The 137815-nt window shown below is 49.8% G+C and overlaps 9 protein-coding genes across 15 annotated transcripts; 4 read left to right on the top strand and 5 right to left on the bottom strand.

Annotated features, from left to right (window-relative positions):
* The first annotated feature begins 21972 nt into the window (after positions 1-21972).
* On the top strand, positions 21973-49441 carry TSC22D2 (TSC22 domain family member 2). 2 transcript variants are annotated; one of them, XM_086618171.1, is made up of 4 exons: positions 21973-24003; positions 39420-39491; positions 48485-48536; positions 49030-49441. In XM_086618171.1, the coding sequence occupies exons 1-4, from the start codon at positions 22025-22027 to the stop codon at positions 49288-49290; spliced, it is 2364 nt and encodes a 787-aa protein (XP_086474297.1). In that variant the 5' UTR covers positions 21973-22024; the 3' UTR covers positions 49291-49441. The 2 variants fall into 2 exon arrangements, with proteins under 2 accessions (XP_086474297.1, XP_086474298.1); XM_086618172.1 differs by lacking the exon at positions 39420-39491.
* Positions 49442-58625: 9184 nt separating this feature from the next.
* SERP1 (stress associated endoplasmic reticulum protein 1) lies at positions 58626-59083 on the bottom strand. The gene is made up of 3 exons (XM_086618538.1): positions 58984-59083; positions 58819-58894; positions 58626-58695 (listed from the first exon to the last, which is right to left on the bottom strand). The coding sequence occupies exons 1-3, from the start codon at positions 59065-59067 to the stop codon at positions 58655-58657; spliced, it is 201 nt and encodes a 66-aa protein (XP_086474664.1). The 5' UTR covers positions 59068-59083; the 3' UTR covers positions 58626-58654.
* Positions 59084-59373: 290 nt separating this feature from the next.
* EIF2A (eukaryotic translation initiation factor 2A) lies at positions 59374-72580 on the top strand. 4 transcript variants are annotated; one of them, XM_086618376.1, is made up of 14 exons: positions 59374-59414; positions 60272-60341; positions 60636-60710; positions 61105-61223; positions 62307-62406; positions 62796-62878; positions 64351-64424; positions 64566-64710; positions 65610-65726; positions 68038-68609; positions 69923-70039; positions 70895-71020; positions 71980-72045; positions 72130-72580. In XM_086618376.1, the coding sequence occupies exons 1-14, from the start codon at positions 59387-59389 to the stop codon at positions 72193-72195; spliced, it is 1758 nt and encodes a 585-aa protein (XP_086474502.1). In that variant the 5' UTR covers positions 59374-59386; the 3' UTR covers positions 72196-72580. The 4 variants fall into 4 exon arrangements, with proteins under 4 accessions (XP_086474502.1, XP_086474503.1, XP_086474504.1 ...); XM_086618377.1 differs by having other exon boundaries at positions 59374-59432; XM_086618378.1 differs by lacking the exon at positions 60636-60710.
* Positions 72581-73230: 650 nt separating this feature from the next.
* On the top strand, positions 73231-100676 carry SELENOT (selenoprotein T). Of its 3 annotated transcripts, none has more exons than XM_086618374.1 (6): positions 73231-73376; positions 74743-74853; positions 75966-76092; positions 77539-77626; positions 79061-79212; positions 100647-100676. In XM_086618374.1, the coding sequence occupies exons 1-5, from the start codon at positions 73231-73233 to the stop codon at positions 79183-79185; spliced, it is 597 nt and encodes a 198-aa protein (XP_086474500.1). In that variant the 3' UTR covers positions 79186-79212; positions 100647-100676. The 3 variants fall into 3 exon arrangements, with proteins under 3 accessions (XP_086474500.1, XP_086474498.1, XP_086474499.1); XM_086618372.1 differs by lacking the exon at positions 100647-100676 and adding an exon at positions 81110-81841; XM_086618373.1 differs by lacking the exon at positions 100647-100676 and adding an exon at positions 79355-79965.
* On the top strand, positions 86078-87073 carry LOC104382288 (glucose-dependent insulinotropic receptor-like). Its single transcript, XM_086618738.1, has one exon. It carries the CDS (start codon positions 86114-86116, stop codon positions 87071-87073), a length of 960 nt encoding a protein of 319 aa, XP_086474864.1. The 5' UTR covers positions 86078-86113.
* Positions 87892-96880, bottom strand: ERICH6 (glutamate rich 6). The gene is made up of 11 exons (XM_086618646.1): positions 96787-96880; positions 94536-94582; positions 94318-94434; positions 92992-93093; positions 92758-92915; positions 91711-91778; positions 90695-90852; positions 90465-90550; positions 89055-89207; positions 88572-88797; positions 87892-88161 (listed from the first exon to the last, which is right to left on the bottom strand). Exons 1-11 carry the CDS (start codon positions 96878-96880, stop codon positions 87892-87894), a joined length of 1479 nt encoding a protein of 492 aa, XP_086474772.1.
* On the bottom strand, positions 99619-107356 carry SIAH2 (siah E3 ubiquitin protein ligase 2). Its single transcript, XM_086618371.1, has 2 exons — positions 106970-107356; positions 99619-100925 (listed from the first exon to the last, which is right to left on the bottom strand). The coding sequence occupies exons 1-2, from the start codon at positions 107354-107356 to the stop codon at positions 100368-100370; spliced, it is 945 nt and encodes a 314-aa protein (XP_086474497.1). The 3' UTR covers positions 99619-100367.
* Positions 107357-113138: 5782 nt separating this feature from the next.
* Positions 113139-122171, bottom strand: MINDY4B (MINDY family member 4B). Its single transcript, XM_086618645.1, has 11 exons — positions 122065-122171; positions 121794-121821; positions 121004-121156; positions 119309-119428; positions 118312-118403; positions 117436-117601; positions 116961-117026; positions 116351-116421; positions 115754-115826; positions 114956-115370; positions 113139-113281 (listed from the first exon to the last, which is right to left on the bottom strand). The coding sequence occupies exons 1-11, from the start codon at positions 122169-122171 to the stop codon at positions 113139-113141; spliced, it is 1434 nt and encodes a 477-aa protein (XP_086474771.1).
* A 5071-nt stretch (positions 122172-127242) lies between these two features.
* CLRN1 (clarin 1) lies at positions 127243-133594 on the bottom strand. The gene is made up of 3 exons (XM_009980780.2): positions 133342-133594; positions 128576-128755; positions 127243-127508 (listed from the first exon to the last, which is right to left on the bottom strand). Exons 1-3 carry the CDS (start codon positions 133592-133594, stop codon positions 127243-127245), a joined length of 699 nt encoding a protein of 232 aa, XP_009979082.2.
* Positions 133595-137815: the final 4221 nt, after the last annotated feature.

Here is a 137815-nt window from a genome sequence, read left to right as displayed (position 1 = left end):
TCCTACGGAAACCTCTGTCACTGCAGAACACAATAGCAGCACCCAAACCCATGTCAGGGAGTCATTTCAGCAACTCCGAAATCTATTATTCATCCAGCTAATTAAAAAACCCTCCTCCCTTCTTTTGATGCACAAATGGTCACAATGATACCTTTTTGTTCAATAATTAATCATTTTTGTGTCAGGTTTGACTTGTTTTAGGGAGTTAAACCGAGTGTCTCGTTCAAGGAAATCGGTAACTGAGATACAAATCTCTGTGCATCTGGGCATCTGTGAAAGACTGCGAGATTTGTGCAGATGAATAAGTATATGTTTTTAAACATATATTTTACTACCTTAAAGGCATCTACACAGGACAGTAGCAGAGGCTGATCTGTCATCTCCCTGTCTTGCCAGGTCAGTAGACCCACTGGGCTCTGACCGTTGAACAGAGGATATTAATTACAACCGCCAGATTTTGTCAGTTTTATCTGCTCCCTAGATAATTCAGTCTTATGCGTTTCGAGCAGCTTCAATGCGAACACGACCAAATCTTTTCATTTCCCCCCCCTAAATTCTATGCCTCTCTTTCTAAGAAAGTGGATTTATTCCTGCAGTAATAACCCTTTGTGTTTTGGGGGGGGTTAGCACAACAGTGCTGCGTTACGGAGTGCCCGGCTTGGCGCTGACTCCTGGGCTGGGAGCAGCTGCGCAAAGGTTCTGGTATTAACTCCCCACCCTCATGAAGGTTACGGAGGATAATGCCACAAGTTCTGCATGAATAAAGAGCCTTGTTCTTGCTTTTCTAAGGAGGGTCTATGCTGGAATAAGCAAATAAAAATTGGACCTGATTTCACATCCCTCTGTTCCCACAGCTATCCTCACTGGAGTCGGTAACTCTGCTCGTGTGGACGTACAACTTGGTACAACGACTCTTAGCTATTCATTCTTAAAGGAGAACTGTTATTTTTGCATGTAACCATGACCTATTTTTTAATTTTGCTATATATACAAATTTACTCTTTGTAGCACATCTGTAAATCCTTTGAAATGCATGTGCTGCAGGACAAATGGTCGTACCTTAGAGGCATATTTAGAAAATGCCAGTTTTTTTTATTTTACGTGTTTATAATCGTCTCTGGCCATATTATCATTGATGATTTTCCACAGTAGCTTTCAAAGGAATGTTGGTTTGTCTGGATATTCAACATTGCTAAAAAGCACTTAAAATGTCAAATGCAAGGAAAGTTGTTTGTTTTTTCTTGCTACTACAGCCTAATATGTGTTTGAACCATGAGCCATCTCATTACAGCTTCTGAAATGGAAGTGAAGCTAGATGATCTATAGCATAGCACAGACATATCCTTTCAAGATACAGAAGTATCTTTCATGAATCCACAGCATGCAAATGGACGGACCTTATAATATTTTCTCATTGTATTTTCAATACATGCTGCCTTTTGTTTCAAAAGCATTTGAAAATAAAATTCTTTAGGTTGAGAGATTGGCTTGGGATGAGATAATAACCTGCAGTTGTAATGGACAGGGCTTTTATTATGCTGCTTACTTTCCAAATTATCCTCATCAGAGCTTTTCCTCAAACATTTAATTATCTCTGCTCCTCTCCACTCTCCAGACTTCTCTAGTCAGTGGGGACTGAACTGCATTAGTAAGTGCATTCTTATAGAAATATGAAAACTGTGCTGTGTTGCTCACCAGCCTGGGCTGCGGCACCAAGGACGCTGTTGCATCTTCCGCAGCCAGGAGGAAATGGCCTGCCTCTTGTAGGCAGGGTCTGTACCTTGAGTTAGTTCATTAGTTCATTATCTTCAACTCAGTCCAGCTGGCTAATAATGATTGGATGCCATAGTGTTGCTAGAGCAGAAAACACTTTTCCTTCCCTGTAGCTATACCATTGCAATTTTGTAAGTTTTATTTTTCTGCAAGAGATTATTTAGTTCTTGTAGCTGAAGTAATACTAATAAATAATTTATATTTAAGCACAATGTGTATATGTTATAATTCTGTTTGTTTATTTGCTTGTAGAACTTTTTACCCAACCTCACTGGAGGAACAAACGGATTTATAGAAAATCCAGAATAAGATATTGTTTCAACTGGAAAAAAAATATTTGGGGGACACATCATCATCAAGCAATGAGACTGATCCACCCAAGCTCAGCCCCAGCTGGAGCGGGACGGCAGGTCCCTGCCCCACTGCCTGGGGGCACGCAGCCCTTCTGCAGGGTGGGCTCCGAGGAGTGGTGTCTCCCCGCTGTTCCCGCATGCAGAAGGTGGTGCGACAAAGCTGACCCTCCCTTGTGCCTCCCCTGCTTTATCCTGTCCTCTGGATGGGAACTGCCTCTGTGCAGGGAACTCTCTCTGGCACATTTTTGGTGGAAGCTCTCTGTACACGTTAGAATTAATATAATGAATTCTTTTAATTAATAGGATTACACAGGGATTGTAATCTTATACAGTATAGGCAATTGCCACCAAGGAGTCTACACCTAAACGCCTCTACTCTCAATGCCACTTGAAGGTACCCTTTGAGCACAGCAGGAACCTCAGCACCCTGCTCCCAGCTAGCGGTGCTGTAGACAGCTAGAGCTAGGCAAGCTAAAGGCATCCAGCTTATGCTGCCTGAGCACCCAATTTTACATGAGAAAACGAGGATATATGATTAGAGGTTAATAGCAACTCCTCACTGTTCTAGACCACAACAGTAATTATTTTACATGGGCAGCGTTCTCCTTCCATGTGTTGCTCAGAGATGGATCCTCTTCAGAAACAAATTCCCTGCCCAAACCGAACACAGGACTATGTCATCTTCTTCAGGAGTAACCCCTGTTCAACTGGGATGCCACAGATTTGCCTCTGAGGCCAACCTGAGCTGCGATAGAGTGTGTGTGAGGTAAGACAGCGCATGCAGCTTGCACGCTTGCGAGGCTGTTGACTGCCAGACTTCCATGCGGAAGTCACAGCAGGAATGAATGTGTTCCAAAGGGAATTCATACAGTACCTTCCACAGGGGCTCCCATGGCTGCCCCAAGGCAGCTATGAAGGCAGGTAACTGGCCTCTTGGACATTCAAGAGGATTTTCCCACAGTTCACCTGGACTCAGGTGGTAGTCTCTAGAGACTGTTGCCCATCACACTTTTTCCTCTGAAGTGTCCTCTGCAGTAACTACTGTGGTAGCCAAGTTTTCTGTTCTTGGTCTCTTCTCATGGGCCTGCCCAGGGAATGAGGGACTCTGGTCCACCCTTGGGACACCTCTCATGTCCGGTTCAGCTTTTATTTTTGATGCAACGGTGACATCTCATAAGCCCACTTGCTGTTAATTTCTGCACTGCACGATGCAGCGCAGGGGTAAGTGCGATGTTCAGTTACAAAGCGGCATGAATAAGAGCATCTACCAGGTGCACGTATATGAGGCCAGTGGGGCTACATTCCTTCAGGTTGGAAAACAGAACAAGCGTGATCTCATCCTCGTGCCAGTTTCTCCACATTACAAAGTCACCACAAGACATGACGACACATTGTTCCTGCTCTGGGAGGATGGGACTAAGGGCTTGTCTGCACTGCTTGGAAGAACAAACTGGAAGGAACAAACACGCGCCAGCAATCTCGAGGTGAGAATGCAGCAGAGAACAAGCACACTGGTTTTCCCACAACATGAAACAGCAGAGCTCACAGTATATATCTCCAAAAAAACTCAAACGCCTGGTCTTTACCATATTTTTACCACAGTCATTCACGCTCCTTAGTAAAACCATATCGTGTTTATGAGGGACTGAAACATTTTAGTGACCACATTTGCTCATTGTTTGTCCACCTGGTAGGCAAAAGAGGTCTACCACTTTAAAGTGATGTATGCAACCTAGTGCCCAGTCCCGATGATCAGCAAGGAAGAGAAGGAGTAGCTATGTAAAACCTCCACAGAGGAATCATATTTTCCCACTCCTCATTCATTACTCTGTGTGGTAATGTATTAATTCCTTAACTAAAATATTTTGATTATTTTTATAACTCTTACTGATGTCACTCTGAATATTACTGTCATCCTTATAAATACACAATTCTCTTTCTGAAGAGATTTTAGCCATCCAGCTAACATGCACTATGACTTTGAAATCAGTACAGTAAATTCATCAATGGAATTGAAAATAAAATTAAGCTTTGGATGAAAGCTACACTGCACACTCCTAAGGTTTATAAATTCGGTCTGGTCCGAGGTGTAAGTACATGTCCCTAAAATGAATATCATTCCGATGGATTTTATATATTTCTTAGACAGGACTAGACAACTTTAGAGACATATATGTGTGCAAAACAAAGTTATGGCTATAAAGGCATGTCCTGGGTTAGGAAACAAATGTTATATCATACAGAGGTTTACATTAAGAATGGCAATTGCTCAAAATTTGTATGGGTAAAGCATACCTGTAAATTTACTCACTTTGGCAACAGCCAAAGGATCAGACTCCATCTTGCACCTCTTTTCCTCTCTGTAAGCAAGCTTGCTGCAACACAGTCTGTCTAGAGTGCAAATACACCTGCGCCTAGCTCTGCATCTGGCCAGGGTGTATCCAGCTCTGATGGGCAGCAAACTGGCAAGCTGATGTTGGCACAGAGCTCGTCCCCAGCAGCGGGCTCTGCTGTCTGTTCCCGTGTGGACAGCCACCCTGCAATACACAACGGAGAAATTTTTCTGCTGCAAGCATGCTGTAAGGCCACCCCATGCACAGGTCTGTCGGAGGCAGCAGTAGGCAAGAGACAAGAGGGCTGTAACCCTGGCACGGTCAGGACTGAGTAGTGGCATTTACTGAAATGCAAAGCCACTTCAAGACAATGTCTTAAAGGCCTGGATGGTCTTGATTCTAGAAACAAGAATGCATCCATTCACCTCCAATTTAAGACAAAAGCACTGGGCTCTCCTTAAGCACGTCACGAGTGAGAGTTAAAGTTATGCTGGCGAACGGCGAACATGCCTCTGACACCCAGTTGGATCATGTTCCATTGCAAAAGGATTGTCTGCACAGAGACTGCCACTGATTATACCTTCAGGACCCATTTCCCATGCTCAGAGATAAAGCTTCCTACTTCTTTTTTTCAAAAGCTATAGAACATCAATATACGGGCTACATTTGGGCCCAGCCCTGCAAATCTTGCTCCCAGGAATAAGCCTTATTCATGAACATTCTCATGTCATGGGAAAAAGTTTTTATAGAATCATGTTTTGTAAGTACTAGTGAAAAGCTAAGCCAGATAGTACCCAGATAAGACAGTGACGAATATATGATAATCATGTTTTTTGTATTTATTGCCAGACCCTAACACCCACAAAATGACCATACATATTGAGTAACAAACCAATGAAGAAGTCAATTTCTGAAGACCTACTTAGATAACGCAGTTATTGTTTTCAATGCATAAAACTCGAATAGGGCTCTGAGAATTAGCAAGACAAAAATAATGATGATAGTGATGAATTTAAAATGCTCTCCAAACAAGAAGTTGAGGAAGTCTTTAGAGAGGTCTTGTGGTGAACTTGATAAATCTTTCCACAGGTTTTAATTCTGAGTATTTGTTATTTCACAATCTACAGTGCTTACTTAGCAACTGCTACAGGCTATTGAATACACTATCGTGGCAACATCCAGCTTCTGCCATAGGCCAGGATCCCGAAACTACGTGTGGATCATTTGTCATCCTGAATCTGCCTATGCCGTTGTTATTTTATAACTGCAGATCTCAAGATGATTAACAACGCTGGATATTCATCAACCTTATGTCGAAAACGGAGTAACTGTGATGTAATGAGATGAAGAAATTTGCTTGATATCATTGAATGAATTACTGTCCATACAAGGATTAGAACACATTTCCTTATTCCTGGTGCCATTTGTAACTCACCACACAAGAACGTGAAAACCACTTCTTATTACCATTCATCATGTTTCAACAGACTAGGGCATCGAAGGACTAGGCATTAAATCTTCTTCACTTTGCTCTTTCACCATATTGTTCCTCTCACAGGTCCACCTCTCCATTCCCTCACTCTATCCCGCTGAAGAACCGTGTGTCCAGCCAGGCATTAAGGCCAGCAGTGACATTGCTATGACACATTTTTGCTGTCATAAAGCTTTTTCTTTCACAGCTGAGTAGGCGAGTGTCAGTAACCACTGCAGAGAGGAATTAGTCCAGGCTGGAATGAGGGTCAGCAGGGACTGTGAGGGTCTGTTTTTTCATTTTAGTATTTCAGCAAGATGAGGCTGCAAGGTATCAAGTCTAATGATTTACAAAGCAAAAACGGGGTTACAAGGTTCCTATCTACGTGCAAAACGTATATGAGTCATGAAAGGACGTAATGCACGTTACACATTCTACAGAGTAAAGTCATACGACGTTGTCACTTGGGGTTTCTTGGTACGTAACATAAGTCTCTGTCAGGTTCTTGTTACTGACTTTATTTCACGTTCCACAGCTTGTGGATGTGAATACTGGCCAAAGGAAAACCCCGGATCTAACCACTGTTTTCAGTTACGCTGGTGTGACCTAAATGCACATTGTTATGTAAAATCTCCAGCAATCTGCTAGGACAAAATCTCTAGGATCTGCTAGGATGACAGAAGACTTTGGCTTGCAGTCCTCAAAGTGCTGTGCTTGAGAACTTTGTTGACTAAGCATGAGACCACCAGCTCTGAGAAGCCACCGCAGCTCCACGGAAGTCAGCAGCACTGACTGCCAGTGGAGAATCTTACACTGGGCACCTAGCAGATGTCCTCCTGCTGCCATACATGCAGAGGTGGAAGCAGGAATGAGAAAGTAAATGTGATAGGGAAAGAAATAAACAGAAAACGTAGAAGGGAACTGAAAGCATCTCCCTCCTCCTTGCACAACTTTATCTGCAGCTTTCCAAGGTTCTGCTCTGCATCACCTCTGTTACAAGCAGAACCCTGTTTGCCTTCTTGTCTGAGGACACACAAAGAAGTATAGGCTCAACAATCCTTCAGTAATTTAACACTCAAAATCACTTTTCCCCCCACATCCTATGTGGTGTCAATGCACCTGTGAAAATACAGATGCAGAAACAACTGCCTAGTGCAACGTGTATTATACAATGCACATATATGCTCAAGGTAGTTTACACTGCTTAGTGTTCACAGTAGTAGGCAGGAGATGAAGAAATCCTAGATTTTAATTTTACTTTGGGCACTGACTTGGTCAGCAGCTTTGAGTGAATCACTTGCAATTTAGGTTTCAGTTTTATTACCTGAAAAAAATGGGAGACATTTTTTATAAGCCTTGTAGAACTTCCAGGAAATTCCCCTGAAATGCAGCTGTTAATTACATTCCAACAGAAGCTGAAATGTCTCTGCGTACCGTTCGCAGAAGCAGCACTACAGAAACAGACAGCACCCAACACAGAAGACAGGGCATATTTCTTAAACAACTGGGTGTATGACGGTGTCGAAGGCCTGGTTCTGCAGAGTACACTGGAAGAAAACTGGGTGTTTTCTTAGGCATCGAGCTATAGATTGAGAAATTTGAACGTCAGCATTCTTGAAAAGAGTACTTTCAAATAAATTATTACGTGTACACTGTCATGCTGATTTGAAGAGCATGCCTGCATGCACATTTTAACTTTAGAAAAACCTGAACCCCCTTTTGCTACTTGCATGTACACTGACATCGCTTAACCTTCGTATTCTTACAGAGCTCACCATGAACTTTCCCACATGCTAAATCTATCATACCATATATTTACTTACCATTATAAAAGTCTTTTACAACATGAGTAAATACTGAAATATTTACACAGGTTAACCATGATATTGGCCTACACAGAATAAAATACAGTTCCACTGCACTGTTGTTCTGTATTTCAGCATCATAATTCCACCATCATCTGTGTCTCCTCCAGTTTGTTCTGACCTATATGTACCCATAAAGAACTTGATGATAATCTTCCAACCGGAGCAGACTACGACTGGACAGTCACCCCTAGTATCACCCTGGCAAGCAACTCTGATTCACTGAAGCACAGTACAGCCATCAGATGAAGAATTACTCCCCGTGTGTCTTTCACTGCAGGGCACTGCTTGCCATAGTCTCCCTCAGTCAGGGTAGAAGCCAGCAGGAGCATGCCCACCATCTCCCTGTCATTGCTGGCGAAGCGAGCCCCTAAACGGAAAGAGCACAAGGGCCACCCACACTCTGACAGTAACATTTTCTCATGGCCTGCACCTTTCCTTCAGAAAATTTCCATTTATAGTTGACATCTCGTGCTCAGCTTGTTTTGCATCGGTTTACACACACCAGCATTCAGTTCGCACCTCTGAGCAGTACGGACTAGCGGGTAAGGGCCATGCGACCTGCACGCAAACTTTCCCATCAAGGTGTCTGGGATCCGGAGGACCACTGCAGATCTTCCTTCAGAACTGTGTTTGATCCACTGTGTAGCACTGTGCAACCTGCAATTCTGCAACATTAGTGACTTACTGTCTCTGCCCTTTGCTATTGGCACCAGATGAGAAAAAAAAAAAAAAATCAGCTCTGAGAGAATTAGATGGAGAACTATCCTAAAACTTAAAAAAAAAAAAGGGAATCTTTGATCTAGACAGTGCCCGATTCACAGTAAGATCTGGAATCTTCCAAGCGCCTCACGGAGGGGAAAAACTGAGAAACTGAACGGCTTTTGTACTGTCATCATAATGCAAACTGAAGGTGCTAATGCTGAAAGACTAGGAAATTCAGAAAAAAACCTTCTTTTTCCTTCAACTGATCTTCTCTTTGTATGACTGTATCATCTAAAAACTGTGTATGACTTCATGCTGAAAAAAAAGCCAAAACCCCCTATACTGGAGAGAGGACAATAAAACTGCTTACAAGCTGAATTAGTCACAACGTTCATGACCGTGTGCTGCCGAAGTGAGTTACCCCTAACAGTGTAAGCACCAGTCAGGTCAAACAAATACTATTGTCCAAGGAGGGCAACCTGCATCACTCATGGTATTCAATAATTCAGCACTACTTAAGTAGAGCAGATGATTTTTTTTCCCATTTTCAAACATTATATAAAAACTGAAAAAGAAAATAAATGCAAAACACAGGCCAAATTTGTGCTGAGCTAGAATAGGGTTATTCAAATGGCAGAATAACTCCAAAAGCATTTCAGAACCATTCTGAAGGGAACAACACTTATTTATGTAAGTCAAAATTGTTATTGTGTCTAAGGAGGAGGGGAGGAAAGGTGAAAAAAAAAGAGGTGAATAGACAAGTGTAAGATTTACTAATTCAAAGAGAAATAGTCCATATATTTTCACAGAGCAAATCTCCTTGGAGACATTGGATAATATGTCGTAGAAATTTGCCAAATATCTCATTTTATTAGAGTTGCCCATTCCCAAACGAATGGATATTATCTTTACAGCTTTGTGAACACAACACTGAAGTAAAAGGAAATCTTGCCGTTCACTTCGCTTAGAGAGGGATCCACCTCTCTATTTTCTACCATTTTTCCAAGCCGTGTGTGGCTGTAACACAAATGCACCCGGCACTTCTGCTAGTGTTTGGACGAGTATCAAAAGGACCGGCCGTAACAACGCGATGCCGGCAATTGCAGGCAGCCTTCGCAGCGATGTTTGATCTCCGCGTCGTTTCCTGCCACGGCCCAGCCGCCGCACGATGCCGTAGCACGGCAAAGGCAGTGAGAACCCACCATCCTCGCTGCAGCCCCAGCAGCTGTCATTACAGGTGCTGTATGAACGCTCTGGTTGTGGACTCATCTCCATTTCAGATCCAATTAAAAACTTCTTGAGAATTCCACAGGCTTTGGCCCCAATTCTGGTTGAAGTCAAATCATCAGCAGTGCCTGCACCTGACCAGCATTTTAATGAAAGAAAAACCATTAATCTGTGCATCACAGAGTGCAAAGCGTTTAGAAACAGCTTCTTCATGATAGCAGGCATCACTGAAGCTTGCTAAGTGCTTGCTGACACCTATTTCCAGACTGGATTTTGATGGGACTTCTGCTTCAGCAAGGACTTCAAGCTTGATTCCTGCATTTCATCTATGCTTGCTAGTACTAATTCCAGTTACCCAACTCTGTACATTTTTATGGAAAGCAATACCAATTCCAGATTTAATTCCGCATTATATTTGCACTGTTCAGTAAATCAATCCGCAAATAAGAAAGTCATAGTATTGCTTCTAATTCTACCACTAACCAACCAAACATATAAGAACTGCACTTTTTGATGCCACAGAACTACTTTTGTTTGTAGTATCCATAAGAGTATTTGTTTTTCCTAACCAAAATTTGATAGGTGGTTTTTTTATGGCTTTGTACGTCATGCTGCAGCGAAACAGCAACTTCCTCTTTTGAAAAGGAAGGACAGCAATTAATTTTCTTATGCATCAATACAGAATTGTTACTAATATAAAATGGCCTAGCCCTTAACTTTGTTTACTACAGCAAGGCAATCACTAAGGAAAAATATGCTCAGTGACAAAGACTTGGCAAGCCAGAAACCTTATTTTGTTTTCCATGTTCTCAGCACATTACTATTTACTTTTTGCAAACATTTGACAACGCTGTACCAGACAGTGCTATTCTGCCCACCCTTTGATTTGGTTCCTGATAAAAGCCTGTTACAAGCTCTCTCTGTGACCTTCCAACGGAGCTTCTGAGTTCTGAGATCCACAACTACTATTTTGGGAATGGCAGTAGCTAACACAAATAGGTTTTTTCCTGCATTACACTCAAACGGCAGAGCGTTAGGAACAACAGCAGTGGCAGTAACAGCAGGGCAGGTGTGTCAAGAAGGGGAACACTCCCTGCAGTCTCCAAGTGCAACTTACCTGGACCTGCATGTTCAAAAAGCCTTGAACACGCAGTGCTGGACCCATCCCAGTTACTCCAACCTCATCTTTCTGATACCGCTGCTGTTCTTTACTTTCTGGCCTCTGCACTGATGTTCCAAGGACATTTGGTCAGCTGCAGCACTGGGAGACAGGACACAGGTCTCTGGGTGACCGAGTGTGCATTGCACAGGTCAGCACCACTAACGGTAACGCTGCCATAAGATTTCCCTTGGGATAAAGCCAGAGACCCAACTCTGCTGTTTCGGTATCTGTTTTGTATCTAATGTCCCTCCACACTTAAACGTGGCTGCTGCGACACGACGTTTGCTGCAGAGCAATGCTAACATTGTGCAGTCCATCTACTAGTTTGCTTCAGATGCTGCTAAATTCATTCAAACATCAGTGAGAGTGTGACTGTGGCTGGAAAAAACCCAATCATCACCTCTCTTTCTGTGAAAGGGAGTCACTAAGTCCTGACTGCTGCCCACAGAGACCACTGCCCCTCTTCTTGGAGACCACTCCACATTGATAGCCTTCAACGACTTTCAGATGCCATAACAGAAGCCCCTGAAGAAAAATATCCTGAGGTCTTAACTTGCAAAATTTACAAGCTAATTTTTATCCATATGGAATGACTTATTTACGGTGCAACTGAGAAAAAAAAGTCCTCCTCCAAATGAAAATGCTTAGTGTATCACTGCTTTTGCAATGTATTACTAGTGAGTTTCCACACTATTGAACACCTTCAGGACAATTCCACTGACCAAACTCCTAATGAAGAATCTGTTAGGGCAACAAAAGGCCCGAGGGTCAAGATAAGATCAGGGAGGGATCACCCACTAACCACAACCCCGGGGGAAACCACTCAGTTTGGGGACAAAACAAGTTAACTCCTTAACATCTCATTCAGAGAGGATAACAAGAAAGGAAGCCAGATCTCAAAAAACACCTTTCCCCCACCCCTCCCTTCTTCCCGGCTCTACCCTTCCCCAGCGGCGCAGGGGGACGGGGAGTGGTGGGGTGGTTGCAGGTCAGTTCATCACTTGTTTCTGCCGCTCCCTGCTCAAAGGAGGAGGACTCCTCACACTCTTTTCCCTGCTCCAGTGGATCCCTCCTCACGGAACAGTCCACAGACTTCTCCAACATGCATCCTTCCCGCAGGATGCAATCCTGACCCATCAGACTGCTCCAGCACGGGGTTCTTCCCACAGAATCATGGCTTCTTCGGGAGCTGCCACCTGCTCTGGCATGGGGTTCTCCACGGGCTTCAGATGCCTCTCCACCTCATCGCCAGCCTCCAGCAGCTCACAGAGACCATTCTCTGTGACTCCCCTCAGGCACAGGCGTCTCTGCTCCAGCGTGGGGCTCTCCAGGAGCTGCGGTGGGTCTCTGCTCCACTGTCAGTCTCCACGGGCAGCAGGGGGGCCGCTGCCATCTCTCCACGGGCTGCAGGGGAATCTCAGCCCTGGCACCTCCTCCCGTTCCATCTGCACTGCCCTGGGTGTCTGCCTGGCCGTTTCTCTCAGGTCTCAGTCCTCTCTGCTGCAGCCGCCCACCCAGGAGGCCGGGGGCAGCCCCCCACCTTCCTGCGCCACTCACTGTAGGTCCAGCATCCCTTCAGGCTCCTTTTTCCCGACTCAAATCGGGCATTCGCAGAGGCCTGATGGCTCAGCCCTGGCCTGGCGGGATGGGGAGGGTCTGACCTGGCCAGAGGTCGTCCGACCGATTTTGGAGCTGGGGAAGCTTTCATAGCTTTCATAGCTACTTACAGGGGCCATTTCCACACCCCTCCTGTGCTACCAAATGCATCCCATAAAGTCAGCACATGAGGCTTTTCCACAGCTACTTACAGAGGCCGTTTCTGCAGTCCCTCCCATAAACCCAGCACATACGGAAATCCTAGTAGTGATTTTTTTTTGAAGTATTGTGATATTTTTCATCCAACCCAGAAGTAAGTTTGTACCCTCTCCATCAGTTTACTCCAACAAATTTTGGAATATTCACTTCCCCAAAAGTTCTGTTTTCTCATTTTCCCCAAGGTCCCAAGACAGAACTCTGGAAGTGCTTTGAATTTGCACACCTTGATTATACTGAGATCTCTTCTTCAGCATTAACGATGAAGGACAACAAATTATGCCTGTTCTTTGAATCAAGTTTACAATAGAAGTGTTCCATTATAAAATAATAATAATTATGATGCAAAATACAGATCATCATGAACAACTACTGCTTGTCTACTTCTAACACTTTTAATTTTGCTGAGTAATCTCTCCATTTTACTGACAAGTCTATTTCTGTTGATTTCAGCGGAACTACCTACATAAATTTTAAAACAAAATTAACAGCAGAAAAACTGAGACGTACGTGAACAGAATTTAGGTTTATATTCACCACATCATTTTAGTGTCTAACAGCATGGGTGTTTCAGAAGCTGCAAAGTCACAGGCTTTTATAGTACCTGTACAGTCTGATGAGAAAAGCAGGAATTAGACGCAGAAGTACTACTTTTTTGTATATATTTTATATACAGCTTCCATTTGGAGCCAGAGAATCCATCAACCCACTATTCACTACAAAACTGATATTCGTGCTTTTGTAGAAAAGTCACAGTAAGTAAGTGGAACGTAAGTTTTACAGAGCTTCTTTATGCAAAAAAGGCCAGGGAACTAGTTTTCAGCTAATTAGCATCCCACGTGACACGGTACCAACAGATCTGTCAAAAATTACTCAAACCCTAAATATGCAGAAGTTCCCCCACACCTTTATTTATCTAGCTCTGATCTTTGCTCTGAGTGCAGGCTTAACCAGCAGAAAGGGGAAGAAAAGGCATTGAGCTTGTTGAAGTGAAACGTGAGGGGCATAGATACAGGTTCACCTTCGAACCTGAGTATCTCACGTACTTCTGCCCAATGAACGTTATCTCAGCTACTTAGAGAGCACAGACATCACCATTCCAACAATCAGGACTCCCTGGAAAGCCTCTTTAAACAGGCCATCTAAATATTATTATTATAGAGTTGCAATTGCTTAAATGTCTACTGCTCTCTCATCTTAAAAATGGATAATCTTTCTACTCCATGCTTCCTCTTGCGCTACAAATATTGCATAAGGACCTACAAGTCCGGGACTCAGTACTGCAAACTGATCTATAACTACAGGTCACGCCGTGCCACAGGTTAGTTGTAGCTCCTGACCAGCTATCGGAAACTCGTGTACGTGCCCTTTCTGCTTAGACAACATCCAACGTTAATTAGAAGAATAAATGCCCGGACATTATTCATGCTTTTAACACTGAGAGATTATTGATGTAGCTGGTAAAAAAACTAAACAATTGTTTATACACAAAATAAAGTGATTACTTATTGTTCAAAGAAGAATTATTCAAGAAAACACACAACTTAAGATTTCAGGAAATCCAGTAATGAATTATTGAAATGACCCATTAAAATACACTCATGCCAAACAGAAAGATTTAAGACATACAAAGTCTATTGAAAAGATGTGGATTTTCTCCACTATCGATATTAGTTTTTACTCAATATGAGTTTTAAATATATGAGAGAATATGCTGCTGAACTCCACGTCTGATCTCTGAAACCATCCACATTGCTCTTTTAACTAGGTTAAATGAAACCTGATCTGGATTCCGCTTGATCATGAGACTGGAATGCTGAAAATGCCGTAATCTATTTATACACCAAATTGAAGAAATTTTGTGTGTCCTTAAATTTCATTGCACTCCAGTGTATTAACTAAACATCGACAGTTTACAAACTGTTTCATGTTCAAACTGAGAAAGAAAAGACAGACCAACCTGACTTACATATCCTAAAGCCAGGATGGAGATATACACGATGGATCAAACCCAGGTCTGCTCTCTGCCTTCCCTGAAAGTGTTGTTCCTGCAGCAGTAATTAACTGTTAGTGCCAACACATACTACTTGCTTTACAATGACTTCAAAATACATACTTATTTTCAGCATGAAGAACGTTCTACAATCCCAAACCGCATTTGCAGCTCAGATTTGACTTATGCTTCTCTCCTTTCTGCCTCTAAACCACAAACGATTCAAAGCATGGCGGAGAGCAGGGCTGGGAACATCGATGTAACCGAGAACGGCCAAATCAAGCGGACGAAACCACGGAGGGGCTTCCACAGCCCAGAAGTAATTGACAATAACCAGTCACTTAACAGACCACCTCAGACTCCCCTGGTGAAAAAGCACTCTGGGCGACTGGTCCATATAATGCTGTAATTGCCCCGAATTATTCACACCACTCCTCAGGCGTGCGCAGTGGCTGACGAGAGGAAAAGTCCTGCCCCGGGACAGCCCCATCAGGCACAGCACATGGCAGCACGGAAAAAGTAAAGGCACTTGGCACAGAGAAGGGCACGTCGTGCTCACGGCCCGTCCGTTGGTCTGTGCAAATGTTCATCTTCGGTTTTAACGTCCCCCAGTGAAGTCAAACACAGCTCCCACTGACATTTAGTGGGCTTTGCCATTGACTTGGAAGGGGTCAGGATCACACTAACAACAACGGATGAGGTTTCATAACAGTTATTGATTTATATTTGTACTTTAAATGTGTTTCCCTGTGTGTTAACAGTTTCCGTTTGTTCTCAGTTGTTGCTCATATTAATTTTTTTTTCATCACTTGTTAGTGCCTATTATTTTCCGCATAGAACACAATGAACACTGCAGAGACAAAGAAGAGCAATTTTGTTAGGGTCAGGAAAGAGGAAATTTCCATGGCTTTTGTCACATGAGACTTTAAAAAGAGCCTAAAGCTAAATACTGCAACTACTGTTCCCTGGTTCTCTTGATAGTTAGTGGCCTTTATAAATGCAAAAATCCTACTTAGACATTCAAGTAACTCACTTGCCCTTTCCTACGTCCTTCTTCCCTCCAGCAGTCTGTAACCTGGAATCTGTCTTCCAGGTCTTGCAGTCCATGTCTTGCAGCCTGAAATGTAAAAGTACTTGAAATTCAAATTACCATGGCATCTCAGTCCACTTTGAGATCATTCGTGGTAATTTAGATGAGTTTTAAAAAGAAGAATTTGGACAAATGTCTTACTGTCTAGCACCACTGGTTTAACAAATTGTAAAATGCGCAGTTCACGGTGAAGGAAAGGAACTTCTGATATTACTGTTTATTTTAAAATCTACGATGCTAACGCAGGATCTTGATACAAGAGTCATCTGAAAGAGTGTGCACTCTTCAAATACTAAACCGGCAAACCTCAATTCACATAGTGAAAGTTTAATTTTTAGTAACTCCTAAATTTCTGTCCAAATTTGAAAAGAACCTAACGATACATGAATTGCTTATCAGTTGTCCGTTATTGCTCCAGTGTGTTACTATTTCTAAGACAGTATCACATAGGCTGACCAAAATTCAGGTCTCAGTACGCAACACACAAAACCAGGCTGCAAGAGCCCTGAAGACTTCTCTGTATCTGCAGACAAGGCGGGCTGATGGATGGGAGAGAAAGAAGAAAGAGGCACAAAGAAGGAAAAACAACTTGCTCGTGCCACACTGCAGATAAATACCAACTCAGGTGTAAGACTGAAGTTACACCACTAACCCCCTGAACTTCTCCTACTGACTTCCACACACACGATTTCCACCCGGACTCCCGGTACTAGGGTCAATGCCCTATCTGTGAGATCAGACTGCTTCCCCGGGCTAGTTTTTAATCTTCAACAATAATCACCTAACGTTAATAAAGGCTAAGAAATTTGAACCCATGAACCCTAGGTACCAATAAACAGTCCAACTCCCTTTGATAATTCCTACAGCTTTCTTTTAAAAAACACTGTATTTTTAATGTTATCACCAGGGATTTTCAAAATTTTAAATTTACTTACATACCTATTAATATACACCTTTATACACACATGCACACATCTCCAGATGTGAGCATGTGTATGCCTGTGCAAACTCTGTAAGTGTTTGGGGTTTTTAATGCACAGCTTTTATCCCTGTCCGAATGATACACAGCTTTAAGCTATGATCAGTGGGAAGGGCCACCTTCTGCCCATTTAAACACATATAAACAAACGAACAGAACATTTTAGTACCATTTTCACTGGATACATGCCTGTGGTCAGTGTTTGAGTCTTTATAGCTTACACTCTAGAAGAGCTTCTTTTTTGGTCTTCTGTCATCTGTGATGACATTTCTGCTCTCTCAGTCTCCAAGGTCGAGAGATTTTGCGAAAGATACATGTCTTCTGAATGACTGGTGCATGATCACTGAACGCCAAAACGTGCAAATCCATCTGCAGCCCCTGAACAGCAGGCCCACACGTGGGGAGAGCCGCTAACGGCTCTCACTGCTACTGAACCTCTGTCGGGGGATCCTCCCAGTGACACATGCAACGGCAGAAGGCGATGGAGAGAGCGTGGAAGAGCTACACAAAACCCTCTGTCACACGACACAGGAGCACTGAGAAGGAGCCGCTGCCCTCACCGCTGCCTGCTGAATCTGTCCTTGCCCGATCTCGAAAAACCAGGAGCACGCGCACATACGCACACAAACCACGGGAGCCCGCAGAGCTGACACTCACAGAAACTCAAACAGGAGTCACGTGGGAATTTCTTTTAACTAACCGTGGCAGATGTTTTTCTTGAAGGCAAAAAAGGAATATGTACATGCTTGACACTTAATAAAAATATCAGTGTGTTTGTGCCCAGCACACTAGAATATTGTTCAGCACCAATTCAACCTTGCGAAAATATTATCGGTGTAACGCTGCCAAGGCCATTATGGGGATTATTTGTGTGTATCTTGGCTAACCTGGCCATGGGCTATGGCGATTTTTATACTTGACTTTTCAGAACCTTTCTGGTTTGTCAGTGAATCAGTTTACCTTGCTCACTCTTGTACCTCATCCTTTCCCTATTTTACCTTTCATTAATTTCCATTTCTCCTTTGCTAGACTACACTAAATGTCAGACAAACAGCACGTTCCTCATCACCTTTTAGGTTACATTAAAATATTCATCTCTACACAGTTCACGAATAGAGGGTTTAGCAAATGACTGCTTCAATCTGGGATTTAGAATTTTAAAATTTCAAATGTTAATTTATTCTGAACAGTGACAAATTAATGGATTCCAAAATAGCATCTTTGCTATTTTAAATTTCAGCCGTATGTAAGTTAGAAGACGACTCTACTCTACCGAGGCATATTTTCATACACTACAGTAATTAGTAGTTGCGTAACAATGAAAAGAAAATAACTTTTCATTTTGGTTTACTGCACTGTCTGGAAAAACATCTGTTCTTACAGCTTAGCAGTGCACTGTTCAACAGCCTACTGGTAGTTGTTCAATGTTGAAAAAAGTGTTACCCTGTCTCTTACAGGTCTGCGTACCTGTATGGTGGGAAAGAACTTCATCCCACTAATTACGTATCAGTCTCCTTCCTATAACAATTTTGAAAGATCACTTACTGGGGTAGGTTTAGTCGAATAACTTCTGCCTCTGTTTTTAAGGCTCCCTTGCACGTTTTTAAGATGTCACTTTATGAGGGAGACTTTTTGATTTCACGTTTTACTGAGACGAAATACCACACACAAAGCCAACAGTCGATCAATAAGAATCTTCACAACTACCTTATATCATTGTATGTTTTTAAGTAGTTTAATGTACTACTTAAAGCGAAGAAAATATTGCACACTACAGTTTGGGGGAGATTGTGCCACCCTCGCTCATCGTAAACATCCCTCCCCACAATGTCTTATTGACTGAAAAGTATTTGTTGGATTGACTCATTTTTATGTTCTGGCATCCTGCATCTTCCCACCGATATGCCTATTATTTACCTGTGTGAGGACAGTGCTTTTAAAATGTATTCCTACCCGGAACGGTTGTCTTGAATGTATTGGAAATGCCTTCCATTTGAAAATTAAGAAATTTTAAAAATCCACATACGAAAGTTACCTCAAGTCTTTACTATTTCCTGTAGCTGTTCTTTGCCCTTGCGAAATTTTCACCAAAGATATCATCATCATTTATAGATCTACGCCATACACAACCCCAGCTGCTTCACCTCCCTACAGCTTTCACACTAACCTGAAAGAAAACACCAGAACTCCTGCCGACCTCATTTTTATCTGTGCTATAGACAGCAGTGCTGTGTAACACATTGCATTATTGTACATCTTCAGCCACACAACCTTCCCTCGCCTGTTTAATCCACCGTTGTTGTGACTAATTTAAAAACTCCCAGACACATCCCCATGCTGCCTGTTCAAATGAAACTTAACTTGCCAAAACATTAAGATTTTGTATAAGATTATATTAGTCATTTTTAGAGACCTTGTACTGTGTACGTTACATTTCCTCTCTAACATTTGTGCATTTGAAACCATGCAGTGAAGAAGGCACAGGAAACAAAGGATTGCATATTGGAGGGAATTTGCTTGGGAGGAACTTTGAGGATTGTTTTTATTCCCTCTTCAAAGTCAGGGTTGGATGGAAAAGATGAATTCTAAGAATGCAGATTCGATCAGAGGGCTAAAAGATGGCAGTAAACAGGAGATAAAGAATATGCTTTATCCTCCAGTGGGCACCCGGTAGAAGTTGCTCGAGAAAGTGCTGCCTGACAGAACTCATGTCGTATCAGGAGTGAAAACTCCTGTATACCAGGAGGAAATCCAAGAATTACAAATGGAGTTCAGATGGGAATTCAAAATCATTAAGGAGGAAAAAGGATGCTGCACAGACAGTTCATCATCTCCTAACGTGAAGGAACGAATGAAGAAACTCCAGAAGGCAGACTTGGAAGAATATGAGGACAGGAAATAATAAGGGATGAGCTAGTACAAAGGGAAACAGAATCACAAGTAATGTTCACACCAGCGTAAAAAGAAGTAGTCAGAAGACAAAGTGTCAAGGAAGAAGAAGAGCAAGTCTTGGCACGCTGTATGCACACAGACGCGGGCACCAGGGATGTTACACGCACAGGAGAGTTCACAAGGCACCACAGAATGGAATGCCTTACTGAAAGCAGAACGGATGAGGCATAACCTGAGACTCAGGGCTTGGAAGAGACTACCACCCACCGTGCACGGCGACAGACGAAGGGACAGTCCCCTACTCAGAGCACACCCAGAAAAGCTGGAGAGACATTTGCCAAAGACACGTGTAATCAGCACGGCTGATTTTAATGGACAAATTTTCCAAGATGGCTTGTGCCAGATTAACTCAAAACTGTTTTCTAACGTAAATGAGTTCTTACATTGTTAATGCAGTAGGTTTAATCTCTGTTGAAGCTGCACAGGTATTTGGTGTGATACCATATTGGAAAACATTACTGAAAACAGGTACAGAAGAGGCGGATTAGCACGCAAAATTGCAAAATAAATCAGAACTTGGCTGAACTGTTGCTTTTACAGGGAACAGCCGGACTGAAGGGAAGCTAGCAGCGGGGATCTTCCCTGTTGTAAAACTGGTCTGTGAAGCACGTTGTGCCCTTATACAAAAAGCCAGGACGGGTTCACGGCACAGTTGCCAGGCGTGACTCTTCACACCGGGGCCAGATTTTCATACAGGAAAACGCTAATGACATTGGTGGCTGGAATAACAGAAGCGAGACACGACAGAAAGTTGACTTACGTGTCGTATCAGGGCTACACGAGAGGTGAGCACCTGCACCAGCACGGGTGGGCTCCTCGGGGTCGGGATACGAACCACCAGCGCGATGCAGCTGCGGTACGAAAACAACAGAAGAGGATCTGGCAGGGAACACCGTGGAAATGGACACGGTGACAGTCCCGAGCTGCGGTGTGACACTGACACGCCCGCGTGCGGCTCTGCGCGCTCGTCTGCCAGAGGGATCCATTCCAACGGCGTTGGCGTGGAGCAGCGCGGCGGGAACGGCCACGGGAGACACCTCTGCATTGGGACAACTAACCGGGAACCCGTCACCTTCGTGAATCTACAACCACGACTAGAAACCGGCTGTAGGCAAACGCCGGCTGGGAAACAGGATTATTTTAATAATTGGCGAGTTTCTGAAATAACTTCCTGCGCTGTCGGGGCAACCGGCGCCCAACGGGCGGGACCCACAGCACCAACGCGTCACCTGCCGCTGGGCAGACCGGCGGACCGCGGGCTGGCCGCGCTGCTCCAGCGGCTCTCCCGCGGCCACGGTGCGGCACACGGGGCGTACCGGCGCACGCGGGACCCTCCGCCGGGGGGCCCCACGGGCGGCTCCAGCCCCGCAGCGGCGCGGGAACGCGCGCGCTCCCGACGGGACACGCGCTCCCGAGGAACCGCGCGCTCCCCCGAGGGACCGTGGCTCCGCGCGCGGCCGGGCGCGCCCAACCCGGTGCTGGGGGGGGGGAGGTGGGTCGCGGGCGGCGGCACATTCCGAACCGCCACCGCACGCGCCGCTCAGCGCCCCGCCCCCGCGCCGCGGCCCCGCCCGTCTGGGCGTGACGTCATCGCGCCGTGGCGTCGGGGGGCGTGGCGGGCGCCCTTCCCAGGGTGCAGCGCAGAAGTTGAGCCCCATCTTGGGCGAGGGGAGCCGCGCTTGCAGCCCGCGCTCCCGGGGCCGGCGCCGCGCAGTGCAGCGGGGCCGCCCGCGCCCGCCCGCGGAAGGGCCGCCTCTCCTCCTCCTCTGCCGCCGCTGCCGCCTCGCCGCCGCCGCGCCGGCCCTCCGCCCCGGGGGGGCTGCCCGCGGGGCTCGCCCCGGGCCGGTTCCGAGCAGGATGCGCCTGGCGCTGGTCTCCAGGTAGAGCGCGGAGACAGGGCGCGGGGGGGGACGGGGCCGCCTGGGCCTCGCCCGGCCGCCGCGGGGCCCCTCGCGCGGGGCGGGCCGCGGGCCCACTTCTGCGGCCGCCGCGCCCGCCCGGGGCCCGCGTCGCACCGAGGCCGGCAGGAAGGCGCGGGGCGCTCGGCCGGCCCCGCCGCGCCCGGAGCGGGGGCCGCGGGGGGGAAGAGGAGGCCCGCGGCCCGGTCGCGGGAGGAGGGCTGCGGACGGGGAGGAAGAGGAGGAGCCCCGCCGCCCCCCGCGCGGCCCGCCAGCGGGAGCGCCGCCGCAGGAAGCAGCCGGAGGATGTGCGGTAGCGCCGGGGGCCCGGCCGGCACGCCGTGACAGCCCCCCCCGCGGCACCGCGCTCGCCTCGCCCCGGCTGGCCGAGCCCCTCCCCGCGGAGGAAACATGTCCAAGATGCCGGCCAAGAAGAAGAGCTGCTTCCAGATCACCAGCGTGACCACGGCGCAGGTGGCCAGCAGCATCACCGAGGACACCGAGAGCCTGGACGACCCGGATGAGTCCCGCACTGAGGATGTGTCTTCTGAAATCTTCGATGTTTCCCGAGCAACCGATTACGGCCCCGAGGATGTCTGTGAGCGGAGCTCCTCTGAAGAGACTCTCAACAACGTGGGCGAGGCCGAAACTCCTGGCAGCGTCTCTCCCAACCTCCTTTTGGACGGGCAGCTGGCTGTGGCTGCTGGTGGAGCGACTGCAGCTCCTCCAGCCGTGGCCCCCAACGGGGGGGCCGTCCCCAAGAGCTCTGCTGTGCCCCTGTCAGCTGCTGCCCCTGGCGCTGCCGTGGCAGGAGGTGGCAGTGCTCAGACCACCTTGCCCTCCACAGGGCCTTCTGCATCTGCTGCTCCTGGGACGATGTCTCAGACAGTGGCTGCTGCGTGCAGCTCGCGCTTCAGGGTGATCAAGCTGGACCATGGTACAGGGGAACCCTACAGGCGAGGACGATGGACGTGTATGGAGTACTATGACCGGGACTCGGATAGTGGCAATGTCCTGGGCAGGACTGGAGATTGCATTCGGCACAGCAGCACCTTCGACCAAGCTGCTCAAGAGAGAGACAGTGGCCTCGGTGCCACAGGAGGTTCCGTTGTGGTCTCAGCTATACCAGCATCGGCCCATGGCCCCGATTCCATAGCTGACAGTTCCCTGACTGCTATGTCACAGCAGCTTCAGGCAGAGAAAATGAACCAGTCTTCTCTACAGCAACCTAGTTTTGTCATTGGGCAACAACAGCAGCTGCAACAGCCCATAGCTGGGGCCGTGCCTCAAAGTACTGCTCAGCCTATGTTTTCTGGGGCTTCAGTAGCAAATCAGCAAATGATGGTGCCACAGGTGAATACGCAGGGTGTTGCACAGGCTGGACCCAATGGGAAAGGCATGGCACCTCCAAATGTTACGATAGGGCAGCCAAGCATTCCTGTGGCACAGCAGCAGGTGCAGCAGGCAAACATACCAGTGACTCAGCCTCAACAATTTGCCTATTCTCAGTCCCAGATTCCACCAGTGCATCTACTGCCGACGCAACCTTCTGGTCAGACCGAATACATGCAGCACATGACAATTATGCAGTCTCAAGGAGCTATTCAGCAGGCTACTACGGGCTCCGTTCCAAGTACTGTGGCTTCCAGCCTTCCTGTGGGACAGGTGACCGGCCAAAATCCCTCACCTGTGGGAGCGCCAGTGATGGGGGTGTCAGCACAGCCTGGCGAAGCAGTTGGACAGGGATCGGGATTAATGCAGGGTGGCCAGACGCAAGCTAGTCAGACTGCTGTTCCACAACCAGGAGGTGTGGTGCAGCAAGGCATTGGACACACAGGGGTTGTGCAACAGAAATCTGTGACTCAGCATCAAATGGGTGGAAGCAGTCAAGTGTCCGGAATGCCTGGTGCTCCCCATGCTGTGGTCTCTGGAGTTCAGAATGTGCCTGCGGTTGTGCCCGGTACAAGTGTGCCTAGTGTGTCTACCACCACTTCTGTTACTATGCCAAATGTCCCTGTTACGCTGGCCCAGTCCCAGCTGACTAGCCACACCTCTGTCAGCAGAAGCACCGGCGTTGTCCAGCCACCGCACGTCGGACACTCGTTAATGCAAGGTGTGTCTAATGTACCTGCGAATCTGCCACAGTCAAACCTCGGACAGTTTCAGACTCAAGCTCAATCCTTAGTAGGCCAGATTGATGATACTAGAAGAAAATCGGAACCCCTACCTCAGCCACCACTTTCTCTTATAGCTGAAAATAAACCTCTTGTGAAGCCTCCCATTCCAGACACTCTAGCAAATCCTCTTCAGTTACCTGCAAGTACTCCTATGAACAGTCTTGCCAGCTCTGTGTTTGGCATATCTATTCCTGTTGATGGTGATGAAGACAGGTATGAATTATTTTATAACACCATAAAAACAGCTTTTCTTTAAGGGGGGGGGAAACCAACACCAACTTTCAGGCTATTGTCAAGTGGTTTTTGTAAGTTTGTATTTTCAGGAAGTCGTACTGAAATTTACCTGGGGTACTACTTTTTTTTTTTTTTGGAAAAGTACAAAACATAATGAAGTGTTTAGGGAAGTAGTGAACTGTACTCATTCTTCCCGGGCTGTGAGTGTGATTACTTTTCTCTCAAAACAGGGCAGAAAGTAGCCTGAAGGCTGCTTAATGCACAAATAGTGTGACCTCTTCCACATCAAAGACTGAAAACTGTCCTTCTGCATTTAACTGCTCAGTATGTGAGGAAGTCTCTTCTGTCCTCTCCCCTGAACACATCATAAAACACTGGAATGACAGCCAGGTTAAAATGGGTTTATCAACACCACTGTATTGCAGTATTGTTAAAAATAGGAGTGTGGTGCTATCTTAGGGCCATCAGGTGAGATATCTGGGAAAACTTAAAGGCTTATAACACAGAATCTTGATTTTTATCCTGCTGTTGAATTTGCACTTGAATGTGTCAGTTAGTAAGGAGAGTACTTACGTCTGGATATGAGTTTGTATGCCCTCATGTAGTGAAAGCTCTACAGGTAACTGTCTTTGGCATTGAATGAAAATGATGCCATTTACTGGCGCAAAGATGTAGACATAGTGGAAAGTACAAGCTTACAATGCGTTTTCTTCCTAGGAAAGTAATTTTGAACTGCTGATTGTAACAAAGGTGTGTAGTATGAGCAGGCTCATCCAAGGACCTGAGAGAGGAAGCGTGTATGTGAGTTTTATTCCCATAGACTTGCAGACTACTCTGAGGGATAGAGTGATGGCTGAAACTGTTCTTAATTGACTTCTTTGAGAGAAGACTTTCAGGGGAAGCAGTGTTCGAGCACTAAATGTCACTAACATTTGCTATTGGGATTACTGCAATTTAGAAGAATAAAGTACATGTGGATTATATGTATTTGTATTTTTAAAAATAGGAGTAACACCCTTACTAGAAGGTCTGATGTGCTGAATTATCCTGTAAGCCTTCCCTCACCTTGGGACGGTATCAGGTGTTAAGATAACAGTCAGTGTTGCTTGGAGTGCCTTGTAGTAAAGCTGCTGTATACGTGGGGTTAGGGTGTGTAGTGGATGGAGAAGGTATCTCAAAGACAAATTAGTGTTTGGAGAGTTAAATCTGCAGTAACGCAGGCCTTGGTGCTCGCTGGAGCTTTGGCTAATGCTGTGTTTGAGATAGTGGCTCTACTAATGCCTTTGTGCAAGCAAAAGCTGTGCTGTAGAGTTGTGCTAGTTCTGATTAAAGCAGTAAAGGACTTAAAAGCACAAGTTAAACGGTTAACATTTTCTAGCCGTTGTGCCTACCTTAAGAGGATTGCTGACCCAGCTGACAAACTCCTCTTTGTGCAAATAAGGTTAGATTTCAAGCTGGTAGGTTTTTTTTTTTCATAGCTCAGTACATTATCAGAAGATGATTTGTCTTGTGCTTAATCATTCTGATGATTAAGGAGTCAGAAAGAAAGGAATGCATTTTGCATTCGTTTTGCATAGCTTCTGATACTTAATATTTATATAAATTGTAGTAACAGACGTGGTTATCTGTGACAAGTGAATCACTTTTATATAATGATAAGGAAAAACTTGTCCTGCTTATGCAGACCTGTAGGCTGCTAACTTCGTGTGGCACGCTGGTGAGACAGCTCTTGGTAGTCTTACCTTGAACAGTGATTTTTGAAGTTATTTCTGTACTTTCACCTTTGAAGTTGAGCCACCTTGCAACATTGCTTCATGCATTGTTATTTTCTAAAGAAACTTTTTCAGAAACCTGGCTACGAGAAGTACAAGTAAGAAACAGGCATGGACTCTTAAGTGCAGAGTGCGTTTTTGTGCGCCGCATGATGATGTTCAGTAGAGAAACTGGCTTGTGGTTATCTGAGAAGAAATGTGTACTTCTCAGTTGTCCGCTTCTGCGCTGGGTGATAAAACCTCGTCGCTTGCTGAAGTGATACACTAAACAAGGAACTACACGGTATGTGAGAGTCTCTCCCGGCTTGGAACAGCTTTCTTTGGCAGTGATACTGATAAGCAAGAAAAACTTACTTTAAGCAGGGCTAGACTTCCTACAAAGTAGGAGGAACAGAGCTAGTAGATGTAAGTGTATTCTTTCCTCCCCTCAAACAGTATCCTGACTTCCACTGGCTTCAGGCAGAGAAAGGAGAACACAAAAACCTAGCGGCTTGTTAAGGCTGCTTAACCGCTTTGGCTTTATTTGCTTTACTCGCTGAGAAGGCTTTATTATAAAACTGTCTCTTGCTTGTCTGCTCTGCTCTTCTTGCTGCTCCTTTTTTCCTCTTTCCAGCCATTTAAATTACACCACTACTCCCATGGGCTTATGTCCAGCTGCTTTATCTACTGAAATCAGTGATGAAATAGTTAATGAAGACCTTCAAGTGTCATTAATAGGCTGAGGGTTGACACTAATAGGGTGCAAAGGGAGTTCACACATCATGAGTCACTGTTTCAGGCCTGCAGGTTCAGGAAGTTAACGCTTGGTTTTGTTCAGAGAGTTTACTTTGTGATCATAAGAGCTAGAAATTTCTCTTTTATCTTAATATTAATGTCTAACGTACCTGGGAAGGAGGGGGCAGTCAGTGTGTTGGCAGGTATCTACATTTCTTCTGACACCTTCAATTGTATTTAAATATTTGTACGTACTTGAAACTCATGTAGGTCATTCCTTTATGGTCATCTTCTAAAATAGTGATTCGTCAAGGAATACTGTATAGCTCTAAATATCCTGGATTTACCTCGTACGTCATTCACCATTCTGAATATGGAGAGGAACAGTTTTAAAGGTAAAATAGTTTAGGATAGGAGTTCTTTGAAAACAGAATGTGAGAAATATATTATGTACGAGATAGAGATCTGATGTGAAAAGCTGGTCGGTTCCCATCTTCCTGCAAAAAGTTCTTTGTATTATTTGTCTTGTGGTCTGCTGTTCTAAATGAAACTACATCTAAGATAGTTAGAGGTGGAGGTGTAAGGTTATTTTAGCCCGGTATATAGATAGATAATATAGAACTACATATCTGTAGATGTAGAACTGACGTTTTTGCGAGATACTGCCTGAATGTTCCGATAGTCCAGTACACTTCTACAGTAGTCTAGGCAAAACTGTGGTTTCTCACATTGATCTGATGAATAATGATAAATCAATTAAGAAATCTTACCTTGGGAGGAAGAGAGGGTGGGTAGGTGATCTGTACAAATTAAAAGGGGGAAAAAAAAGCAGCCTTTGGCATGTCACAACCTTCCTTTAAAAAGCAAAGCTATTTTCTTCAGTTGATGTGTCTGAATTGCTATGCTCTTAAAAAGAGAAATATGTTCTGCGGAAGCTAGAAAAGATCTACAGCGTAACGTAGTTTTATTTTCTTTTCCTCTCTAAATGTGCCTACAAGTAGAATAAACTGCAACAGTATTCAAGGGTGGTGTAAATAGTGCTCTTATTGAGGCAGAGGTGAATATTGGAATCCGCTTTGAATTTGGCGTCTGACAAATACTATAAAAACACAAATAGAACTAGATTTCAAAATTGCTCTGACTCTTCTGTTGCTGGACTTCAGCAGCAGTACACATTATTTTGGATGAAGGGCAGTCAGGGCACCTGTGAGGATTTCAGGATCAGCGTATGCCAGTTTCTCTGTTGTGCCCCTGTATACACAAATTTGTAGTTGACAAGCATAATATTCCAGTTGGCTTAATAACTTTATTTTGGCTCTCGAGGGGAAAAGAAATATGTTGCCTCTGTTAAAAGAATGTGACTGAGAAGGCTTGTTCAAACCTCCTACATGTTTGGCAGACTTTTGGGGCAAAATATTACTCGGCATGTTGGAAAAGGAGCAGAGTATAGATCATTTTCCAGAGATAGCTGACCAGCTTGAACTGTGCCGGCTGTATTCCAGGAACGCTGCTGAATGGCTGCGATTGTGAACTGTTAACTACAGCAGCTAAACTGTTGAAAACCTGATTGTGCCGACCTCTTCACAGCATAGATCTCTTCGATCAGCTAAATCACGTATTGGTGCAATGTACGTCCTGTGGATAAAACTGAGCTCTCGAGACCATGTGTGTAATAGAAGGACAAAACTGGTCGTGGGCATTAGTGTAGCTTTGATCAGGGTTTCTTTATAGATTTCCCTGGCTGTGTGTTTTATTGTACTCCTAAAGAAAAACGAAGGTGTTCTGCAAGGAGGCACCAGTGAGCAATACTCGAGTGGCGTTATTATTGAATACTGTCCCCTTATTCACTTTGCTCGTAAACCTGCTAGGGATTTGAGCTCTACTGCAGCTGCAGACCTGAATGTTTTCAGCTCTCCTCCCGAAGGATTGGGTTTAGGAGCTTTTTTAGAAGCAGGTGAGAGCGACATGTGTGCAGACGTGCTCCAGTTGCGCGTGCCTTCAGCTTGATGGCCAGAACTACAGCATTTGGAAACCAGGTGAGATAGGACTTCTGAGATGAACACTACAGTTCATTTGAACTGTTGGTTCATCAAATGATGGTTGATGCAAACCAAGCTCCAGTTAGTTGTGTTGACTTCTTGCTGTACTTTCTGTAACAAAAATGACATGAGGTAACTCCAGCACCACACCAGTTTACAGATTATGGAAACCCTATCCCACTATGCCTTCAGTTTGAGTGTTACAGGATATCGAAACAGAAAAATGTGGTTGCTCGTTTCACAGTGCTGCTTTAAGTATTCAGATGCCTTCATTAAGGAGTCGTCAATACATCCTTAAGATCAATGAGCTATTTCAAATGAAATAGTTATTAAAAGGAGGAAAGGGAGGAAAATACTCAAATTCACAAAGTGAAACAGTTCAATTTGTTTTAAACACTGTAGTGTACCAGCTCTGACACAAGCAGTTCTCTGTACCTCCTAAGTATTCTGGTCAGCTGCTGTGGGTAAATTTTTTTCTGCTCCCCTATAGAAGAGTGCAAGTGTTCCATAGACAGCTTATTTGTGAATGGTGTCTTGTATGGTAGAAATAACAGCATATGTTTCATGGAAGCTTTTTTAAGCTTCCTGTTAAAATCTGAATATTTGAGTATTTAGGTTTTTTGAGCAGACAGGACTACCAAACTGCTGTCAAACAACTGAAGAGCTGGAATTGCTCTCAGGCTGTGCGTTTTTACAGGAGCTGCTGATAATCTTTTATTACTTCAGGTGACACTACTGTAAAAAGAAATCGTTCCTTGTTGCTGTCCTGGGTACAGTATTGAATTGAATATTGGTCTGTTCCGTGTTGAGGCTATATATTAGTTTTTCAGTTTTAAAGCTGGCGATTATCAGCTTCTGTTGCTCGTGGAAAATGCAAACCTTGATTGTGTGTTTTGTGTGTCGGCAAAGATTCCATAAGAAACTTCTGTGAGACAACTTCTGCTAAAGTACAACTGGTTTAGTTCTGGTAGATAAATCTAGATTGTCAGCCACAGGTGTCTGCTTTTATTCCTATATTAGACAAAGCGTAAAGATAGAAGTATTTATAGTAACTGCTAAAGCTACTGTCTTCTGAGAAGGTTCTCCACACATAAAAGGTCATTTGAAGTGCAGAGTAAGGTTGTATCTTCATTCCTCTTGAAAATTCTCTAAACTTCATGCTTTATAGATACAAATGAGTATTGAGTGCTAGCAAATACTTTGCATTGTGGGATAATCTACTTTTACTCGGGCAGGGCAGGTGTTACTCAGCCTTTGAAGGAGAGCTGGGTGCTTGTCTTAATCTTTTTGTCATGCAAAATAAATTTTTTCCAAGAGGTTTTTTGTATGTATCTATTGTCCCTTTGAGGCTAGGAGTAGTGCATTTGTATCATGACAGCTTGCTTGAATGCTTTTAACAGTGCAGAGGGAAGGTAGGAGTATTAATTAGTACTTAATTAGTAATTAGTATTATTAATTAGAGGTGTCAGCTGTTTGTTGCAGTGGCCACTGGCATGTTTGTCTAGTAGTCATTAAAGATTGCCAACAGAAATAGGGATCTGTGTCAATAGCAGAAACCAGTTACAGAATCATGGACTGATTGAGGTTGGGAGGGACCTCTGGAGGCCGTCTGGTCCAACCCCTGCCCAAGCAGGGCCACTCAGAGCTGGTTGCCCAGGACCACGTCCAGAGGGCTCCTGAATAGGATGGCGATCCCACCCCCTCCCTGGGCAACCTGTGCCCGTGCTCAGTCACCCTCACAGTGAAAAAGTGTTTCTGGATGTTCAGAGGGAACCTCCTGTGTGTCAGTGTGTGCCTGTTGCCTCTGGCCCTGTCCCTGGGCACCAGGAAAGAACCCAGCTCCATCTTCTTCGTGCTCTCCCTTCAGGAATTTGTATACACTGATGAGATCCCTCTGAGCCTTCTCTTCGCCGGGCTGAACAGTCCCAGCACTCTCAGCCTTTCCTTACAGCAGTGACGCTTTCTTGTCCCTTCATCGCCCTCGTGGCGCTCTGTTGGACTCTCTCCAGTATGTCCCTGTCTCTCTTGTACTGGGGAGGCCATCACCGGACACAGCCCTCCAGGTGTGGCCTCCCCAGTGCTGCGCAGTGGGGTGGGATCCCTCCCCTACCTGCTGGCCATGCTTTGCCTGGTGCAGCCCAGAGTACTGGTCCCCTTGGTCCCAGTGCAGTCCTGGCCTGGTTATTTCTGGAGGGAATGAGTGTGGTGTGTATGTGAGGGGGCAATGGAGAAGCGTAGAGTGGGTAAGAAATGAGATGCTGGTTTCAGCGAAGTAGCTGAAGATTTTGTATCTGTCTAAAGCAAGTTTAACTTGTCTGGTTTATTAAAGGATGAGGTGATCAAAAACAAGGGTTAAAAACGCCTGCTTGCTTCTCTGTCACGTTATTTCAGATATTTTTATAGGGGTGTAGATGACAACTCCTGGGAATGTCTCCTATGTAAAACACTGTTTGGTGGGTGCAAGGACCATAAATACCTTGACCAACCCTACAGATGCCTTTTTAAAAATACTGTTTCTTTAAGCCAAGCAGTAAGCCCCCGTACTGAGAGTGCTTTAGTTAGAACTTCGGCTGAGTGCAGGCCGACGTGAAACTTGAAGAGTTATAAAGAACTTGTAAATGGTGTGGAAAGGCAGACAAGTGCATTTATATTATACTGTGTAATAAACCATGTGATACATGGTCTAGGTTCTAATATACTTTTCTAAAATCTAAGTATTTACTTTAAAATGTTTGCTAGTAGATGCTTTCTTGACCAATGTCACGTAAGTAAAGACAGGTGGGACTTGTCTGAGTCTGCTTGAATCTGTTTTCTCCACTTGCTTTGTTCTCCAAAGTATTGAAATAATTTGTTGTCAAAAAAACAGGAGCCACTTGTGTTTATAGGTAACTGAAATATCTGGAGCTGCTGTACTGCGACTTAGTGGGAAAAAAAAATCTCATTTTTGTACTGTTTTCTTTGAAGATAAATACTCAAGCCAGCTGTTCCACTATGCAAGACCACTTTCACCAATACTCACAAGCAGTTTTCCCTTTCGTCAATAGGAGGGAGAAATCTCACTTGGTGGGCAGAGCAGGCAGTGGGAGCCTGATCCTCTACAGTACCATGTTCATACATATTAATAAATGCCTTTTTCTTTAGCAGCCAAGTTGTGCAAAAGTCAATATTTTTAAGAGTTTTGACATCTCTTCCAGATTTTTGTATGTATAATGCAATACTAGCAAACGCGGATCTTTTTAATTCAGAAATACGAGATTTATGTTGGTTTTTACTACCTCCTTTCATCCGCATAATAGGGTCTGCTTTTTAAATACCTTTCAAACTTGCTCTCTTGAATGGGATAATTTGTAAAAGAATAACGTGGCACAGTGATGTTAACAGGCAAATTACAAGAGGTGCTGAAGGACTCTGTGCCTTGTGAGGTGAAGTTAAAGATGTTTGTTGAGAGCATGTAAGTTATTTTCAATAGATCTTTTTTATTTTTTTGTCTCAATTCATCCAAACATGGATAATATTGATGGGCCTTTCTGTGACTTTTCTTGAAAGCTTCTTAATAGTGGCAAGAACCCCTGACTGGGTCAAGCAAAGACTTTCTGCATTGCCATTAAATTTATCAGCTTGTAATCCATAGTTGTTTCTCTTTGAAGATGTGATCGGCTGTGTGGGGTTTTTTTTTCTTGAAGCTGCATTATCTTGTATCCTCCCTGCAAGAGCTGAAGGTTAACTTTGCCCAGTGAGGAGACAAGTCATTAGTAGAGAAATCTTGCCCTTGTTATGTGTTTTGATTTGAGAACAGTACCGCTCAGATTAGTCCTTACACAGTCTGTAAGATGATCTGATTAAAACGCAGTCTGACTGACGGCCGTCACAGAATGGCCTTGCTTTGTTAGCACGCGGTGTTTTAATGCATGTCTGCGTGACAGCGGTGTCCGCAGGGAGGAACAGCACGAGAGCACTGGTTACCTGGCTGGAACAGAAGCACTGGTCAGGAGTGACCTAGCAGTGCACCGAGTCTGGCTTTGGAAAGCGGGAAGACAGTCAGTGAGTCCTGAACGACCTTAAAGCTGTTACAATTATGGAATTGTCTACTGTACGGGACTCCTGAGGATTGGGGACCAATTGCTGGGACCTGAGACAGTTAGAATCATAGAATGGTTAGGGAAGGGACCTCAAAGATCATCTAGTTCCAACCCCCCTGCCATGAGGAGTTGAACCCTAGATTTAGGAGTTGCAGCTGTTGAAATCAGAAAGAAGAAAGAAAAGATGTAGAAGACGAGGACTTGCGTTGTTCTTTCCATGAGTGCTATCAAGTAGTTATATCAGAATTTACTGTTTGAACTCTTCAGCAAAGCCCCTTCAGAAATACTGAATGATCATTACCTAACACAGGTAATTTTGTTTTAATTAATTAATAAAATTATTACTGACTGCTGTTATTTAGTTACGTCTTGCCACTGCTTTATTGATCCAAGGCTCTGAATGGGAAACGTGACGTCCTACTGGCCACGCTAATTTTGGCCAGTATACAAAAACTTTAACTCTTTCTCTTTAGAAACATGGACTCATGCTTTCAAAGAATGTGATAAAATCAAGGGAAATGTTATCTCATTTTCCGTGTTCCTATGCTGTACTGATTTAGTGTCTACCAGAGGCTCGGAAGGCAGAAAACAAAGTGATGTTAATCAGAGAAGGCTTTGAATTACTAGTAGCAAAACTCAGTAGACTTAAGTTTTGTGTGTCCTGGTTTGGTGATTTTTAGCACTTAAATTTGTGTATCTCTTGATTTTTCCAGTGGAGGCCAGATCCGTACAGTATACTTTCTCTCCACTGTTAGGATATTTTCACTTGGAAGTAGCCTGTGAGCCCCTTTCAGGTCCATCATGGTGGTTTAGAGCTGCTGTCCCAGAAACTGTCATGCAGACTGCTGATGGAGTCGGCCGTTCCTATCACCTGTAGCTAGAACGCACCTAAACCAGAGCGTAACAGTGTGTAATTCTTGCTGGTTTTTCAGGGTACGTGTTTCAAGTATAATGGCTTTAAGGAATTACTTGAACAGAATATGTAATTAAACACAAAACTTAAGAGCCTTGATCTGAAAAGGTTTTTTTTCCTTAATTTCATATTGACTTCTCCACATTTAGTCTTTGTCAATTCTCTCCTGCAAAGCTTTGTACTCCAGTTAACTCTGTTTTGTAGGTGGACTCTTATGAAATAGAGCTGATTCAGACTTGCAGTTGATTTAAATAGAAGGCAATATAAATAAAAAATGAAATGTCTTTTAAAAGAAGAGGGATGGAGAAGGAATTATGTTACTAGTGTAAACATAATCTCAAAATGCCATAAACTTTCCTGAGAGTTTCTCCATAAGCTGTAATCAAGTGATTGCAAACCCCCTGGTTCAGATCCTGAGTAAACCACCCAAGTGTTTTGATTTGGCAGCTGGCTGTAGTCAGTCTTCATTGAGGGTCGTAGGGAGTAACCCAGTTAAAGGCAGTCTTGTATTGGTGACCAGTAAGACATATAACTAAAGACTAACTTGGGTTTTAAGTGCTTGTGAGTAATAATATATCCAATCTTTTATAAACTTTAGAAACTATGAAGGGATTAACTTGTCCTTTAGTGCAAATCGATTTAGGCAGCTGATGGCTGTACCTTCCTTTTTTTTTTCTGTTTTGGTGCCTTATTGATCACCATAGTAAAAACACATCTGTATATGCTGATAGTTCTCTCCAGGAAGCTCAGGCTGTGTGCTTTACCATCAGCTCTCTTGATTGTTGAACAATAATTCTGATCTGCATAAAGGCTAAGTACTTGTATTTGCTGACTTCATGTTTAGACTGGTTTTGAGTCACTTCTTTCTAAAAGCGTTTAGTTCACTTTTGGCATTGCAGAAGTAACGTAGATGGAAAAAGTAACATACCTTTCCCTCGATAAATGTGGCCGAAGAGCAGAGTTTTACTGACAGGCCTGTGGTCAGGCTCCTGTAGCTTCCTGTGCAAAGGACCAAGCTGGAAGCTTGCTGTAGAGTTCCCAGTCCTATTGATGCATCACTGTGGGATTGATGACCCTACTCTAAGACTAGGAACACGAGAGTAGTGGATGTTTTACTGGTACTTTCGAATATTAAACTTGATGCCTCAGTATGAGCTTTGTCTGCAACTAAGAAGAATTTTATTTTAGACTGGTCATTTCTCACTTTCCACTGAAAAGACAACATGATCTTTACTGTTGAACAGAAAGGCACTTTGATTTCACAGTACAAACTAGCCTCTTTCTTTACTTCTTCCTATTCTATTTCATAGTTAAATTTGGTTCATTAGGAGTTGATCCTATTCAAAGGCAGCACTTCTGCTTTAAAGTTCTTGCTCGCAATGTCCTGAATTCTCAGTGAATTGTGAAAGATGGTCCTGTGGGCTGATCTGGAGACAAGGGCCTGGAATCTTTTGGAGCGGTAACGACTTGATCTCTTCTAGGATGACAAGTATGGGAATCCCACCACTCTGTAAGAAGTCTTTTCTGCTCCTTACTGTTTGTGTGCAAGTCAATTTTGATGTGTGGTTTAAACTTTCTTTGCTGCATTTAAACCCCGTAATGTTTGTGCTGTGCTTAACACTAACAGGTGTGAGAACAAGTTGTCTTCTCCTTTGCAGGTACTTTAAACCCTGTGAACATTGTAACTGTCTCTTTCATCTCTTCTTAATGCTAAGTTGTCCTACTTAATAATTCTGATTATTGGGGAAAAAAAAATTGGAGTATGACATGTCTTCTAGTGGTCTTACCTGGACTTTGGTGGGCTTATATCCTTCTGGAGAGTTGGTATCCAAAACTGGCCATAAAATCTAAGTTCAGACCTCAGAAGGGCCGAAGAAAACAAGATTTCAGTTAGTAGGTGTAAGTTCTGTGTCAGAGGAGTGTTGCAAGTTTGACACCCTTGCAAGATTTTTGTTTCCTACCCTCTCTTTAGATTCTCTTCTGTGGAATTGTAGTCAACTACTCATTCCATGTTTTGTACTTGTGCAGCTGACTCTTGCTACCGGAGCATAATACTTCATGCTTCTCCTTTTTGAATTGCATCCTTTTTATTTCAGACCATTGCTCCAATTGGGCAAGATCTTCCTGAATTCTATTCCTGCTGTCCAGAGTGCTTGCAGATCATCTGCAGGTGTAAAGATAATCTGTACTCCACTATCCAAGTCATGGATTAAAGTATCCTATAACACACTTGGAGGAGACCCCTGGAGAGCTCTGTTTGATGCATCCTTCCACTCTTCCACTGAATTATTGGAGACCCACGTGTACAGAGTAGTTATCAATGGTGGACCCGCTTTGTATAAGCCGTGTTCTTAGAAAAATGTCATGCAAGGTGGCATTAAAAGCTCTACCAGTTTTATAATGTGATCATATCTGCTGTGTTTTTTCTATTAGAGGCCTCTTAACTTTTCTCAGAAGGAATTTTTGTTTGATGTAAGCTTCTGAAAAGGCCATCCATGTTGACTTGCCACTGTCTAGGTAATAATGAATAGGTGCTTCTGCTTCGCTTTGGTTTTCTTCTGAGGTATTGAGCGTGTGTTTTCTGGCTTACTCTTTTCATGTTCTTCAAAGGCAGGTGCTTAGGCCTTTTTTTATCTTCTGGATCATTCCTGTTCCCAAAGTTAATGAAAATAATAGTAATATTAAGAGAGAACTGTCTGAGGTGGTCTAGTGGGAATTTTTTATTTTGCTACCTCGGGTGAGAGGAAAGCATGGTTTTCTTCACGTATTCCTCCTCTTGTTGCCCTTAACTGCTGATGTTGGTCAGTAGTTTGAAGATTGAAACAGCTTCAGTGATGTCATTAGCAACAATATTCCTCCTTCAAAGGTAGTAGCTGGAAAAGAGGCATCTGTTGAGCATCATCTGTATGCCAAGCTGATACCCAGTACTTCCAAAGCCACCATCGTTATTTAAACTAAAAGGCATTTATGTGTATACTGGAAAATGTGCCTACCTCCGTGGGCATGGCTCCTAGCGAAGCAGAGCTCTCTAGAATGAAGCTTGCATTTGGCATATGCTTGTCCTGATCAATGGCAGTGGGAAGATGCTCTTTCGAATATGAGGTGAGGCTTTGAATGGGGTTCAGACTTCCCTTTTGAAGAGACAACTTGAGGTTTTAAGCATTCAGAGAACTGAATAAATTCTCATCTTTAAATTTAGATCAAATTTCTGTTGCATTAAAACCATTGTTAGAAACCATAGCATCAGAGTGTGTTGTGAATATTGATGCCTGTGAGCTTTTAAAGGAAATAAGTATCGTATGTGTTGTAGGACTCCTTTGTAGAGACAGGGAGCCATTTTCTACCAGTGTGGATGTTTAAATGTGCTTAGCTAGTTGGCTGTCATAGTCTCTGGGACTGGAGTCTAGCCTCTATCCTTGGGAATACCTGTTCTTCTCTCTCACCAAGGATGGAAGAGGAGAAGCTCCTGGTGTGCATCCTGTGGAAGAGGAGGTGGGCTCTGGTTCTGTGTCAGGGACACCCCGTTTCTGGCTGGCCTGTGGCTCCATCTTGTCCGTCTGCTGCCAAGTGGGGCTGGGCACTGACCCTGGGGCCTGGCTGTGGTGTGCTGGGGAGGGGACCAGAGGGATCTGCTTTTCTGGGCCAGGCTGTCCCTGTGTTCAGCTGAGGCAGCGTCGGAGGACTTCTGGTGTTTCAGCAGACCTGCACGTTAGGCATCACTCGTGTTGCCTCTGTGGATTTGATTGTCCTGTTTAGGTAGCACTGGCCCCCTCCCCAATTAACATCTGGATAAAATGTGGCTGTGGAGTAGAAAATGTTCTCTTAATTGTCTGAAGTAATGCAAAAGCAATTTCAACAGGGGGTGCAAATGAGAATTTAACAAGGAAAACTTGTTCATACCTTTCCAGATACTTGCTTAAGAATAGCACAAGAATATATAGAATATCAGTGTAAAAATAAACCATATGAAATACATGCCATGTGGTTATAAACAACGACTTTTTATACCTAACAATGGCAACAGGGGTTTATGTGCTGCCAGTCAATTTATCTTGGAAGTTAAATAACTTTCTATTTACAGTCACTTGCAGAGGAAGAGACTTTTTTCCTACGCCTCACAGGCAACCAAATTAGAAAGAAGAGCTTGGGCCTTGTCCTTCCCTTCAGCGAAGGAATGCTCTCTTCGTCTGCAGATGCCAATTGCTTCCATATGTTAAGTCCCTGTGTCACTCAAATGTCCTTTAGCTATTGTGTTGCTCTTCCTATAATTAGTCGTATTTAGTTGTCACTCCACTGTGCAGTTACAGAAACATAAGTTGTAAGTTGTGCCAATATGACAGCATGATATTTATCGGTTTGATCAAGCAACTTCTGTAGCAGGTCTTAAGCTAAATTCCAGACTCACATGGAATTTTTTTTTTTTTAAGATTAGAGTGGTGAAGGTGGAAGAAGGGGTGACAAAACTTCAAACAAGTTATTCCTCATCATTGCTGATGCACAAATATCATTATCCTCATGAGGCTTTTGTATACATCTGCCATGGGAATCAAATTACTTCAGATAGTGTTTTGTCATGGTGCTGCTTCTGTGAGATTTTTTTTCTGTTTTGTTCTGTGATTTCAACCATACAGTAACTGTACTTCAAATGGAAATAATTAAATAACTTCAAGACAGTTGTTTTAACAAGTATTCTTGCCATAAACTTGGAAGAGGGATGGGCACCTGTGCTTCTAACGTTGGTATAAACTTCTAATTTGAAAACTGGCTTTAAAAGGAGTTTGAACTAATACTAGTTTTTCTGAAGATTTTTCATTCATTTTCACTTTGCATTCTCTAGGGCTGGTAGAGCTGTACCAACGTAAGGCTGAACTGGGGTATTGATAAAAGGAGTTTCTAAGCTTAAGGGCAATGCTGTGGTACAGCCGCTAGCTGTAGAGAATTTTGACTTTGTGCTCCATCCAGTGTCTTGTAAACAGTAAGTGCTCAGGTGAGACTTTGGAGAATTAAGATCTTCAAATTACACTCCTGGTATAGTTGCTACCTATGGGCAAATGCGCGATCCAGGAGGGTCAGGCTGTCCCGGGTGTTTGGCACAGGTGCCCGAATTGGTGCCATACTGCCTGATTTCCAGCAAGGTTCCTGGAGCTTGTGCTGAAGGCTGGTGAGACACAGGGTGGTGGCTGGGGCACTCCGGTTTACTGCCTGGCAGCGCACCTCCCAACAGCAGTGCCCTCTTGCACATGAAGAATGGGAAGCATGAGGATGACTGACAACTGCTTGCAAAGTTAGCGGTGGTTTAGGTTGCACTTGGCAGTTTTAACTTGGTCTGGTTTTCAGTTGTAACGTAATCTGTTGTAGCTTGAATGTGACATGTTCAGCTCTGACTCCCGGGTCCCCCTGGAGAGCTTGTGTGCGCTGAATACAAAGTAGGCTGCTAAGTAGAATGGAAATACTGAGTGCTGCTTGCAGAGACGTCTTGTGAAATGTGAAAGGTGTCTTTTGGATTGAGGTATGTGTAGCATCAGAGTGGAGTACAACTTGCCTATACGAGATGGTCAGCATGACGTGAGATGTTTCGTTAATGGCTTCGTAGTCGTCTTTTTACAGCAGCAGCTTGAAATAGCATGAAAATCCATAGGGTGCAAAGATGACTTTTTCTTTTGAATCTGCATGTCCTTAATGGAAACCTATAGACACAGTAAGGCCTTTTAGTCATTCATCTATCCTTTAGGCATTCTGTGAAGTCTGTAAACTTGTGGGCATAAATTTAATTTGTCTGGACAGCTAATGTACTTTGTAATGCAAGTTGATTAAGAGAGTTAGTATTTTTATTACGTACCCATTTTCAATATGTCTGTCTGATTCTTGGATCTCGTAGGAATCCGTCAACTGCATTCTACCAAGCGTTCCATTTCAACAAGTTACGCGAGTCAAAGACCTTCTGGGATAGGTATGGATGCTTAAGTATGGAATGCATACGTGCTGAGGTATGCATGACAGCTTCGCTCTATGCAAGTTTCTCGTCACTTTTGTTTGCGCACAACTGCTGCTTGTGTTTAGAACTTAATATTGGGCTTCTGCAGCCTGAAGGTCTGAAAGCAGTCATGGAAATGAAGTATTTGTACTGAAACTTGAAGCTAAATAAGTCTAAAAATATATGACGTGACATTTTTCTTCCTCCTTCCATTATGCATGTATCATACATAATGTGTAAGCTGAAAGAGTTTAATGCTAGTAACCCACTAGCTGATGGGCACTAAAATATTTACGGTTTCCTTTTCTAAAAAAAGGAAACTTTTTGACATTGTGACTCTTGAGTCCTATATCACAAAACAAGTTGTGAAAACGTTATATTTAAATGCAATTTTGGCAGAGTTAAAATCTTTCAGTCTCAAAAGCAGGAAAGGAAGCTTTCTGGCTTGCTTCCATTCTGCTTAAGCAAAGCTAGATGGGGAACAAATGTGAACGGTGACAAAATGCGAGGACCAACTCAACCTGCTGAGTTAGCATTGAACTCATGGCGAGAAACTGCGATGAAGTGCAACAGTCATATCTGTTACGGATATGACTTGTCAGAGGTGCGTTATTAGTGCATCAGTAGCTGCAGACCGTTTCTTTCCCAGGCTTTAATAATTTTGAAGGTTTTTTTGTGTCAACACTAAGTTGAAGTCCTAGTGATTGTGACTCCATGCCTTGTGATGCTCTGGCTTGTCACAATACTTCTGCTTAGCAAGCTCTGTAGAAGCTTTTGAAGTATTGGTAACTGTTTAATCATTGAACTGGCTGTATTTGACTTGAGAGGCTTTTCAACTTGCAAAGCTTAACTGAATCCTTTAAAGTTTGCTTGGCAGCAGTTTGTATACCGTACACCACTGATGGTTAAAAGTCGTGCTAATGTATCCTGCTCTGTTTTTTGCTGAAGTGCTAGCATTGGGCTAAGTTTCAAAAGCACACCTTCCTTTCCCAGCAGAAACTTGCACAAATTTGCATTTTTGCTTTAAGCTCTGGATGATGCCACTTTCTTGTGTTTATGGGACAGAGTTGGTATTTAGGTTCCAAGGACTTCATTATTTAACTGAAATAAACTTCAGGGCCATGAATACAAATTTAGTAGTGAGACCAAACGCTCACTTTAAGGTCTAACCTTCATCTGTTTCTCTTTTTTTCGTGTTTCTCAACTTGAAATAATGCTTAAGATAAGGAAGCTGATTCAAAAAAACCTAAAATCAAATAATATGCTTAAGATTGAGGCTTCACAAGTCTGAGGTTTATGTACAATATCTGAAGCAAGTACTGGGAGCATGGGGTATAGAAAAGCATTAAATTCTGGTAGAAGAATGTAAATGGCTTCCTTTAAAATTAGTCTTGCGTCTTTGCTGTTGAACACTGTGGTGAAAACATTAAAGCAAATTCATCAGGATCGATGCAAGTAAGTTTTAAACTTCTAATGTGCTCAAATTCCAAAGTCTTTGACAGGGTTTAGCAGGTTCTGCATTTATGACCTAGTTACTACATCTTCGTAAGATCACACTATGTAGTTTTGCTTTACTGGATGATTGAAACTGAAAAGCTTTCAACAATAAACTCCCAATGAAAACCTAATGGAGGGAACTTCAAGGGCATGGGCAGTAAAGCCAATTCTGGGGAGCACTTCACAGGGTGGGGGTATGGTGGAGCTCCGTGGTGCAGCTCTGCCAGTGATGTGTGTCCCGGCAGCAGCGGGATGGGAGACTGCCAGCGCCCCAGTAGCTCTGCTTGGCATGAGCAGGACGGCCTCTGATGCAGGCAGGGATCTCTTGTCAGGTCTGAGTAGTCTGATAACAGGTACAGTGTTTGAGGGCTTTTTTTAAAGTCTAATTTCCTCAGAATCCCTTTGTTTCCTCATCCCAAAACGTAGGGGTTAGTGTGCGCAAAATGTAAGGATCTTACTGGCAGTAGGCTCTTTAATTACTTTTTGCAGCTCCTTCAGAAGTAGTTTGTGAACCTCAGGAGCCTGAGTTAGGAGACTTTACTGTAAACATAATATAAAATCTTCCTGTGTAATTTCAGGGTGTTTTTTTCCTAACAAATGTGGATTATTCTCCTATGAGCAGCCGTCTCTTGGGACCGTTTGAAGTCAGGAAGGCGAACCACATGCTATTGCGATAGACGGTAAAAGATGGCTAAATTCCTCCATGAAAACAGGGACTTGTTTGTTTTTCACCAACGCATCATGGCAGGGAAAAGTGCTGGTAACACTCAAACCATTAAAGATTAGTGAAATACTGGTTGTTACTGACACATTCGGAGGAAGGCAGCAAATGTTTTTATGCAGGGTGTTCACATAGGTTGCTAAGGGCACAAGCCTCGTGGGTCTTTTCAACTGGCATAGTTACCGAGAGGATTAGGAAGGGAATAATGGCTTCTTGGCATATTCCTTTGAGTCTGGGTGACTGCTCTTCCGTGCCTGGATTGTATGGTACTGGTGCCATAGGAGCTTTAGATGGGTTTGCCTTTACTGTTGGTAAACTTGAATTTAAAGCAGTAGGAGTTTTGTTTCCATTGCATTTTTGCATGAAGCATTAAACCTTCACAACATAAATGAACGCATAAAATGTGGATATTCTCCCCACATGAGCACTCAGATAAATGTATTCTAAGTATTGCTGGTAAACATCTATCTTATGTGAATGTGATGAATGAGACAGCTTCTCTTCATGGGATGGATTTTGCCAGACCTGTTTTCCTATTCTGTGCCTTTCTGTTAAATGAGAACACTTCTCTTGGAGACAGGAGAAAGTCAAGAGTTAGACATCTCCCACTTTTTGATTGTAGCCTTATCTGGAGATTTGTTTAGGGCTGAAACTTTTCTGATTTGAAATTCAAAGTCTAAAACTCCATGTGAAGCTTAAAGAGTCTTAGAACGAGGATGATGTTTCATGTAACGCACTGATCCAGTCAGTGCTGTGGTTAACATGTTTCTTCTCAATACTTGCCTCTCGTGGAAGTGGTGTGCAATGTGACTGCCTTCGTGCATGGGGAGGAGTGTTTGGTTCGTTCATGTAAGTCAAAAACTTACCAAAACTGTGAAGGAGCCACGTTTTTCTTTAACATAAAAAAAAAAAAAGCCCCACAACCAACCAACAAATACAAACCAACTCAACTCAAAACATCGTCTTGGTTTTCCCCAGAAGTATTGTGTCTTTTCTAGACACATGCTTTGCTTTCATGCTTTGTTTCTAAGATCAATTAAGATGTTGTGTTGAATAATTGACTTTCTTCAGTTTAATGTAAAATGCAGAGAACTTAACGGTTCTATGGAAGCAAATGCTCCTCTGTTTGACATAGAAGCTGGCTAACGTGGACCTTAAGTGGGCTTGCAGAGAAAGCCAGGCACCTGCTGGTGATCCTGACGCTGCGAATTCACGGCCTCACACTTTCTCATGTTTTCATGTGACTTTGACAAAGAAAAACTATTAAAATCTGAAATACTTGCATAAATACTCTTTCAAGGCTGGATAATTGATCGCAGCAAGAAGCTAAGATTATAAAATCTCATAATTGCATGGAGGCTGATTAAACATGCCTTAACTGTTTTGGGAATAGACAAGGTTTCTCTGGACAGACTAAATAGCTCAACCAGTGGTAAGACATGAAGAGTGGCTGGTTAATTGATTACAGTAGCTCATAAATGAGTTTACCAATGAGGGGAAAGAATAAATTAACACACTGGTTTAGTTTGTAGTTCACTTGCGAGCGAAACAAATGTGAGAATGCTTCAAGGTGCGTTACTGTTCCTTCCCAAAAGGTTGCTTGATAATTTGATTTAAAGCAGTAATGACAGAGCTAGAAGAGCCATGGGGAGATCGCTTGGTTCAGGGAGGTCTGCCTGAGACTGCGGTGTGCAACATCTTTTGCACATTATCCTAAAGCAAAGTAGATGGAGTGCTTTAAAGGAAGAGTTGTCTCGTAGAGGCTGTTGGACAACACTCTTGCCAGCACTCGCGTGCCCTTTTGCAGTCTGTTCTGCAGGCAGTCTTTTCCACTCTTGCAGGGTTAGCAATGTCGAGTGATAGGTTTTATGTATCTAAAAGCACGAGGTGAATAGCACAGTAACTCTCAATGCTAAAATGTAAAAGAAGTATCAAGAGCCAGAAAAAGCAAGAAAACTCATGTGTTCTGGCAGTCTTTTGGGGGGTGACTTGCTGCTCAGAAATTCCTTGGGAGAGTAGTATGCAGATAACCAGTAACACAGCTGAAAACAGAACGTGGTTTTTGTTACTGACTAAAAAACCTAAAGCTTCAAAATTAGTTTACATCATCCAGTCCGTAGGATTTGCAGTCTCGTTTAAGTCCGTGACAGCGCCAACGTAGAGCTCTCTAACTCCTGTTGTAAGGCACCCAACGGTGGCCTAGAATACACACATTACTGAGGACTGCACAACCTCTAAAAATGAGCCACTGCCACCTGTTTTTAAGCATAGAGTGAATTAAGCTGCAAACACGTTTATTTTGAAGTTTGATTCCTGGTCTTTCCACTCAGATTTTGAAGTGAATTTTGAAGTTGAGAGTGTGTCTCTTAGAAGGATGATAGTTACATCTAAAGGTGATAACAGTGACAGCACCAAGCTGAGTACAGTGGCGGTTGTTGAAGTCACCACTGAAATAGATCTTGGTGCCTACAAATGTGAGGTGATGCTGAAGGTTAAATTTTCCTCCAGCCATTAACAAGTTTGTGTTAAGACATTAACCCGTATGGCTGTCTTCTGTTCCACTCATCCTCAGTCTTTCCATTAGTTACTTAGTTTATTTGCTTTCCTGTACTGTGAACAGTAGACTGTTCCAAACCTGGAACACCATAGTAAATAAGCTTTCTTGAACTGCAAAATTATGCTTTACAAAGAACACTCATTTGATCATTATCTAATATCTGTATTTTCAGTGAAGCTGTATAGCGGGACGTGTTGTGCTAACAGGGCTTCCAAACACTTTTTTTAACAATTATAGTTTGTTGATGGTACTGAAACATCTTTCCAATAATATCTTACCATACTTTTGGGATACCATGTTTCCATAGGAAAAGTTTTTGCAGTGATGAAGTCAGAATTATACTGAGGCTTTTAAGAACATGATGCGTTATGGAAGGTGTGATTGCTGTATATTGTGTAACATATTAGAAATCAAACTTCACTTAGGCTTACCAGTTTTCTTCTTGTTTTCTTAATTGGGATGTACGTGATTGTCCAAGACCCTTCTCTCACTTTCTTTGCAAGACACTTAAAGCAAAAAAAGTTACAGTGCTGTTTTTGAGTTGTAGACATACAGGAGAAATACACCTGAAATACAACATAAAGAATTGCGAGGTGCAAGCTGTAAGTATTTGATAAAACACTTTGTTCCAAATGCTGCATACCTGATTGTGAGCTATAGCTAAGCAGTGTAATTAGAGTCAAAATCCATTGTCTCCTTGGTCTTTCAAAGTAAACTGTGAAAAAAAATTACATTTAAGCCACTAGGAATTTTTAAACAACCAAAATGAGGATTTCTCAGGCTAAATAGGGTTTTACCTATCTGATGTGTAAGGTAGAAAAACGTTTGGTTTGCCATCCATCTCTGGAAGTGGCACACTGTACTTGGCAGTCTTTGTCGTTTTTGCTGACTGTAAATCTTGCCTTGTCCTTGGTGATGGTACCTTGGTATATCAATATAAGCTCTTTTTGGTCAGAGCCTTCGTTTACGTAGCCTTAACGTGGAGGTCCAAGTTGGACTGAATTGTGCTCTGAGTACAGTGTGTATGTATGGTAGCTAGGTGGCTGCAGAAGCTCAGTTTGAGGGGAGGGGGAAGTTTGCAGTTACAAAAAAAAATGTTATTTCAACAACAAGGTTATTTTATCAACATTAGTTGATGTGGATTTGCGTGTATGTATTACAGCTTTGACAATAATTGTCAGGCTTCTGTAGTTCCTGGAGCAATCAACTTTGCCTTTATCTAAAAGCACAGCATAGTAAGTGGTCTTTTTTTTTTTAAATAAGAGCTGAAGAGTGTCTTTCTGCTTCGAACTGCAGAATCTGCATTGGATCTACAGTGGGTGGTGCACTCGCAGAATGTATCAAACCTTTTCTGGTCATGACATCCAAAAAGACTTAGATAACAGATTTTATTTTTATAACAGCCTTTTCATAAGGACTGGATTGTATCTATAATTCATTCTGCAGCCATGGGATAAAATATTGTTATGCAGACTGAGATTTGTTGTCAACAGCTCAGGATTTAAGAAAAATACAAACTGTTCAGATTTGGCAGCATGTCCGGACTGTACCGTAAGAAGAGCGGGCACTGGAGTGAGTACTTCTGCTTCCGAGTGTCTCGCAGGAGCTGTTTGTTGGGGAGCACTATGCAGCGAAGAAAGGACAGAATCCCATGGGAATTGTGCTAGCATAAAAATCTAATTCTCCTGTGCTTTTAGAAAGTGACATGAAATACTGTCATGAGGATAAGACCGCGTTGGGCTAACAGAAGGCTGCCCGGTCGGTATGGGCCTTTTCCCGGGGTGGGCGGGCGGTGGGCTGCGTGGTCTGGGACTCTGCCCGCTGGAGACAGGGACAGACACTGGGATTTGTGCAGGGAGCAGGTCTGGAATCCTGACTCGTACTTCCATAATAGAGCAAGCTGCTCTGGGGGTAAGGGCAGCAGGAACTGAAAGGAATAAGAGTAGTGTATAAACTACTTGTGGCTTTCAGCACTGTCTGTTGGCATCACTTTAATCTCCAATACGGGTGGGAGGGCAGTAGTGTCCCTGGCTGTGTTCGGGGAGGGCACAGTTCTTACACCCACTGCACTCATTTAAAAGGCAGATGGGAATTGGGAGCACAAGGTATGCCGTGGGAAAGGTGCTCTGCAGGACGCCAGGCAGGTGCGAGTTTTGGATGTTGAAGGGAGGACTGCCTGTCTTCTGCTGGAGCAGCTTTTTCCTGGAACTGGTCGAATGCCTTGACTTTGAGTGATGTATTGGACTTTATGTCTTTAAACAAGCACACTGCAAAATAGTTGAAACGAGTAGAACAAAGTCCTGATCTCAAATTTAACTAGAAAAGTGTTGATGAAAGGCTTATAATGAGGCTGTGAAGATGCAGAGGCAGATCCCACTGCAAAGTGTGCTGTTTGTTTAGCTTTGCCCCTCTTATGTTTATCTCCTCAGACCTGCCTCACCTGACCGCTAGCATGGTGCTGGTGACAGGCCGTACCAGGGACGCGGAGCAGTCGTGGGGACTCTGGGGACCCCACAACACAGACGTGTCCGACAGTTTTTAGACAGATCTGAAACACGTTAATTCAAGATGGAAAGGAATGCTTAACCTTGTCATGAATTACAAATACTTTTTGTTCTGAGGAGGTTTACCACAAATATGGCTGGAAGAGGTGTAGAAGGCAGTAAGACACTGGAACAGTTTTCTTGTGAAATGAGCGTTTAGCACTTTCGGTTTAAATTGCAAACTTTGCTCAACTCAGAAATCGGCTGTTACTCTCCGTCTGAAAAGCTGCTTCTCTCCACCTGAAACGCTCGGTGCTGGGTGCTGGCAGTTCTCCTGGGACTTGTTGGAACGGTCCCTCTGAGTAGCGTCATATTCTGTCAATAGTTGAGCTTTGTTTCACGCACGTAACTCACTGCTGAGCGTGTTGCCAGTACTCGTTTCTAAAAAGCCTGCAGTAATTTTTCCTTACCACTGGCCTTCACTGAGAGTTAGGTGTTTTCCTAGAGGCGAGTTTCCGAGCACGACTGCCAACGTTGCGTTTTCCCCATGCGTTAACTTCTCAACGTAGCTGCGCGCTGCTGATAGCAGCTTCCCGGGCTGGGGAGCACTATCAGCCGTTGTCACTGACCCAGCTGGTAAATAGCCCAGGAACTGCCGTCGTGTCAGACGGGGAGCTGGGGAGGAAAACCGGACCAGTGAGACCAGTGCGGGCAGGCGGCCGTGGAGCGCGGGGGGGCTGCCGGGGGTGCTCCCCGCTGCAGTTGGCAGTGCGGGGTGCCCCGTCCGAAATCCTCCCTCTCCAGACGGGGAGATCAGGGTCTGCGAGAGAACAGGGACACCCCCAGCCCCCCCCAAATTCCGACTCCAGAGGGTTACGAGTGAGCGACTGGTTTGTGTCCTGTGTTGAGACTTGAAAACAGACCGAAAATACGAAGGCCTGGGTTGTCATAACCCAGGATTTAAAGATTTAAAGATGTAGTTCAACATCTTGTTTCTCATAGTAAATACACGTTCTTATGGCAACGCCTGGTATTTTGTTGGAGCGTTCTGAACCAGTATGTCCTTGGAACAAGACTGGCCCTCGCTGGAACCAGCCAACGGCAGTGCGTTTCGTAAATGTTAAACGTGATCCCGTGAGAATTCACCGCATCCGAGTGCGCACGCTCCCGGAGCTCAGGGCTTCAGTCGTGTCTTCTCTTCCAGCGCGTGCTGCCGCTCGGCTGCGAAGTTGTAAATGCAGTACTGATCCAGGGACTCGTTAGCTGGGAAGTAGTCCTGGAGCAAAGCCAGGGAACAAATACTACAACAGGTTTTTTCTTCAATGCTTTATAAAAGCAATTCAGCAGAAATAAAACTAGAGGTAAGGACCTCATGAATATCCCTGTTTTCCTTAGTGAAGACAGCTGAAAAATGAGGAAAGGAATCAGAGCAGTTAATTTAGTTTATTCTAATCTATTTTTCTGGTTATGGGTGCATAAGCATAGTCTGAGGAATTCAAAACTGAAGGAGCAGTGTCTCTTTAGAGCTCTGACTGCACTGGGTAATACAAGGGGAGGGGGAACCCCCATGATTGTGTCCCAAATTCTCAAATCTGAAGCTTTAGCCTCTCTGCAAAAGCATGTTCCAGGAGTCCTGTGGGTGCCAATGGGTGCACAGTTTTAACTGAATGACACAGTAATGCTCACAAAGTTTTTCTCTTTATATTTACAGCGCATCTGGTGCAAGTGTTGTTGCCATTGACAACAAAATAGAACAGGCAATGGTAAGTAAAAAATAAGTTATTTCTCATAGGATTAGTGATTCATTATTGAGCGTATTTCCAGCTGTATTGTGTTTCTGTGAGTCTGCAACACAGAATCATAGAATGGTTTGGGTTGGAAGGGACCTTAAAGATGCTTGGGATTGTGTAACACGGACCCCTACTTCCAAGACAAAGCTTCAGAGTTGATGCTTTCGTTCTGTGTAGCTGAACTCTGATTCTGGTCCTTGTCTTCAGCATAACCGAGGTGATGAGAACTTAACACCGAATGCTGGAAACAAAGCCTTGGACGTAGGGGCCGTTCCACAGCCAATTGAAGAGCTGGGTTATTTGCTCGTGAAGGCTCGTTTATTCGTATATAGTTTTAGTGACAAGTGCTGTGGCTTTCCAGGCTTAGCGCCTACTTCAGCGAAAGCAGTAGAACAGTGAGTCCTGGGGCTGGAGTGGGGCACGGCTGTTCTTTCCCTGGGTGTAACTGTGACCTTGTTCTTTGCAGGATCTAGTGAAAAGCCATTTGATGTACGCAGTGAGAGAAGAAGTGGAAGTCCTGAAGGAACAAATAAAAGAATTAGTTGAAAGAAACTCTTTACTTGAACGGGAAAACGCACTGTTAAAATCTCTTTCAAACAATGATCAGTTGTCCCAACTCTCAACCCAACAGGCCAATCCCAGTAGCACTTCCCAAGCGCAGCCAGTGCTAGCACAGCCTCCGCAGCCAGCGCAGCCTCCGCAGCAGCCGAATGTCTCCTCAGCGTAACGCTTCCTCGCCCCCTTCGGAGCAACCCACAGTCTGTCCTGTGTGCCACCGGTGTTCTCTGCACGTGATCTGACCGCGGGTCGCCGTGCTTCTCTTGTGTGTTTGGCCTTTTCAGTATTAGACAATCATTCTCAAGAGCTGTCCCTCAGCGGAGCGGAGCGCAGCGGGTGGTGTCCGGACGTCCTCGGTGCACAGGGGCAGTCGGAGGAGGAGTTGTGGCGCAGGGTGCGTTTGCTTGCTGTGCAGGAGTGAGGTCTTTCAGAGCTTTGGTGGCTCCCGAGGTTTCTATTTCCCATGGATTACTTTGAGCCTTGCTATCTGGTAAGAAGTAACAATTCATCTTCAGAGCCACTGTTCTTTCCATATAAGTAACGTTTGCCTACATTAGTTTCATTTATTTGTTTTATTTATTACAGGGCTGCTATTTTCATAATGTACATGAACAATGTCACAGAACTTTTTTAATTTTTTTTTTTAAATAAATGTATGTATCAGTAAAATGATAGATGGGATTGCGTTTGATAGATAAAATGTTTAGGCAATAATTGAACAAAAGAATCCTGGCATATTTCTAACACTAATGGCAATTTACCTTTGGTATTTATTTACGGTAGTAAAGATCCAGCTTGAATGTAAATTTTGTATAGAGTGTAAGTATGAAGACCATAGTGCATCTGTACAGGTAGTCACCAGTTATTGTGATATAATAAATAATTGATGGGCTATTTTGATGAAGAAAACTTTGCTCATTTCTGTTTCTACTTTCTAATAGAGAGAAATTGCCATGATTCCTCTGCTTTTCGACATTTCGTATAATTTTTTTTTTTTTGGGTGGGAATAAAAAGCTGTGAAATTGTTCAACCTACTTTGTAACCAAAGAAGCGAAGCTGTGTAATTGAGGTTTTTTTTTATTTTATAATGCACATTCTTTATGTATTTTTATTTAGTGTTTTCTCATTCACAACTTTCTTTGCTGTCTAGCATGATCTGCATGACCTATAATCTTTGAACCACTTTCGTACCTCATGTTTTTATCCAGCACTCTTATTGTAATATGTAATAGTCTGTGAACAATGTCAAATAAAAAAGAAAGAACAGCTGGTGTTGGTGGAGCTGAGCTAGTGTGCTATGCACTAGTTGTTTAAAAAAACAATAAATGAAGTGAGCCATCTTTTGTTCATTTAAAATGGTGTTTTGAATTTCGTATGCGGAAAACGTTTTGTTACATTGCAGATTTTAATGTATTTAATAAATGCAACATGCAGATTAAGTGCAGTGTATACTGAGTATTTAAATTAAAAATGTACATTTCATAAATACAGTTTCAAGAGAGACCATCATTTGTGTAAACTGACGCAGTGTGTCAAATCGATGTATAAATATATATATTTTAACACATTTTCTGAAATTAAACTGCAGTTTTGAGTTTTTTCGGCTGTAGATGTTACAGTGTAGCTAAATTCAGTAGCATTTTTTTTCTTAACAAAATGGAGAAAGGTAACTTCAGGGAGTCAGTAATAGAATAATGCTGAAATTCTAACTGTTGCTCTTGCAACAGACTCCTTCCTTTTATTCTAGGAAAAGCATAATTCTGATGCTGTCAGTGACCCTACTGGTTTGTTTTTTTCATTGATACAGATAAATTAACATTTGGCTGTGTGCTGGGTGTTGAAACAGTTTGATGTCTTGATGTGTTGAAACCAAGAATTCACTTTTGAGAAACATCTGTGAGAGCACAGGGCACAGTGTGCCTTCCCAGGCTGGGTCGTCATCCCGGCACGCTGCGGTCCAGGTCGCTCCAGCCTGTACCTCTCCTCTCGGGTTGCCCGCAGATGTTTGCTGCTGTATTCCCTTCTGTATGTCTAGCTCTCATCAGGTTTGTGTGTTAGGTGAAGCCAAACAAAAGGAGCAACACTGGAAACTGCAAGTTTTGGTGTCCAGATCCTTGTCTCATGTTCCAGAAACTTAGAGCATCACACCTTCCTGTGTAAGGAAACGTACCATCACACCTGGTAAGCATCAGTTCACAGCACAGTTCAAAAAAGCTCTGTGTGTGTTTGTGTGTGTGTGTGTGTTCATATCTCTGTCACTCACTGAAGGCATTCAGTAAAACCATTTTCATTTTGGTTGTAGATTGGTGCTCTTGGCTGTAAATCTGTAAAAATACTGCTGTAAATCCTTTAGTGAAACAAGAGCTTTGCACTCAAACCCCAAAATATTTCAGTAGCTAAGTGTGTTTTCCCTCCAGTGTGATCAGTAGCTCACGCCAGCTATACAGAAGGATGGAGATGTGTTCAGACCCTGTCTAATTAGATTAGCTGGTAAAGTAAGTAAAAAAGGGACAAATGGGGAAATTTGGAAACTGAAGTCCTTCAGATGAGCAGTTGCTTAAAACTTTTGTGGAGGGGCCACTAATTGTCAATCTGTTCTTAAGGAGTGAAACAAAAAGGAGACATTTGAAACACGACTGAAGTTGTTAATGTCCTGCCGATGGTAGAAGTAGAAAATCAAGCTGCTGAGAAGAGTCCCGAGTGCCTCTGCGTGCCTGTGGAGCTGGTGCCTGTGCATCTCCTCTCCCTGCGGTGTAGTGCCTGTGCCCCCTTTGTGCGAGCTGTGCCGCACGGTGACCGTCGGATCCGCGTAACAGGTGTTCTGCGGAAGGGGCCTTTCTCTGAAAGAAAAAAGCATTTAGTAAATGCTGAAAAGAGAGGATGAAGCAAAGATTCAACTGATCTTCTTAGAAATCCTTTGTTTGCTCCACCCGACTCCTATCAGGTTTGGTTTTGGTTTTTGGTTGTAGTCGTCTCCTAGTGGTAAGCTGTGCGCGGCTCTGCGTGCCGACTCGGCTTGCGGTGCTTGAGCGCTGAAATGGCAGAATTCCCAAGAGGCAGCTGAAGGCTGCTGCCCGGGGAAAGAAAGGGACAGGAGCGTCTCAACGTGAGAAGGTAATCCCGATGTTATTAGATGTTTGGCTTCGGATGGGGAAGAAAGGCTCGTTGACAAACGACCGTGTTACTGTCCGGCTGAGTTGGCTGCTGCGCTGCTTTGTGCACGCCGTGTCCGTCGGCTGCCCGCTGCTGTAAAGCCGTTCTTTGTTGTCCGTAGTGCGACGGCACCGGCGACGTCAATCAGCCGCCTGTCGGTGCGTGCATGTGCCCCTCGCTCGGGGTCTGCCGGGCACTGCGGATGATGGGCGTGGGCAGCCGTGCCCATGCTCCCTGCTCCTCCGTGCCCGCTGACTGCTTCCGGGTGCTGTTTTGGGAAATGACTGTGTTTAGGGAGCTGTGTGAAAGTGGGGTCCCCAGGTGCGATGCCTTGCAGCAGGGTTGACCCTCCGGCTGTGTGCGTGCTTGGCACGGGTGGGAGGGAGACTGCAGTCTGTGCAGCAGAAGGCACACCAGAGCAGAAGGGTCTTGAAGCGATGCTGCTTTGCTTTGCGGTGGCTCTGACTTGACCCCTGCATCTCAAGGGGGACGCATCAGAACACGCAGGGAAAGGCTACAACAATGGAGGATGCGGAGGAAACGCGTAAGGAGGAGATCCTGAAGGGGAATGGGCTGCGGGACGGCCCACACAGGTGGCTCAGAGAGTCTCCAGAGAAGGTGACGGGTGAGGCGAGCACAGAGCTGTTCACCAGATCTCTCCCACAGGGAGCACGTGTTTTTTTCACGTAGCAGAAAGTGAACTTTGGAGCTGACTGCCACGGGATGTGGAGGCAGGTGGGATGTTCTATAAGGAGTCAGGCAAATTCTTGTACAGCAGGTTGATGAAAAGGGATGTACCTTCTTACCAGCCCTACACAACGCTTCTGGCCGCAAGGAGCGGAGCAGGAGGGGAATGAACTGTAAAGGGTGGCTGAACTTGCCTGTCCTCCATGGCATCACCTGCTGCTGCTGCTGGAGACAAAGCACTGGGCCAGTTGCGGCCTGTCTCTTCTGAAGAAGAGCTTTGCACTTCAATAACAAATTCACAATGTTCTGTGGTCTAAGGTAAGATTTCAGTTGAGCAACAGCCTGGCAAATCAGCCCCCTCAAATTTTAGTTTGAGCAAGTTTTGTTGTGTTTCTGTTAACGTGCCCCAGGAGGGCCGGTCACCGGAGTCGCTGAGGGCTGTGGCAATTCTCAGTTCCAGTAGCCAGCACAGCCATCTTTACGTATTATTTTTCCCCCATGAGCACGCAGGGGCATTTATTTCTGCTCACACCATGTCATTAAGAAGTGCTTTTCTCCTTGTGGACAGTCCATTTCGCAGTAAAGAACCACGACTTTTCCCTTTCCTTTCTGAAGAGCGCTGGCGAAGGGACGTCGGCCAAGTCCCAGGCGCTCTGTCTCCGTGGCATCGGGGCTGGCTCTTCCTTCCCCCGGAGCAGCTGTGGGCTCTGCGGCGTGGTGGTTGGGGTGGTCGCGCCATGTCTCCCCTGGTCCATCGCCCGGAGCATTGGGCTGCTGATTTGCAGCCGAGGGCAAGAGTGGGGCCCGGGCCCTCCCGGGATGCGGCTGCCGTGCGCGGGCAGGAGCCCGAGCGTGCTGGGCGCCGGTGCTCCGGGAACCGGTGGGCAGCCCCGAACGGCTGGTGGGTTTTTCCACAGATTCTGCACCAGCGGTGGGAATGGTTCCCCAGCGACTGAGGGCGGTACTGGCCTCTGCTCAGCGGGGGGTTAACCCAGCAACCGGCCCGGTGAAACCGGAGAATTTCACGTTTAACGGTACGTTAACCTGCTGCTTCCGCGGCCCGTGTCTCAGACGGGAGGTTTCTCCCCGGACGGGTCGGGACCTGCGGCTGCTCCGTGCTCCCGAGGCCGGGGCGGAGAGGACGAAATGCCCGGCGCGGGAGGGGAGGGAGGGCGGAGCGGCTGCTGCCCGGGAAGGGACGAGGCTTCCGACCGGGCCGGGCCCCGCTCCCGGCGGACGGCGCCTCCCGGCAGTAGCCCGCGGCCCGGCCGGGGCCGCTGACCCCTCGGCGGCGGCGGGGAGACGGGGCAGGGCCGGGGCTGGTGGCGGTGGCGCTGCGCGGCCGCCAGGCGGCGCTGTGGGCGGAGCCGGTCCCGCCGTAGCGGCCGCCGGGCGCGCGCGCGGGCTCCCGCCGGAGCAGCGCCCGGTGCCCCCGTGCCCCGCGCTGCCCCGCAGCCCCCGGGCCCCGCGGGAGGGCGGGCGGCTTCCCCGGGGGCCGCTCTCCGCATCTCGCGGTCCTGCGGCCTCGCGGTGCCGTCCCCGCGCCCGGCCGCCGGCCCGCCCAGCCTCCCGCCGCCGGCGGTCTGCGGGGTCCCCGCGGCCCCGCGGCTGCCCCGCCCGCCCCGAGCTCCGTTCCCTGTTTCGCAGATCCGCGGACACCTGCCGTGCTCCGCTGTCCTCCTCGTCACTCGTCCTCCTCTGCGCGCGATCGCCATCACGTCCCCCCCATAAATCTGTGCTAACTCGTTATCCCAGACCGCCCAGTAACAGCCTTTAGGCTTCCGAGCAATAATTGCTGCGAAAGGGCGAGTTATTCCCTTTCCGTGAGTTACCCGATTCCCTCACAGCTGTTTGAAGACTGTGATGTCCGACGGTGCCAGGTGAGCTCCGCGTGCCCCGTGTGTTCACAGCCGAGTGGATACCTACGGCCAATGGCAGCTCGCGAGACCAGTTTTACCACTAGATGTTTTTCACATCAGCAATGGGTCGATCACTTTCCAGTTTGTGCCATGCTGAGGTGACGGGAGCTTTATGGGACGTGGTGCTGGGAGGGGGGCAAACCGCCAGAGATGCAGCTGCCGTCGCTGCAGCAGCTGCAGCTCACGTCGAGCAGCAACAGCAACCCAGGAGCGACCGGCAGGCGCGGCGGGAGCGCTCGCCTGGCGGAGCACAACGTACGCCCATCCTGACGCGTGTCGGCGAAGCGCAGTCTCGCAGCCAGCCTTGGGAAGGCTTCACAGAAAAAAAAAAGACAGTGATTTGTGAAAAGAGTGAGTTGCACATGGTTAATAACGTCACCTCGACAGGACAGCGAGTTCAGCTCCGCTGAAGAACCTGACGGTTGCCGTGAACTGTGGTACCGGGTGGCTTTGCCGGACAGGGGACCGCTGCAGGCCGTCGTGGCGAAAAAGATGCTCTGTCAGTTCCTGGAAATGAGAAGTTGCAGCCTCATGAGAGAGGAAATAAACCTGGTTATCTCTCTCCTCAGGTTTTTGAAATTAAACAAGCCCGGTGCTTTGCAGCGTTTGTATTTCGGAGCCGCAGTGGGAGCACCATGGGGCTGGCAGGCGCCTCGGAGATGCCCCGGCACCACGGGCTGCCCAGGGCCCTCTGTCCAGCTGGGTGGTGACTGTCTCCGAGGACAGAGACTCCACCATTTCCCTCGGCAATCCTCTTCCAGGGTCTGATCACCCTCACAGTAAAAGAAGTTTTTTTCCCCGTTCTTAAATGGAATTTCCCGTTTCAGTGAGTGCCCATTGCTGCTTGTCCTGTCGCTCGTCAGAGCCCCCCGAGCCTGCAGTCCCCCAGTTCCTCCTCCTTGCCCTTCGTGCAGACAGATGTGACATTTGCTTTCTCCCAGACCTCAGGACTCTCTCCCACAGGCGCATCCTGGTGGGTCCCATGGTCTGGCACACACCCAGTTTGCTTAAATGTTCTCTAACCTGAGCCTCCTTCACCGGTGGCTCGTCTTTCTTGCGGCACAGCCACCAAAGAGCACCCGCCGCTCCCAGGAGCCTAGAAATGAAGCAGGGGGTTGTTCTCTGCCCTTTTTTGTCTTTTCAAGTCGCACACCGTCACACACACAGTTGGATCTTCCTAAGCACGTAGAGTTTACTCATCAAAGAAAATTTTATAGTGGTTTCATGTGCTCAAATCAAGTTGCTTTTCCAGCGTAAGGCAAAGTTGTTGTAAAATAAAGACCCATTACCTGGAAGAAGCAACCCAGGATATCAACGTTCCCTCAGCTGTCACCTTCGAGCAAACACTGCTCAAGGCCATTTCTGAAGATAAACTGTGCACGCCTCAGATCTCGGCGACCCACCAGCAGGTCGCTGACCACTGCTCTTTCCTCTCCTTGGCCCAGCAAGGGACTAAGCTGCCCCTGACTGCCCCAGCACAGTCCCTTGCCGTGAGGACTCTGGGAACACGCCTGGAAGCAGAGACCCCCCAGGGGCTTCGGCCGCCGGGCACAGACAGAGCAGACGCTCCTCATCGTGCAACTCCTACGGCACTTTGCCACATCCCTCTTCCAACTGCATCTTCCTGACGTTTAGCACCACATCACCTGCATGACAACCTCACCCTTTTGTCGGCTCATCACAAAAGCAGCTGAGAGCCACGGATCCTGCTCATCCCATGTGCAATGGCCTCTTCTTGGCTGTAACTGCTCTTCACCACTTTCCAACACAGAGCACTCCGGGCACACTTGGCTTTCCAAGTAGCACGACGTGCTGAACTGCAGTGCCCTGGCAGAGGTCGTGGCCACCGATCCGTCGGACCGGGCCCGCTGTTCAGGCTGGGACTGCAACAAAAGCAGCCGCTGCACGTCCCGTCACGTACACGTGACTGACGTGCTGCTGCTCCCAGTCCAGAGATGCCAACGGTGGAAAAAGCACCCGGAGCTACTGCACCGGCAAAGCAAAAGTCAACATCTCCTGTAGAAGCAGGAACTGGTCAGACCCCCTCAGGCCCCTGCTGCACCCCCAGGGACTGGAGAGAAGCCGCCCACTGAGCCCCTGCGGGACACAGCCCCGTCCGAGGGGCGGCGGAGCCGCGGCTGGAGCCCCCGCAGCCCATGGCTCAGCGGCACCGCGGCACCACGGCCCCGAGCAGCCGAAGGCGGGGGGTTTCCTGCGGCAAAGGGGCTCCTCTTGGGGTGCGGCCTCGTTTCAACACCCAGTAAAGCACCATTTTGCCAACGTCAAATGAACACAAACGGCGTTTGGAAAGAACTTTATTTAAAACCAGAGATGATACATACTTCCCCCGCCACCACCACTTACAAAACACGAGTGTCCGAGAACAGGGAACGTATGTCACCTCGTATGGCTCGGCTCTGGGGCACGCTCTTGGCCGTGCTGGTTTACACTGCTCCCGACGGCCTCACATGGAAATACGGTCACTCATACAACAGATCTGCTCCTCCGCAGCTAACAGGCATTTAATTAATCTCTACAGAAACTTTCTTGGATCACTTCTAACGTAACCAGGTTTTAAATGTCTTCTGCTAAGAAACCTGAAAGAAATCTCCCTGTAGCAACCGCATATGACGGCAGACCGATTTCAGACTGCCTTTGATTGCCATGACAGACAGCCAGAGGCCAACTCAACAAAATTGGACCAACAGCAGCATTTCCCACTGCGATCTCAAGTTACAGTCCTCTACAGAGCTAAGGAGGGCTTTTTTTTTCTCTTCAGCATCACCAGGAAGGAACTGTGATCATCCACAGGGAAGCGGTTAAGTACGGGATCCATCGTTAGATGAAATCCGAGTTGAAAGCAGGATTTACCTTAAATAGAATTAAATATATATTGCAAGACATGCCACACTCTGCCGATGCTGCACACAAAAGCAGAACCGTGGGCAGGAGGGACAGGGCCCCTGCACCTGCACAAAACATTCCCAGACAACATCGTAAAGGTTAAAACTACCACTTGTTGAAAGTTGTCCCAGAAGTATTTACAGCAGGGTCACGGCCCGCGGCCGGGAGCCCCGGCGAGCCAGCAGCTCCGCCTCAGCGGCGCGTGAAACGTCGGCATCGGGCTGTGTCAGACGCAGCTGCTGCTCGGCCGCGCCGGTGCCTAACGAAGTTGCACCCACTAACTCTACACAAACAAGCATTTCCTACTGACTGGGACGGGAGGCGTAGGGCACAGCTTTCCGCGGCGCTACCGCGCTGCCACATGCTGCAGCGCGGCTGCTCTACGTGCACAGAGGGGACGGCTCGCTGGGGTAAGCTACGGCACGCCGCACGGCCCAGCTGCTTCGCTACCAACATGCTCCAGATTCGCGCTCCGGCGGCCGTAAAAATCCCGGCTCCCGACTTCGAACGGAGCCTTTCCAGCTGTGCAGAGGGCTGACGGGATCTCGAGGCCGGCGTTTGCGGCAGGTCGGTTCCCAAGTATCTACAGCGCGTGCAGCTTCACGTCCCTACGTCGCACACGCCGGTGACTCCGGGGAATAAGCAGGTCCACGACGGTAGATCAACAATAGAACTTTATTGCTTTGTACATGTGGTGCTGCTCAAGGCACTGCGGCACGGGCTAGAAAACTCGGAATGACTCGTGAAGGGACCTGGAATGCGACGCGGCCGGTGCCCGGCACCGCTCCTCGGCGGCAGCTGCTGCGACGAACGGGGCGGCGGGGGGCGGCCATGGCGGCGCGGGGGGCCCCGCCCGGCGACGGGCCCTCCTCACATGCCCATCCGGATGCTCTGGATGATCTGGAAGATGGCTGCAAGAGAGCAGAGCGGAGCGCTCGCCGCGGCGGCCGGCGCCCCTCGGAGCCCGGGGCGGGCCCGAGACGGGCCGCACCGCCGCCACCGGGGCCGGGGCCGCGCCGGGCCTGCCCGCTTACCGGATCCGCAGACCACGAAGATGAACAGCGCCAGCAGCCACGGCCCGACCGACGCCTTCTCCTCCGGCGCCGTCCTCTGCGGGCACAGCAGCGCCGTCAGCAGCAGCGCCACCGCCGCCGCCGCCCCCCGCCCCGCCCCGCCCGCCGCCCCGTCCCCCCGCGCACCGAGGTCTTGGCGACGTTCCCGCGCTGCGTGATGTTCTTGCTGTGCTTCTCGTTGGCCATGCGGATGCGCTGCTTGGCCACCATGGTGCGCCCGCCGGCCGGCCCGGCCCGCTGCCGCCGCCGCCGCCGCTCCGCTCGCTCGGCTCCGCGCGCCGCCCGCTGCCAGCGTCAGCACCGCGCGGCGCCGCCCGCCGGAAACACGCGCCGCCGCGGGCGGGGCCGCCGCCCGCCGCCAACCCGCGCGCCCGCCGGCACCGCTTCCGGGGCAGCGCGCGCCGCCGCGGGCGGAAGCGGCCGCCCCCGCGTCACGCGCCGGCGCCCCCCGCCCCGCGCGACGTGGACGTCTCTGCGGCGGCCGCGCCGCCGCTCACCCGGAAGCGGAAACCGGACCCGCCGCGCTAAGATGGCGCCACCCGCGCCGCTGCTGGCAGGTGCGCCGGGGCCGCGCGGCGGAGGGAGGGCGCGGGGCGGCGGGGGGGAGGGCGCCCGGCCGCGCTGGGGCTGCGGCCCCCCGGTGCCGGGCCCCTCCGCAGGCCGCGCCGCCGGGCCGAGGCGCCCCCGCTGTGCCGCCGGGCCGGGCGTTGCAGTTAAAGAGAGGGAAATCTGTGTTACTGTGGGGCCGAACGTGGGCACAGGCTGCCCCGAGGGGCCGCGGGTCTCCGTCCCAGGAGACGCCTCCTGGCTGGGCACGGCCCCGCAGCCGGTGTCGCTGGCGCTGCTGGAGCAGGGTTGGGGCGGGGGCTCGAGGGGCGCCCTTGCCTCGGTCCCTCCGCCGGACGCCGGGTTTGGCTCCGTCCTGCCCTGCCCCCTTCCCCGTGCTGGGGCCGGCGCTCCCGGGATGAACCGGCTCAGGGACAGACCCCCTGGGAAGCCTGTGCTGGTCGGAGCGGGTCGGGTGGCCGTGGGTGCGGGACCGCTGGGACGGGCAGCGGCTGCCCCAGCTCAGCCCTCGGCTCTGGAGAAGTGCTGTCTGGTCACCCATGGGTCCCGGAGGCGTGTGGCAAGCTGGTGCCTCGGCTGCCTGTGTTGTCGTGTGCCAGGCTCTGGTGCTGGGGCCGGTGGCATGGCACAGCTCTGCCCCGTCGCTGCCTCTCTCCCGAGTTTGTCCTGCCGCTGCCGTGGGCGAAGCCAGGTGCCTTGGCGCGTGGTGCATCCCGGATTTCCGTTACAACGCTCGCTCTCGTTCGAGCAGGGGAAAAGCGTGGGCAGGTGTCACGGGTTAGAAAAGGCTTTGGCTTTGCACGGTTTTCCGGGTTTGGAACGAGCGGGCGTTTGTTTGCTCTTGCAGTGAGAGGATCCGAAGGTCTGTACATGGTGAACGGGCCGCCCAGCTTCACGGAGAGCACAGCGTTTCGAAGGTACCGGTGTCATCACTGGCTCTGAGCTTTCGCACAAAGGAAGCGGTTCTCTGAAAAGCAGACTCTGGAGTTGAAAAGTGCAAACATAAAGGAGTTTGCTCTCGCTGCCCGTGGTTCAGAACGTTGGTGTTTTAGGGCTCGTGCTTGGCTGACCCGCTGCGGGGCGGCGGCACCGTCACAAAGCACCGCTGGGGAGCGCGGCAGCAAAACTGGTCTGGTGCTTTCGTTTTTGTTACAAACACCTTAACTTGTGCAGCGTGTTTGGATGCTGATGGGCGTTTCTTATTTCTTTAGGGACTGTGGAAAAAATTGCAAAGCCGTTGCTTTCAGCAAGGACGGTTCCCTCTTTGCCTGGTGCAATGGGGAAAGGTTGGTACCTTTTTGGATATCAATCGTTCACTTTATACTCAGTAAACTTGAACAATGATGCTGTGAAGTGTGGATGGACTCTCTACGGACAGAGTTCAGAGTTTAAATGTTGCAGATAACAATTTGTTCTATGTTTTGACCAGTGCTTTCACTCAGTTTCTGCTACGCTTGGGCATCTGGCTTTGAAACGTGTCCTTGTAAAAGCAGGAGGGGAAAAAACCTCTTCTAATTTTGTCACATTGGCCAATTCAGTACAGGTTTAGAAGAATTAAATATATGAAAAGCCACCTTGGATGTTAATTAACTGGTTTGGGCCATTAATTAACTAACTATTTTTGGCTGTTAATGAACTATTTTAAGGCTGTTTTATTGAAATAGCATCTTTTGGTTCCAGAGTGAATATTGTTAATGTCAGCAGTGCTGAGTTGCTGCGTTCCTTTGACCTTCCGAAGGCGGTTTGCCTTGAATTCTCGCCGAAGAATAGCATCCTGGCAACCTGGCAGGCTTATACAAGTGAGTGTTTGCCAGCTGTAACCGCGTGTTTTAACTGGGTTTGCAGGAGTTCCGCTGCCTGACTTGTCGTTGCGGCATGTTTAGTGGCTGAATGAGCACAGAGATGATCTGGGTGATGAGGTATGCAGTGGGGGAGGGAGGGACACGTCTTCTGAAAGCATCTGGTGTCGGCCGCTCCTACGAGCGCTGAGTGCCTGTAGTAGCAATTACTCCAGTAAGTGAATGGCATGTTTCTGAAAATTGCTGACTGATCTTGGTGCAGAGAGTGTGTTTGAATAATGTGCTGTTCGAGCAGTTTGTGTATAGCTGAGGAGAGTTGAAAGCTGTCCCAGAGTAGTCATGTTCTCCACTGGGCATAGCTGACGTGGGCGTTCTCCATTGTCCAGAGGGCTCTAGTCTCTCCTCTGCCTCCCCATGGAGTTTGTTCCTGGCTTAGATAGCCTCAGTCTCATCCAGGTTGCGTGTCTGAAGCAGACAGTGTGAGTGCTCCCTTCGCTGGGAAGAGCTGGCCATGAGCTGGGTGTGTGGGAGGTGGTCTGGGACAGGTCGTAGGGTAAGGCAAGGCAGCACAAGTGGTGGAACTGATGCCAGCCGTTAGGAGTCTGCTCTGGACGGTTGGGAGAAATAGGCAGGCGCTAGTATCCAGAGTAAGTGAGGGGATATGGAGAGTTTAAAACCAGTAGAACCGTTTTGTACCGCTTGCAGCTAAAGCTGTGACTGCGGCGTGATGGACAAAATGCATTGCTTTCTCGTGAGAACAAAATGTAGGAATGGAGAGCACACCTTCTTTGTTTGCAAAGAGGACAGCTTTTGATTTTGATTAAAAAACCACACATTAAAAAAGCTGTCTTAGTGTTAGTGGTCCCAGTCTTGTAATGGGAGTAGAAACCCTATGCTTCTAAGTGTTAGTGCTTTCCGTAGACTGGAAGACTGATGTTAATAGGTAAAGCAACTAGCAGTAGGATTTAGTCCCTCGGGGGTGGGATGCTTCCTGTAAGAGGTTTCTGCATGAGAGGGAATGTCATTGTGGTGAACGGATTGAATCCCCAGAGACCACTACTCTAATCCGTGTTTTTGTTGCAGCTGCTAAAGATGGCACAGCAGGGGTGCCCAACCTACAACTTCATGATGTGAAAACTGGGAAATGCTTAAAATCTTTCATACAGAAAAAGATGCAGAACTGGTAAATAACATTTCCAGATGCTAATTGTTTGCAAAGAAATGTGGTTTCCAAAATCTGACCCAGGCAAAGAGAGCTTTCAGTGTAGTGTTGGCTTTCAAAATACTGCCCGCTACGAGCCGAAAGCAAGAATCTGTGCTTGTGAGTATCTTTGTAGGTAGTTACAATTGCTTGTTTCTTAGTGTAAATTCGCTATCAGTCTGCACCACGGAGAAAGCTGGGGAGAAAATGACTGAGTCTAGTTGTGTATTTTTTGCTGTACAAGTGTCACTTGTCCATTTGAAATGTGTATCACGTTCGAACTTGCTTGGCTTTAGAAATGGAGGACAAAAACCTTGGACTGCTCAAGATGAGCACCGTGGAGTGTTGCTGATTTTCTGCTTTGTGTGTAGGTGTCCCTGCTGGGCGGATGATGAAAGCATTTGTGCCAGGAACGTGAACAACGAGGTGCACTTCTTTGAAAACAACAACTTCAGTACGCAAGTATTTCCATACGTTTAATTGCCCTCTATATAGGCATCTTCCTTGGGGTGGGCTTTGCGTTTTCAGTTCTTTCCTCATTTCTTCTTTTGCTTGCTTTTTATGTTAAATATTGTCTACATTATATTTGAATTTGTAATTCAGAAAAATTATGTTTTAATGAAGTGTGTTTTCACTTCCTTGTATTTCTTTTCAGTGACTTACCTGGTAAGAAATGTGTCTGATTTTCAGTTAAAGAGGCCTAATGCTGTATTTTTTCTCATTTAATGAGATTCAGGAAATTGTCAGTGGAGAACATGAGATAGGATTGCGTCTTTGGGTTGCGTGTATTCTGTCAGTAAGCCAGATGTTAAAAAATGTCTCATTAGAAAACTGATATTGATGGCAGAAATGAAGCTGTGAAGCTAGAGCATTTTTTTCAAGGAAACGTACTCCTAGTGGTAGATTATTTGGAGTCAACAGAGGGAAGAAAAAAGCAGGAAGATAAAAATGAATTAGAAGAAAAATTCAGAGGAATAAAAGAAAACTGGAACCATTTACTGGAACGGGTTGCCCAGAGAAGCTGTGGCTGCCCCATCCCTGGCAGTGTTCAAGGCCGGGTTGGATGAGGCTTTGAGCAACCTGGTGCAGTGGAGGGTGTCCCTGCCCATGGCAGGGGGGCTGGAACTGGATGGTCTCAGAGGTCCCTTCCAACCCAAACCATTCTGTGAAACTGCTGGGGGGAGAACAGTGGTGTGTGCTTTCGGTGGGTTTTTTGTTTGGCTTTAAGTATGAAGTTGATACATGAGTTATTCTGAGAGCTAAAACCCAGCCTGTGAGATGCAGTTTCCTGAGAATTCGCCCTGCCGCGTTAAGGGAGCGGTACTCGGGAAGCATGGAACGTCTGTTCCAGCATGAGGTCCGCGGCTCAGCGCAGACTTCCGTGCTGGAATAAGGGGATGGGTTGCTGCTGTTGGCTTTTTAAAGACGTGCTTCCTGTAAGTTGCTTGCGTTATGGGGCACTGTTCCGCACAGAACAGGTCTGTGTGAACGCTTCCTGTCAGGAGGAATCATCCCGTACAGGTGTGAGGGGCCAAGCCCTGGCCCTGTGAGATGGTGCTTGCTTTCTGGACGTGGCTGGTGCCGCATCCTCTGAAGTCGGCGCAGATAAGACGAAGAGCACTGTCGCTTGCTTCACACACCAGCTGTGTTGATGTGGGGTTCAGAAGCTTCCTGCTGTTTGAACTTCCAAATACTAAATGCTGGATTTCAGACCTAGGCTTGGTTCAAGCTGGTTTTGTAGATAAAAACGTGTGATGAAATAGAAAAGCAGTGGTGGTTTGCCTGGTAAAAGAAATCCTTTAGCATTATAGATGCTGTTCTTTGTTATCCATGAGACAGACGCGTAAAAAGGTGTAGTTAAGTACTCCAGGCTGCATGTGATTTGTCATTAACATCATCACATCTATGACCTTTTTTTTTTTCCAGATACTATTGCAAATAAACTGCATTTGCAAAAGGTTAATGATTTTGTGTTATCTCCAGGAGCACCGCCAACCAAGGTATTTCTGCTGTCGTTTCTAATTTTTTTTCTTGGTTTCCTTCAAAAAATTCCCATGATTTTAGTACAGCATCCTAGTCCTGAATAGGCTCTGTGCAGCCGAGGATATCGCCTGCAATAAAATCCCATGGCTTTGTTGCAGGTGGCTGTGTACGTTCCGGGCAGTAAAGGTGCACCATCCTTTGTGAGACTCTATCAGTATCCCAACTTTGGGGGCCCTCAGTCTGCACTCGCCAATAAAAGTTTCTTTAAAGCTGACAAGGTGACGATGCTGTGGAACAAAAAAGGTACAGCAGCTGTATGTTTAAACTTTTGCATTCTCCTCATCTTGGATTTGATTGCTTTGCCCACTGTGTGGGTTTTGCTTTTAATTTGCCTGGGCAGATGGGTGCTGAAGGTAGCCATTAATGCCAGGGCAATGTTAAGGTTGCAATTCTGAATCCCCTGACGTGCTTATAACTTTTCTGTGTGACTTCCACGATTTTGTATATTGTAATTGAGAATATTTTAGCTGTCGGTAAATTTTGCAGTTGAATAGCAAATTCAAATTTAACTTTGCATTCTGTGATGACGATATGTTTGGACTGTAAACATAAGATTACACCATAAACTGTTCTTAATCTGTAAAATTGCGTTTACACAGGTGCATCACGACTGGGATGCCTTGCACAGTCCTCTCTGTGCTTTGCTGTTGGTTAGCACTGAGGTGTTTCAGAATAGTTTTGTAAAAACCCACTTCTACCTCAACCCGCGTTGTGTGGAATACAGGGGAGGTATTACATACCATCTGTGGGCAGAGTTTTGGATAAAATTGATGTACGTACAAAAGCTGGTGATGGAACATTTTATTCAAGGACTGATCAAGACGCTTGGTCTCTCCCTTAGTCAGATGAATATCTCTTTTTTTTTTTAATGGCTGCAAAAGTATGTTTGTTTTCTTGTAATTCAATGGTGAATTAATAGACTTAGCTTACACTTCTCATCTGAGAAAGAAAGGAAGATACTCACTCTGTTTGGGTTAATATTTAGGAAAAACTAAATTCAGAAGAGAATAACAAGGCTGCTGTGCAAGCAACTAACTAGAATTCATAGTCAAGCTAATTTATCTTTGTTCCTGGGAGTTTGTGAAATAGTTTATGCAATTTGCCATGCTTGCATTGGAATAACCGTGTGTCTGTTCTGTTAGCCACTGCTGTGCTGGTAGTAGCTAGTACAGAAGTCGATAAAACGGGTGCTTCCTACTACGGAGAGCAAACGCTGCACTACATCGCAACGAACGGAGAAAGCGCCGTCGTACAGCTGCGTAAGTAGCGCGGGCGTTTGTGCTCCAGCTCTCCTTCGTGGGGGCTGAGCTTTCACTGGCTTTTGTTTTAAGGTACGAGGGATTTTTTGTTAGTGTAGTGAAGTAATCCCGAAAAGCAAAAGTGAAGTACTTTTAGCAAAAAATCCTTCACCAGAGTTTTATTTTTTTAGTCTGGAGTCAGGTGGGTGCTTTTTGGTTGGGTTGGGGTTTTTTGTTGTTTTTTTTGTCTGTGTGGTTTTTTTTGTTCGTTTGTTTTTGTTTGTTTTTTTTTTTTTAACAGCTGGATTATTTTTGGTGTGCTTGTCTTAATGTCCGTGGTGGAGGGCACACGTGTTCAGTTAATGTACACTGGGGGGTGTTCATGTGCACAGGAAGGGAATTGTGCATGTTTGCTAAGGAAACAGCTGGATAGCGGAGCCAGCCTAATGTCTGAGGAACCAAAATGGGTAGGAAAGTACGTTGCCAAACACCATAATGCTACCTGCACTTTCAGACGTGCAGTTGGTACTGTTACTCAAGGAGCCGAGGCAGAGTGAGAGCAGTTTCTTGAAGTATATGGGAAAACAGCAGTCCTTTATTTTGTGTTGTAAAATGGAAAGCGTTCTAAGACACAGAAACGACATGTTGGGGAGAAGCGAGTGGATGCTCTTAATTTCAGTGTCGTGTTTGAACTAGAAGTCCGTTTATTAATTTCCCCATGGTGGTGTTTTTTCATTGTCTGGAGTCGTTGCTGTTTGTTACTCACCCCTCTTGTTTGGCACTACAGAGGCTGGTTTGGTGTGAGTGTCTGGAAACGCCGGGGAGGGGGCACGTAGGTCACCTGTGCTTGAGCAGAGGCGTTGCAAATATCTTCTCTGCAATGCTACTGCTGACTGGGAGAACGTCTCCAGTTTGCCTGCTGCAGCAAAATTTGTGGTGGCAAGTACTGTGCCCCATTTCCCTTTGCTGTGAACTTCACTGGGGAACAACTGTTGGGATGATAACTCAGGATCTAGAATGTCTCTGGGAGCAGTTTCCTGGGTGGAGAACACTAGTTGTTTAGTTACATGCTTATGGAAACCTCCTTTGCTCTTTGAAGTTGTTTATTTTCAATGCATCTTTATTCAACAAGTTCATCATTAATTTTCATTTAATTTAGCTGTTCCTTTTCAAGGAAAAAACGAAATTGATGTCTGTATCGTAAAACTTTTTTCCAACAAAAGCAAATGGTGGGCACTTGGAGTGGTGCCTCATTTCCTCTGGATTTGTATCTGCTGGCTATTTTTGAGGTCCAGTTTTTAAGCCTTTTTCACACTAGCATTTGTCGGGGGTTTTTGGGTTTGACTGATACCCGCTCGTGCTGCAGCCTGTGCCTCAGCCCTGGGAGCCCACACAAAGCTCCCCTCGTCGCTCCAGCTGCCACTGTCACGAGCACGCAGAGACGTGCTTTTCTGTCGGACCCTGTCTCTGCGGTTGTGTTTGGCCAGTGCCACCCGAAGAGCTCTGAAGGGGAACACCCACAGTGGGGTGGCACAGCCTAGCTTCTGAAGGTGAGGGTGTCTGAGAATAGCAGCAGGAATGGACAGTTTAAATCAGTTTGATGTTTTGGGTCAAAATCTGGATTTAAGAATTGCCAGTAGCGCACTTAGCGTTTATCTGAAATACAGGTAAAGACAGTCGCTTTGTGAGAAGCTATAACGACCTTTTTGTGTACCCCTATACATTTCACATGCGTTTCCACCAATGATTCATCCTAATGTTCTAACCCACAGAATAACTTGTAACAATATTGTTTTAATCATTATGTGTAAAACCATTTTTTGTGTGCTCTCTCACTTCAAAATCTGTCTTACGAAATACCAGGTGTGAGCACTGTCCAAAGATAATTTAGATCAATATTTCTTAGCTTCACAAAGCTGAGCTGTGCAATATTTCTTACGTTTTAAAAAGAGGAACTGGTATCCAGCTGGTATAAAGCTCCTGTTTTTGCAGGTTTCCAGTGGGACAGTTTGAGAAGGTCCTGAGAGATCATACTTGAATAACGAGGGGGGGGAAAAGGAATTTTTTTTACATGAGAAAAAATGCTTACTGTTAAAGTGCTGATTCTGACCCTACAGAGGTAATTTGGAACGGCTGCAGTTATTGTTGCAAACTTTAACTAAAACTTGTCGGAAGATAGAATGTTGTTAGCAGAATTCATTTTCACTGTCAATAATTAGATCACAGCATTTTAGCAAAGCAGGAAGTTAAGAATCTCTGTTGATTTTGTTTTTGCTTGCGCTGAAAAAATACAGTCTCCTAACAGCAGCTGCATATTTTCCTTTTCCTTTAGCAAAAAACGGTCCTATTTATGATGTTGTTTGGAGCCCCAATTCTCTTGAGTTTTGTGCAGTGTATGGTTTTATGCCTGCCAAAGCAACAGTTTTTAACCTGAAATGTGACCCTGTGTTTGATTTTGGAACCGGTCCTCGCAATGCTGCCTACTACAGCCCCCATGGACACATCCTGGTGCTAGCAGGGTTTGGAAATCTCAGGGGACAGATGGAAGTGTGGGACGTTAAAAACTACAAACTCATTTCCAAACCAGTAGCCTCGGATTCCACGTACTTTGCTTGGTGTCCTGACGGGGAGCACATCGTAACCGCTACGTGTGCTCCCAGGCTACGAGTTAGTAATGGTTACAAGATATGGCACTACACTGGCTCTCTGTTACACAACTACGAGGTTCCATCCAGTGAAGAAATGTGGCAGGTTTCCTGGCAGCCCTTCATGGATGGAGTGTTCCCAGCGAAAGCCGTGAAATACCAGGCGGTTCCAAGCGAATTGCCCAGTGCCGAGCCGAAGCCTGCTCAAGCGTACAGACCTCCAGCCCTGAGAAACAAACCCGTGACAAGTTCCAAGCTCGTAAGTGGACAGTTTCATACAGGAAATAAATTGTTCTAGTTCATTGCTGTGCCCATCTATATCTAACGAGAGACAATAGAACAGTAATCAGACTGGCAGTAGTGTTGTGGGGTTTTGAGAGGCTTCCTTGAAAATCCTCCTTGACACTTTGCTCACTGTGCAAGAAGGTATGCTAGAAAACTGGAATTTCTGTGGTGCAAGTACTCTACTTCTACAAAGTCATTTGCAAACTTAAAAACCACTCTGCACGACATGCACTGGAATAATAAACTGCAAATTGGATTTACGATGAAATTGGGTAGTTGGGTTAAGGTAGAAGCTTCTGATTCGAGTGACCTGATTGCCAGTCTAAACCCAGCTAGGCAGCTGGTTTTGACTGTCCTCCCAACAGCTTTTTTTTTTTTTTAATAAATTTACTTGCTAGAGAGAGATTTGATTGTTACCAAGCTGGCTGCAGATTAAACAGGTTTCAGTACAGTGACCTGATTAGTTTCTTTTCTGCAAGGTTTCAAAGCAGGCTAAGTAGCAACTGATCACATTTAACAATTGCACCCTTGATGTTTAAGTCTTAGAGAGCTTTGATTTTGAGCCTGGTGCTTTTGAAGGAAGATTGCTCACAAGCTGAGCAGCAATCTATTAATCCTACTAATGTCTGATTGCACAAATGATCAACAAGCAGAGGTAGTAGAGAAAAGATGCGTTAAATTAAATAATATAATTCTGTTTACTTCAATGGCCATGAAATCGTCACATGTGTTAAAACAGTCCAGCTCCTTGATTAAAGTTATCTTAAAAAACCGAAAGACCAAACAATACCCCCTTTTCACCTCCCATCTAACACCCCCCACTACCCCAAAAAAACACACCCCATCTCCCATCCCAGCAACCCATTTTTCCTTTCTTCTCACTAGGAGTTTGAATTTTAAAGTTGCCCACAAAAGCAAAATGCCAAGCCTCGATCGTTTTTTGCTGTTTAATTCCTCTCTGATTTTATTTCCGCCCCCGAGATAGAAAACATAATGATTTTGTTATTTTACCAGAAGTCCATGAAATATTTAGGACATATAGGATAGTGCCATCCAAACTAGAGAATGGATGGGTTTGAAACCCTTTTCACACTGTTGTCTGCTACTCGAAAGAGAAAAGGCACATAGTTGTTTTTTTTCCTTTGTTTGTTTTTCCTTCTTTCCTTACAATTCATCTTTGCATATGGTGTTGAGTAGGTTTGGGGGTTCAGTGCCGGGTTTTTTTACCAACACGCTTGCCAGCATGGAATACAGATTTCGTAACTGTCACCTTTGCGTATCCCGCAGCACGAGGATGAGCCGCCGCAGAATATGAAAGCGCCGTCGGGAAGCAGCGACAAGCCGCTCTCTAAAACCGCTCTCAAAAACCAAAGGAAACACGAAGCGAAAAAGGCTGCTAAGCAGGTACTGCAGAGGTGGTTCTCGAGGGGGACGGTAATTAGCTTTCCCCACCGGCCCCGCCGAGCCCGAGCAGCGGCTGTTGGTTGCTCGGGGAGCCCAAGCGCGTTCGGCCCGTGCGGAGCTGCGGGCAGGGCGGCCGGCGTTTCCGTCCGGCTGAAGCGGGTGCCAAAGGTTGACCTTAAAATCACAGCCTTGCTTAGTTGCTGTGAGCGTGAGCTGAAATCGGTGTCAAGACCACGTAATGCTGCCCGTTCACCTGCAGGCAGTCTGCACAGCTTGTTCCAGTTTGGGTGGGAGCTAAGGGTGGGCTCACTGCTTCATGTGTGCCCTGAGCAGGTCAGGGCTGAGGTCTGCTAGCAGGGCAGACCAAAGACGGTGTGTTCTGGGTCACCTCTTTGCTTGCTAATCTTGGCTAGGTAGAAAAAAATCAGCTTTTGGTGTTAACCTTCCAGCTTCTACTAACTTCTGAAGCAGTAATTTCTTTAAAAATATTTTTTTAATTTCTTACACTGGTTTTGAGTCACGTCTTTTACTTCAGAGACAATGACCCTCCAGTCTGCTTTATAAAATATTTGTGTATGTGTTTATCCTGTCATCCTTACCGATGTTTCCCTATGCTGTGTGTGTTTGATGTCTTGAGGAAGTAGAAATTAAACAAGAAACAGCATGTGAGTTGTTATAGTTAACTCTGTTTTGGAAAACACATCAAAGCAAGTCACGTACAAATTTTGGAGAACACCAGCCAACTAGTGAAAGAAGAAATATTAAATGGATCCTTTGAAATTATTGAAGACATTTGCAGTCCCTTTGTAAAAAAACGTATTTTCCAGATAATATGTTTATTTTGTTTATTTACAGGAGGCCAAAGCTGATGCAAACCAGGAATCCCAGTCCTCAGCATCACAGAATGCACCACGGAGTTCTGTGCCTGCCGTGACATCAGGAGATCCTGAAGTTGACAAGAAGATAAAGAATTTGAAAAAGGTGAGGGCGTTTTTTTCTAACGAACAGCAGATTTCTCCAAGAGATGCTCTGTAAGATCTGGTCTGATGGTGAAGTGACTAGAGCCCAGCAGGGTGGCATCTACATAGATGGTAACTTCCTCAATTTGTAAACCAACTTCCTTCGCTTTTCCATCTTGTAAAACAGTAGTGGCCATCACTTGCCAGGACTCCTGCAGATCTTGTCAGAGCAGCATCTAGATGAGGTAGAAGCCACTGACAGGTGCCTGGAAGAGTATTCCAGTTTCCTATTAGGAATGCTGTTGCACGTGCACCCAGTCCTCACATCTGAGGAGTGGGGGTACAGCTTAGGGGTGTTTGTGCTTCGAAAGCAGCACCGTGGGCTTCGTGTTTATTGGATCGTGGATCTGAGAAGGGAACCATGCCACGTGGTTTCGCTTTCTTCCTTAACTTTGAAATGGTACGAGTGCGAAGTTTACTGCCAGTCTTGGAAATTCTTGAATTAAATAATTTCAGAATGGAAGTTGTTTGCTTCTAGATAGAGAATCCTTCCACTTTCTGTGTAATCCATCAGGGCTTTTTTCTCTTGGCTGCCTCCTGCTTTTCCTGGTCCTCTGTTTAGATTAATATTCCAGGCTTTCGGAGGAGAATGTGTGGTGAAGAGAGGTGGTGATAGCCGAGGAGTGATTTCTGAGTTTGGATCTAGCCCTGCAGTGAGATAATGCATGGTGTTTACGTTTCGGACACTAAGAAGCAGTGCTGTTCTCCAGTTGTTGTTCTTAAAAGAAATGTCTTTTATTGGTGGAGAATTCCGGATTGAGTATCTGGAAATGTCAAATGAAATGTGCCTTCCATATTGAGCCTTCCTGCTGGTAAATTGGGCAATTGCAAGTGCAAGACTGATTTTATTTATTTTTCTATTCTTGGTTCACCAATATTTTTGTCTTAGTGTGGGTTTTTTGTTTTGGTTTGTTTTTACAGAAACTAAAGGCAATTGAGCAGCTGAAAGAACAAGCAGCTGCTGGCAAACAGCTGGAGAAGAATCAGGTACTGTTAAGTTGTATGCAGTTTTATTCAAGTTTCATTTTATAATAAGCTACGTCTGTGACATTTTGTGCTTTTTTGTTCTAGTTGGAGAAGATTCAGAAAGAAACTGCTCTCCTTCAGGAACTGGAAGACCTAGAACTGGGTCTTTAAAACTTCATGAAAGTCCAGCATGGCTTTAACACAAAGCTCATGCAAAACAGGATTTGTATTAACTTGAGCACAGTAAAATGTTTCAGCAAACGGCTGGGGATGCAAAAGTCCAGAGATTTGCTGCACACTTGCCCTTTAGAAAGCTTTCCGAAAGGTTTGTACACGTGTGATACTGTAAACCAGTAACAAACACCACATCAGCCAGTTCTGCTGTGCAAACCAGAGATATCGTGTGTTCCCTGAAGACCAGAAGCACCTGTTGGTTTGTCTTTTCCTCGGTGGGGTGTGAGGAGGGGGGGCGATGAGGTTTACCCACCTGATAGCTTTATTCTATTTAAAAAGATACGTGATCTTTATGCAATAATTGGATGTAGATAAAAAATAAAGAGCATTTAATAAGAAGTACTTCTGTTTCTGTTACAAGGGCGGAGTGGGAAAAGGCTGGGGCCGTGCCACCACCATCCAACATCGCTCCTCGCTAGGGGCAAGCGGAGCTTCGGGCGCCGGAGCCGCGGTGGTGGCCCTGCAGGCTTCTGTACTGGGATTTTTATTGTCCGTCCGTCCTTCCTGCCGGTTTCCGTTCCGCCCTTTCCCGGTCCCGTTATCCGTGACCGTTCAGAACACGGAGCGGCGCAGTGGGGCCGGGCGGTGCCGGCGCTCACGATGAGGAGCCGCTGCCAGGCGGCCGCCGTGCTGGCGCCTCGCTCCGCGGTTTCACGGCCCTGCTCCGGCGCAGTGCGGGGTCGGCCGCCGTCGGTGCCCCGCCCCCCCGCTCCTCAGGCACGGCCGGTGCGGGCTCCGCCGCGGCCTGCTGCCGCTGGGCGCGAGCGGCCGCTCCGCGTCCGTTCCGTCAGAAACGGGGCTCCCGCGCGCGCCACCGCCCGCCCGTTAACGGCCGCTGCCGCCGACGCACCGGCCGGGGGCGGGGCCCGCGCGCGTCACGTGGCCGCCGGCGCCTGCGCGGAGCGGGGCGGCGCGCGCGTGACCTTGCTGCGGCGGCTCGCGCGCTTCCGCGGCGGGGGCGGCCGAGGCGACATGCGGGCGGCGGGGCTGCAGGTGCTGCTGCTGCTGGCGGCGCTGGCGGCGCGGCCGGGCGGCGGCTCGGCGGAGCAGGGCGGCCTGCCGGCCAAGAAGCTGCGCATGGCCTACGCCACCGGGCCGCTGCTCAAGTTCCAGATCTGGTGAGGGCGCCCGGCAAGATGGCGGCGCCGGCCGGGCCCGCGCCTCCCCCCGTGCTCCCTCAGCGCTGTCGCGGCGGGGCCGGGCCCGGCTCGGTTCGGTTCGGCTCCTCTCGCCCGCGGCAGGCGCGCGGGCGTCCGTTCTGCGCGGGGGGCCGCGGAGGAGCGTCGGGGCCAGGCGCCGCGGGCCGCTCAGGGGCGGGGGGCGCCCGGGGCCGGGCCGGGCCGGCGGGAGCACCGTCTCGCGGGGCCCGCCCCGCGCCTCCCGGGGCCACCGCGGGCTCCCCGGCGCGGCGGGGCTGGGCTGGGCGGGCTGTCGGGCGCTGGAGAAAGTAACTGCAGAAATGGCGACTCGCCATAAACCCGCGCCGTTCGGGCCCTTTCAGCAGAAGACGCGGCGTTGTCCTGAGGCAGGGCTGCGCTCGGGAGAACCGAGGCCCCCACAGGCTGTGGCGAGGCGGCTGTGGGTTCTGCGGGCCGTATCGCGAGCAGGCGGGGGGGCCGGTCTCGCCGTTGTGTCGGGAGAACGATGCGGCGGAGCCGCTGCTCGGGCAGAGCCGAGCAGGAGCAGGAGGGGCGCGGCGGCTCCGGCACCTGTAGCTTGGGGGGAGAAGCGGCCGTCGGTGCCTGCGGCGGTTTTGGGGCGCTCCGAGGGCGGGCGGGGGGCGACGGGCGGACCCGGCGCGGCTCCGGGTGCCTCGGCGGGCGGGGAGGGCCGGGAATGTTCGCTGCGGTTCCCGGAGCGGAGGCTGGTCCGGGCTGCATGCCGCGGATCCGTGAGGCACTGCCAAAGGCGTGCTGGGCAGAAAGGACTTGATGCCTTCTGCGGTAAGCTGAGGCCGAATAACTCATTTCATTTACAACAGAGGCAGCTGGTAGAAACGTGAGCCGAAGTAGGGCTCCGTAATATTTAACTCCTCTGCAGTTGATCTGGTCATCCTTACACAGAAATAGCTGGGAGCGGTGTTACGTGTCTGTGGGCAGTCCCACAAAGAGTTAGATTTAACTAGTGAGGAATTATAACCGCATTGTGTGAAACTTTTTTTTTTTTTTGACACAGAGCAAGGCACTACTTGTGCTGACTGTCTAACCTGGCAGCTCGTTTACTGGGGAAACAAGTAATTCCTTGCTCAGTGGGCTTCCCAACACGCTGTGTGTGCTGGTGCCTGAAAGCAAATCTGTATAAACCCGGGTGCCTCGCCAGCTCTTGGTGTGGAGCTCGGCTGCCAGTCAGTCGTCCTCGCTGGCGTGAGAAGTTTTGGTTTTACCTGAATGTATCGCGAACAGCGCAAGTGCTGGTGTTGCCAGATCAGCAGCGACTGTGACATCCAGCACTCCCGTTTCGGTGACGACTCCTGTCTGTGTTTAGTGTCTCCTGAGGCTACAGGCGGGTGTTTGAGGAGTACATGCGGGTTATCAGCCAGCGGTACCCAGACATCCGGATCGAAGGGGAGAACTACCTTCCTCAACCTATATATAGGTGAGCACATGCCTAGCAGCACTAATTGTCTGTTTTGCAGTATGTGGGCTCAGCGTGGTGAGTGGTGAATGTGCATTTACGCTTAAATAATATTGAAAGTGGAAACTTAAGGGTGTTTTTCCACCATGATTACTTACAGGTTTGATTATCTTCTCTCTTCCAGATAGCCATCTCAGTTTTCCATACAAATATTACCATCTGAGTATCTGTTTGATGAGACCTGCCATGTTTCAATCTAAAGTAAATTATATAATTGACTTTTTTTCACAGTGAATTTTTCCAGCTTTCCTTTGTGATGTATCTGGACATAAATTTGCATTTGTTGCTCAGGCTTAGGCACTTAGTGACAAATTCCTGTAATAGGTTAAGGTTGCAGGAGGGAAGGGTTTGGTTTTAACTTCTAAATCAGGGAAGAGAGAACCTCATCAGAGAGACTGCCAGGATGTCATTAACTACAGTTTGGGGGGAGAAGCCCAAAGAAATTTAGAAAAAGATGAAATGGAAATAATGTTATTCCTGTTATTTAAACCACTGCGTACATGCTGGAGAGTGATGCCATGGTTAACGTGGTGGCTTCTGAACCACTTCTCGACCTAATTACTGTAATAATTACAATGCTAAGAGTGCTACAAGATTGAGTACCTCAGTGTTAATTTGCTCTCTGGCTATAGGTTTAATTCTTACAAAAAACTGTAGGGTTTTCTGCATCCACTGGGAGAACGCTTTACGAGGAAGCAGTGCTTGTCAACTAAATGTCTCTGTAATACAGAACAACTTCTTTAAGAAACTGAATGTATTATCCCACTTGGATCTGTGTGAGTTGAAAGTAAATTTCTATTTGAGGTCTGCTTATGGGAAAGAAATACGTCTGTGTGCGTGGTGTACAAGAATGGTGCCCTGAGGATGCGTGGTTTTGTTAGTATGTGTTGCTGGTTTGTGTTTTGTTTTGGGTTTTTACAGTGAGATAAACTTACTTGAAAAGTTTTGTATTCTTCTGCAATGCTCGGTTGTACACTGTCAAAATTCTAATAATTAGGTGAATTACAGCTATGTAGTGGTGACGTAGCGACTGTAAACCTTCTAAGTCACTTTTATGCGTTGTCTTTTGCTAGGCACATAGCATCCTTCCTGTCTGTCTTCAAACTAGTATTAATAGGCTTAATAATCGTTGGCAAGGATCCCTTTGCTTTCTTCGGCATGCAAGCTCCGAGCATCTGGCAGTGGGGCCAAGAAAATAAGGTAAACAGTCTACTTTATTCTTTTACTTGAAAAAGCAGTTTTAGAGTGAGAGTGCTTGGGGAGTACTTCCCAGCTCTTACTGATTTGTTTTTCATACACTGCAGCCTTCACAGAACCTTTACTCTTCTGTAACTTAATACACTTGAGAGTTTTACAGGAGCGTCATTATTTTTAATAGCAGCGAGTTGTGTTTTTGACAGACCCAGATTTGATTCTCAGCATCTCTCTCTCCAAGCTGAGGATGCTGCAGGAGGACAGCCGAGATTAATGATACTGACAAAGATGATAAAAGATTTTTTTTATTTTGTAGGGCTCAAGAATAGAGTTTCATGCTGGTGTCGTTGATGTGAAAATTACAGCTTCCCTTTTCTGTTGTCTCTCAACTAATTTTCAGTTGTTGCTTTCATCACACTTCTAATAGATTAGGCATGCACTTAGATGGTGGTGAGAAAAATCACATTGAAATTTTGTGGATGTTTTCGCAGAACATACTGGGGCATGACACACTATGCCTTGTCAGATGAATAGCCCCGTGAGTCAGTACTGGTGGTGCTAACAGATTAATGTGGTTGTACTCTGATTTATAGCAACCTTATTCCAGTTTTATTCTACTAAGCAAAAGCAATTTATAAGTTTATTAACCTGTATATATTTTACTGGGGCACAGATGCTCCAACCGAGCTACCCAGTGCAGTGGGTCTCTGTCACCAGTCAGTTTGAATGTGCAGAAGCTGTGGTGAGATATCCCGTTTAATTAAATGGGCCAAGTGCACGACAGAGCCGGACGGCTGCAGCGTGTCCGATGTGCAAACAGCTGTCTCTCTCCCGTGCTAAATGCTTTGGTGTTGCAGTAACCCGTGTGAGTGTGCCCTGTGCGAGAGAAGGGGATTAGAAAGGTGCTGGTGGTGTGCTGGAGGGAGATGCTGCGTTGCTGAAGATTGCATCATTTCGTCCCGAGGTGCCAGTGCACACAGAAAATTCCGGATGATGAGCTTGAAGAAGTGCTAGAGGGTTGACAGTTCTCGTGAACAAACGCAGTGTGACTTGCTCTGCTGTGTGTGTCTGGGCCTGTGCCAGGCCGTGTGTAGGAAGAGTTGCGTCCTGCCCTCATCCCGGCAGTGCTGCCGTAGCCGTGTGTGTGCACGCGTGTCTGCAGGCTGCCGTTGCGGTGCGCCTGGGGTTTTGGAGGAAAGGAGCGAGAAGATGTATCTGGGTTTGAATTGGGACTGTGGGTTGGGTGGTTTCAGAACGAGTTTGATGGCCGTCTAGGGCAGGCAGCGTGCGTGGCCTGTTTAGGAGTATGGAAGGAAGATGTCTGTGCAGTTGGGAGGGTACTTGGTCAGGTGCAGAGGGCAATTCAAAGACACCTGTGAACTTCAAGCGTGAATAAAATAAGCTGTGGCTCACATGGCTGAAGCATCTGTGATTCTCTCTGTTCTCTTCCAGGTTTATGCTTGTATGATGGTGTTCTTCCTGAGCAACATGATCGAGAACCAGTGCATGTCAACAGGGGCGTTTGAGATAACGCTGAATGGTGAGCTGAGAACTTGCTCTTTAAGGGAATCACATTGTGTTGCGTGTCTGCACGCGGATTTGTGAGAGCTGTTTGGGGGAGTGAGGGCTAGGGTTATGAAATGCGGTGAGTTTCAGAATGTGATGGCATGGGGTTAATTGCTGTCCCTTTGGAAACTTCAGGTGTTATATATATACACTGTGATTTTCGTCACAGCAAACTGTGAAAGTCACAGAAGTCTCACAAAGCAGTTATACAGATGTCAGTTACGTGTATTTTAAAATAGCTGTGTAACAAATTATTTATTTAGAAGAATGCTTGATCACTTGCAGTGACCGTGTTACATTCTTTCTTGGCGTGGGATGTGCAGTAGGTAAGAAATGATCGACTAGAGAAGCGTACTGTCCGGTTAATTAGATACTTCCCCTCTCCTGTTTTGTGATGTGACTTAGCCTTGCAATCCAATGGAATCTGTTGCTATTTCGAGATTTTCAGTACCAGTGGACAGCAATACTGATTTTTCAGGTGAAGAGTCTGTGGACCTTTTGCCTTCAGATTTAGTTGTAAAGGTTGTGTAAGCTTGATGGAGTGCAGGATTTTTCAAGCTCTAAATACAACCATAGAATCCAGCTCTGTGCTTTATAATCTCAATTTACGATTGTGCGGGATGTGTTTTGGTGTAGTAGTGCAGGATGTGTTTCAGGATGTGTTTTCAGAATTGGCAGCAGGGCTTTCCCAGGGGGAACAGTCACATGTGCACTTCTGGAAGTGTCTGGTGTGCATTGTGGGACAGTGGGGTTCCAGTCTGACTGTTCTGTGTAGATGAGAGCAGTTGTGTTTTTCCGTGTGGGTTGATGAAGGCTGTAGCAGTGAGGGGTATTTGAGAGAGCGAATATCTGTCAACATCCGAAAGGAATGTTGTGTTTACCCTGAAGTGTCTAGGGACCATGCTGCCTTCTGTGTTTCTGGGGCAGGGAGGGAGTAGTGGTTACAGCTATTTGAGTGGAACCCTCCAAGCCAGAGCTCGGTAGGCACAACTTTGGAGGGTCAGCCTTAGACGTGAGGCAGAGGGAGATGAAGACTAATGACACACACAAGTTTCAAAGCTTTCGTGATGATTCAGAGACTTGCTACGCTCTTCTGCTGCTCACTCATCTATTTTCAGACATTCCGTCAGTGGATATTTTGACCCTCTAAATCCATATGATGTACCTTTAAGTGGAAGTGTCAGACTCTTTGTTCTCCCAGTTGGACTGGGTTAGGCATAGCCAGAGGTTTGAAGCATATCTCTCCAGATATTTTCCTCAGCAGGATCCAGATATTTTCCTCAGCATAAAACAGTACCAACTTGCATAGCTTCCTAGATCTTTTAAATTTAATGTTTAAACTAGCCCTGTGTGTTCTCTGACTGTCAGTGTAACGGTGCTTTTCTCCCCTCTGTGTGTTCTGTGGTAGATGTTCCGGTGTGGTCCAAGCTGGAGTCTGGCCACCTTCCTTCCATGCAGCAGCTTGTACAAATTCTTGATAACGAAATGAAGCTCAATGTGCACATGGAGTCAATGCCTCATCATCGGTCATAGCCCCATCTGTCAGCACTGAAACTTCTTGTAAGTGCCCAGCTGTCTGTTGATGTGCATGTCAGGGGCTGCGTGTTGCAGATGAATGTTGTAATCCTGTGTTTGGTCACGGCAAAGTGTGTTGCTGGAGAACCAGTTCTGGTGACTTCAAATTACTTGTCTGATTTTACAGGTACTGTGTTGGGGGGAGGTTTCAGCGTGGGCTATGTTCTGCCTGTTTCAGAACTGGAAGCTGGCATTCCTTTGGGCAGAAAGAGATGTGTTACTGGGTGCAGAAGGCTGGCATTCCTTTGGGCAGAAAGAGATGTGTTACTGGGTGCAGAAGGCTGGCATTCCTTTGGGCAGAAAGAGATGTGCTGCTGGGTGCAGACAGCCTCCAGTTAGTGAACTGTGTTGTGCAGAGATCAGGAAACACCGTGTTTTGTGCCTCAAGATCGTCTGTGTCTCTGTGCCTTGTGGCCTCATGGCATCGCAGGACTCAGGAACGCAGGACGGCTCCGTGCTGCCGACTGTGTCCTGTGCTGTTCTAGCCTTTTGCAAACACTCCCTGACTGTTGGGAGCAGAGGCTTCGCCTCCATGCTTCTGTGTTTTATGAGGAACCAGTTCCACGTTCCTACGTCACCGGTGGCGTGCAAAACACGTGGCTTGCAGTTTGTCGTAGGAACGTTGATGTGCCACAAGACGACTGTCTTGGTGCAGAAGTTGTCGGTTGACACTTAGGACACCGCTTGGGAGAAACATTGCTCTGCTGTGGTGCAGTTCTTTGCACAAGAACGCTGGGGTTTGAGGGGCTGGTTCCTTGGCGTTGCCAACGGCCCCACCGCTCTCCAGTGACGGCCCCGTGCTCCCGTTGCTGCGGGCGGACGCCTTGCACGCACCTCGCCGCCTCGAGCTGATCCGTGCGTGGGTCCCAGCGGGGGCAGTAGTGACCCGGCTCTGTTCGCACACCCGCACGGCTTCCTCTGGAGCTCTGTTCAGTGTGACTTGGCTTCTGCAAGTTCCTCTTTACGTAAGCCAGAACGTGGCACGTGGAGGTTCAGGGAAACCCGAGCTCCCCGAAGCGCTGCCGGCAGCCACCCCGCGTAGGAAGCCGCGCTCTGTGACCAGCGCTCGCTCTTGGTTCTTGCCTCTTCAGAGCTTGGGCCTCACCGCCCGCTTGTTTGCCCTGTCCACCTCTCCCTCCACCCGTGCTCCTGCGGCTCCCTGAAGCACGGAGAGCCGTTCAGAGAGGTGGCTCCTTGCGAGTCCTTGTGCAGGGAGTCTGAGGAGCAGTTGGCTCGTGATTTCTGCAGGGTTTGTTCAGTTAAGTCTGGCTTGTCATGGTAGTTTAGCAGGAGTCATCGCAATCATGAAATGAGTTGGTTTGTGTTTTTAGAGTAGTGCTTAGTATTAAAGAGCCTGGTGTTTCCTGTGTTTTCGGATGGCCTTGCTGAAGCCCACGTGTACGGATTTGGAGGGTCTCGGGCAGTGTTCTTTGTCACAGAGTAGGTGGATGTCACTTTCCCGCTTACGAAGCATGCTAAGGCCGTTCTTATGTAGAATTTTCTTTAATGAGATGAGTTCAGAAAAACAACACAAAACCCTGTTCAGTTGTATTTCCATCCACGTGGGAAACGACAGGTTAGGAGAGTCGAGACTCAGTGTTTTAATGCCTCCTTCTTTGAAGTCTTGCTCATGCAAAGCCATTCTGATGGTATCCTCGTAGTAAACCCAGAATAAAATGCTAACAGGACTCTCTTGCCGCGAGTTAGGACCTCCCCAGAGGCAGCGCTCGCAATTCAGGTTTCACGACCCGAAGAGCACGTGGCCTGCTGTTGTCCCTAGTTTACAGAAGAAGCTTCGGCTTCCTCCTCCGGCAGTGCCGGGGCGTCTCGCTCGGGCGGGCAGGAGCAGTTGCCGCCTGTAACTCCTGTGTCTCCGTTCCAGGCATTAAGTGGTGGTTTCCAAAGGCAGCGTGGCTCGGACCCATGAAGGCCTGTACTGAAGACAGCACGCTGTTGGTGCAGACTGGATGCTTCTCTCGCAGCCACGTCGTGCCTCCTGAAAAAAACCTTAATGAAAGAGCTCTTTCAGTGCTGGCCCGTTGCCGATCCTGCACAGTCCGGAGTGCAATAATACTGTATAGTTTTTTTAAGGTTCCATTCGACCAGTTCACAGCTCACCAATGCAGGCATTACTAACTGTAACTTATTTTGTATTCATGTTTCACACAGTGGCAGATTGAGTTGATACCTAGTTTTTCCTTGGGAAAAAAAGTTTGTTTAATCTGTTGTATTTTATATGAATTCATGTTCTTTTTGTAGTTTAAAATGACGTTCTAGGAGTGTCTGATCTTGTCCTAAACTGTTATGTACTTGACAGCTGTTTGTCAAATATCTCTAACGTGGTTAAAGCAGGTTTGTATATTTTTCAAAATATATGGCAGAGTCGAACAGTGCATTATATACTAAATTATATGAACAAAGGTATATGCAGAGTAGTGACATCATTTTGTGACTTCAGTAAAAACCCAGATTAACTGCTCTTTCAGTGGCATTGACCAGCTCAGGAGGCTTTTCCTTGGCCGTTGAGAAGAGACGAAAAGCTGGGCCTTTCTCCTGTCCTACATAGAAACCAAGCAAGTTAATTTAAATAAAGAATTCTCATTTACTGTGTGAAGTACCTGGTTTGGGTCACTGGTGGATATTCTTAGAATTGCAATTTGAAAAAACGCATAAAAAGCCTACTTTCCACAGTCATTAATCTTGTGTGTGTCTTGCCTGAGCTCCTGACGACCTGCGTGTCCTGGAGGGAACACCCGGAGCTTTGTCCTGCCCTTGGTGCGCCCGCCCAAACTCAGCTGCCGGGGGGGCTCGGGTGCTGCCGTGCCAGCAAAGCTCACTGGGCTGAAGCCAGGTCCCAGGCACAGTTCTCTTGCCGGGGCTGGGAATTTTCCTCGGGCTGACTTCCCGGGTCGGCGCAAGCTGCGCCCTCTGCCCTGCGGTCCCTCGTCACCGCCGTTCTCCGGCCCCGGTGTGCGCCAGGCCGAGCGGCTGCGTGCCGGGGCTGGTCCCGGCAGCACCCGCCTCCCTCTGCTCCTTGTCCCCGCTCCACGGCACGGGTTCACACCTGTTGTAAGCCCACCTGAAGTACTTCCTGGCTCCTTCCTACTGCCCGTGACCTGTGGGTGGGGAGGGAGGTTTTCTCTGTTGGGCAGTAGATGGGAGGAGGTGGCAAGCTGCAGAGCCGTGGTGAAGGCTGGTGTCGTGTTTGGAAGAACTGTCTTGACCCTCCCCGAGGCTTTAGGGGCTGATGTAGGAAACGTTCCCGGTAACGCAGCTCTGCCCGCCCGGCTGAGACGCGTCGGTGCCAGCTGCTGTGGAGGCGTTGCTGACCACAGCGCTGAACGCAGTGGCCTCGAGGCTGCTCTGACTCGGATGGAATCATCTCCTCAGGTAACTCGTGCCTTCTATTCCGAAACAGATTAACCAACTTGTCTGGTGTGGATGGAGTTTCAGTTTCTCGTTAATTACTCACTTCAGAGAAATCGGACAGAAAACAAACAAACGCACAGATGTGTTGCTAGGCTGAGGTTTTCCGTGAGCTGTCACAGTACCCACCTAGAGATACCTGCCCTCGGACTGCTCGCTGCCCCCAGTGTTCCTTCTCTTCCATCCGAGTGCGATGGTTTGTCGATACGTTGGAGCTGGGCGTGTGAGAACCTTTGCTGATGTCCCTGAAATGCACCAGAAGCCTTTTCCGTTGGGGTCACGGGCTGGGCAGAGTTTTGGTCGTGTCTAATCGCTCTGAGTTGCAGGGTGCGCAGAGCAGACTTGTTTTTATGAGCTGGACCAAGGCTCACAGTCGCTCTTCGTAGAGCGCTTCCAAATGGAAAATCCGAACAATCAAATGGACACAAAGGACCCTGACGGTCATTAAGGGCAGCGGTACCTGCCAGCCATCCTGTAAACCAGTTGCCAAACACCAGCTGATGACTCAATGTTTGTGGTGCTTTAACCAGGAGGACTTGTTCTAGGCTGAAATCGCTGTTTCCTGACGTCTGGCTTAGGCCCAGCGGGGCAGTTTGGGCTCCCAGGTGTCCTGAGCCTGGCACCTGCCTCCTGCAGTGCCCGGGATGGACCCCAGGGTGGGCGTACGCCGCTTGCCATCTGTCCTCTCACCGCCCAGCCCCCAGGAACACTCGGCGTGGGGCTTTCTGTGCCCTCCGTGCTGTCTGTATTCAGGAACCCTGGAACAGTTTCTCCTCCTTGGCTCATCTTATTAAACGTCTCCGTCTTCTTCCAGTACCTCAAGGGGGCCTACAGGAAAGATGGGGAGAGGCTGTTCAGGAGGGCCAGTTGTGATAGGACAAGGGGTAATGGTTTTAAAATAGAGGGAAGTAGATTCAGATTGGATATTAGGAAAAAATTTTTTACCATGAGAGTTGTAGAACACTGGAACAGGTTGCCCAGAGAGGTGGTGGATGCTCCATCCCTGGAGACGTTCAAGGCCAGGTTGGACGAGGCCCTGAGCAACCTGATCTAGTTGGAGATATCCCTGTTCCTTGCAGGGGGGTTGGACTAGATGGCCTTTGAAGGTCCCTTCCAGCCGTAACCATTCTATGATTCTATAAGGGTCCGGCACTGGCGTGGCCGGGGGGTGGTGGGAAGCCCAGGTACTCGCCTGTTGTGCTGGTGGTGAAATTGCAGCTTTTCACTCTCCCTCCTGCACAATGCTACTTGTAATTTTAAAATGAAGGTGTAAAGACCCATTTATCTAAAAAAAGCCTTGTTTGAACACTTGATTGATTTCACTTACGTGCAAAACGGGTGTTAAATAACGGATCTGAGGGGCAAATTCAGGCTTGTTGATGTGGGCTTGTTGGCACAAGGGCAGATGATGGAGGTCTGGGGGGGCTGCCGTGAGCTGGGGCAGACTAGGGAAGGGCAAAAATTGGGTCTTGTGTTTCCCACTGCAAGCGCAGAAAAACGGGCTGATACACGTGAGCCGTTCAGCAGAGATCGGTGCTGGGGTCTCGTCTGGCACTGGCGTAAATCAGGCGTAACCCTGCTGAAAACTGGGATTACTGTGGCGTAACAGGTCAGGATCAAACTCCAGGGTGTCATCTTCGTCTTGCAAAGTCAAAAGATTTAGAAGCTAGAAGATATTAATCTGATCAAAGATTTCGACCCAGGCAGCCATGCCCGAGCCTGCCCGTTTTCCCGGAGCCAGGCCGCACGGAGCAGGACGCTGCTCTGCCCCAGGCCCTGCGGCAGGGGGGCACGGTCCCTCGCTCCATCCCCGGGGAGAGCCGGGCTGCAGGGAGGCGAGGGGCAGCAGGCACGTGCCAACGCGGGGCACCTCTGGTAATTTTAGTACGGGATTTTGCCCAGCAGACCGCGTTAGGGGCTTTGGTGTGGATTAAACCTCAGCTGTTCCGTTGAACGTCTGGTCTGTGCCCGTTCCCAAAGGCGCGACACCCCACCGACACCCCTGCGCCGAGACCAGCGCGAGCCTGGCAGAGCGGCAGGAGCGGTGGCCCCACCGCCCCTCTCCTGGGGACAGGCTGTGCCGCCAGGCGCTGTGCTGCCAGGCACTGTGCCCGCTGTGCCCGGCTGCCTGGCTACGGCAGCGCGGCACGAGCCCCTTCCAAATGGTGTTTGCAGTGCTATTAGCAGAGCCATCACGCTGCTCATTAGCAAGAACTTGCAACTAATATCTGTCTTGGACTGATAGACTTGAATTTCAAATCTGTAATAAATGTGAACCTAATGAATAGAGTATGTTTATCCAGAGCCTAATTTGCCATAAATTTGCTTTTTTTGGATTTGTTTACTGTGCGACTTCCTACTAGTGTCGCGGTTGCAGCTGCGCAGAGTAAAAGCTCATTGCAGGTGTGTTTGCTGACCTGTGGCCAGGAGAACCTGGTAAAGGTGGGACAATGAGAACTCTCCAAGCATTGTCCCGCTCCCCTGGCATCTCCAATGTGCCCGTATTTCCCATGGTATTAGTGCACTGACCTGCAAGATTTTCTGCGCTGGTCAAGGTAGTGCTGCCCGGCTGTGCCCCGGCGGTGCGGACAGGCTGCCCAGCTGTGCCCTGGCGGTGCGGACAGGCTGCCCGGCTGTGCCCCAGCGGTGTGGACAGGCTGCCCGGCTGTGCCCCAGCGGTGCGGACAGGCTGCCCGTCCGTGCCCCAGCTGTCCCGGACCCGAGGAGGTGCTTCCTTTGCCATTCCCCCTTCCCCACATGCTCCCATCCGTGAGCTGAATCCGGAGGCTGCGAGGTGTCCCCGTGTCAGATGCCATACACGGCAGCCGGGGCTGTTGGCTACACAGCATGTGTGTCCTGGCGCAGTGGGTATTCCTGTGGCCCCCCACCTCCCCATTGCCCAGGGGCAGTCCCCCAGGGAAGATGGTGTGTTGGCCACCCAGCCGTGGGCACGCGGGGAGGAGCATGGATCATCAGCGTCCCCATCCTCACTGGCTGCTCATCTTGGCTTTGTTTGGCAAAGCAGCTCCTTATCGCCTGCGTCACAGGCGTGCCCGGCAGCCGGCCGAGCCAGCAGTGCCCGGGCGCTGAGCTCCTGCCCTGGGCGCTCCGCTCTGTGACAGTCCGTGCTGAGCGCAGGTGAGGACGCTGGGTCTTCTGCATCTCGGAGCACCCCTGCAAGCGTGGAGCCAAATCGGATGGGTAGGAGGGAGGCCAAGAGCCCTGGAAAAACCACCAGCGACTCGCGGCAACTGGGAAGGTCTTGGAGGTCTCCTGGGATGGACAAAGCGCCCCTTGAAGGACTGACTTAGGTGCTGCTGGCCCCGGGCTGCAGTTGGAGGGTCTGAGGCACTTCTGTCTCATCTCTCCAGCTCAGCCACACATCTCCTTATGGTGGGGTTTTTCTGCACTGGGGACAAGTTTTCCTGGGCATCTCGTTCAACCCTCCTCACCAGGGAAGATGGTCAATGTCCTGTATGCCGTGCTGCACTCCCTCCTGAGCTGCCTCATCCCACCAGCCAACCTGCTGGTAATCCTGGCCGTCTACCAGCTGATGAGGAGGCAGCCAGGCACCAGCTACGTCTACATCCTCAACCTGGCCACCGCCGACCTGCTGGTGGGTGTGATGAGTGTCGTCGAGGCGTTGGATGACATCTTCGATGGGGCTTTTGACTACAGCAAGTGCTTCTGCCTCCTGCGCATCGCCATGAGCATGACGCCGTGCATCGGCTCCATCCTGACCCTGCTCCTCATCTCCCTGGACAGGTACCTGGCGGTGACGCTGCCGCTTTCCTACCCCACCCTCCTGAAGAAAACGCCCATAGTCCTCTCCCTTGTTGTGCTCTGGATGCTTGCCTTCCTTTTTGGGCACTTGCCCGTGATCTTGCCCTCCCTCCAGCGAGGCAATTACACAGGCTCCTGTGGGCTCCTGCACGTGGCCAAGAGTGAGTACCTCTACGTGATCTGCTTCGGCGTCTTTGCCCCGTCCCTGCTGGTGCTGGTGTGCCTGTACGTCTCGGTGGGCAGCATCGCCTACGTGCAGCACAAGCGGCTGCAGTGCGCCCGCGCCCCGCCGGGGCCCCTCTGTGCCCGCCTGCGCCACTTCAAGGCGCTGCGGACTGTGCTCCTCGTCATCGTTGGCTTCAGCCTCACCTGGGGCCCCTACCTGGTGGGGGGCACCGTGCAGGCTGCCTGCAGCTCCTGCAGCCTGGCCAGCCCGCTCTTGGATGCCTTGTTCCTGCTGGGCGAGACCAACTCCCTTGTCAACCCGCTCATCTACGCCCTGTACAGCAGAGACATCCGGAGCCACCTCGCAAAGCTGCTCCAGTGCAGGGTGAGGGGCCGGGTGAAGCCCCTGGCCCTGAACATCCGGACCATCGGGAGCCGGGGCAGGGGCTGGCCTGAGGCACCCACATCGTGAGGGGTCCGTGCCCCACCACCTCCACCCCTGCTGCTCCCGCAGCCGCCGGCCACGGCGGAGCCCGGTGCGCAGAGCCGCGTTGGCTGTTGGTGAGCTGCCGCCAAGGGGCTGCGGCTCGTCCAGGCGCTCTGCCGTCCGTGTTAACAGCCTCCTGTCCCCGGCGGCCGCGCAGACGTCGCCGAGACAGTGACCTTTGGTTGCTTTGGGTGAACCAGGCTTCTGTCCCTCTCCCTGCACAGGGCACCGCTGCGGCTCGCACCTGCCGCAGGCTGAGCCGCATCCAGCGCTGGCGCCGGGGAAGGCTGGGCATCCCGCTGGGGCCGTGTCCTCGGCAGAAGCGCCGGCTGCGCAGAGCGGTGCGCGTGCCGGTGGCTTCTGAGCAAACACCTCCTCCTCGTGTACCTGTCACAGGCCACGACTGAGCCGGGGGCTGTTTGCTTTTATCTTTGTGCCACGTCCGCGGGTTGAAACTGGTCAGCCTGGGCTGGCTTCTGCTGGGAGCGAGAAGGGAGGGTGCTCGGGAGCGAGGCACCGACATCCAGCACGGATTTACCCTGCCCCGAGCAAAGCCCCGGTTCGTGCCTCCGTGGCCAAGATGCGCTTCAGCGTGGGCTGACAGGGAGATCTGGTCTGGCACTCCCTGCCTGCCCGCATCCCTCGTGCTGCGTGAGACCCCGCTGGGGCGCGACGGCCCCGGGGGACGCCCCGTGTTGCCCCGCGCCGTGGCAGGGCCGGGCTGCAGGCAGAACCTCGCGGAGTGCGCGTGGGCGCCGTGGCGTCGGGAGCATCGCCGGCCCGTCTCACACCACACGTGCCCGTCAGAGCTCAGCGTTTACTTTTGCCCTGACCCAGCTGCGTACCTCGTCGCTTGTGTCAGCAGCTGTGCAAAGCTGTAAGACCTTCAAAGCCTGTGTGGTCAGGTACGCCGGAGGCTTCATTTTGTCCCGGTGCTCGTTAGAAGGAAAGTTTAAGCACCCGCGCAGCCTGTCGAAGAGCTGCAGAAGCCTCACCCTGCGGGCCAGCAGCAGGAGCTCGTCTTCACCCGGGTGGGCAGGGGCTGGCGGCTGGCTGGCATCGGCACCGCGGACCTGGGGAGCGGAGGTGCGCGGTGTCAGCGGAGCACAGCGCCGCAGGACGGGGCTGTGGTCTCTCCCTCCCAGACAAACCTGCCCCCATGGCAGGAGCCCACGGAGGACGGGAGGCCCGCGCTGGGGTGACCCTCGGGGACGCAGCCGGGGACACCGGGACCCCACCCAGGAGCAGTTCCCGATCTCAGCCTCTTGCAGAGAGCCAGAGCTGCTGGCACTGGCATGGGACGGAGCATGGGTTCATCTCCACTGTTTGCTGTTCTGGGGGCAGGGCCATGGGGCAACTCAGGGAGCACCCACCGTGGGACGAGCGTGCTTCCCCACGGATGGGAGCTTCCCTGGCCACCCCGCTCCCGCTGCGGGGAGCGGCTTCGCGTGGAGCTGCCTGTGCACGTGAGAAATACCTGAACCTTGGTTCCCACGTTGAATTTTGCTTGTTGCCCCATGGCGAGGAAGGAAACGGCGATCTTGTCCTGGCCCAGGATCCTGACCCCCACGTGCCGGTTCAGGGAGATGAAGATGGGGCTTAGTGGGACTTGGGGTCCTGATGACTTGGTGCTGTTCGGCCATGTCCACCTTCTCACCCTGCTGCCTGCTTGGTCCAAATACTGCCCTCCCTGAATACTCATGGTTATCCTAAAAGAGAGGAAAACCAAAGCTCTGAACCCTGCAGCTCCCATGACCTACGTCCATTTTTGCCCAGAGGGACGGGACTGGGGCACAGCTCGCTGGGGGTCCAACCCCACCTCCAAGACCCAGCTGGGGTAGCCCTGCTCCTCTGGGAGGCACCTGAAGCAGGACCCATGAGCTGCTATCTATTAAAAATACCCTTTATGACCTTGAAATTTAAAACGTGCACTGGAGCAAAACTGCTCTGACCAACTTGAACGTACCACACAGCTCCGTTCGGATAATAGCAGGTACTTCTGCCATCGGACTGAAACACCGCTTGTATCCCGGCGTTACTCGGCTTGTCTTCCTGCACGATGCAAAGGCGCCGGTTCTTCTCCCGTACAGCAATGATTGCCAGATTTCCAGATGGATAGCTGTCATCAGGTAAGGTGTTCACAACCCCTGTCTTTGTCTGGTCGGTCTATTATTACATACTAAACATTTCAGAGCGCTACTTTGGAGTATAAAAATCGACGTATTACTGGGAGCGCTGCGCTGAAGGCAGAGCAGTGGTGGGCTGCCAGTGCTTTTCTCCTGCACTGAAGTGTCCTGTATCCACTGACAAAAAAGCAGTTAGAGGTACAGAATACCTTTTTGTTGTTTTCTAACCAATAACTCAGGCAGAACTTCGTGAGTTTATTTTAAAGACACGCTCTGGGGCAACGCTTACGATTGAAAGTACGAGCCTCGCAAAGCGAAGCGATCAAAGTACACAACGTGGGTGATGGCAGGGAAAACAGGGGCAGGTAGTATTCTCCCAGAGAAAAATACCCAACAACTGGGGGAGAAAAGGCCCTTGCCCCAGAAACCTGACTTGAACGTATCCAAACAGCAGGTACTTGGCACCTCACTGGCGTTTCCCTCCTGCAAGACTTGCTGCTGTGAGCGCACGCGTTTATGGCACTTTTGCCATTTCCCACCGCTGCGACCAGCAGCATCCCTGGGCCAAAGGCAGCCTGGAGGGCAGGGCAGAGAAGTCTCAAGCCCATTTGCTTTGGCGGCAGAGCTCAGGTACACTTTCGTACACCCTTGGGTCAGAAAGAGGTCAGCCACAGTAAGAAAAAATAATGTGGGCAACTTAAACCATTATGGCTTAAATAATGGCAAAGGCAGCCTGAAAGCTAAGGGGTCCTTTGGTGTAACTAACTGCCACGTTTTTATTTCTACAAACAGTATTCCTAGTTCCACTGGTAATTTCAGTTTGTGCACCTCTTACGTACTCCCACCCGCAGGACAGAGACGTCAGCCCTGTGCCGGTGCTGGTGCCAGTGGGAAACGTTGTGCTGGTTTGTCCCCGGGGGAAGGACGGCGCTGAGTGCTTTCGCAGCCCGCTCGGCCAGCAGTGCCCTTCCACAGATGGCCAGAGCTCGGCAGCGGCGCCGGACACTGGGCGAGCGCATTTCCTAGGCTGGGTATTAAAGACACACGTGCCCGTCCCACGTCGAAGCTACTGGCTGATCTGAGAAGCTTCAGACCAAGAGCTACGTAAGCAGTTTCTGCGTTTTTCCAGGCTGCGAAAGGGAGTGTGAGCGGTGGCCCAGGTTATTCGGTGAGAAAGCGGACTCGGACACCCTTAAAATTACAGTAACCACCCCGGGCTAGTGCAGGCAAATGAACCCCGTAAAGGATACTATAACTGCGCCGTTCCATCTGGAAGCACGGTAAGGAATTTCCCTCCATGTTTGTAGCATTTTTGCAGTAATTCATTCTCCACTACCTAAGATTGGAAAAGAAACGGCAGAATGGACAAGAGCAGCCCCGCACCAGCTGCCCTTTAAAGGCAGCAGGAGCCAGGCTCAGCTGCCCCGGGGTGCGGACACGTCGGAGGTGCAGCCCGTTGTCGCCAGCAGCAGCTACTCGCCTTGCCACCCACGAGGGTAAAATCGCAGCAGGTGACGCTGTCGGAGACGGGCTCCTCGTCGGGTGTCACTGCCCTCTCACCAGCCACCAGCGTCCGGCCTGTTGGCGAGGGGGGCTCCCGAGAAAGCAGGTAGGAAATCGTGCCAGCCTGACTTGGACCTAGAGAGCGACAGGAGGGTCTGCGTACGTCGGGGAGGGCTGGCAGCGCCCACGTCGGGGTGCCCGGCACCTCTGCAGGGAGGCTGTGACTCGGGGAGTGGGAATTTCTGGCTGAAACGCTCCATCCTGGGAGTCTGTCTCAGGGTATTTTCTGTCTAACAAGGACAGTCCAAAGTGTTCAGCTATTTCAGAGAACAGGTTTATGAAAAAAAAAGGTGTAGTTTTTTCAGTTATGTATATATACATATCTGCGTGAGTGCAGAATTACTTTTTTTGGACAGCATTCATGGCTCCGTGCTCTGGGGGACTGATAATCTGAAATCCTCGGTGCTGCAAAAGCCTCGGTGCCCCGCGTCCTCTGTGACAATACACCCATCCTGGAAATCTAGTTCATCTGTTCTCAGTCAAAATGCCTTTGACTTTAGAGCCAGACCCAAAGGGCTGCTCAGCCATCCACAGCCTGGGCTAGGAATTAGCAGAGTATTCACCTGGTTAGGCACAACATTGATCACCCTAATTCTGGCAGTTCGTCCTTCCGAGGGCTTGGCTTTGCCAACTTATTCTTCTCTAAGGTCAATTTCTGTGCATCTCAGCTGCAACGTTCAGATATCAGTACTGAAAGTCACAGCAAGGAGATCCTCTCTGTGCAACGGGAACGTAACTGCTTTTGTTTTTTCATGTGAGGGATCATTCAATATGGCAGTATCTAATTTAATGGGATTGCACACTTGACAATGAACTAACACGTCGCTGTGTAAATCCTCCTGTTCAATTAGAGAGCATTAGAGACAGGCAATTCCATTGAATTCATTGTTGTAATACATAGACAAATAAATACATAAGGAAATGCAAACTCACATTCAGCTTCAGCCACTGGCTCTGCTGCCAGCAAAGCCAACTGTTGGGCCATTTGTCTCTCCTGCCGCCTGGAAAACGAAAGCGTTCCTGATACACGTCTCATATGTCCTGTTTGAAAGCTAGTAGTACTGGATATCCTTGCAGTAGGAACACAAGTTTCTGTTTTTCTCTCTGCTCGCATAATTGCAAATAACAATTAGAGGCAACAGAATGTCACCAAAATAACAACATCTCAGCAAAAAGGAATTGCTCCCGTACCGAGATTTCAGTGAACAGATTCTGCCACTGCAATGGCATCGGCTCTGCCGACAGCAGTGCTAAACATTGTCATTCATTTGGCATCGAGATTTTATGTAAAAGAGAAGGAGAGCTGCCCACAAGGTTGCGAAAACAGCTCATCTCCAAGAATATTTTCACTATTTTTCTTATCTCGCTTCCTATGAATTTGACAGTGCCTGACAACGGCTTTGGTCTGTGCTCTGTACATAGCATGAGGTGCTCACACCATCGCACTGCGAAGGGTCTTCGAGGAAGCGAACGGTTCACTGCCAGGTACGCGGAGCTACTCTACTTTTTAAGCCAAGGCCATCGGCTTAGGTATCTGTGGGAGCTTTGGGCTCCTGCCACACAGCCCAGCAGGAGTTCTCCTGACTCTGGAAACTGGAATCCAAACGCGTGTCATCGTTTATGCAGCAAAACAGAGACATACAAACTCAAGCCGTGTTTCAGCACCTGAGGTAAAAGCCAGACCCAAATATTATCCCTCCCACAGCTGCAATTATGGTTTTGGCTCTACCTGTCCCTTACCCTTACGTCTGCCAGCAGTGGGATTAACGCTCAGCACATGTTCCGATACAGCCGGATAAGAGAAAAGCCAAGAGGGCCCAGACAGGATATGAACACCTGTTACCTAAAGCAAATTTTTTTCTTCTTTCATTCCCTCTTGCTGCAGTTTCATTTTTTTAACGTGTCTTTCCCCTCCGGAGTCACCCGTTGTCCCTTCCGCAGACCCGATCCCCAGCGATCCCTGTGCCCGTGCCACGGTACCTCCGGTACGCTCTCTCCTTCGACAGCCGCCTGTCGGCTTCGGTGCCGTGGGGCTCGTGGGGGCCGATGGCAGCCGGATGGCTCCAGGCGCCCTCGCGGCTCTTCATCTCGCTCACGATGAACTCCCAGAGGTCGCGGTTACGCTCACAGCAGAACCTCTGGAAGGCAGGAGCGTGGTGCCGCGAGAGCCGGCCCTTCCACAGCCAAGCGCGGCCAGTCCTCCCACTGGCTCACCGGTCCGTGATCCCGTGACGGTGGGCAAGCGTCTTCGAGGGGAGGGAAGGGCTGCAGCGCGCTGCCACAGTACTCGCACCTCGGAGCAGAGTCCTCCTCTGCCTGGAGTGGAGGGGGGAGAGGGAGCGGGAGGAGGACAGAACCGGGGTATCGGCACACAGATCCTCATTTTGCCTTGGGGCAAGGGCTCTGCTCCAAACGCAGTGCTGTAACGCGTGTAAGGGCTGTCAAAGCAGGTCTGTCTGGGACACCTTGCAAGGATTTAACTCAAAACATCAGGTTCAGGAAACTGCCAAAAAGAAAAGCCGATTTGTAGTAAATAAATAAAAAAAATAAACACCTCGAAGAAATGGAATGACTGTGGTATTTATGAGACCCGTTCCTTCCAAGGGAAAGCTTCAGAGCATGAAGGGAGTACTCTGATGCGTTAACCCTTTCTAACACATTGCTTGGGGCTTTGGAGAGAAAAAGCTCCCCGCCTGCTGCACTGCTGATCCTAGAAATCTATGGGGAATTTCATGAGGAACCAGCAGCAGATTTGCTGACAAACGAGCTGAGCACATTTGACCAGATGCAAATCAGCGGTGCTGCAAGGTATATTTTGAGGATGGGTACTCGATATTCTGAAAGAAATATCCATTTTTTGAAAACACGTTTTGAAACTGGAGTTATGGAAGGTGCAGCTGCCAAGAGCACGCTGCTGAATGTCGCGTCCGACGCCTCCGCTCCCAAGGGCAGCACTCCGGAGAGGCTGCGGCCACCCAGCCGCAGCAGCGAGGGGTGAAGGGTGCCCGCGCCGGGCCGTGAGCTGCTGCGCTTCACTTACACTTCATTTGCTGTATTACGTGTTCAGCACTTTCATTCAGATCCTTTTCTGACCATATTGATTTGAAACACTTGGCTTCTCTGGAGCGTAGTTCCTGGAAACTCCCTTGCTCCCCACCTCACGCCTACAATTAACTCCCTTTGATGACTTTACTCTGCGGAGGGTTACGGGAACTCTATGCCCTGCTGGTATTCCTTGACTGTACACCTGGTATCTGTATAAATTTTGTATCTCTGTTTTAGCCAAAGGGCAAAATCTTCTGCTAGGAAATTCTCAGCGCAGGATGCAGCGGCGGGGAGAGGAGTCGCACAGCCTCTTGCTGTTGAGGTGTGCACAACAAGCGTCGTTTCAACAGCCTCACAAAAGAAAAACCCTTTCATAAAGGAACTCCTGCGCTGGCTTGGCAAAGGGCATGATTTTTATTTTTCCTACATGGGAGTCGTAGGAATTAAAATAAACAAAACCAGCCACTTAATGGGGAACACCCACCACTGACTCACCTCAATCTGTACCTTCTCTGCTGACGACTCAGGTCTGTAGGCCAGCAGGGCAGGGAGGCCAACGGAGGGGAGCGTGCGCAGAGACTTCTCAAACAGCTCCACAAAATCTTCTTTGAACTCAAAGCGGAAAACACGGAAAGCAATGTGAAGTCATGTCTTTGTTCAGGGTAAAACCAATAAGCATGAAACGTATACATGCAGCCTGGCCAAGTCCTTACCTCCGTGTCACACAGAACATCTAAACCGCCGGACTCTTCTGACAGGGCTGCAGGTGAGAGCAATAAAGGGAATTACTGAACAGCAATGCTGTGTTCTCAGAAAGCTTATCTCCTAGACACATTTGGTTTGTTCCCTTTTCAGCACTCCAGCCTTTTCTCACCAACCACAGCGACTGCCCGGACCTTCTTGCCAGACTCGGTCCTACTCTTTCAGAAGGGCGGCTCTGGGTCGGCGTGTCACCCTTCCCAAACGCCTCAGGGACTTGAACCGGGCACTGACACTGGGTCAGGGCTTTACAAAATCATCCCACTGAAGTCGTGGAGATGCCTTATTGCTTGGGGTCAGGGACTTGTAGCACTAATCTAATATTGCATTATTCTCTAAAGCATCTCTAGACTCTCTTGCTCTAAGAAGAAAGGGCTGTAGAGACGATTGAAGATTTTTCCAATTTCCAAGTGCAGTCCGTGCTGCATGAGTGAATCAAACATTTTTTTGGCCTTTGGGTCAGCAGGAAACATCTCAGATGACCAGATGCCTGTCACAGTCCTCGGCAGCCCCAGGTTCTCTCTGGGTGAGCAGTGCTGCCAACATCCAGCCCCTCAGACGCACCGCTGCGTGCTGTGCCATACGTACCACCTTCTGTCTGAATATCGACACGGGCAGCGTGCCAGCTGCCACAGCCTCCCCTCCAGGCAAACTAAACGCATTCCTAGTTCTCTTCATCATGAATTTCAGTTCCCCTTGTTGCCACACAATTTGTCTTGCCCTTCTAAGTAAGCTTGTCCTGCTTTCTAGAAAATACTCAGCCAGATGAAACTCTGGGCAGGCTGAAAAACCAAATCCCTTCTAAGTCCTTCTCTTTGGAAAGCATGAAAAAATCAGAACGTGTGTTTAAAAAGGATGGGGTAAAAATCACAACAGCCCAGGTCAACACCCAGCTCCCAGGCCCGCAACGGGAACCGCAGCTGAGGAATGCTTCTGGAAGTGAATCCAGCACAGGAGGAAAAGCAGAAAGCAATGCTATGGGATTTGCTTACTACGGTAGGAGGCTGAAAGATGTGGCTGCTGGTCTGCTTGAACTTTGGGGTTTTTTTTACATTGCAGTTCAAAGACATGTAGTTCTCACCCTCTGCAATCAAGCCATGTCACGGAGAGTAACCGACCACAAACCTCACCTGAGAAGCGACTTCAGGGAGCACAAGGTGCACCGGTGGAGCTGCACAGCTGGCTCTGCGTGCACCATGGCATGGGGGGGGGCACAGGGAAGCCTGGCACGGGGCGCAGTGCTCAGAGCAGGTGTACACTCCGCCTTCCCACTCTGCCCTCTCTAATGGGCTTTGCAGCTTCTGTACCATCTCTATCTACTGCTGCTGCACCCAGACGCAGGTAGATGATTTACCACGGGCACACGTTTGGTTATCCTGTACTTTGATCATTACAGCGACAGTCAGCCCAAGGGCTCGTGAAGCTCCACCTGAAGTACAAAGCCTGCAACATTTTTCTCCTGCAGACACATTCATGCTGGGTTTCCAAACACACAAAGGGAGCACTGTTTGTCTGTCCTGGGCTGTATGTGCCCCCTTCCTACTGGGACGGATCTGCACGCAGCTTTCCCCAGCGCTTTCAGCTGCTGTGCTGTATTTTGTGGCCCAGATCACTCCTGCTCTCAGAGGCACATGAGATGCAGGAGATGTTCTCCTACAGAGGGGAGCTGCCTGGCATTGAAAATGAAGCACAAAGGCTGTTTGATGTGCTGCCCAAAAGGGATGGGATCGGGCAGCGACCACCACGAACACGCTGTGTGCTGCGGTGCCAGGCTGTACTTCGCGGGCGAGCCAAGGAGCGGGCTACTCGCTCCCGTGCAGGGTGACTCAGCTGAGCAGGAGGAGGAGAAAGGTTGACATATTTTCAGCTCTCCTTAGAGGCGTTGCCAGTGCCTCTCACAGGAATACAATACGCCATTTCTGCCATCTGCTGAGCACTCCCACGTGAGCTGGCTGGCAGAGCACTCCCGCACGCTTCGCTGGGACAAAGCGGTTCGTTTAGAGGCAGCTCAGCGGAGAGGTTAACAAGGGGACCGCTGAGGGGGATTCCTGGGGGCTGCTCCCGGGTCTGCCACTGCTTTGCAAAAGTGTCTCTGGGAAATTGCCAAGTCACGCGACTTCTACAAGGGACACGGGGGCGCGGGGCAGCCGGAGCGAACGGCAGTCCAAGTGAGCAACCTCTGCCTTCAGCACAGCTGGTTCTTACTTGATTTTCCGTCGGCGTGTTCATGCAGCCAGCGAGCTTCTGTCTGCATCGACGTGGACATCCCCGGCACCTCCTGCGCGGCAACGGGTTCCATGCTGCCCGACGTTTCCATTTCCCTTAATTTGAGACACAAACCCACCTGTTACTCACACACAACGAGTTCAAAGCAGTTGCCCTTGGCGACTGTACTAACGAAGGAGCCTTTTCCAAACGTATCTAATTAAAACCCGCACGCGTTAACGCAGCGAGTGCGGCTTTGCTGCCGCGGCTGCAGGCGCTGGTGCGCCCCGTCTAACGGCGTCGAAAGGCGCTTTCGGTCGGGGGGTCAGCGCCCCCCGCCTGCTTTCACCGCTTTCTTTCCCAGTTTTTCGGGTGATGGGTCGTGCTGGGAGGGCGGTCGGGAACGGCGGGGCCCGCCGGCCGCAGAGGTGCGGGGACGAACCGCGCTGTCCCGCCCGGCCCCGCACAGCCCCGCTCCCGGCCCGGCCCGCACCGCTCCGGCCCGGCCATCGCTCCGCCGCGCCCCGGCCCCGCTCCCGGCCCCGGCCCCGCCGCGCACCGTCTCCAGGGCGACGCGGCGGGCGCGGGGGCTGCCGGGGCGGGGCGGGCGGAGCGCGGCCGGGGCGGTTCCGGGGCCGGTGCGGCGGGCACCTGGTAAAGCCGGGGGCCGGGGCGGGCAGCCGAAAGGGCCCCGAGGGAGCCGGGGCAGCCCCGCCGCTGCCCGCGCCCGGCTGCACGAATTGCCCGGTGCGGAGCCCGGTGTGACTCGCCGGTTCGGACGTGAGCTCCCGGCTGCAGCCCGCGTTCGTGCCGTGCCCGCCGCTGGTGCCTCCTGCAGGGCCGGGCGCCGTCGGGCCCCTGCGAGCAGTCCGCGCTGCCAGCCCGGAGGGCGGAGGAAAGCCGTTCTCGTCCGGTAACGGGGTTTGCGAACGAACGCGACCTTCGGATGCGCCTCAGGGCAGCGCGTGCTGCGTTATCTGGGCTTCGCGTAAGAGTTTGCAGTGTCGCACGAGCTGGGGGTTCTACGACAACATAAGTAAGTCCTCCTCGTTTTACCAAGCGGAAAGAACATGTTGAGGCGCTGCCAGCGGTTCCAGGGCAGCGTTGGGACGTGCTGCCCTGCTGGCGTTGGCGCTGATGGCTCCCCGTAGCACGGGGTGCTGGGGCATTGCCGCCGGGGCTGTTTGGTGCGGATCCTGGTATTGCCACAGCTCTGGGGGTGCCGGCACCCCTTTTATCTGCTTTAAACTTTGACCAAGAACACGTCTGTGCTACAGGTGCACTTCTGGCCACAGAGCAGCGGTGCTGTGGCACAGCTGGAGGCGAGTGCCAGCCCTGGCAGCACACAGCCTGACCCTGGCACAGGGAACCACGCAAGTTGTGCCACCCTTTTGCTATAAACTCAACAGTCCCTACGAGGTTTTGTGTTTAAAGTGGACTCTGTTTTTAGGGAGAACTGTCAACAAATAGCGTAGCAACTCAACAGAAAAATTGCTTTGTAGACACAACTCTGGGTTACTCCTGTCACCTCCTGTAGTTAACTGCTTCCAGGTGGGGTAGGAGCACAGCTGAGAGGGGCTGTTGGCTACACACTGTTTGTAGTGTGTGTGGTGTGGTCTGGCTGGGAGTAATTAATTTAATTTCATTATCCTGCTATAATCAAAGACACACTGAAGAGTTTTATTTTACACAAAAAAGTTCTTATGGCCCAACTGTCAGTAAGAAAAGTTATCTTCCACTATAAATGTTGTTGAAATACGGGAAAATAAATCAAATCCTTAGGAACTCTTGCTTAACAAGTTCTGCTGAAAGCACAAGTGTTAATGCCTGTCAGAGCCAGAGCTTGACTTTGATCCTGCTTAAGCAGGAGTAAATTAGCTCACTGATGCTGCAGGAGTTCTGCCAGCACAGTGTAAACAAGATCAAATGTAGGGTCTTTGTGGGAACTGGATATGAAAAGATTAGAGTAATTCATTGGGAGTTTTTTTCCTGCCATGGTTATATCCAAATTCTCAAGGCTGGAACAAGCTTCCCGTGGCTGATGTGGTCCTTGTCTCTGTCCTGTGCGCTTTTCTGGGAATGGCTGCCAGGCACTGGGTGACACTCGAGTAGGACTCTGTCAGGACTCCAAAGATCTCCTCCCTGGAGGGATGCCGTTAGGACTGTTTTTCCTCCCTGTGTATTGTATTTATTCCCACCAAGCTTCAGCTGTCGCTTACATGTAGTTTGTCACTATCGTGAGGTTTCCTACCGCTGAGCAACTCTATGGGCTGCATCACTTCACAACTCATTGCCTCTCCCAAACGGCGAACACCTTAATGTTCAGCAGAGCCACGTGCAGAGGCAGTATTCTCCTGGAGTGATTTGGACAGAAGGGTTCTGGAAGTGGAGGGGGAGCTGCAGGCAGGTGCAGCCTTGGTGACAGACGGTGATTTCGGTTTGCACGAGCCAGGCTGTCGCTGTTGCCCCTGGGACTCCAACCCCCACCCGGTTCGGGTGCTGCGCAGCAGGACTGGGTAGGCTGGGGGGGGAGCACCCCTCGGGCGTCCTGCCGCTGGCCCGGGCCAGGGGAGGCCAGTGGATCCGGCGGGGTACAGCGCGCACGGCACCTGGGAAGCAGTAGCTGCTGCCGCGCACGTCAGCACAGCACGCTATGCGGGGTAGTTTTTGCAAAATATTTATTACAAAATAAAAGTAAATGTGGCAACAAAACTTAAATAGCAAATGACACGACACTGGCCGTAAAGCTCTTGCTGTATTATTAGTCTTTTACAATAATCGATAGTCTCCACGGGAAGCTGCACGTGGACAGCTTGAATGTATTTCTGTTGTTGGCTCTGGCTGTTGGAGATGCGTTAGACGTGTGCCTCCTGCCTTCACCAGCACCCGGCTGCGAGCAGCTGTGCCGCGCGCTGGGCTCACTGGTCCCCCTAAAACGGACAGGAGCTGGCAATTCCCACACTCTCTGAAACCCGCCGTGCTTTACCCCAACCCCTCCTCCTCTTTTTGCTTTTAAAAACTCAGCAAATGATCCAGTGCCCATCCCTTTTTAATAAGGTAGCTGGAAATGGAGCAGCAACACTGCAGTACCTCTTGTTCCCCTTTGAGCCACAACTTCTCTGGTGAGAGGTTGCTTGAATTTCTGTCCTTTCCCACCTACTAAAAACTGTTATTAAAGCTCACCAGTGAGAGAGCAAGTCTGTGTTCCTGCTGAAAGGGCTTTTAGGCGTGCTCCAAACAGGAATACAGTCCTTCAAGACTTTTAAGCCACATGTCTAATGGAAGCACTCTTTAAATAAAATATAATTAAATTAAAAAAGGTGACTGTGTGTGGGGAATCTTCCTAAGGCACCCAAGAATTTTTAAAAAAAACCTTTTCCCACTCATGTTACTCACAGGACACTCTCGTTCCTCTTCTCTCCAAAGTTAAAAATGTTGGCTAGTCAGGAACCTTAGCATACACCATGACCTAGTTGAGTATCATTTAAAAAAAAAAAGAAAAACAGAAGAAAAAGAAAACCCTTGGTGGATGTAAAGCACTATGTCCAGACAGCCTGGGTTTCGCTCGCTACGCAAAAACATCACGGGCAGCAGGTAGAAATAGTCACGTTGATGCCGAGGTTTCCGTTGTCAGCGAAAAGGTGTGCTATAGCCGTATCAAAAACGAGGCAGTCGCTGTTGAGAATGGCCGCGGAGACGCCGTCGTGGATGGAGCGCGGCGTCGCCTCCCACGTCAGCCGGCGGCGGTTGCCGTTCAGCTCCAGTCTGTACGCAAAGTTCTCCGCTTGCTTACGGGTGCCGATGAGCAGCACGATGGCAAAGAACTGCTGGTGACCTTCGTACTTCTCTTGTTTCTCCAGCACCAGCATGAAGTGGTGGCCGAAGCACGACTGCATCATCACCCAGTCGACCGCCCCGGGAAGGTTAATGTCTGTGGCGAGAAAAACGATGTCTTCTCCCTGAAGGGTGGTAATGCTTTTGTGGGCGTGCATGAGGTGGGACATCACAGCTTCCAGGGATCCCTGCCATTTACAGGAGGCTCCGGGGCACGGGCAGGAGTAGGGACGATACTCGCAGACGTCTTCGTGTTCTGGCTTTTCGGTGTGATGGAGCGTCAGGGAGCAGCCGGTCGTGGCGTACTGGAAAAGACCAAATAGAAGCTGTCAGGAAACTAGTGCTTAGGCTTCCACCTGTCAACTGGAAGCACTGGTGACCAACCAGAACTCTTGTTGTCACTGCAAATTTTACGTTAGATACTCCTAATTAGCCCTGGATTCAGAGCTGGGCTCTACTAATTTTTTGTTTCCACTCAAAAAAATGGACTCTTCTTGTCTTTTGTGGTTGTTTGTTTCTAATGCAAGCGCTTAGAGAAAACGGATTGCAAGGCTGAGTTGTAGTTAGATTTGCTGTTGTCGTTAGATCTGATCGGTCCAGATCAGCTGAAGTCCTGGTTTGGATTTTTCTTTTCTTTAAAAAGAAAAAAAGATTCTAGTTTCAGCAAACAGCTACTAGAGTGAAGAATTTTTACTAGATGTACCTTGTTACCATCACAGAGCAAAAGCACTTGATTAAATTCAAATGCAGATTCCTCACAGCTTTTTGGGTTTTTAAACACTGGAACAATTTCAACACTGCAATTGTGAGAATTGAGAGAGGACAATTTTTCACTGAGCATAAAGAGAGCGTACAAATAAGTACCATTTAACTTCTCTTTATGTCTTTGGGCAGCTCAGGGAGTTAATTTGCTTTAAACAACCAGCAACGCTTTTCCTTTTTCCAGTCAGTTCAGTTGTCCACACTGACCATACTGCTTTCACTCTACCTCCAGAGAGAAAGAAAGTCTCTCCTGTTCTCCCCAAGAGCACAGCTCCCCCCAGTCTGTAGGTGCCTGTAGTGGCATCACCACCACCGCTAACACCATCACACACGTTACAACACGTGTGCATGGCTGCTTACGGATGCTATGACGCTTCCTTGAGGGCAGATAAAACCAAGGTATAAATGAGTCCTCTGGGCTAACATGCGTGCAAGAAGTTTCAGCTGAAAGGGTTATATGCCCAAGATGCAAATGACCCACGCGGTGAACACTGGGACAGAAACTCCACTTTGTGCTTCCGGAGGAGCTCGTTTTATAAGCCACAAAGAGCTAACGTCAGTCTTCACCTGCTGCGTCTGCCCCTGCCGCGTAACCCTCTGCCAACCGCTTCCCTGCAGGGTGCTGCAGCAGGACCGGGCGCCCTCCTGCCGAAGGCAGAAGCCCCATCGTGGCAATCGCAGGCTCTGCCGCACAACGCAGCGACCTGGGCACGCGCCCGCTCCCAGCCCGCCGGCGTTCCCCACGTTCAGACCCCAGTTAACGCTTCCATCGTGCAACGAGTTGAAGGGCAGCTCCACGCCTAACCTCATTAACAAAAAGAGCAAGAACATACAAGCTGCTGATGGGGCAAAACCAGCCGTCTACGTGAAAGCGGCCGGTGGTGACGGCAGATGCGAGAGCGTAAAAACAAGACGAGCGAAGAGCGGTGGCTCTGCCCCCACCATGTGTGCCCTTCGCTCCCAGACCCACCGCTGAGAAGCCCAACCAACGGCAGGAGACTGTGAACAGAAGAGCTGCCCTGCTGTCTTTGTGCTGCTTGGCAAACACCATCCATCTGCACACACCCCTCAGAACCGCGCTGCGTCTCCCCCTGCGTACACGGTATCTGTGAGCTGACCGGCCTGTGCTCCTTGTCCACCTCTACCGTGTCCTCGAGACGGGGAGCCAGGGCTGCACGCGGCGCTAACGGCACGGCCATGACACCAACGCCTGCGCTGGCGTGACTGTTTTCCGCTTTTTCATTGCCCTTCTCATCATCCCTAGTATTCCGTGCTGGAAAGTATTACGTACTTGTTTTCACAGTCATTCGTTCGGCACCGTATCCTCTTTCCTCAGAGGACATGGCCAGCTCAGAGCTCACCACCATACCTGACGTAGCATGCCACGGTTTTGCCACCTATCTCACTCTGCGTGCGCTGCTCTGAACTTCAGGATAGCTTTGAGTATCCTGAAGCATTCGGAAAACATCAGCGAAGCTCGAAGGTGCTCAGCAGAGGCAGGCCAGTGTCACCAACCCTGCAAACGAAGGCAGGCAGGGACGTGGGATTAAAGTAACTTGTCTGAAGCCACGTGGGAAATCAGGGGCAGAGCTGGGAATCGGCTGCCAAGCCCAAACCCCTCTGCTCCAGCCAGCAGACTCTCCCGTAGGACACAAGTAGCCTGAGATACAAATAACTCTCTGGAAAGAAGAGGCCAGCCTGTGCCTGCACATGTGTCAGCAGTGTTCAGGGACACCACGAGGACAGAGACCCTCTCGTGCTTCTCCCTCCTCTCCACTGCTTTGTGAAACATCAGTCCCTGCTTTTAAGATCCCTCCAGCCTTCGGAAGCGTTCACTGAAGCTTGAGTACGGATGCACAGCCCAGGGACGCACAGCGAGGTCCAGCCCAGGAGCCAGCGAGGCTCCGTGCTTCCCAGGCCCTCGGAGCGGCGAGGGAACCGGCTGAGGGCACAGGTAGGTGCCCGGCAGCGGGCGATCGTACGCGGTGCAGCGCTGCAGCTGCTGGTACCGCTCACCTGGGAAAGGACCGGCCAACGCGGAGTTGGAGCACACGAGCTCTGCGCTCGGGCGCAGGTGGGGTGATGTAAGCAGAGCTCTGTGCATAGGGACATCTGCTCCATCAGAAACAAAATAAACTGCATTTTTATCAGAAAAAAAAAAACAACACTGCTTTACCAGAGTCTGCTACATCTTGGAAATAGGAAGGGTGACCTTATTTCAGTTTAGTATATTTGCTCAAAAATCTTTAAAACGACAATTATTTTTTAACTTAAAGAACAGCTCTGAAGAGGCTGCAGGGGCAGCGTTGGACAATATACGGGCGTTAGTTTGTATTCAGTAACAACACGAAGGTGCACTTTCTGCCTGCACGTTTGCTGCTGACACGGGAAGCCTGTCATGCTTTCCCTGGAACGGACGGTGTCGCAGCAGTGGGCGGTTCTGCCCACCTCCTCCCACCGTCTAAAGAAAATTAAAGAAAGTGACTGGCCTGGTGTTATGTAAGACTTGTTAGTTCATATACACTCTCACCACACCTTCCACTTTTTAAACACAAAGTGTTGGTTGTGAGGTACAGACTTTTTCACAGAGCAAAGTGTGGTACAGCACAATGAATTTACTGGATTCAGTTTCCTTCAAAAGGACCAGAAGCATCTGGAGACTCAGAAACATGCAGTGTCTCCTGTTACAGATGCCTGTGTCCAAGGATCTCGGAAGACGCCGTCACGCCAGGTACCTATCCCAGCTTCCAAGACGCAGAGCATCACCACTCCTAGGAGAGCTGGTAAGAACGGAGTTTCAATCCCTTGAAAAATCACGTCTCACCTACTTATATTTTTTTTTAATGTGTGTCATAACTAGAAAAGTAATTTCTTTTACTATATGTAAAACTTTTACTATATGTAAAACTTATTGTTAGGTTGAATTAATCACAGCAGTGAGAATTCACTGGTGTTCCTACGCAGAAGTTTTTGGGTTGTGGGTTGTTTGGTTTTTTTCTTTTTTTTTTTGTTTTCCTTTTTCCCTATCACACATTGCTAAATGCCATCCGTACAGCCGCCCAGCCGGGCGCTGTCACTGTGTAAACACACGCTGAGTTTGCTCTCGGATACTCTTTCCTTAGCGCTGCGCTAGTTTTCGCCGGTGCATGTTGGAGGCAAGTTCTACGATAAACTGAACCGCAAGCAGGAGCTGCCTGCGGTTTGACACGGGGCAGATGAGGGGTGCTGGTCCCACGTCATTTCCACGGCCACGCCGAGATCACTCCGGCACCAATGCCCGTCTTTGTCGCGTCCCACCGCAGAAGGCTGGCGAAGCACGGCAGGGCGCAGCGCTCGGGTAATGCGGAGAACGCTCACAACTCTGCTTGTCTTCTCGTAGGCTTTGGATGAAGTGGTTAAATGGAGAAACTCCTCTCCACGAGCCAGGTCACAGTTCCAAGCTGAGCAGCGAATGACCACAGTGAACCTCACACAACTGCTGTGAAAATGGATCCTGGTGTCTGTTCGGGAAGCTTCCAATTAATAAGATTTATTTTCTTTCATAGCCAGTATCGGACAAAACCCCCAAAGTTACAGAAGAACTTACATCCAGATTAAGTCAGCTTCATAAGTAGAGAGCACCTTTAAATTATTTTCCACTTGCACTTGTTTAAAAGATGAAAGAAAACAACCAATTCCTTTTGGCAGTCGTTAATTAGGAGTTTGAGTGTGTCTATGATGTACATTTTATCTTCTGCAGATCGCTTGGAGCACTAAAAGGCATTTTATATTTTCAGTAACTTTGATGTGACTTTAAGATTTAAATCCTCCTATAGATTTTTTTTTTTCCAGAAGCCCTGTAAAGCGCAGAGATGCAATAACCGTAATTCTTTCTTAAAGCATTTTAAGCAGAACAGCCCTCAGAGCAGCTATAGCCACAGGAACACCAAATCCCCCTTTTCCGTGGGCTCCCTCGTGTCTCAGTTCTACTTATCTCGAGTCCCATTCACAGTTGTCTCTAGATGTGCAGGGACCTCCTCCGGACGGACCCCGTCTTTATTTGGTCTTTCACATTTTCCGGAGCTCTGACCTCCCCCTCCCGACACTCCCCTGGAATCCTGTCCCAGGTTCCCTTAACGCGATGAGAACGGCAGGAGGGTGGGAGCAGGGCCAGGCCCCGGTGAGCTGCCGCACGGGGCGGTTCTTGCCAAAACCCCCGGTGCTGCCGCAGCACCTGATGGACACTCGCTGCCACGGGGCACGGGGGGTCACCCCCCAGCCTGAGCACACCGACTGAGAACGACAGCCCCGATGGTGCGTGGCTCTTCCTGGGCCCGCGAAGCAACAGTGAAAAGCGTTCCCATAGCAAGAGTGAAAAGTGTTCCCGTGTGCCAGCTTCGCTTTGCAGCTCTTGGGAACGGTGAAAGCTGCAGAGCCGGAATTGCTCACGGCAGAAAAAATCCACATAAAAGAGAGGGCGTGCGAGGGAAGAGGCGCAGAGACTGACTCACACCTCTGCGAGGAGCTCCGGGGTGCCCGAGGAGCAGGGGGTGCGGAGCTCGTGGGCGGGGGCCGGTGCCACGGAGGACACGCGGTCCCGCACGGGTCGTACCGGGGCACAGCCCGGGACGTGGGGCTCTGCGGGCACTGTGTTTTCGGGTCCAAGCTGGGCAGCTCACAGGCGCACGTGTGACGGCGGCAGCACCGCGTGGGGGAACTCAACATCCTGCCCGCAGTGCCGCTCGGCTGCCCCGCGCACAGCTGGGGCCAGGGGCTGCTGCCACCCCTGCGCTGCCCCAGCTGTCCCCTCCCCAGCGCCGCGGCCCAGGGCTCCTACCTGCACTGGCATCTCACTGGCGGCTGCGAGGTGCAGCACGCTGACCACTGCTGGTTCAAAGTCTCTCTCCAGCTCTCCCAGCTCTGAACTGGCTTGCACGTGCTGTACCAAGAAGCCCGGTGGTCCGGCTGCTGGACAGATGGGCACCCTGTGGGCAGCAGAGCTGCGCCTTGGTGCAAGGGGAGCTGCGAGGACTGCGCTCCAGGGAGCTGGTCCAGCCTGGATGCATCCGTTTTGCTTAGGACAAGCAGGGAATACCAGCTGCCACGGATGAGACCGAGACATTTCAGAAAATGAGAACTAGGCCAGCATTTCAGTGAAAAACCCGCCCTGGCTGTCTGTATTCCTCAACGATGCTCCTGCGAGCCGGCTGGGGAAAGCTCGTGCCAGGGACTGGGTTTTCCTGGCAGAGGCGGTGAATGCCTGCTCGCAGCTTTCGCCCGAAATCTGGCCACGCACCGCCGGAGCCTGGCAGTGCCCGCTCCGGCTCCATCGATCCTGCTGCCAGCCTGACCACGGCTCTGCACCTGCCACGGACAGCTCCCTGTTTTAAAACTCTTCCCATACTCCACACGAGCCAGGGCTCCTGCGGTTCCTGTATCTGTCCCTCCATCACCACAGCTTGTGGTTTTAAAGTGCTTTTCATACTCCGGAGGTACGAACAAAAATAACCCGAAACACCCCGGGGGCAGGGGGATGGGGATGGGGGGCCGGGCGGCCCGAGGGGCCGCCCGGCCCCCCATCCCCATCCCCCTGCCCCATCTCCCTTACCTTGCAGGGGAAGAGCACAGCCGAGGCCACCTTCTCCATGGCCAAGTTCCTGATGCTGGGGGTGAGGGAGCCCCGGCACGTCGGGCAGAGGCTCAGCTTCTGCCGGCATTGGTTGCAGACCAGGTGCCCGGCCTGACACTGCAGGATGGGCGGCAGCACATAGTCGAAGCAGACGGGGCACTCGAAGAGGGAGGTCAGTTCGTGGTGCTGCTGCTGTTGCGGAGGAGGAGGAGGTGGCGGAGGCGGCGGCGGAGGAGGAGGGGGGGGCGGCGGGGACGCCCCGCTGGGACCCGGGAGGACGGCGGCGGGCACGGCGGGGGGCGCGGCGTGCGGCTGTTTGCCGCAGGGCTTGTTAGCGCCGGGGCCGGCGGAGGACGGGCGGCTCATCGCGCTCCGCCGCCGCCACCACCATCGGGCCGCCGGAGGGAGGAGGCGCTGCCGGTGCAACGGCGGCTGCGCGCGGCCCCTCCGCCCCGCTTCCCGGCACGCTCCGCGCGGGCGGGGCGGGGGGGTCGGTCGGGGGAACGGAGCTGTCGGCGGCGGTCACACGGCGGCGGTTTAACAGTCGTTAGATCGCCGTGCGGCGGGGGGGGGACCCGCCCGGAGACACAATCCCGATTCGACGGGCGGCGTCGCGGCGACCGTCGGGGCGGACGGAGGGCGCCGGCGGAGGTGACCGGCCCGGAGCGCGCCGCGTCCCGGGAGGGGCGTCCGGACTTCGGGCGCGGGTCGTCGCTGCCGAGGAGCGCACCTGCCCGTACCGGTACCGGTAGCGGTCGCGCTGGGAGCGGAGCGGGCTGGCGGAGGTGCCGGCGGGGCGCGGTCCGATGCGCGGCGCGGATGTGGTGGTAAAACCGCGAGAAACGGTAATAAAAGGTGTTGTGGGCTGGGGGTGAGGTGCGTTCGGTGGGAGGTTTGGGGGAAAAGGGTGACGCTGTGAGCGTGTGCCCGTGACGGTGGGGAGCGCAGACGCGGCACCGGGACAGAGACCGGCCCGGGCGCCGCTTCCGTCACCGCGAGGCTGCGGGGTGAAGCAGAGTTTGCTCGTAGGTGGTGGAGTCACCGTTGAATGGGCGTATTTGTGCACAGGCTTGTTGCTCGTCTGCCCCGTGACGTCACGGCTCCCCGCACTCTGACGTAGGCGCGGTTCTCACCCGTTTCGCACAGAATCGCCCCCGGTGCCCCAGCGCGGCCCGTCGGGTCCCCGGGCCGGGCTCGGTCGCACGGGGCCGTTTCCCCTGCAGCAAACGGACCGGTCTGTCTCACGTGCTGTTTTCCCAAGGTTCTTGTCCTTAAACGAGCAGCACCCTCTCCCCAGATACCCACGTCGAGCATTTTTAACGCTGCACTAAAGGGTGTTTTTCTCGACGTTCCTCCAGGACGTGCAGCTGCGTGACTCCTGCTCGGCTCCAGCCCTCGCAAAAATCGCAGTTAAGACCCCGTCTGTGCTCGACTTGCAGTAAAAAGAAGGCGCCCTATTAGCTGAAGTCTGACTTTTTTCTGATGCTTATAAAGCTCCATTAAGCCTGGCAAGAGGGCGCAGGCCACGAAATGGGAAAAGATCCGTTTGTGTGCAGCTCTCCTGGCAGAGCGTTTTGCAGTTGTTTTCCTTCGCTGTTTTGAGAAATCATTCAATAACGCACCGTGCGTTCGGGCGTCATGGAAAGGCCTTGGGCTTTATAAGGTACAAATTAACGTGGTCAGAGGGTGGACCCCACTGGGAAGGTTTTCACCAGGAAGGCACAAATGGGAATGAGCTCCTGAGTTCTTGCTGAATTTTTACAGGAGCCGAGCACTGCGCTGAACGCAGCCTGCGGCAGCCGTCTCTCCACGAGCCCTCGACTCAGGCGGCACGAAGGAACGGTTTGCGAGTTACACTGAGGAGTCGCCACGGGTGGAATGTTTTAACAGGGTTATGATTTAGCAGCCATTTAAGATTTATTAATGGTATGAGCTAAATCAAAGGTTGAATTTTAGCAGCACTTAACAATTAACCAATTTAAAGATTAACGGGGTGATTCAGTGGGATATGGTATAATTAAAACAGCAACTTAATTACAGATTCGAAAATGACAAGATTCACACTAACTTCCTACAAGGTGTCCTAAAGCAAAATATATATGTGTACATATGTATGAAACATAAAGCGGGCAGATAGATAGGAATATCCGGATCCAGTGAAGCACAGACACCCGCACTGGTGCAGGCGAACACGCACATCCAAACACACAGGAAAAGGGGCAGGAATCGCATCGAGTGGCCTGGGGTGGAGGGTGGGGGTTGCACCACCACAGTAGTTTAAGAAAAAGAAAAATCACTCTCAAAAGAGTGACAGTATTGTGTCATCTTGGAATAAAATTACACTTAAAATCTTCACCCGTGGCTTCCCAAACCGGTTCCAATTGAAACTGAATTACCAACAGAAAGCCAAACTCTTGATAACTAACTGCTAGAAAAAAAAAAAGTTTAGAAAAAAAAAATAGATTCAGACATGGTGTAACTGAGATGTTTGCACCATTTTCTCTAGGAATTAGGTGGCCGTACAGTACAGAGACTAAAAAAGGCTACCAAGTTATTAAGATATTGAGAAATTTCCCTCTATTTCTTAATCTATAGGTTATATCAAAACAAATCAGAGAACTTGGGTTGCAAAAACTGTTGAGAAACTTTGTCATAGGCGTATGAGCGTGTCTTTTGAGATTAGAGAATCAAAGTTAATAGATTCTGAGATTCTCCTGGTCCCGTGGTCCAGTGTGAAAACAAGGCCAGAACAGTCCTGTGGTCCTAGAAAAGACCTCTTACTTGGTTTGTGGTTTATTGTATATTCTGTGGTATAGGGAAGATTGAAAATAAAAGCTTTTTCACAAATAGGTTGGAAAAGCGTGGATGTTTACACAAATGTGTTTTTTCTGTGCTTTCAATAATACGGGATAATTGAAAAATATTTTAAACTATATATATATATATTTAAGTGTCAGAATGTGGCTATCCCACTTTTTTTTAGCAGCCCCAAAACTCCTCTTAAATAAATAACGTACAAAGTAGTTTTTAGAAGGTTGGTGTCTGGTTTAAAGATACTCTGAATGTCAGAGTCCATTTCTTCTGCTGGGATAAATGGGAAAGCCCAGCTCAGACTCAGAGCTGGTCGAGGAGGTGCCAGAGAGGTGTGGGGCTGCCACGGGCTTCCCCGGTTATTGATCCTCCGCTGATGAAGACACCGGTCACTGGAGAGAACCCCGGCCGTGCTCTCTGCAGCGCCGCAGGCTGCCATGTCTGCGCCATGGGAGCAATTGTTTGGGATCAAAAGATGACTTGTAAACCAGTGGTAAATAGAGAAACGAGCTGTGCTTGTCTCCCCTGCAGCTTCAGAGCCCATCGGCGACCAGGTCCGTGCAGGAGAGGGACCTTGCGAGTGATGGGCGTCTCTGCTGCTCTCATGCTCCGTGGCCAGGCTGGGGAGGGTGCAGGGTGGGTGGAGGGCAGGGAGGCGACAGCGCCTGGCTGACGCTTACAGGTGCTGGCACATCCACGCAGAGAAGAGCTGGCACCTTCCCTGCTGCTGGAATGCCAACGGAGAGCTTGTCTCTGGAGGTAACGAGTGGCCTCGAAAGCCTTTTCATGCAGCCGATCCCAGTTCTCCCTTCTTGTGCCACTCCCGTGGAGCAAAAAGCCACAGCTCGTCCGTGCGCTGCCAGAGGCTCTGGTGCTTCCTTCCTCCTTGAGGTGGACTCATGTGAGGTGCCAAAATGTGGCAGGAGTTTCGTTTGTGCGTGCCTGGATTTGTTGCTCGCGTTCCTTGACAGGTAGCCCCTTGATCCCCCCAAATATTCCTGTATTTCAGGGCATGACAGCACCCTGAGGATCTGTGGGGTTTTGCAAGGTTTATTTGTCTCCTGCACAGAAATTTCCAGACTGGAAGCGAGAGTTGGTAGCTGTTGTCCCTGTCATGAGGACGGAGCTTTCTGAGGTGCCAGAGCTGCGGGGATTTTTCCGGCAGGTTTGACTAATAGCCAGATTGTGTCATTGTTGCTTCTCAGTTTTAAAGCATCCAGAAGCGCGATGTTACCTCGCAGAAACGAGCAAGGGCTTCGTTCTCGTTTAGGGAAATTAGCAGCTTAAATTTAGCCCTGCGCTGCGAGAAGGTTATAAAAAGACGTGACGACGTGGGGGCAGAAGGATGAAAGCCCGGGGGAGGCGGCGAGGGCGCGCGTTCCCGCAGTCCGTGCGGCATCGTTCCTCTTCCTTTTCCTGTCCCTGGCAGCCGGGCGGGCGTTTGCTGCACCCGATTCCGTGAGCAGGACGGGGAGCAGCGGGCTGCGGGTGAGCGGGGTAGGAGACGGGGGGTCTGGGGGTGATGGTGTGGGTGAAGGGACAGGGCACCCTGCTCCTGATGCCTTGTTCTCTGACCTGCACCGATGGCTGGAGCCGCCGGTGCGGTCACGGCAGGGCGATGGGCTGGCACAGATCGGGCAGCACTGGGACCCCTGTCTGCGGTGCGAACGAGAGCCGGTGCAGGCAGGGCCGGAGGCACTGACCGTCCCCACGGCGTGTCAGGAGCAAGAGGAAGGGCCGGTGCTGCCGCCTCGCCATGGAAAACAGCTCTGGAAGGGCCAGTCTTTGCCTCCTTTTGTCTCCGCCGTGACCCGTTCAGCTGTTACATGGCACACGGAGCCTCGCCATGTACCACGCTACGCTGGGTGACGGAGCTTCGTTAGCATTTACCCCGCGGTTTTGTTCGTTCTTTATTAATTCATTATTTGCATAAGCACTTGCTGGTATCCCCCAGCCAAAATAAGTGCTGTCGTGCGGCGTCCCGTCGCAAGGCCCCTGCCCTGCCGCGGGCTCTTCTCCACCCTCCCGCTCCCAGCTCCGAGCGCGGCTCCCGCGGGCAGCCCTGGTGCTGCTGGGTGGGCGGCGTGGCCTCCCCACTCTGGTGGGAAGTTCTGGTGGGGTGTGGGCACAGGGTGCCCTCCTGCCTGCGGGCAGCACCCTCGGGCTCTGGCTTGTGCTGGCAGCAGCGTGGCCGGCACGGGCGGCTGCCCTCTCGCCAATGCCCCGCGGGTTTTGGGTGCTGCCAGCCCTGCCCCGGGCCCTTCCGCGTGGTGCCTGTGCCTGCCACGGCTGACCTGCAGCACTGCAGCTCAGGAGGCTCTGAATTGAGCAGGAATCGAAGGAGGGGGCCATGACGAGTGCAGACCCCACGTCAGCGTGCTGCCCAGCGGGCTCCGCACCTCGGCTGGGCTGTATCTCAGGCTGGTTGTGACCACTTCTTTTTGTTTGGTTTTTTTTTTAATTCAAATAATTTAAACCAAAATTCTGGATTGCTTGCAGAATGGTTTATTGTTCTCAGTAGAGTTGTCACTAGCAACACACATTTTGGTATGATTAGTGGGTCTTTTCTGGTCATGTCTATTAAAAAGGAAGTGGAAGGTGGTTAATGTGAGCGAGGAGCGACGTGCCCTGCTGGCACTTGCCAAGCTGCCACAGCGTGCCAGGGCTTGGCCATGCCCAGAGTCAGTCAAATCACTGCATTCACAGCAGGGAGCACCTCCTGGGACTTTCTTTTGCCCAGTGCCCATGTAGGAGCTGTGCTTCCTCACCGGTGCGCAGGATGCAGGATGGCTCCTGAGCCAACCTGGCTGGTGCCAGCACTCGAGCTGCCGCTGGTGCAGGGGAGAGACTTGGCTGCAGAAGTCAGGGCTGCAGAGAGCTGAGAGGCAAACTCGCGCGCTGCCAACAGCCAGCTGAGTTGCACACACTGGGTTAAATAAATGAGACACGCACTATATTGTCAACGCTCAATGTTGACTTCGCTTCCACTGCACCCTTAAGAGACGCCTTGATTTCTGTGACATCTCTGCCTGGCGTGGGAGAAAAGCAAATTGCCCCCTTTCCTTTTTCTGCCAGCTGCCGTGGGAAGCAGAAGAACATGCATCCTACCACCTGGGAAACGTGTGCAGTGAGGCAGCGTCGCCAGGACTGCTCCTCGCTGGCGCAGGCGTTGGCAGTGGGCGTAACGTCGTGTCGAACAGGGCGTCGCTCGAGGTGCCAAAGGCTGTTTTATTGGGGAAAGAATTTTTTCCCCTCCAGAGAACAGTGTTTGGTGGAGTCGGTGGTGAGGGGGAGATGCCGGGACTCCTCAGAAGAGGGGTCTGTGCTGTTGGACTCCTCAGAAGAAGGGGTCCGTCCCGTTCCAGCTGACGGTCGCGCCAGCCCACTTGGTCCTGATCACCATCTCCACGGACGGACGCCTCCTCCCTGGGCTGCTTGGGTCTTCCCTCCGGTCCTCTTCCCAGGGATGCGAATGAGTGTCTGGAAAGGGAGTGCAGTTAAAAAAAAGGTCTAACAAACCCAACCCCCCAGAAAAAGTTTTAGAAAAGGTTGAAAGCTGAAGCGTCTGGACTGCTGCTGGTGTGCTGCGTGCCCTGCCCAAGGAGGGAGCTCGTAGCACTGCCATTGTGGCCTCTCGGGCCGGTGGGGGCTGCCCTGGGGCTGGTGGGGGCTGCCCCGGGGCCGGTGGGGGCTGCCCTGGGGCTGGTGGGGGCTGCCCTGGGGCCGGTGGGGGCTGCCCTGGGGCTGGTGGGGGCTGCCCCGGGGCCGGTGGGGGCTGCCCTGGGGCTGGTGGGGGCTGCCCCGGGGCCGGTGGGGGCTGCCCCGCGCTGCATGGCCCCCGCCGTGGGAGACCCGGGTGCTGCCAGCAGCTGTCACTCCTTGCAGGGTGCGTTTGCGTGTTGTTTTCCTGCCCAGATGCGCACATCCTTATCTGCACCACACCCCGTATCACCGTGTCACCCGTCTTTCCTGCAGCTTCAGCCGTTGGTGCGGTGCTGTCCCGTTCCTGGCTGCACTGTAAGTGTGCAGTGGAAGGAGAGCGAGGAGAAGGGGCCGCCGTTTGGGCAGTGAAGGTAAGCGGTGCCCAGCGGCATGGAGGAACGAGAAACTCACGTCCTCAGCACGGCACAGCCTGGTTCACACCACGTTTGGTGCTACGAGGAGCAGGTTGCTCCTCCCGGTGTGGTTTAAAGCTGGAGGGGAAACACAAGGGCCATGGTTGCAGCTGGCTGTTGGGCAGGAAAGTACAAACTGAAGTCTAAGTTGGGTGCTGAAATGGAGCCGTTAACCCGTCCCGCACGCCAGCATCGCTGCATTGGAAATAGATCTACTCAAAATTCTGAATTAATCTTGAAACGACTCTGCTTCCTGCTGTATCTAAACTTTGCCCTCACAGGAGCATTCTCTCCTGGGACCTGTCCCGCGGGAGGGGTGGGTGTCTGTGGGTTTCCCTTCTCCTACCAGTTGTTCCAGGACACTCGGTCCGCAGGGTGTTCACATTGACTGACGGGGCTTCGTAGCAACGCGAGGTGACACTTGGGTTTCATCAGTATGTCCCTATGGAGTATTTAACACAGAAGTGACGGTTGCACCTGGTATCCTGAAAAACTGTCACTTCTTCAGTAAAAACTCTTTGGCCGCATCTGGGAGTGGGGGTGAAACTGGTGTTGTCCTGAGTGGCCCCATGCCAGGACGAGCCCGCGGGCTCTGTGCCCGGGGACGTGAGCCTGGTGGCCATCCCTGCTGCGGCTCTGCGAGTGGGATGGACTGTATCCCACTGGCACCTGCACCACCCCGGCACTGGAGAGCGGTGCAGCCTCGCTTCACCCGGCACTGAGCTGCGGGCTGGGGGGTGTCAGTGCACCGGGGTGTACGCAGGGACTCGGGAGTTACTGCTTCTATAGAAAATACACCTATAGCTCTTCCCAGCGATGGGCCACCTGCTTGAGAGCGGTACCCTGCCGAAAGGGTCACGGTCCTTCCGGAGCTGCGTGTTTATTCCTGTCTTTTCACATTTTTTGGAGCAGGCTCCTCACGTTCCGAGGCAGGTTGATGTTATTTGCGGTGTGTGTATGAACATGTTAACCACAGAACATCGCAGACCCACCCAGCAGCACGCAGGTCCGGCACTGCATGTCCCTCCCGCCCCTGTACCTACGGTGAGGTGGGCTGTGCTCGTCTGCTCCCGCTGCCCGCCGTACCAGTGCAGGTGGAAGACCCTCTCCCGTCTCCAGTCGGAGAGCAGCCGGCTGTCGGTGCCGAAGAGCACGCCGTGCCTGCTGCCGCCGTCGCACAGCCAGATGGGCAGCTGCGGCGTGCTCAGTGCAGGGCACACCTGGCAGCGGGGTGCACGGCCGTGCATCAGCGCCACTCCGCCCGCTGCCACCGTGGACCACTGGCACGGGGCTCCCGGCTGCACCACGCTCACCTGCTGCTCCACCTGCACCCGGCCGCAGCGCAGGTAGCCCACCGCCTGCCGCCGCCGCGCCTCGCCACCCTCGCCTGGGCCCAGGCTGCCAGTCAGCCCGCGTGGGCTGGCACGGCCCGTCAGGAGGAGGCTGAGCAGAGCCTGTGGGGAGACAGAACCCCTCTGTGAAACGGCGGCTGGTGTCCCGCTCCTGGCTCTGCTGGGAATGCCAGACTGCCTGTGGCTTTATTATTATTATTATTATTATTATTATTATTATTATTATTATTATTATTATTATTATTATTATTATTATTATTATTACTATTACTATTATTATTACTATTATTATTACTATTATTATCATCGTCATCATCATCGTCCATTTTTTAAATGGACAGTCATGATTAAAATTTGCAAAATATTTTTCTCTGGCCTTATGCTTTTTTTTTTTTTCCCCATTGGTTTAACAAGTGAGAATTTTTTCCTGAGTCAAATGTGGGAATAGTAAAAAAAGAAAATGTGAGGAATGAGGCTGATCTTACCTCTGTACAGGTGTTGTTTCCAAAACTGGATTGTAACAGAGGAGTTTCTGTGCACTCTAAGTCTGCTTGCACCCTGCAGAGCCAAGCACACGGTGTTACACACCAGCGCCCGAGGCAACGCCGTGCATCGCTCTCCGGTGGATGGGGAACACGGACACGTTCCGTAGGCTCCTTTATTTCTCTTTGCGGCTGGCGCAGCAGTGCTGTCCCGACACAGCAGTTTTGTGCCCAGCTGGAGCTCCTGCGCTTCAGATCTGTTCACTTCTGGTGATTTTCCTGTTTCAGTGCGATGGGCTGTGACGGTGGCCGTTGCTGGCAGCGGGATGACTCCTGCTTCTATAGGGCGCACAAGTTTTGCTGTGTGTGCAGAGGGTCCCTCTCCCCCCCACCGCCCTCCTGCCCGCTCCGGGGTGTGCGGGCAGATCCTCGGGGTGTACAACGTCCGCATCGGACAACCCAGCCTGCGGGTCTGCGTCTGCCCCTTGGGCAGTCGCTGCTCCACTTTCGATTAAGAATGGACATGTGAGTAAAAGAAGGAAAAGACCATTTCAGGAGATGCAACTAAACTAGAGGAAAATGTTTAAAAATGACATATACCTTTCAAGTGTCCTCGAGAAGAGTAGACTGTATAAAAATAGGATCAGTCCATGACTTCCTTCATCTTTGAACTGGAAAAAGAAGTAAGTAATCACAGGGGAGGAATTATGGCAGGTATATGATGTTTAATTGCAATAATTCCTCTGCTTTAGTACAACCTTAGGTGAGTATGTTGAGCCAAATGAATAAGGTGTTACTCTGGGAAGATTTTGTAGCTAATTGTCTTGAATAGGATCAGGTGGAAAAAAGAAAGAAGAAACTTCCAATTATTGGCTGAACTGGGTTTGTACACTTTTTTCCCCAGACTTTTGCTAAAGTTGCAAGAAACTGTATTTTGCATTTGAGTAACATACAAAATGCTGCCCCTGTTTACCCAGCGTTTGTGGACTGAGAGTGCTGAAATCGGGGAAAAGTCTCGGGGATTTAGTGGGAGCGGGATTGCTTCCCGTCGGGAAGGCTAGAAAGGATCCGCGCACTCACTGTGCATGAGCAGTCCGAACGTCCTGCTGAAGGAGACACTATTGATCACCGCAAGGTCCACTTTTGAGTGGGAAATAAGATGTGAGCAAGCAACAAACCAACTCAGAATAAAGCAATATCCCATACTTACACAGTTTCTGTGGTCAAAGATGAACTCCTGAGCTGCTGCTTTCTCAGAGAACTCAAACAGCTGGATCTGTCGGGCATGAGCGAAGGGAAAAACATTGTAAAGGACACATTATTACATCAAAAAGCTGAGCTTTTAATTGCAGTGCTTCCTTCAGACAGATGAAAGAATAACGCAAGAGTCTACTCTGCCCCTTCCCAAACCGAGGAGTTCAGCTCTATATGGAGCTGAACTTTACGTGCACTGTTTTCTCCTTCTTGGGAGAGGAAGGTCACCTTTAAGGACAGGCGACGGCAGCCTCTGGGCTCGCCCCAAGCCTCGACGGGGAGGCAGAAGCATCTCCCAGGCTGCAGCCGGGACGCGGCTCTGAAGCGCTCACGGTCTGTGGTGCCCCGTACGGAGGGGAACGGGTTTATGAGATTTGGTGTTTTTTGTCTTTAAAGAAAATCCTGTTGGCAGAAGGTGTTCTCGTACTCACTCTCTCCGTGAAGCTGTCGGCTCTGTAGTCTCCACTGGGCACGACGTGGGTGGCTGTGGCCAGGAGGCAGACGACGGCTCTCCTGGCCTCTCCCGCTGCCCACAGCATGTCTGCCAGGGCGGCCGCCAGCGCCTGCCCCTGCTCCCGCCAGCCCGTCCTGCACAGCCTGCCATGCGGGAGATGGGTTATGGGGCCAGGGGGCTGCGTCGAGGGCCTGTCCTCAGGGATGCTGAGAACCCCCCAGCCCTCAGTGTGAAACGGGCCCCTTCCCAGCTGAGGGCTGGACAGGGACCCGGCGGTCCAGCCCCACCTGAGTTAGCCGGTGGCTGGAGGACCGTGCAGCCGTGGCACGTGGGAACGCAAAGACCGAGGGGGATTGTGCCAAAGGCAGCTGTGCATCAGGCTGTGCCCATCAAATGCCCACTTTTCGCTTGGTGCCGTCGCTGCCGCTGGTGCGGACGTGCTCCCTGTGCACCAGGAGTAACGTGTCTGCCGTGGGGGACACCCGGGCAGCAGCGCCGGCACTGAGCGGCTGAGCCCAGCCTCCCCCTTCCCGCTGAGCCAGGGCCGGTGTCGGCAGCCTGGCGAGCGGCTGCGCACCACCAGGGCTGCCAAGTGCTGCCGCAGGCTGTGACCGCGGTGCCGGGGAAAGGGATGAGGAAACAGCCACCACCATTATGGAATCCAACATTTCGGTGGGAAAAGCCTCGCCCGGGAGTCAGCGCGGCTCCTCTCCTGGGTGCAAACCCCCCACTGGTAGCTGCAGACCTGAGCTTGGGCGTAGTTTGGTTAAACCCAGAGGCTGGTGCTGGTCTGAGTCCAAACAGGGCAAGGAAATAGTTTCCGTGTGTCCGGTGGGAAGGGTCAGCTCCTTACCTGTCCAGGTGAGCGTGTTCTGCGATTCTTACGAAGAGCAGGTGTTTGATGATGTGCGCCTGTACGGCCATCAGAATGGCCCTTGTTCCCCCCTGGAAACAGAAAGACAACATTCCCAGTGCTGAGGAGCCTGACCCAGCCCACGCCGTGTCCATCCCTGGAAACGGCAGCAATCCCTGCCCAGCGTGGGCCATCCACCATCAGTGTCCAGGGGAGGAGTTTTCCTTTTCTCCCTGGGAATTCAGGATTGCTGCAGGCAATGGGAGAGAGAAATGGGAAAGTCAATGGAAAAAATCTTACGTGCCTAAACCCAAGAAGCCTTTATGCAGGAGAAGGCTCCAGGGTGGCCCTGGCTGTGTGCCCATGGGGACAGGAGGTCCTGGGGGGGTCCCTCCCTTGCAGCACTGCAGCCCAGGGAAGGGGTCCAGCCCCAGGTGCCACCCATGCCTAGAAGCACCATGGCTTAGTTTTTGTCTCCTGCAGCCTCACAGCAAAGGGGCCGGGGTCTCGAGGCAGCACGGGGCTGACCTGGGGCCGTGCACGAGGGTGACGGTGTGTGCTCCCTGCCTGCTGAACTTGGGGAGATTCACCTGCCTTTGTAAAAAGCATTGTAGCCTCCTGGTGCTTAAGGGATTTTGCAATTTGAAGTATGTATCTTGGTCGTGTGTTTTTTTAAGGGCACTATTATGATGGTAAATAAGGAAGAAGAAAACCTCCTTCTTTCAGTAAATGACGCAGGTAAAGTCACGTATTTGGTTTCTAGGTGGGGCAGTAGGAAGTAGGTAACTAATTCCCAAAAAAGAAACGGGCACGTATCACTTATTTGTGCCCACCTCCAACCTGCTGCTTTTGTCTTGACACTTCCCTTCCTTGGAAGCATTTAATACCCTGGTGGTCACAGCTCGTGTCCGCAGCGCGCTGCCAGGGCGAGACGCTGCATCCCACTCCCAGACCCGCTCCCGCGTCTCCGCTGCGAGGGCAGTGCCCACGCGCTCACCTTGTCTGCCTCCAGAGCGTAGGCGAGGTCGGAGTGCGGCTGGCGGAACCTGAAGCACGCCGTGGCCCACCCGCCGCTGAAGAGGTGGGATGTGTCTCCGAAGAGCAGCTTCCGCAGCCCCTGCGGAGGAGGCAGCCGGGCTGGGCTCAGCTGCCGGCATGTGCCAGCGCCGGGGGCATCGCACCCGCTCGGCTGCGGGTCAGGCGGGTGCGCTCGCAGCCGGAGCTGTGCAGCATCGCCCGCTGAGAGCCAGGCCCCAGAATTTCCAAGCAAAGAGGCGTTTTGGTTAATTCAGCATCTCACTTGGCTCAGCATTCAACCACTCCCACGCCATGCAGTCTCAGCGTGTAAATAAATCATTTACGTTTGGATACGCCACAGTGTTTGGGGCAGAGGTGGGCAACGCGCTCACTGCTCGCCGTCATCGGTGGCACCTCTGGGGATGGAGTTAAACATCTATGTTTGCCCGTGCAAACCCCCAGTGAAGCGCCCGTGCTGCAGTGGCCAGGCTGGCGCAGTGCCAGTGGGTGGCACAGGAGGGTTCAGCCACGGCCACCAGCTCGGGGGTGACACGGCCACTGCCCAGCGTGTCCCATACCCAGGACCTGTCCGGGCACACGCAGCCAGCTGTTGGGTTGGCAACTGAATCAAAAGAGAAAGTTCAAAAAATGATGTGGCTTCCACCTCAAATGGACATGCTTGCGGTCTGTAACCGTGTCGGGGAGTTTTGTGGCCAGGAGGGCAGGTGGGTGCTGGTCACTCAGGGCGGCCCTGCTGCCCCCCTCCTTCTCCTGTGCTGGGTGCTGCGAGGGACCCCTGGGCATGGGTGGCGGGGGTGACCCTGCCTCCTGACCTTACCCCACCACCCCACTCTGTGGATGCTGCCTGGGCCCACCTGGAACGTTTTTCCTGATTAGTTTTCCTTTGGTGGATGATGTATTCTCTGAGCAAAGCAAACCAAACGTACGTCCCAGCTTGTCCCAGCAGGGGCTGCTCACCTCTGATGGGGACGGTCTGAGCAAGTGGGTGTGAGCGGAGAAGGTGGGTTCAGGTGAAGGTGACCGTAAGCACGGTTCTGTACTTCAGGACAGGACCTTTTCTGGATGTGTGCTCGGCAGCGCACCCCTGGCCGGGCTGTCCCCTCTGCCATCAAGCCCTTGAGTGTCTCATTAAGGTCATTAATGACAGGGACTGGTGTGGTGTGGGAGGTCGTGGGTGGTGAGGCTGGCACTGGAGACCGTCTCGCCATCACCCACAGAAACCCCCCGAGCTTCTGGCGAAGGCTCTTCATGGGGGCAGCGGGCACCTGCCACGGGTACCCGACCCAAAACCAGGTGCTGGGGTGAGAGGAGATGTATCTTCCTCATCTCCTGAACCTCTGCCTCCTGCGCTGAGGCTGTTGGCTATAGGAAAGTGCCGAAGAGCAGGGAAACATTATGGTTTGTCATCTGACCCTTCGTCTAATGAGAACTACAGTGCATCAGCTCGCAGCTGTGCTGCAGCCGCGTTCTTCAAAAGTCTCATAAATAAACCACCATGGCTGGGCACTTCTGTTACAGCCAACAGCGGCTGCAGCCGCCCGCCCCGCGGCACGCCACGGCACGCCGAGCCTCCGGAAAGGCCGGGGAAGGCTCCCCAGTCTCTCTTCCAACGAGATTAAATTACGGCTCATGCTTAATTCAGCAGCCCGCTCACCGTGGCCATTGCCAAGGAGATGGGCCGGCCACCCGTGCCCGCAGAGAGCAGGAGGGGTCTGGGGATGGCAGAGGGGGGCTGAGGCGCTGGCGGCTGCGGCCCCGCGGGCTCCTCGGCTCCAGGTGCTCCATCGCCAGCACAGTCCAGGTGCTTCTGGATGGGGAGAGAAGCAGACGGTCGGTACATCGTCCCACCACTGCGCGTGGCCAACTGGCACCGCGCTCGTGCCACAAGTTACCCCCTTCCCGTATCCCCCCAGAGTGGGCACCAAGACGCGGTGGTGAGCTCGCAGGGGAGCAGGGGGTCAGGATAGGTGCCATCAGGGACCACCCGTGTCCTTCACTTCCCGCTTTTTGCAAACAATACCCACACGTCCCTAGAAGCCGAGGGCTGGAGTGTAACGTGTCTGAATTACAGCGAATGAACCTCGGTGCTTTCCCACCCAAGGGCACCGCAGGTTTTCCAAATGCTCAAATTTAGGAGATCTTAATTTGCCACCTTTTCTTCCTGTGTTCTAACACGGACCATGAAAACTGCTACTTTTAGACAGAAAGGTTAATTTATGTTGGACTACTCTGCCACTTTGATTTAGATCAGGAAGACATTCCTTTGAAATATCTGAAGAATAAGTGTGTTTCCTAAAGGAGAAGCATAAAAAATAAACCTCCACACAGACCGTCTGCGGTGCTGCGTGTGTAGCTGCGTAATCTCCTCAGCATGAAAACCTGGTTGGACAGTCACAAAACCCACTGGGAAAATATAAAATGTCACCTTTTAGAGAAACAGTTACCTGATGAGTTGGGTTGCTGTTTTCCAAACTGAAAAGGGAAAATAAAATGCAAATTAGAAAAGAGGCATCGCTAACATGAAGAAACAGGATACCAGACAGAGAGGAACTTCAAAAGAGAAGAGGAGTAAAAGCAATAGTGCTTGAGTTCCTGAGTATGTGAAGACCTTTTTCCATGGTCACGTAAGTATTGTAATAAAACATAACTTTAAAATGATATTTAAAAAGCACCTGGAATTAAAAATGTGATAATGAAGCAGAATAAAAATCTTACCAATGGAAACTAAAAATTTCTCTCCATTTGCTTAGATGTGAAATTTTGCTGGTGATCTCCTCCAGCTGCGTCTGTGGCAGCATGAGCTCAGCCTCCTGCTCACCCATCCGCAGCTTCCCTCACTCCGGTGATGCCAAGGGATGCGGGCACTGGTGCTGCCGAGGGATGCAGCCGCTGGTGATGCCAAGGGATGCGGCCACTGGTGGTGCTGAGGGATGCAGGCACTGGCGATGCCGAGGGATGCGGCCACTGGCGATGCCGAGGGATGCGGGTGCTGGTGATGCTGAGGGATGCAGATGCTGGCGATGCCAAGGGATGCGGGTGCTGGCACTGCTTGGGGAGCAGCTCCTCCCAACCCGTGAGGCACCCGAATCCCCTCTGCCCGTCCCCCCTGGGCCTGCTGTGGCTCCTGCCGTCAAACCCTGGTGGAGCCTCCCCGAGAGCCCGTCACAGCCTGTGTGTTTCCATGAATGTTTAATGGCAGATGCGGAGCTGCATGAAGCTGGCTGCAGCTCAGCGCTGTGCCTGCTCTCAGGGCCAGCTCTGGACACGGTGTGGTGCAGGATCAGGGGGTGTTTTCCTGGCACAGGGTTGCAGCACCGTCTGCACGGGCTGACGACAAGTGGGACCGGCTCCGGGCTGCGGGGGCCGGGTGGGTGGCGTAGATCAGGGGAAAAAGATGCAGATGTAGAGATATCTGCAAAGATGAACAAGTTCACCGGGGAGACGAGCCAGGAAAGGTGGGTTCCATGCAGGGTGATGCTCCCTGGACTTCTGGCACTTGCGGTGGTGAGGCTGGCACCGAGGGGCACGGGTCAGCACTGCACAGCTGGGTGGGGGAAAACCTGCAAGCTTTGTGCTGCCGGGGTCATGGAAACCTCCCGGTTTGTCTTCTTCTCTTTCAGCCCGTGGGAACGCACCGACCAGGGGGTCTGTCTCAGCTTCGGTGGAAAAAACATGAGGTTGAGCTGATGTTAACAAGCTGAGCCTGGCTTCCCGCGGTGCCCTGTGAGATGCTCCGGGATTCTCCAGACGTGCCTAAGCCGGGTCTGCCTTGTGTCACACCAGGAGCTTTGGGCAAGCACATGCTGGCAGGAACCCCTCTGTGTCAGGAACCCCTCTGTGCCAGGAACCCCTCTGTGCCAGGAACCCCTCTGTGTCGGAGCACTGGGGGCTTTGGCGCTTTGAAGGCACCGCGTCTGCTTTAACCCCGCTGGTGCCATGGAGCGACCCGTCCCAGCGCCCTCCCTCATGCCGGTCCTCCGCTCCTACACAGGGCACCCAGGGACAGGGGCTGTGGGCTCTGCACCCACCTCCTCAAGGGGCTTCGTTGTGGTAGAGACCAGGCTCAGCACCTGGACAATGCAAAGATGAGTAAAATCGACCTTTAACTCCCTTCTTCATGTGAGCAGTGTGGGGGAGCCTGTGCCGAGGTGTGACATGCTCCTCACTGCCCACCATCGATGGAGATGCACCACAATAAATAGGATTTCAGTACCACACTGTCCTGCCAGGACAGGGCACAATTGGTTGACAGTACTGCAACAGCATGTCTTGCTGTAATGTTTCTTCGCTGGCCCTTTTATTTCCCTTTGTGCTTGGTGTATTTAACAGTCTCCACCAAGGAATGAAACCCCTGTAACTGCTGGTGCTACAAGAGCCCCCAGCCCTTGGATCCCCCCTGCTCTCATCCCACGGTGCCCACTCCTCTGTGACCCACCACAGGCGATCTTGGATGGTAAGTGTGGGGTGAGCGGGGTTCAGAGGTGCCTTCCCTCTCCATCAGGAGGTGGGCAGTATGGAAAGGGGTTTTCAATGAGCGTTGGAGCACAACGACGCCAGGAGCAGCGTCAGCCGTAGCTGAGAGCTGGCATGGTCCCGAGGGATGGGTGGAGGTGCCGTTACCTGCCTCTCCCTCACCGTGCAGACCACTTCCCGGTGAGCTGTGCCCCTTCTGGGGACATCCAGGGGAACATCAGAGCAGCTGTGATGGGGAGCAGTACCTCACTCCTGTACCTCACTCTCATCTCCTCCTTCATCCTGTCAATAACATCCTTGATATTGCCTCGTCCTGCAGGGTGCCGGATGGAAACGTGATTTTTCCCTCCAAGCCCACATGCTCTCGGTGCTGGTGGTGATGACAAATTTGGGCAGCAGGACAGCAAAGAACCCAGGCCCCGGCTGCAGCGTGGGGAGGCAGAAACCCCCCCACCTCGTTCAGCAGTTGGTCTGGAAAACCGGGGGGAGGATGTGGCGTAGGACACCCCATCCCTCGGCCGCATGCAGCATCCACTCCAGCCCGTGCCGTCCCTGCGGGGCTGGCTCCCTGTGCCCCTTTTCCCACCTCCATCTGGGCCAGGCATCCGCGTGCCTGCCCCGTGCTCCCACGGAGGGGACGAGGCCTGGGGTGATGGCGGCTGAGTGACACCCCCATCCGTGTGCCACTGCCACACCGCAGGCAACGCGGACCCGCACCTCCGGACTCGAGTGGCAACGATGGCTGCCAGCAAAAATAATGCAGTTAAGAAGTTAATGAATCTTTGCGTTTCCACTGCAGCTTCCGTCTCCAGATGCCAAAGCCCTTTGGGACAAGTGGAGAAACCCCTGTGGCATCAGCAGGGCTTCGGCACAGACCGCTCCCAACTTCTCTGTGGTGCAGGTAAATGCTTTGAGATGTTGGAGAAGAAGCTGTGAAGCTTAATTAACTTCTTCCCCAGCACAATGTCTGCCCTGCGATAACTCGGAGAGGAAAGGCTCCTCGCCGGGCAGCGGTGCTGGCATTTCCACAGCCGCAGTGGCGCTGAGCATCCCCCCATGTCAGGGGGGTGTCCCTCAGCCCTTTCCCCCCCAGCCCAGGCTCAGAGCATCCAGCTGCAGGGCCCATCGTTGGCACGGCTCCAGCTGCACTAATGCCCACGCTGCTGCATGCCCAGCACCTTGCCACAGTGTGCCATTGCTTGGCTGCGCTCTGGAATTACATCTGCGGGTTTCAGCAGGGGCGTACGGCTCTGCCCGGGCAGCGAGGCCACTAAGCCTGTTGCTGACGCTGTTTCCAAGTGATAAATGCTCTCTGCTTGGGGGCGTCTTTCAGAACCGAGCCCGGCGAGGCGGATGTGCGTTAGGAGGGTCAGCTGCGGGATCCCTGCTCGGGGCAGCGACAGCAGCGGGGCACAGGACGGGTGCAGAGGGCACGGTGAGCTCCACGGCCGCGACACGGTGCTCCTCCCTTCACCCCCGTCTCGGAGTCACGGGCCAGTGGCCTAAGCCCGGTACACACCCCGCTATACATGTACTTACATATACAGTTATTTGTCCACGTGCACACACAGACACACGTGCACACTACCTTTTTATTGGGATAGCAAAAAATCTGGTTTTTCAAGAACCTTCAAAACGTATTTATACATTTCTCCCCACTATACAATTTTTGTTGTTTTTTAAATCACGAGATATGCTAGCCTAGAAATGAAACAGGGCAAAACCCACCCAGCTGGTGCTCGCGGATTACACGTGGGCCACGGAGCAGGTGCTGGTGCCCGCCCGGGAGCACGGGCTGAGCTGGTCGCACCTGGTCTGACTGTGCTTTCAGACGCACAAATATTTTGCCAACTTTATTTTGCTAAGAAGTTGTTATTGTTTTCCTTAGGAAATGCTCGAAGCGTTTTGATTTCAGAGGCGAGTCCCAGCAGGTGCTGGGCCTGATTGCAGCCCGCTGGGTGCCAGCAGGTGCTCGCTGGGTGCTGGGGGGTGGTGGTGGGGATGCTCCTCCCCTGCAGCCCCTGTGCACAAAAGGCCGCTGGGGGCCCAGGTGCCCCCTGGCACCTCCTCCTGTGTCTGCTCTGAACGCTGTTTCCGTATCCTGCACAGAGCCCTGCATCCCGCTGGCGCCGCGTACCCCGCAGCGGTGGAGTTTGGTGGAATAACGCTCTTTCGGTCCGTCCGTAGGTAACCAGGCTGGCACGGCCGTGCCAGGGGTGGGCGGTCCGGCCGCTTTAACTGACTCGCAGGAGTTTAAGGATGAAGGGCTGGTCTGTCTGTCCGTTCCGGCATGCCTCGAGGTAGGAGCCTTCTGCATTTCTGTGCCAGTCCCTGCCGAGCTGCGGCATGCCTGTACACCCTTCTCTTGCGTTACCCACCACTGCCCTTTTGCCAAGGGGGTTGGTTTTGGTTATTTGTGTTACTTTTGCAGGGCTGTGTTCTGGGCACGGCTCCTCACGCCCCGACCGTGGGGCTTCGGGATGGCACGGCACCACGTGGAGGGTGCCTGGTTTGCGTTCCGTGCCCCTGCTCTGGGAAATGCTCCTTGGTGCGATGCAGGGGGCTGTTCAGCAGCACCAAGCAGGGCTGCGCCCCCCGGGGGGGGGGGGGGGGGGGCAGAAGGGGCTGTATCTGGCATCTCCTCCACACCCTGCTTTGCTGTGGGTGTCTGTTTAACCGAGATGGCAGAGCCCCCAGCTGCAGCAATCGCCCAGGGGAATGAGGGCTTTTGGGGACTGCAGGGTCAAAGAGCTGCAGCTGGGTTTGATAAAACTGAAAATCCCAAAAGAGCTTTATGGGTGGGAACAAGGCCAGTGCTGTGCAGGTGGTGCTGGTTTAAAGAGTTGGGGTGGACTCAGGTGTTTGGGTTTTGTCCTGCAAGCACTTGCACCGTGTTCCATCTCCCCATTCTGCTTTTGAGACGTGGACCTGATGGTGTGCTACGAGCAAAGCCCATCCATTTTCTTCTCTCTTGTTTGATGCTTGTAGATTTGCGAGCATCCTTGTTCTCCGCTGCCCCGACACAGTAACTGCTGCATCCCCACTTTCACAAGGGCCGAAGGGTGAAGCTGCTGCTGGTGACAGTGTGTGCCTCTATTGCAACCCATTTGTTTTACTTTCCAGATCCAGTTCAGTGCTGTTGATAATTCCTGGTTTTCTTCATACCAGCTACTTTTCAAATAATGTATTAGAAAAAAATATCTCCATAAGGTCTTACCCCAAGAAAGAGGGTATTCTGATCTAGATGTTACCAAATAGTGTCTTCTTTTGTTTTCTGCATATGCCATATTGACATTTATTTGAAACCTTCACTTTTTTACCTTCTTTAGAGCTAATCATTTCAAAGTTAGTGCTTCCAGTGGTTGTTGAATGTGGTAGTGATGAACCTCTTTGCTTTAAATGTTCTTAAATTATGTAATTCTAATACATCAGGTCGACTGCTCCCGTGGTTGTCCCTGAATCTTTTGATTTTGAAAAGGGAAATTGAAATCCAGCAAATCGTACCAACAGGGCGTTCAGGAATTGCACCAGGGAGCAAACCAGGATGATCCAGAAGGAATTTGCAAACTGTTCACCATGAGTCTTGAATGAAAAACTTCCCTCTTTGAAATTAGCGATTTTCTCCGAAAGGTGATGGATTTTCACCTCTGAAGAGAAGAGAATCATGATGAGGCAGCCACAGGAACCTGAAAGGGAGGGAGAGATGCTCATCATCTCAGCGATCGCCGCAGCGAGGCCACGCGGTGTACGTCACAACCAAATGCCGCATTGGTGGCGTTGTTATGGCCACTGTAACTTGGCTTTCACAGGGGTTATTTTTAGCATCCAAGCCAACAGCTATTGAAATTGGTAAGCTTTTTAAATTGGATTTGGCTTCGGGTCCATGATATTTAGCACAGCTGCTTCAGTGCCCTGATCGAGCAAAGTGTCTCTGCTCGTTTTCAGCTTCAAGCTGCTCATTGTCTGGTCGAACACAACTGAGCTGTCTGCACATTTAAAGATAAATACCTACTTAAGTCCTTTATTAAATTATGATTGTAATATGTAATACCTTGTAAAATAATGGTACATCTTCTTGTCAACGCCAAGCTGGTGACAGGGAGCGTGGTCTTTCGTTCCCTGTAAGTGGCCGGGGACCGGGATGGTCCCTTATCCCTGTTGGCAGCGTTTTTCTGAGATCACTTTTGCAGCGAGTCCCTGCCAGCCTCTCCCTCTCTGCTCCTCAGTTCCTTTCTTCCTCCAGAAAGCCTTGCTGGTGCCACCGGTGACCTCCCTCACACCGCTGGGAGCCTCCCTTCCCGGTGTACACGAGCAGTCGCATCACTGCTTTTTTCTTCGTTTAGTGTGGGTTTTCTTTCCTCCTCTCCCCGCTCTGGTGTGATTCTTGGTTCTGACCGTGTGCGTCTGAGATGTGACCCCAGCTCTGGGTCCCCAGGGCTCGTGGGCACCATCCCCTTTTTCTGCCAGCTTAAGGAGAAGGGTCGGGGGTGCTGAGGCTGCCTGTGCTTGTGCCCATCCCACCACCTGCCATCACGGAGGATTTTGGCATTTTATTTCTTAACTCCAGACTGGAAACCCCATGTTTTGATACAGCAAAGTCATCTGCCTTTCTGCCTGGCCTTATTTTGTCAGTTTGGAGTCAGTGCAGCTGCGGTCCCCAATAATTCAGTCTCCTACAGCAATAAATCAGCCGTCCTAAGCAGCAAACACGGATGGCATCGGCCCGACGGGCCGAGGAGGGGGTGGTACTTACACGAGATGAAGCTCCAGAGGTACAACCCGACGGGGCCGTGCAGGGTTTCGTAAGGGCTGCCAAAGGCATTGAACATGAAGAAACCTGCTCCCACCAGAGCAAAGACGACCAGTACTGTACAGAAGAGAATGACACTAACATGGATACTTGCAGGGATAATTTTGAGCAAATCTGGAAAAACTGAAAACAAAATGAACAAGACATTATTATACACACTAGGCAAAGTTGTCTTAGAAGTCAGGCCAGGGATCTCTCGCTGGTTTGTGATAATTGTTTTAAATCGAGATCTTTCAAATGCAACCAAAGATATAATTTTTAATCCTTCAGGTTTGTTTGGCAACAATGGATACAATAGAAGGACTCATCAAACACACTTAACTGCTCCTGATCCGCAGGGGCACGGTTAGAGTGGGGGTCACAACGCCTTGGCGCTGCCTCGCCGCGGCTGTGCCGTGCGGAGAGGGGAGCAGCCAGACACAAACCACGGCACCTTGAGCAGTGTGTACCAGCAAAGGGCTCTGCAGCTCCGGGCAGTAAACACGGTGCTGGGAACACGGTGTCAGCTCATCCCCCCGACTAAATGAAAGGGAAGTTAACAGAGCCAACCTTTGCAAACTGTTCGTGAAGCTGTGTTAGATAAATGCTGCCTTTCATGTTGCTGATGACGGGCTGGGAGCGGAGAGGGGCACCCAGTGCCCACAGGGAACCATGGTGCTGGGACCCTCCCCAGGCACAGGGGCAGGAGGGGCACACGGAGCCCTGTGCCCATCACCTGCTGCCTGCCATGCTGCACTAGCTCACCCCTTCCTTGGGTACTGCCTGCTCCTGGGGACAGCCCTGGGCTCTGCTGTGCCGAACCCCCTTCCTTGGGGCATCCCCGCCAGCCTGGCTCTGAGCCCAGGAGCTCGGAGCGGCCAGGTCTGGGCCAGGAGCACAACATGCTCGCTGTCCGTGCATGCACAAGTGCTGCACGCAGCAGAATTTACCTGTTTGCTAAATTTACCCATTTACTTAAAGGAAGAATTTGTCTACAAAGACAGTTACTTCTGCTGATGGCTACTTGTAGTCCAGTTTGGCCACTGGTGCTTAAATTCCTTACATCAACCTAGCAAAAGACAAAGCATGTTTTAGAAACTAGACCTTGCGTTTACTGGACTTTATATTACAAATTTCATTTATTCACAAGTGTAAGAAGCAGTTGTTCTGCCAGTGTGGTGCAAGGCACAGTTTTACTGGCGGACCATTTGCTAGCCAACGGAAAGGCTGACGAGTCCCTGCCTGTGCACAGCTGCTATGAGGAGCAGCATTAGTTCTGGTGATGCTGTCTGCTGTTTTGGGGGAACATGCAAAACCGTGTATTTAATCACACAGTTTTGTGGTGTTTATTTTAAGAAAACACATTACTGCATTGTATTGAATCTTTCCCTTGGCACCTGCATTTATAGTTGTTTGTCATTAAAATTTTATATGTGACATATGAGGAAAAATTAATTCCAGCAGCTATGTTGCCTTGAAAGAAACCCCTGCCTCCTTGGTGATGAATGAAATGGTGTGTTAGGTTTGCGTGCCGGCGACCTTTAGAAAATGAACTGCTGACCCAGAAACTGATGAGAATCAGCAAGAGCAAATGAAGCAGAAGGCTTTCCCCAGCAGAACTGGGTTTGCTGGCAGAGCAAACTCATTTTACAATTAAAAGAAATACAGTGGTCAGGGGGGAGCGTTTAATGGGAACAAACATAGAACTAAATCTTTTAGCCTATTTTCCATGCCTTTTCTTCTCAGACATGCTAAAATGCACTTCAGTGCATTGAACTACGGATGTGCCTATTGTGTGTGACTGTCCTGCTTTCCGGGATGCTCGGAGCGAGCTCCTGAGAGCCCCGGCTGGGGTGGGATGGGGCTGCTGCAGCCCAGAAGTGTGAACCAGCCTCTTTCTTCAAGTGGTCTCTGAAGTGAACGCTTCTAGTCGAGGTGTATTTTGCTCAGCCACCCAATGATTGTTTCTAAATATAAATCCTATTAGAGTAAGCGTTGTGTTTGGTTTTTAATCTAAATAAAAGATGATCTGAGACCTATTTGTGAGCAGGACAGCGATGCTTCCACCCTCGGCCATCAGTGGGAGCTGGCAGAAGCCAAGCCTGCCCAGTGGACTGCAGTGATCCCTGCAACTGGGCTTGGGAAATTCCTGAGGCTGTAACTGGGCTACATTCAGGTGTACACCGTACCAAAGATCACCCTGCAGCGTTCCCTTTTCAGGGTGCTGTACAAAGGGTGCCGGTGCAGGCAAACAGGACTGTAACATTGAGAGTGAGACCTGTTGAAATATTCCTCTGTTGCAGCTTGGCTTGTAAAGAAGGTGAATAAAAGGTAAAAGGATGCTCTAATAAGCTTGGGTTCAGTTTTAGGTCGATAAAGGCTCTCGGCTTGTGTTTCTGGCCCCAGTGCTCCAGCCCTGCTATTGCCAGTGATGATTGCTGAGACTGATGCCCAGTGGGCTGGGACACCAGGATATTGGAACACCAGGATATCGGGACACTGGAGACAAGGCTGCTGTCTGTAGGGAGGGACGCTGCTGTCACGGGCATGTCAGCAGCTTCATTTCTGACTCGAAGAGTCCTGGACACAAGATTAAATCCAGCCTGGATTTGAGCCCCTGGGAAGAGGCACTGAAGCACACGCTTCGAGCCTCATTTTCTCTGGCTGAAAATGAGAACAGTGATATTTACTGGTGTTGAGAGAATTAGTTTTTCAATTTCTTTATGCAATTCCTGAAAGCCTTGGAGTTCTCTGAATATGTATACTAGGCATTGATATTAAAGACATTAATTTTTAATATTGTCCTGTGCAGTAGGACTCTGTAGCTCTGTATGAACATTCAGGTTTTCTGGGTTTTTTTACCATTCCAAAGTGGGTTGCTTGGCTGTGACCAATTAAAAACTTCACTTTGCATTATTTCTGGTCTTTGGTTACATTTGTGTTTACGTGCTCTGTAGAAATGATACTAATGAATGCAAGTTTGGTAAACGTTTGGATAGGAAAGCTTGGTTACACCAGACTTCTGTGAACGTGGGTAGAAGGTGTCTGGCCAGAGCAAGAGCAAACTCTTAACCCTGGAGTAATTTTGTTTGAAAATGCTCTGCAGCTCTTGCACAGGTCCAGAGCTTACCTGTACGTAGTGCTGTGAGACATTTGAAAACACGTGATGATCGATGTTATTAAATCATCACAAACCAGCCCCGCGTTTGTATTCTCTCTTGTACCTGTAATATTAATTCACACAGCCCACAAAATTAAAATTCATTTGAAACTATTGCTACAATCCCCCTGGCAGTATATTAAGATATTTCAGCCGTAACACGATGAGATGTCCGGACGGGAGCCTGAACGCAGGGCAGGTTGAGGAAACACTTAAAAGTATCTGAGTAACAGATGGGCAGCAAGAGAGCGATTAGGAAGAGAAGAAGCCAACGGGCTGCTCGGCTGCGGCTTCCCCGGCGCAGGGGCTGCCTGGTGGGCTTGGCTCAGTCCTGCCTGGTGTGCTGAGCCGACGGAGGCACAGGAGGGATCCCGGGGCTGGGGCTCAGCTGTCTGGGGGGACACCCCTGGTCTGGGGGTGGCTGCTCCTTGCCCCGTGCTGTGACGGCTCTGTCGCTGGAACGAGCCCAGACGAGCATCACGCACGGAGCCGCTGATGGCCAGCGGCTTTGTCAGCTCTGGCTCACAACAATGTCACCTACAGCAGAAAACTCATTCCTGGGGATTTAGCAGACCCCTCTGAAAACGCCCCCCAGCCTATCGCCAGCGGAGCGGAACGTCTGCACGCTGCACCGGCACGCAGAGCAGTCGAGGAGAACTTGAGCTGCGTGAATAGACTAGTGACAGAGCTTAATTAGAGATGGCAAATCTTAATATTGCATTGAAGGAATTTGGTCTGCTGCTTTGGAAAACTGTTATGTAGTAAATAAATTCTGGTACCTAATTTGGTAAACGTACTGCACTTTAATGACTGGTATAAGCCATTTACCAGTGCTCACTGGGTGAGCAGAATGCTTCTAAACTGTGTTTTGTCCCAAGTTCAGGCAACATATTGTGCATATAACAAACGGCTGCTCTATACAAGCTGCGTGTTCACTTGATCATTTTATTGATGATCTTATCCTTGAAAATAAATAGGTTATGAGTATTACCTGTAAAGCAAAACCATTGCTAGCAGTCTTGGACAAAATTCTATATGTCGGGTACCAAGTTGGACTTGCAGATCAACCGACTGAACGCCAGCTGCCATCAACCAGCCGTTTTTCCCATGAACGCAGCAGATGATTGCTAACTTTGTGGCTGCTTTGTTTCCCAACAGCAGCCGGACGTATCTATGCCCCAGCTCTCTCATGAGATTTCTGCTGGTTTACTTCATTCCGTCACGATGGAGCAGAGGACATAACGTTGATATGTGCACAGAGGAAGATGATGGATCAAAAAAATAATTGGTTTGGTTTTCAATTAAAGTAATAGTATAAATATTTTTAAATGTAGATATCTGTGTAATCAAAATACAGATTGCTGAAAATGTTAGCATGACTTTACTAGTATGAGAAAAGAAGCCATCTGAGCCTGAGTATGGGAACACTGTAACGGCAGCTTTTGCTTTAGAACATTTCATGCTTGATAGGCTCTGCCTGCAAGCAAGGGGACGCTGGGGCAGCTGCCTCCCAGCTCCCTTGGCTGCCAGCAGCACGGTGCTAAATAATTCAAATGCCATTGTTACTCACATGAAAACTGGAAAGGTCTCCCCCCGAGCCCGCACTGTCTCACGCGCTCGCCGTAGAAAAGCCCGTACTGGATTTTGCCGATGAACTTCTCCAGCTCCTGGCCGGTGGCGTTGACGAGCAGCGCTCCTGTCTTGCAGAGTATCGTCCCCTTCACCCACAGCTGCGTGCCGACGGCTGCCGCGGCCCCCAGCGCGCAAGCGAAGCTCAGCACCCCGGCGACGCAGAAGATAATTCTCTTCTGCTGAGCTGGCATGGTGGCGGCGACGTCCTCCGAGGGATGCAGCCTTCAGCGGGGCAGCGACCAGGTCTGCCTTCAGCAGCCTGGCGAGCAGCCGAGCTCCCCCACCAGTGCCAGGCACCCGGCCAGCCCCGCTCGCGGTGGGAGCCCTCTCCTCGGACAGCCTCAGCAGCGAAGCCGTGAACGATGCTGTGAAGGTTTACTTCTTCCCCATCCCCTCCTGCATACCTCCAGCTCACGTTTAAGCGAGCTGGAAAATCGAGCCGTTTGCGGAGCGTTTCCGTTTGCAGTGCGTCCTCGGTGTCACTCGATAACGAGGGTTTAAGGTGACGGAAGGAACCTCTGTCATCCGATGAGTGCTCCGCTCTTCCCAGCCCTGTCTGATTGGGTGAGCGGGGGATTCCAGAGCCAGGCTTGGCTGCTGCCTCTCACTACCTGCTCTCCAAAAGGGAAGTTTTTAAAGGGTTTTATTTTTCCAGGTTTCCTGTAAAGCCAGCAATGCTGAGCTGCTCTGTTGTGTTCTTGTTGTTCCTAACGCGAGGCCACGGGTAACCCACGGCGCTAAGCCAGGACACGTTCTCCAGATATCTGGTTGTGTTTGGGAGCTGCTTTTCCTTGATAAAGTCAGAGCGTCTGTTCTACATCGTATTGTTCTGGCTGCAGCATGTAGGATGCTCAGACAAATGTTTCGGTTCAGGTTTCAAACACACACAAACGAGTTTTCCCTCACTCGGCTGGGGCAGGCGCAGCCCAGCCCGCGGCTCGGCGGCACGCCGGCTCCCTGCGGGACAGGCACCGCTGGGCTCCCACTGCCGCCAGGCACCCGCCTCCCCCTTCATGCCAGCCAGAGTCATGGGCGCCAAACAACCCATCCCCTGGAGCACTGGAGCCTCGGCCGGGACCGCGGGCACAGCCGCCCGCAGCCACCCACCGCCTGCACGTGAGCTCGGCACACGCAGGGCTCGAGGGGTTGCCAAACCAGATCAACTTAGGAAATGGTTTGTTACCTGGATGCAGGTCTGTGGCAGGAATACCCTTCAGGTGGTCTGAGTATCAATCATACCAGTTGGGCTTAAAGACTAAGTCTGGTTTAACTACATAGGTTTTAAGATGACCTTGGAATTAAAACGAAGCTGGGCTGTGTATAGATAAATGATTTTTTTTTTTTTTAAGCTAATGCTTAAATAAAGCTGTGGTTTGTGCTGTAATCATCCTATGTGGCCAAAAGATGGACACTGCAGTGGCACTGGGGTCCGCTACCGCTGAGCTGGCACTACCGGCAGTGCTGAGCTCATACAGGTTTGGGAAAATGCTTATTTTGAACACTTTACTTGAGCAGAATGCGCTTACTGTTCCCTGAAGAGGGACTGTAGTATTTTAGTACAACTATCCCAGCACAGTGGCAGTGGAAGCCACAGACTCGAACACAGGCATATGTAAGTAACTCTCTTCTAGAAAGAATCTGATGGGAGGGGAAAAAAAATAATTGCATTTATCTGTTTTGGTGACTACTTTGTTTTCAAGAGTCAGCTTTCTGATACTCTTTTCATATGGAGCAACAGTTTATGCCATGGAAAATGATGTAGTTTTCTGAATGAGATGTTTTCTGAATAAGATGTTTCGGGATCCCTCGGAAAAGCGGAGCCGGTGATAAATGAGCAGCCAGCACTGAGGGGGCTTCGCCCCGCAGCGTCCAGCGGTACCCGGCATAGGCTGGGCAGGGCTGGTGGCACGAAGACGATGGAGATGAGATGGGTCTGGAGATACCTGTGCACAGACAAGCTGGAAATGGGAGTGAAGAATTGTCCTGGAGTTTGCCCTGGAGTAACTTTTTCTTGGAACGTTCATTACCCGCTATGGATCCCGGCTGCGTTTGTTCGAGAGCAATGTGGTTAACGTGGGCCTTGGCAGGCAGTGCCGGTCCCTTTCTAAACACAGCTGGGAATTCTGCAGGAACACTGAGGAGGGTCTGTTTGTTTGTGTTCGCACAGTAACACAATGTTGCTTTCTGGACGGTTAAAATAATATTTCCCATTATCTGGGGTACTGCGTTTATCAAACAAGCACGGGAAAAGAAGCTCCTGCTCCCTGATGTTACAGACTGGCAGTTGTAGAAAAGGTGGTCTCCTTCAGTGAACTTTTGACAGGTTTGTGTAACGTCTTCCCTCTTCTAGAGCACGTGAAGCAAACAACGGGTTATTTTTGTTTTCAGATAATTAACTGAAAAAGTGAAGCTGAAGTATCTGATGATCACAGAAGACACTTTACTGCAAATACTGCGTGCTCCACCACAGTGAACGTTGCTTTGAATGTTCAACAAGAGCAAAGAAGATGCACCAGATCACAAGATAGAAAGGAGAAACAAACATTTGTTTCTTCCCTCGGAAGTGGTGGATTCCCCACTTTCCGATAATATCACACTAGAAGCAAGACTTAGGGGAGTCACTGCTCAAGGCCGAGCTTAAAATACGAACAGAAGTAACTGAGGAACTTTGTGAAATCACTGCTGTGACTGGGATGATACTTAATTCCTGGCCCAAGTGTTGGGATGCTCCTTTCTGGAGCAACATCACGCAGCACGGTGAGCCGTCACACAGTCTGTGTCGCAGCCTCAGCTCTTGTCTCGTAGTCCCATCCCCTTCGCTGCGGAAGAGCCTTCCTCTTCAGCTTGCTCATCTTGCTTGAGTCTTCTCTCTCTCCCACTCCGTATGTCCAGGATGTTACTAAATCTCTCCCCGTTTTTCCCTGCAGTACTGGGAATGACTGCCCTCTCTGCACTGGCTCAGGCAGGCTCTGGAGGCCCTGGTTGTCCTGGCGCTGCCATAGCCCCTCTCCCGTGTGCCGGCTGCTCGGGCTCTGCCCTTGGCACGGAGGCACACTGGCTCCTCCTGCCCTGCCTCAGGCTTCAGCTCCTCCATCCCACGTCCCTGCAGAGCAACACTGCGCTCCGGGACCTCTCCCCAAATCCCGGCCGGTTGCTGCTCCCTCTTTGCCCGCTCTTTGCTCCCAGCTTTTCTGAGAGCAGATTGCTGATGGGATGTTTTCGTCCCTGTCCCCCCAAATACCCAGTTATCCCTTCAGGCCTGCACACAATGAAAAAGGATAAAGGAAAGACGCTTTGTTTTGCTTATAAAAAATAAATAAATAGGGTGAGGCTTTATTATCAGGCAATCTTGGCCATTTGGATACTGGGCCACACAGGGGTCATCTCCTGCGCCGTGCACGTGCAGTGGGATGCGACAGTCTTGGGAGGCTCTTCCAGCAGCGCTGTCACCTTGCGGAGCGCTCGGTACTCTTGCTCCCTGTCTGACAGCGCGTTGCCTGCTCCCACGCAGCTCTTATGGAAAAGGCTGATTTTAAACTGTCATTGATGAACTTTCTCCTCGCCGCTAACTCGGCTGACGACGCCGAGCCCCGGTGCCCGTGGTGGCGCAGAGCCGAGCGCTCTGCGGGAGCGTGAGCAGGGTTGTGCGCTGCCTGGCGCGTGGCCCACCGTGCTGCCAGGGCACTTGTCCTTCAAGGTCCTTGTCTGCACCCACACAACAGGCAGAACACAGCTGCGTTTTTCTGATCCCAGGTTGATCCGTGCTGCTAATAGCAACGTTTTCCTTTTGTGTTGTAAACTAAAGATATTTGCAATGGCAGTAACTAAGGTTAATCACCAACTTAACTTACTAATCTTTTCTCCCAGACTATGTTAAAGTTTTGGGGTTTTTTTTAAAAAACCCTACATTTAAAGAAATAGACTATAATACTTCTCCAGTCATGTCACTGGAGTGTTGTATGATGATTAATTAATATCACTTTTCACTGCAAGTATAAAACATGATTTTGTGTGAGCACTAGAGGTGACATATAAAATGCTGACATCCATCTGCAGACGGTCGGCTCCTCCTTCGGTTGGTGCCCAGTGTGAGCAGCACGATGTGCCATCCCATTTCACTGACTGTGTTTGGCAACCAGTGCAGGTCAGCAGTGCATGAGGTGAACAACCACTGTGAAAAATGCACTGAAACAGATATTTTTAATGAGAGGAAATGCCCATAAGGTGAGGAAGGGAGAAGAACCACCTCCTTCTTTCTCCCACAGATGCCTAAATCCCAGTTTAAGATATTTAAGGGTAAATATGTGATGTGAGGTATAGATAGATGGAGACTAGTGTGGATCCAGCTGCTATCAATTATTGATGAAGTTCTAAAAACTAGTATCAATTAAGGTGCAATTAAGGTGAAGGCC

Source organism: Tauraco erythrolophus, chromosome 11, assembly GCF_009769465.1.
Source record: "Tauraco erythrolophus isolate bTauEry1 chromosome 11, bTauEry1.pri, whole genome shotgun sequence".
Classification (NCBI taxonomy): Eukaryota; Metazoa; Chordata; class Aves; order Musophagiformes; family Musophagidae; genus Tauraco; species Tauraco erythrolophus.
Note: the sequence above shows the minus strand (reverse complement) of the source record. Positions and strands in the feature narration are given on the sequence as shown.

What these genes read in the sequence shown, in the direction of transcription:
- TSC22D2 (XM_086618171.1), top strand. Translation starts at nt 22,025, where the DNA reads ATGTCCAAGATGCCGGCCAAGAAGAAGAGCTGCTTCCAGATCACCAGC. An exon ending in TCAAAGACCTTCTGGGATAG is followed by an intron (nt 39,492 to 48,484) that starts GTATGGATGCTT and finishes TTATATTTACAG; the next exon opens with CGCATCTGGTGCAAGTGTTG. An exon ending in ACAAAATAGAACAGGCAATG is followed by an intron (nt 48,537 to 49,029) that starts GTAAGTAAAAAA and finishes TGTTCTTTGCAG; the next exon opens with GATCTAGTGAAAAGCCATTT.
- SERP1 (XM_086618538.1), bottom strand. Translation starts at nt 59,067, where the DNA reads ATGGTGGCCAAGCAGCGCATCCGCATGGCCAACGAGAAGCACAGCAAG. An exon ending in GGAACGTCGCCAAGACCTCG is followed by an intron (nt 58,895 to 58,983) that starts GTGCGCGGGGGG and finishes CTGTGCCCGCAG; the next exon opens with AGGACGGCGCCGGAGGAGAA. An exon ending in CTTCGTGGTCTGCGGATCCG is followed by an intron (nt 58,696 to 58,818) that starts GTAAGCGGGCAG and finishes GCTCTCTTGCAG; the next exon opens with CCATCTTCCAGATCATCCAG.
- EIF2A (XM_086618377.1), top strand. Translation starts at nt 59,387, where the DNA reads ATGGCGCCACCCGCGCCGCTGCTGGCAGGTGCGCCGGGGCCGCGCG. An exon ending in AAGCGCCGTCGTACAGCTGC is followed by an intron (nt 65,727 to 68,037) that starts GTAAGTAGCGCG and finishes CTTTTCCTTTAG; the next exon opens with CAAAAAACGGTCCTATTTAT. An exon ending in AACAGCTGGAGAAGAATCAG is followed by an intron (nt 72,046 to 72,129) that starts GTACTGTTAAGT and finishes TTTTTGTTCTAG; the next exon opens with TTGGAGAAGATTCAGAAAGA.
- LOC104382288 (XM_086618738.1), top strand. Translation starts at nt 86,114, where the DNA reads ATGGTCAATGTCCTGTATGCCGTGCTGCACTCCCTCCTGAGCTGCCTC.
- ERICH6 (XM_086618646.1), bottom strand. Translation starts at nt 96,880, where the DNA reads ATGGAACCCGTTGCCGCGCAGGAGGTGCCGGGGATGTCCACGTCGATG. An exon ending in CGTCACGGGATCACGGACCG is followed by an intron (nt 92,916 to 92,991) that starts GTGAGCCAGTGG and finishes CCTGCCTTCCAG; the next exon opens with AGGTTCTGCTGTGAGCGTAA. An exon ending in GATGGAACGGCGCAGTTATA is followed by an intron (nt 89,208 to 90,464) that starts GTATCCTTTACG and finishes ACCTGATGACAG; the next exon opens with CTATCCATCTGGAAATCTGG.
- SIAH2 (XM_086618371.1), bottom strand. Translation starts at nt 107,356, where the DNA reads ATGAGCCGCCCGTCCTCCGCCGGCCCCGGCGCTAACAAGCCCTGCGGC. An exon ending in CTGTGCTCTTCCCCTGCAAG is followed by an intron (nt 100,926 to 106,969) that starts GTAAGGGAGATG and finishes GGTCTTTTCCAG; the next exon opens with TACGCCACGACCGGCTGCTC.
- MINDY4B (XM_086618645.1), bottom strand. Translation starts at nt 122,171, where the DNA reads ATGGGTGAGCAGGAGGCTGAGCTCATGCTGCCACAGACGCAGCTGGAG. An exon ending in GAAATTTTTAGTTTCCATTG is followed by an intron (nt 121,822 to 122,064) that starts GTAAGATTTTTA and finishes TTCCCTTTTCAG; the next exon opens with TTTGGAAAACAGCAACCCAA. An exon ending in CACAGCCCACCTCACCGTAG is followed by an intron (nt 113,282 to 114,955) that starts GTACAGGGGCGG and finishes CTCCCTTTCCAG; the next exon opens with ACACTCATTCGCATCCCTGG.
- CLRN1 (XM_009980780.2), bottom strand. Translation starts at nt 133,594, where the DNA reads ATGCCAGCTCAGCAGAAGAGAATTATCTTCTGCGTCGCCGGGGTGCTG. An exon ending in GAGACCTTTCCAGTTTTCAT is followed by an intron (nt 128,756 to 133,341) that starts GTGAGTAACAAT and finishes TTTTGTTTTCAG; the next exon opens with TTTTTCCAGATTTGCTCAAA. An exon ending in CCTCTGGAGCTTCATCTCGT is followed by an intron (nt 127,509 to 128,575) that starts GTAAGTACCACC and finishes CCTCCCTTTCAG; the next exon opens with GTTCCTGTGGCTGCCTCATC.